The 127,831-nt window shown below is 42.9% G+C and overlaps 4 protein-coding genes and 2 long non-coding RNA genes across 16 annotated transcripts; 2 read left to right on the top strand and 4 right to left on the bottom strand.

The window, feature by feature from the left end:
• The first annotated feature begins 24,221 nt into the window (after positions 1 to 24,221).
• LOC138926413 (uncharacterized) lies at positions 24,222 to 33,579 on the top strand. 9 transcript variants are annotated; one of them, XR_011442930.1, is made up of 7 exons: positions 24,222 to 24,352; positions 24,413 to 24,477; positions 24,556 to 24,586; positions 24,646 to 25,207; positions 31,136 to 32,745; positions 32,813 to 32,932; positions 33,024 to 33,505. It is a non-coding gene; the product is annotated as an uncharacterized lncRNA (long non-coding RNA). The 9 variants fall into 9 exon arrangements; XR_011442931.1 differs by lacking the exons at positions 31,136 to 32,745; positions 32,813 to 32,932; positions 33,024 to 33,505 and adding an exon at positions 33,565 to 33,579; XR_011442938.1 differs by lacking the exons at positions 31,136 to 32,745; positions 32,813 to 32,932; positions 33,024 to 33,505 and having other exon boundaries at positions 24,560 to 24,582; positions 24,646 to 24,907.
• A 14,676-nt stretch (positions 33,580 to 48,255) lies between these two features.
• On the top strand, positions 48,256 to 107,040 carry LOC108129145 (uncharacterized). 2 transcript variants are annotated; one of them, XM_017247093.3, is made up of 7 exons: positions 48,256 to 48,849; positions 69,600 to 69,621; positions 81,463 to 81,916; positions 97,083 to 97,185; positions 100,638 to 100,660; positions 105,345 to 105,676; positions 105,736 to 107,040. In XM_017247093.3, the coding sequence occupies exons 3-7, from the start codon at positions 81,523 to 81,525 to the stop codon at positions 106,072 to 106,074; spliced, it is 1,191 nt and encodes a 396-aa protein (XP_017102582.2). In that variant the 5' UTR covers positions 48,256 to 48,849; positions 69,600 to 69,621; positions 81,463 to 81,522; the 3' UTR covers positions 106,075 to 107,040. The 2 variants fall into 2 exon arrangements, with proteins under 2 accessions (XP_017102582.2, XP_070136519.1); XM_070280418.1 differs by lacking the exons at positions 48,256 to 48,849; positions 69,600 to 69,621; positions 81,463 to 81,916 and adding an exon at positions 83,868 to 84,007.
• On the bottom strand, positions 93,175 to 94,234 carry LOC138926414 (uncharacterized). Its single transcript, XR_011442939.1, has 2 exons — positions 93,828 to 94,234; positions 93,175 to 93,628 (listed from the first exon to the last, which is right to left on the bottom strand). It is a non-coding gene; the product is annotated as an uncharacterized lncRNA (long non-coding RNA).
• Positions 107,041 to 107,052: 12 nt separating the features above from the next.
• On the bottom strand, positions 107,053 to 109,199 carry LOC108129144 (gastrula zinc finger protein XlCGF46.1). Of its 2 annotated transcripts, none has more exons than XM_017247092.3 (3): positions 109,088 to 109,199; positions 108,506 to 108,956; positions 107,053 to 108,438 (listed from the first exon to the last, which is right to left on the bottom strand). In XM_017247092.3, exons 2-3 carry the CDS (start codon positions 108,947 to 108,949, stop codon positions 107,554 to 107,556), a joined length of 1,329 nt encoding a protein of 442 aa, XP_017102581.2. In that variant the 5' UTR covers positions 108,950 to 108,956; positions 109,088 to 109,199; the 3' UTR covers positions 107,053 to 107,553. The 2 variants fall into 2 exon arrangements, with proteins under 2 accessions (XP_017102581.2, XP_070136518.1); XM_070280417.1 differs by having other exon boundaries at positions 109,006 to 109,172.
• Positions 109,200 to 110,598: 1,399 nt separating this feature from the next.
• Positions 110,599 to 112,007, bottom strand: LOC108131182 (skin secretory protein xP2-like). The gene is made up of 2 exons (XM_043213978.1): positions 111,748 to 112,007; positions 110,599 to 111,247 (listed from the first exon to the last, which is right to left on the bottom strand). Exons 1-2 carry the CDS (start codon positions 112,005 to 112,007, stop codon positions 110,599 to 110,601), a joined length of 909 nt encoding a protein of 302 aa, XP_043069913.1.
• Positions 112,008 to 120,803: 8,796 nt separating this feature from the next.
• Positions 120,804 to 121,460, bottom strand: LOC122322269 (skin secretory protein xP2-like). Its single transcript, XM_043213977.1, has one exon. It carries the CDS (start codon positions 121,458 to 121,460, stop codon positions 120,804 to 120,806), a length of 657 nt encoding a protein of 218 aa, XP_043069912.1.
• Between the last annotated feature and the right edge of the window lie 6,371 nt (positions 121,461 to 127,831).

Below are 127,831 nucleotides of genomic sequence, written 5' to 3'. Positions count from 1 at the left end.
ATGCTTCGATTTATTAAAGCTTACCACATGGCTTTACCCATAAATCGGATTTGAAATCCGAAACCCTGCATTTATTTTCACTGTGATTCGAGTTGAAAACAGTTGCCGTTCAGTTGCCTTAATCCCGCCTAGGTCGTTGGCTTTAAATTATCAACGGGACAAAGGACACGACGCCTTCCAGCTGGTCAACTCCCAGTGCCCACTGCTCACTGCCCAGGGTCCAGTTCCCAGTGGAGAAGGCCAGGGGGCGATGGGTTGTTGGTAGTGGAAAGTTGGTAGTGAAAAGTGGCCAGGGCACTGGCCATAACTAAAATCGCCGGCACATTAACGGTTCGTGCTGATGGTGACTCAGGCGGCGAGGTCAGAGTCAGACAGGTCTGCCCTGATCCCGTTGGGGGAGGAAAGCACCTGCTTTATTATGCAAAAGTTTGCAGCTCCCGACAGGTGAGTGTCCGTGGAATATTCTGTGCCAGCTTAGTTCAGGAACAGGGAGATGAGAGCCGGAGTGGGTGTGTGTTTTCAGTTAAAGTTTAAGTCTGGCCGAGGTGTGTGCCCCACGATAAACTTTAGGGGCAAAAAATGTGATTCAAAGGCAGGGAGATAATGATAAAGGAAAGCACTTAGAACTTTGCTTTTATCATTAATTAAACTTCATAGTGCAGGTGCCTCCTTTATGCAGAGAGAGGTGAAGAGGCATTCCTTTTCAGGTTCCTTATTGGAAACAAGAGACTTTAAATTATTAAACCGTTTTGTGTCATTCCACCCGGCTAATGTCGCGCGACTGTTCAACTAATTCGAGATGGACAGGGACAGGCCAACACTCATCGGACTAGACAAGTTCGTTGCCTTGGATGGACATCCATCTGAGTGGGCCTGGCCAACCCACCGCCAGATCCCTCTGCTTCCCTGTCAACCCGACTTTTCTTGACAGCTCTGATGCAATGCCCGCCAGAGAGCCTTTCGAATGATTTATGGGAAATGCGCCGACTTGCCAAAGCCCAGGCCCAAGACCAAGCCCAAGCCCAAGCCGAAGACGGAGCGCCGAGCCAAGACAAACAATTGACATTTGATGGATGCGTAACTCGTGCATTCAAATGCTGCTTGGCCCAGGTCTATTTGGCCGAAAGGAGTTGTGGTCCAAGACGACGGGCCAACGTTGATTTGACAGGCCAGAGCATCGGGCAGGCGTCGGCTAATTGTTATTGATAATCGCATGGACAGTGGCCACTGGCCAGTGCCTGTTATGTCTCTGTTTGCCGTCGATTAATTAGTCACTTAATGAACATGATTTTGTGGAGCAGCCGCCACCTTCCACCTTCGGGGACAGGCGCATCCAATTCCAATTCCAATTGCAATTGCGATTTCTTGCCAGCAGAGCCCTGGCCAGCAGTGGCAGTGGCATCTGGGTCTCCTCCTGGGCCTCGCGGCTAATCAGATCCCTTGGCCAGCTTCCACACGAAGACCTTTTGCTCCGCCGTTTGAATTATGCCCGGGCATACTCATTGTCTGCCTGGGTCCTCCGCAAATCACGGCTCCATCCTGCGCCGGCCGCCTAACTGCAAACAAACTTCTCTATTATTGATTTATACCTTTCAACGATTCTCTGTATTTATCATGAGTGCAAGCCACATTTATCATTAATAATGCCGCGCCAGCTTCGCGAGCAGCATCCCCGCCAGTAGATTCCGCATCAGCAGCTCCAGACGCAAAGTGGTAGCCCAAAGGAGTACAAGATGCACTAGTGCCAGGATCAGGAGGAGCATGAGCAGCGGCAAGGGCGGCCGGAGATGCCCAGAGCATCCGCAACTAGCCAGCTGCCAGACCCTGAGCAGTGACAGTGGGTCTAAAAAGTATTGATTTGGAATTCAGTTTAGCATTGAATCGAAATGTACTTACCTCTACAAAATTTGAGAAAAATGCTCATTAAGATGGATATTTTAATTTCTGATTGGCCCTTTCTCGGAAGTATATGGATGAAAATATTACCTAGAGTTTATATATTATTATTATTCCTTATTTTATATATTTGTATGTATTTTGAGTTCTAAAGTAATATATTGAGTTGGCATACCTTTCAAGTATTCAACTTATAGAGGCTGTGCCATTTTCCTCGCCGCTAATTGCCCATTGAGGCTTTGTTGCGGATAAAGGGCCCAATCTATTAGCCTTTGTGCTGGGCCCACTGTGCCAATTGGCCATCTCCCAGGCCAGCACTAGTACTGGCACCCAGTCAGATAGTCGGAAAGTCAGCCAGGCAGCCAGTCAAGCCGGCACCCCCGTCGAGCTGCTGGCTGGAGGAGCTGTCTGGGATGGCTGAGCTCGATTTGGAGGCCAAAGCCAGAAGAGCTGGGGCTTCTTGAAGCTGATGCTGATGCTGACGCTGAAGCTGAAGCTGCTTCAGCTGCGATCGTTTTCCGTACATCATTTCTATGGTGTATTTATTGCCCGGGCCCAATCGCATTGGGCCTCCATTTCCGTTTCTGCGGCTGCGCAAAAGTTCAGGCCAAGATCGGCGACGAACGACGGCGGCGAAATCCATTTTGGGAAGGTGATCTGTGGGATTGTGCTAATGTCAAATCAAGCTGTGCCCCCTTGTTATTTAGCTAGGGCCCAAAAGGAAGAAGCTGCTGTCCGAGAACCGGAGAACCCGAGTGGCGGAGAACCACCAGCCAGCAACTAAACTCCATGTTGATTTTATTGTAAATTGCATTAAAAGATTGCATATAAAGAATTTTATTTATCACCTCGCGGTTGTTAGGGAAAACGCTGTTGGAGACAAAAGCTGTGCCCCTGCCATCGGGGTTGCCTGGCTGTGGCAGTGTTGCATTGTTGCAGTTGTTTGCTGTTGTTTGTCTTGCATTATTTTTAGAGCGCCCAAGGTCCCTCGATCCTAGCCCCCATTCTTTGGCGAAGGTGTCGCGCCAGTTTCGATGCGAATTTCGATTCGATTTGACTCTATTTTTTCCCCTGGCACCTCGTCGATGTGCCTGCCTGCAGCCTTTGCCCGACGATCTTTGCCAAATTTGTAAATGTTCTTTTAATGGAATTTGAACACTTGCTCGGGGTCTTCTGGCTAGGCAAGGGATTGCTTTATAGTATGTTGGGCTGCCAGCAAAGTGGAACTGAGATTTAAGAGCCTGCACAGAGAGAATAATGAGCATTACTCTTAATTATAAAAAAAAGGGGTTACGTCTCTGAAGTCAAAGCCAACAGTAAGGCTCCTTTATTAGCATACTTAAAAATTATCCAAAGAGTGCCTTTGAAATAAAATCCTAGCAAATATTTCTTCATGTGTGAAACTAAACATTCCTAGACTTGTCAGTAAAATCCAATGTGACTTAGGAGCCAATAGCCAGGTTAGGTTAAAGAGTCCTCGACAAGTGATCCCTGTTCTTCGGTCTGGGAACCAGCAGATACAGGATTTGGATTTCAGCCAAGTACTTGAGATCACCGATTCGATGGAAATCTTATGGATACCTCCCCAAAATCAAAATAATCAGAACCCACGCTTATATGGAATCCTGGAATATTGTTTGATGAATGCGCCGGCTTAGTCATATTCAAAGAACCTTGGCTCGGAAGTGGCCATAAGTAGTTGGGCCAGACTGCTTTGCGGCCGAAAATGCCTTTTGAGAAAGCGAATTTGCAGACAAATAAATCAAGCCACCTATTTTCGAAAAAGAGTGTCCATTGTGTCCCGGGGTCGCCGGTCTTTCTGGTATCTGGTCCCTGGTTTTCAGTTTTCGGTTTTGGTTTTGGCTTTGGCTCTGGTCCGGGGTGCCGACGCAATCGGTGATACCTAAAAATGGCAAAGACCAGAAGAGCTCCGTTCAGATTGAGAGGATTGTTGGATTGCCGCATCGGATCGGATCGGATCCGATGGGATGGGGATGAGGATGGGATCGCTGTGCCTGCCACTGCTGTTCCTGCTTTTACTTCTGTTGTTGTACAATGCAATTGTTAACAAGCAAAGTTATGCGAGGCAAGCCAAAAGCGAACACGAGGAGGAGCAACATCAAAGGGCAGGCCAGGCCCCAAGGAGGATGTTGAGGATATGCAGGAAGAGGGATCATTTGGCAGGAGGATGCAAGGACCGACTCTGTAAATACACTTCTCTGGGAGTTTAAAGCTTCTAAAGATTGCAGATACAACTACAATTAATGTTTATTTTAATTTTAAAATATTTAAAATTATCTTTGAATTAAAATAAAAATCTTGAAACCAAACTCCAAAGGAGAGAGCCCTTAGGGAGAGCATTACGCCCCTGGGAAGGTGGAGGACTTCGTGAAGTGGAGCCTTAAATCTTTTGCCTTGCCCAGAACATGACAAAGGATGTGTGCGCGGGAATGTGTGTGTGTGTGTCCTGGGCGGGGTGTGACTGTATTGTGAGTGCGTGCTTGTGTGAGTGAAGAGAGCGAACGGAGGCGATTTAGCGGCCAACGTGTAGCGGAAGGTGTTTAACAAACAGCCCAAAACAAACAATTGTAAAACAGCAACAGCGACAACGGCAACATGCAGCAGCGGCAGCGGCACCAGCAACACCGAGCACCGAAGCCCACAACACCAAACGGCGGGGGCGTGGCTGGCGATGTACGCCCCCCTGGAAGTGGAAGGGTCGCATTTTATCAGCGATAAAAGATCGGAGCTTGCAGCTCGACAAGGCACAAATAACCCACAAAAATAAATACGAGGCGCATTTTTATGCGGAAACACAAATTGAAATTCAATGCGAGCCAAGCCGGCCAAGCTGGCGAAGAGCTGTGCGGCTGGCCGAACGCTTTGTGGCCTTAAATTGGCTTTTGCAAATAAATAAAAAATTGGCCAGCGTCCGAGGCGGCGGGGATTCGAGGCGAGGAGCGGGTCAGAGGCGCTTTCGTCCCAGAAACTACACAACTGCCCCATGCACGCCCCAAAAAATACATTTCATTCTTATGCGGAGGTTTGTATTTGTATTTTCTCTCCATTTTTATGTTATTCCTGTTTTATTTTTGGGACTTCGGTGATAATTCGCCAGTCAGTTAGTTTCAGCAGTTTGGGTTCCGGCTCGGGGCGTGTTTGTGATTGCAGCTTGTTAACAAGTGTTGGCAGTTTAATTGACTCAGCCCGGGGAAGGACGAGCGGGGACGAGCTGTAAAGGACGGGACTAAAAAGGAACTGGTACTCGGACACATCCTGACGCTGCTCCAAGCGGCAATCAGCTGTCACTGGCTGCCCCAAAGTGTCCTACTTAGGCGCACGCATGCTTGGTCCTGGCCTGGTTCACTTCCTGTCCTGCCCTTCTAATCCTACAGAAAAAACCGTGAATTTGTGACGTCACACCCTGTGGGGCATAGCACTAGCCGCGAAATAAATGACTGGAACCTAGCTGTCGATTAATTGCTGCAGAGGTATTTTCATTACATCAACTGGTGATAGCCAGTGGTGGAGGGAGAAGAAATTCCCAAGGGGAACCTATCATAAGCCCCCCTTTACCAAGCCGACTACACCACTGCTTTTATCCAGAGCTGTTAGCAGGAAATTGCCCCACCAGACTGGGGACAGACATCCCCCAGAGAGACCCAGACCCGATCGGTCGGTCCAGAACCTGAACTAACTGTGTTATAAATGATCTTATTAGCTTTTTTGAAACAAGACATTCTAGAGATCATTATTCAGCCGGGCCGAGATTCTCGATTCCGGACTCCGGAGTTTGGGGAGCACACGCAAGGCAGTCTGGCGATCGAGCGGCTTGCGTGAGCCGGCAGCAATTAATCATCGCACACCTAACGCGGTCGGCCCGGCCCGTCCCGGCAAGTGGCTGAAACCACAGCAGCCGTGGATTCTGCAGCAGCCGCAGCAGCAGGAGATGCATATTTGAAAATCTGCAAATCATAAAGCGGACGGATGGAAGCGGCGATCGATCTTGGCAAGGGGCGATGTTCAGCAGGCAACAGGTAACTCTCGAGTCGCCTGCTTAGTCACACAGCGTGGCCAAAAACGCCCCCAGCCAGAGATTCACTTCACCTGGAATTGAAGCTGCAAATGGGCACTGTAAAGAATGCTGGTAGGGAAGTGTAGCTCACAGTGCAGTCTTAATAATTTTGTATCTAACTTTTCTCTCAGTGCCTTTGTAGCTTAACGTAAGCCGAGCTTGTTCGATTTCCCTCCGATCGCTGATTGCATTCTTCGATAGCTGCTTACCTCGCTCTGGGAACACTGCGTCCGTACGTGACACTCATTGGCTGCTCCTGCTGCAATCCTGGCCAGACTCGCCCTCCCCCACCACCTCCTCGAGTCCTGATCCTGCTCCTGCGTTCCCTTAATAATTAATTAATGTAATTGGCCTGTCGTTGTTGCGGCCGATAATGATCTCATCAAGATGTGTGTTTGCAGATTTCGAATTCAATTTTGAATTGCGCTCTCCCGCCGGAGGAAGGGCCCTAATGAAAAGCCGATTTTTATTTTTCGCTTATTTCGGCAGACCTTTGTCTGCCAGATTTCTGGCGCTGATTTGTGAAGCTTGGAGAGAGGGTAATTTGAATTCCGCCGATCCATAGGATGGAGGTGCTTCCCAGGCGGAGGTTTGCAAGGAGAACACCTGACTGCCCCACAGCTCGAACTAATAAATATCGCAAATCGGAGCTGGGATCAGCCCTACCCCACATCAATCGATTTGGGTGAATGGGCCTCGCATTCCAGGCGACTTCTGTCACCTCGGACGGCAACCAGATGTCAGAAGGCGAGGTCACAGATACGCTGCTGCGGTCATAACCATAAATTTCACGCATTACATAAAGACAATGGCTGACAATTTCCCAGCTCTGAGCAAATAATTGAATCGAATTTGACGGAGGAGAGCGCGTTCGAGTGCGACCCAAGCCCAAACCCCCAATCTCCAAACCTGAAACAGAAACAGAAACCCAAGCGGAAAACCAAAAACCAAACCAAGCCGAAACCCAAAAGGCAAATCTCGGCGGCTCTTGGAATGCCGGGGCAGGAGTCGGGCCCCAAAATGTGAACGGTGCGTGGTTGCAGCCTGGCCAAATATAGAAACAAGCTGCGTGGCCCCGGAATAGACAATAGACAATACCTATACGCACAATTCTCAAGCTTCGAGCCCGAGCCACAAACACTGCTTTGGGAACGAGGTGCTGGCCAAAACGGGTCAATAAATGGGAGAGTCGGTCGGCGCACTCAACGGAGCTTTAAGTTGCGGACAATATTTTGAACACTGGTTATTTGCTTATTAAATGAACATTAATTTTTATTTGAAATAAAACAATGGAATCATTTTCCAGTAGCAAAATATTGAATGCCGTAGAACTAAAAATTTATTGAGTTATTAAAGGAAAAAATATCATGGATTAAGAAATGTTTAGGAATTTTGTTAAAATTTTATTTGTATTCCTAAGCATATGAGAAGTCGTGTTAAATTATTTAGCATTATAAGCATAATACTCTCCAGAGTAATTTTTAAAAGATTTATATATTTTGGAGTATTCCCACTTCGTCGCAAGTATCTTGAGAGGATGGGGCCTGCAGCAGGGCAAACTTTGACTTGGCCCCGGGCGATCAAAATGGGCCAAGAAACTCTTTGAGGCCAGGGGCTTACGGTTAAAAGCCTTTTGTGGTGATGCCAAGCAACAGCAAGCGATTACCATTCCCAATACCAATAGAAAAATGGCAATCCGAGTGCGAATCTCCTGGCCGAAGGAGCTGCCGGCCAAGGGAGATAGTCAATCGGTCTGGTCGCGGGGCATTAGATTTCGAGCAATACCGGGAAGCGTATCACCAAGGCTCATGAATATATTATAAATGCTATTTAATGCCGTGTATTTAAAGACAATTCATAGTTAACAACAAGCGGCATTCCGCGGCCAATAGCAATCAGCAATTGCATCGATATCGAGCCCGGGGTTCAATGTTTTCTATCCATAATAATTCTTGCAATGCAGTTCGCAGTCCGCAGCCACGGCATTTCCTTTGTGCAGATTGCACATTTATGCATTTTCAATGAACAATTTTTATGCAAAAAGTGAACAAGTTGCACAATTTACCATGTAAACTGCAACTGCCTGCTCTGAGGATGGAGCAGCAATTGTTGCTCTATAAAAGTGGAGGCCACTCCAACTCCCTCTTCCTTCTAAATGGTGGACTCCACTCCCAGTGCCTTGTGGTTGTCAGTGGGGATTAATCTGAGCACAAGACCTTGCCTCGTTTCAGGCCTCAGGTGCACCGCACTAACAAAAACAGTAAAAGCAAAAACAAAGCCCAGTCTGTGATGCCAATTCCTGTCCAGACTCTGGACTTGTACTTATACCCACACAGGGGAAAAAATGGCACGAAGTTGGTCAGGACCTGGTTAAGGATATGTATAAAGAATCGTGTTTAAAGATTTATTTTATCAGAATCATCCAATCCTTTCTTGCGGTGCACACTCAGACTCGGTTTCATCCTCCAAGCAAAGCCAAAGCAAAAGTCGAGGTCCGAGCAACGAACGCACTTCATTTGAATTTCATAATTTCTTTGTTAGCTCCAATTTATGGTCACGGTTTGCTGGGCAATTTATGGTCATAAGCATCGAGAGCGTTTACAAAACCGAAAGCCAGAAACGGCCCAGACGGACCAGACGGGGCACCTCTTCCCACAAGAAGAAAAACCGTCTGTTCAAAACAGTTGGCGACAAAAAACAAAAGGTTTTACCAAATTGACGATAACGATTGAAAAATGCATACGAGCCTGCATAACCCATTCCGTCGAATCGCATCTCCCATGCCCACATTCATGCTCTTCACTTGGCTGGTTGGCTAATCTTGCATTGATTTTCCCCGCCCCGAAATATCAAATGAAAGCGCCCAGTCCCCGAAGAAGCCAGTGGAGCCGGCCGTTGTAGGAATCTGCTCCTCGGCGACCTCTCCCCACTTAATTTGTTTGGTGAGTTATGGCGGCTTTTCGGAGTTCTCCGATCGGGGGCCTTAACATTCATGAGCTGATTGAGACGTTTTGTAGGAAGTCGCTAATGGAGTTATCACGTTTTGGGAAATTGGGTTAAGCGAGCTATAGACAAGCGGGAGATAATTCGGTGGAGAACTAGAATTACAAAGGGTCTAAGCACTAGACTATGGAGACTTTCCATCATTTTTGATTTTGGAAAGAGAAGATATGTTCAGAAACACTTACTAGAAAGCCTTGATGACAATACTTCAACAGCAAAGATCACTTATTTTAATTTGCAGAATATAACCTGCAATTTTTAATAGCCATCATTAAATATAGATCTTTATCACCTTTAGCCAATGACCAGATGTAATCTCTTGGAAACTTTCACTTCCCAGCAACCGAATCTCATTATGCCTGATAAATCTAGCATATTTTTAAGGCCGCTTTCAACAAACAGGCGAACGATCTTCATAAATAACACCTTTGGTGGTGTTGAAGCATGAATATTTTTGAAAAATTCAGCTGGCGCCTTCGGTGCCGTGGCCATTTGAATGTCCATGTCCGCTGGCATCTAAGTGGAACAACCATTTAGCTGTCGGCGGGAGACTGGCGAAGAACAGGGCCCGAGACACGCCTCTGATTAGAAATAAGCGCACCTGTCGCAGCTTTTGATCGTGCCACCACTGCCATTGCTATTGCTATTTCTTCCACTGCCACTGCCACTGCCAGTCTGGAATAAAATAAAATGAAATAACACAGACGAGGAACAACAGCGAGGTGTATATTTTCACAACTCTTGACATGAGTGGGGATGTGGCCATGGCCATGGACATGTCCGACTCCGATTTTGAGACCCAGGGACCTTGGCCATGACCATCGAAGAGCCAACTCAGCCCGTCGGCCATTATCAACGCTGGCGTTGATTTGCGTTTAGTGGAGCGGGCTAGTCCCTCGCTTAATCAAACATGGATATGGAGCCAGAGAGAAATCCCTTCTGGGCTTCAGCGCAGACTACTCTGAAGCCATTTCGGCCCATTCCGACATATTTTCTAAACAACTCGGTGCATAAATCATCGGTCTGTTCCCGGGCACCACCTCCAACCGACAGCTACCAGCTGGCCATCCTCCAAGCCTCCATCCAGAGCCGCATCCTTTGCTCCTCCCCTTCCAGATATTTTGCGTGCCGAGTGCAGTCGCAACTAATGAATTTATGATGAGATTTTGCCCGGTAGCTCGGACTGCATTTCCCAGCTCTAGCTCCAACTCCACCGCCATCTCCAACTGTAGCTCCAGATGGAATTGAAATGGAAGTCGCCAAAAATTCTCCGTCAGAGCCTACTCCTGCGTTGATTTAGGAGAATCGCTCAGAGTTCCTGGGAGTGGAGTCGAACAGAAACTGGAACTGGACCCGAATCGGGCGTTGACCGTTATCGTGGTGGCATCTTTATGGGGCCCAGACATGCTGGCATCAAAAATTCTATTACGTGGCTGCATTTTGAATAAAATACTGGAACGTCGAAACACTGAAACACAACACTTTCAGCTGCGGTTTCGGGCCAGGAAGGAAGAGCGGAGCCACAAGCCCGGCACAGTGGTTCGAAACTCATTCTCTGAAGAGCAGAGGGTATTTTGATGTACTCAAGTCAAATAGAGGATGGGTCTTAAAGGATATTATGAAGCAGACTCAATGTTTATGCGAGTCCCCCATTTTTAAATTACGCTTTCCATGAAAGCATTGCTTCACTGTAGCCTAAAAAAGCAGCCAGAAAACCGCAGACGGAAAAGGGGTTTCGCTCTGAGGCTGCGAATATGCGACTCTGTGACTCCGCTGCCGCCTCGACTCGGTCGGTTCCTGTCGCCATAATTCAAAAACAGCAACATTCGCACGTAAAATGTAAGCGAAACCATTCCAGTGCAGACCGGCCAAGCGCAACAGAGACGGCTGTATGGGGACTAGACAGAGACAGGACTCAGGCCAAAGACAGAGCCAGAGAAGGAGGCAGAGTTTGGGCAAACAAACGACCTGGAGTTGAGCCTCAGACTGAACCTGGACAAAGGGCAGCAGCCACATCAGCAGACCGGCCAGAGAGCCAGCGAGGGTTAAACGAACATCGCACGCATAACAAGGAAATCCTTTGGGACCTTGGAACCGGGCAGACGTTTCGACAATGCAAGCGAGACCTTCGTTGCCCACTGGTCCTGCACGGCACAAAAAGTTGGGTCTTTATCTAGGTAAAGGTCACAATTAATATCTTACAGGTTCACATCTCACTGGGGTTCGGTATGCTCTCCAAAGATGTATTTGAAAGGTTCTACAAAAGTTTCTTTTATTTGTTAATACATTTATCCTGAAGATCTAAAGGGTAGTTACCATTATGCATACCTTTTAGGTACCAAATCTTATACCTACAAAAATATTTAAGATTTTCTCCACGTGTCTTCCAGGATTCCCGGATTCGCCACTCGTCGTCCATGGTCCTGGTCGAATGTTTGCATTTTGTTTTGTTTTTCGGCATTTTTTGCCCGTCGCTGCGGAGGAGGAGAGCAAATAATTGAAAGGAACAGGGACCAGTGGCAGTTGGTCATTCAAGTGCCGCACTGCCGATTACATTTCAAGTAGTTTGACCCTCCCCAGGACCGGAGCTGTACAGGGTTAAATGCCATAGACAAAATTCGTAAGCTCGGCTCGGTTTGTTTACATTTCATTTGCGAATCTGATTGCAAGTCTCGCAGAGGAGGAGGCAGGCCTTCCACGAAGGCGAAGGTGGCCCTTTAAAGGCGAAAGTTAAAGTTAATCTTTGGCACACCATTTCGGAGCTCGTGTGTCATCATCGCAGCCCATTACGTGGCCCCAGCAACCCCAGGCCGGATCCACCGTGGGGGTGACCCACATCTGCGAAACAAAACTGCAACCGAAATGTGTCGCATTTAAATCGCAGCCTCTCATGACAGTCTTAATGAAGTTTTTAGCAGGGCTTTTATCGGCTCACTGCCAGAAGCGGATGGTACGAGGATGGGGTAGGGGAGGCTTCATAACCGAAAATTATAAAAAATGTTTCAAGACATTTAAAATGTGCCGCCGTGCGGTTGCCTCATGTGGTGCATTTCGGCTTAATTTGTTCGCAGAAAAGCCGACCGCGAAGTGTACGATGCGACGTGAAAAATAAAGCGGAAAAAATGAAATATGAAATATTTGTTAATGAAGTCATTTTGCGGCTTAGCTGCTGCCCGCATCGCCGCCACCTCACCCACGGAAGGTTGAAAGCCCGAAAAGTATAAATTCTGCCCTGATGATTTACGAAAAGCGGCTTGCGGCGGCACCTACACACTGAGCGAAGAATCGTTATAATGTGAAAATGGATTAAGGTGGCCGGTGCCGGGCTTTCGGCCCACATCAAGTGGCCCGTCGATGGCTTAAATTCTTAAACTCAGTTAATACGCTGAAAACAATAAAAGTGCGTTATCGTCTGGATGGTTTCCTGGTCGCAGCCGAAGTCGCAGCCTCCCACGCACTGAAAACTGATATTGAAATTGAAGTGGAGCGACGGCGGCGGCGGTGGAGAAACCCGCTAAAGATTTCAGTTCAGCCCGGGCCAATAAATTACAAGTTTAAACAATTAATTTCCGTCTAACTCCGGGGCTGGGGGGAACCGGAAGCCAAGACGACAAACTTCAACCCACGCCATTCGGGCCAAAACTTTCCCCAGGTATTGGGTGCCACTAATTAAGTGTAAATAACTTGTAAATCGTTGCTTAATTAATAAATCTTGTTAATCGTTGTCCGGCTTTTTATTATGGCTTGCCTTCCTGCTGAGGGGGCGCTTGACCTTTGACCCCGTGGGTCGCCAAAGTGTTTGCCAAACAGATAACCATCGCATTTCGGTTCTTTCTCTGTTTGGGTCTCCTGACCATTTTTGGCCAGCACACTCTCCTTGTTTCTAATCAAATGCAGTTGCTCCCGAAAAATTCAATCAACATATTTCAGCAGCACTAACGAATTTACAAAATAGGCAACCCAAAGGATGCGCCGCCGCCTTGGACAACATGGCCCAAAGATGATGATGAGACCCCAGGCCCGGTCCACGAGACTCACTGCCCCCGCCCCTGCCGCCTGGAGTCGGTTTTTTCTGCATACGCTGATTTTGTTCATTTTTGGAGCATCAGCAGTGCGGAGCCTTGAGGCAAATCCGCTGACCAGTTGACCACCAACTGCTGCTGATGGCCGAGAGCAGCCAGCAGGCCAGCCAACATGCACACATTCTGCTGCCGCTGTTCGTCTGCCAGTCTCGTGCAATTTGTAAACATTTCCATATTTGGTGTTTACGCTTCTGCCGGTAAATTTTCCTCTACCTTTCCTTTTTTCTGCATTATTTTCTTTTTTATTTCTCGGCGGTGTGTGTCTCGGCAGCTTCCTGGTGGAAAAGTTTACTGATTAGAAGCAGAAGTTTTCCCCAAGCCTGACCCCGGAGACTGAGCCTTCTCAAAGCTGTGGGAAAGTGACGGATATGAGGCTGACAGGAGCTTCTTTGAAATTCAAATGCCACAGCTGTGGGCAAAAGGATTGCCGGAGACCATCTTCCAACCGAAATCGATCAAGGTCTGGATACTTGCATCTGGATATGCTAATTCTTCCAAGGGCCAAACGAACACTGACTATTACCCGGGCAGTATTTTAGAATATTTTTAGCCCTATTGTCTTAACCGCAAATAAGCCGACTGCCAGGCGACGATTGGCTCGGTTTCTCCATTATCTTTCAGCTGGGAGACATTAGCGAACCGGAGCGGGCTCGTTAGCAGACCATGGGCCATTTAACCATCCGGGAACCGGGCTCACCATGGGCAGCATGGGCACCCTGGAACACAGGGCTGACTGAGCTGGGACAGAAACCGAAGGCGATATAAAATACACGCATTTTACATGCTCGTAAACGTGTGTTACATATGCATAGGACCGACGCACTCGCCGGGGGGGCTCGAGAATCCGGGGGAAATATATAACATCAACTACTTTATGCATAAATTCAGCAAGATTGCGAAGCTACCCCATGGCGAGCTAATGTTGTAAATTATAAATATGACACCTACTCCTAGTTCGCCAGCCAACGCCATGGCCATCGCCTTCTCAGGCGGGAGAGAGTGAGTTCCAAATGCCGTGGGCAGGCATTTTGGCCTGGCTCTTGGGGCCTTGGGTTTCGGCCAGGCAAATTTATATCCGCCGACAGGGCCAACACTTACACAGGCACGCACACCACTGACTGCAAGTATCCTGTCTCCTAGTGGACCCAGAAAATGGGTCGGGGAGCCGACTTAATTGGTTACCAAGCAGCGGGAAATCGCCGCCGGAACGCGCTTAATTAACCAAAATGCATTCGAGTTTAGAATCGGAATCACAGTTGTGGAATTGCAATTTGGAACTCGGCCTACGCCGGCCCGCTTTCAGGCTTCGCCTTAAAGGTTTTCCTAATTTCCAAAAAAATAAATAAAATTCTTCTAGTCAGACTAGGAATTTTCACAGTCGTCTTGGTCTTAAGTGAGATATGTCGTACATTTTTTCGCGCTGGCCATGCTAATTATATTGGCCCACAAAGTTTGAGCCAAAAATGGTTCCAAACTTTAACGTTAAAAGTCCTAACAACAAACCTGGAGTCTAGTGTATTCAAGGGTTCCAAAAAACCAAAACTGCAACCAGAATCTTTGCTAGCGAACTGACTACGCATGCGTAGTCTATATAGCCTATAGCTGGAAGTTGGCCCAAAGCATTGTTTGTTTGTTGGCGGAAGAGGAATGTAACGGTTTTTTATGGTAAGTTGGTCGATCGCTCCTAGGATGCGTGTGTTGGGGGCTGTGTGTGTGGATCGAAGCTCGTTTAAGTTTGTTTTCGGTAGCTCAAAACAAAGGCCAATTTCCAAGTAGATTTAATCACGCGCTAGCCGAAGTCGGCAACAATGGGTTAAGAGTGCTCGGATGTGTGTTGTAAGTGGCAAACGCATTAGAAAGAAGCGCACAAGCCGCTGGCTGCATCGCGGGCTGCAGCGGCAGAGAAAAAATCGAACATTGCCAACTGCATTCTTTGCGGCATTTCATTTTTCCGCTTCGACTCTTTCCAATGAAAAATAATAATAATTGACAGGCGGCTGGCGCAGGGGCAATGTGGGAATTTGGATTATTAACGAATTGTTTGCTGCCAGCCAACATCGAACACTGAACACCGAACACTGAACATTGTACAACCGAACAACCAAACAGTCAGCAAAAGCCAAAGAATTTGCAAGCAGACGCATAAAATTTATGCCCTAGCCTAGAAGCGGCTAGAAGCGGCTAGGAGCGACTAGGAGATCCTGGCGAATGCTTCGATCACGTACGCGACGCAATTAAATGACAATTCTTTAGCTACTTGCCAATTGGCATGCGCTGCCCCTGCTCGCCATATCCCAGATCCCAGATTCGAGATCCGAGGGATTCGATGTAGGGATGTACCTCGAAAATCGAAAATATCGCATCTGAAAGTAAACTTCAGGTTGAAGATCTTTTAAAGTTTTCAACTAAATTTTTGAGTCTGATTGTTTAACATTGCTTCTAGTTTTTACAAAATATAGATTTTTTTCTAATTAATACAAAGTGTTTTCAGTTCATAGTTTTGTACAAAAGCCCCAGTTTGTTGAAAAGGTTTAATCCTCTTGAAAGAAATTTATTAAACTGTCATTATTTATCCTTGAAGTTGAACACTATCTATTTAAACAATTACTTATAGCATTAAAATAATATATAGTAAAATATATATAAATAAAAACTATATAGTAATATTTAATCAATGATTTTTTACCATCTCTAATACAGGCAAAGTAAGGCATAAGAATGATTCCAGCTATTTAGCGCATCCAGCAGATACAGTAGCTGGTTCGGCGCGGTCCAGGCAATTAAATCTTTGCAGTTGTTTCAGTTTTGCCTCCGAGATTCCGCGACTGCCTCTGATTAAGGGCTTGTTGGCCATAGATTGTGAACCATGGCCGAGACCGAGGCAGAGACCGAGACCCAGTCGAATCCCGGCCGGGTCGGCATTTCTATGGCTTTCGGATAGCTGCCGCCCGTTGTCGCCAATTGAATTGGTGTGTCGGAGGTGGGGGCAGTGGAGGCAGCCCCGAGATATACAAAAACAAAGAAATTGTCAACAACAGCGAGCAGAACAACAGCTTTTGGCATATTTGAGCTGCCTGTTCCGCACAGGAGCTGCAGCGACTGCGTGATCACAATGGCAGAGCGCGCTTGGAGGGGTTCAGGATGGGGGGAGTCGGATCCGGGATCCCAGCTGGGAATTATAGCCAAATAGGGTCGGATTGGAGGCCAGTCGACTTTCCTTTCGGCGGATAACAAATCAAACTGATTCGTATCTGGGAGCCTGCAACATTGTCAATTAAAAGAGGCGAAACTCGGCCCGAAATAAGGAAACATTCAACACAATTTGTAATTGAAACTTATCTCTGTTGGGAATGCGTTAAGTGCAGCGGAATGTTCCCGACTCCAGAGGTCCCGAAGCTTCGATTCGAAGTTCATTTAAAAGCCGAGGCCAAGGCAAAGTCATTTGGGCCAATCCCGGAGCCGATCGGCCCCTTCCAGCGGCGTTTGCTTAACGGTTTTAAGTGGCAATCACTGGCACCAAGTCGCGCATTGATAACGTTAAGAAAGCCCCCGAAAAAGGAGGCAAGACCAGAAGGCGGCCGTGGCAATGCCAGAAAGCCGAAAAATCAGCCAGAGATCAGCAAACAAACCGCAAGGCCCCAATGGAAGCAGAGTCCGACAACGACTTCAGAGCCGGCAATTACCAAATTCCGAAAAATGAAGAAATTTTCAAATAAACGAAGCCAAGCTGGCAATACACAAAAGTGAGAACTTAACTGGCAAAAATCGCAACTTTGGCTGAGATTTACACTCGAAGAAAATATAGGTAGTAAATAGAAGACATGGTTAGGGTGTTCTAGAAATTCCATTTGGCTTCTATTTTTGTTCACAGTGTCGTTTCTTTGTATGGTTTTGTGTGGGACCCGCGATCCAGACTCTCACACTGGAATATTGAGGAACTCCAGAGCAGACCAGGCCAGACCCGACCTGACCAGACCAGGCCCAAACTGAGGCCAGCAATTACAGTCAAGTGAATAAACGAATCCAAACCGAACCCTAAAAACCTCCCTCGCCCGGCTCCCCACCTTTTACTTAGCCTTTTTTCGCTGGAATTCATCATCATGCGAATTATCCAGCCGCGGCAGAAGGGTTTTTCGTTTTTCGGCAATAGGTTTGCGCTCCGACTCGGTCTCGGAACTTGGAACTCCGGACCTCGTACCTTGGCCTGGTCAAATACGGCCATGGCAATTTAGTTGTCATAGCAGTGGAAGAATTATCGCTTGTGGCGGGCGGTCCACCAAAAATTTTGTTGTCAACTGGCCAATTGGTCGTCCATGGTCGGGGTGTGGGAGGGGCAGAGTCCGAAACGCTCCCAGACACGCAGGCAAGGTCGGAGACAGTGTGAGTTTATTATGAAGCAGTGCAGGATGTAAGGGTATTTTAAGGCTATATGGATTGGGTGATAAATTATTTAAATTAGAAAAGAGAATAATATTACGATTGAAGTAGTAGTAGAGGTAGGCGGTATGTAGGTCTAATTAAACAAAAAATATATAAATTTTGTAAAGAATGATTTTATAAAATACTCCTTACTCTTACCCTTACTATTTTATAAACCAACAATGTGGATATAATAGGGTTTCCTTTTAATAAAACATTGCCTTCCCATACCTATAGTATCTATATCATATCCTATAACATAGATATAAATATTTTCTTAAACTAAAATTTTCAAAAACCTGGATATCTTAAACCTTTTTTATTAAAGGGCATATCCACTTCGTCTGGCTATCTTTTGAAAATATTTTTAAAAAAATTTGGCAACTCTTTGGCAAGTTTGTTCGATCTGTCCAAGCCCTTAACAAATCCCGTCCGCATACTGGCTGTGCCGTGTATTTAAGTAATTTGCCACAAGGAGAGGCAGGACTGGACAGTAAAGGAGTGGACAGGACAGAACAGAGCAGGGGCCAGGAGAGGGCTGGACGGAACGGAATAGGGCGGTAGAGGCCGTAGGTGTTGTTATTGGCCCTGCCAGCTTTCACAAATGATTATGTTTGATGTGAAGTTAATTTGTGGTCTTTGGATTGCGAATCGCAGTCGCCCATCGAATTTGGGGCGACAGAAGTGCGAATCCAGCGACGCATTAGAGCCAGGAAAGTCCTCGGGTCCAGCTCGATGGCACCGCTGAGTGGCCCTAAATAGCCGTTATGCTGGATTATTGCGCCATATTTCATTAAGCAAGTTCTGGTCGGGTTCTGCCAGAGTCCCTCGTCCGGGCCTCGTTCATGTGTGAGCTCCGACTTGAAGGCTGCGCGGCTGTGAGGCTGTCCCGCCGCCAACTGGATGGCATAATCTCTATAGGCCACATTTATTTCCATGGGTCACTGATAGTGCGGCTATCAAAACACGGGAACACTTTTAAAATCGCAATGAAAAGCGGCAAATGGGATGCACGCGCTAATAAAATGCCGATATTTTATGGCCAGCTCAGGGACGAGGAGTGAGCGGGTGGCAAGTGTGAATCTGCATACGAGAATGCAGATTCTCAACAAAGGTGGAGCGGTACCAGAATTGTAAGAGTATGGCAAGAAAAATATATTAAAATAAATGTAAAAACAAGTAAGATCAATATTAAATCTTTACTAAATACAAAGGATAGTTTATTTTCCCAATAGTGATACATATTAAATTAAACTTACATTAATTTTTACCAGTGTATAACTCGACTCTACTCTTCTTTTTCGGCGCCAGTCGAGACTTGAGCTTGTGCCCACACATCCACAGCCACATGAGGGCGAAACCGTCGACACTGGACCTCCGAAAATGAATTGCAAGTCATTGGGAGTCGGACCATATCCAGAACACACGTCACTCTGTCTAGGATAAAGCCGGGATGGTACAGGATGCACTGCGCCCGCTTAAGTGCACATTACTCGCATCATTTGTAATGCTAATCAAAGCCAGTCGTCCAGCCTTCCCAGAGCCGGGGCTAGAGCCGCAGCCAGAGGAGTCCGAGTCTGGAGCGTATCTTGAGTTGTGCGCGGGGTTAACCTACATATAATGCAGATCCAGATCCAGAGGCCCGCCGACCCGAGGACCCGCCCGGCTTGACAAATCTGCAACGCCCACGCTGATTAACAATCGGAGTCGCAACAAACAACTGATAACGACCAATTGATTCTACAAATGTGACTGGCAGGGGCCGGGATACTACTTGGTGGGTGCTTTCAATTAGGGCTGCACACTCCAAAATCGAAGAGCCTTAGAATGTCCAAGAAATATTTTCCAAATTTAGCTAATTAGTTCCACAAACGTGCAGAAACGTATCCCAAAATTTTACCACACCTTCTGGGCTATTCCCACACCTAAATCAAACTCTCCCTTTCTGCTCCCATGTCCAAGTAGAGAATCAATTTAGTAAATCAAACATCTTTCCGCCGGCGACCTGGCTTCCTACGGGTGTATGTGAAGTCATAACAGCAAATGTACCGTAAAGCAAACATGTTTCAGCCAACTGCCATATAAGCCAAGTGCTTTGTACAAATTCCGACAACAGGAACAGAAGCCACCAAGCCCAGAGAACCCAGAGCCCAAGAAAAAAGCAAAGCGAGAGCATCGGCAACAAGCTGAACGAACAATCGCGTCATAATCGTTTGTAGCGACTAATTTATGATCTTAATGGCGTCTAATTAACACCATTTTCCACAATTGAAAGATTTTCCATTAAATAAAACACTTTATGGAATGGCCCAGCAGCACGCAGTTGTAGACGCGGTGTGGATGCTTACGCGGGTTTTCAGTTTCCAGACCAAAGAAAGCAGCCAACTCATCCACGTCCACGTCCACAAAAGCTGCTCGCTTCACTAACCTTTCCCCCTCTCGAATGCACAGCCCCTTCCATGAGAGTACACTGAAAGAAGTAGCTTCTTTTAACCTTTCGCCCTTACACATAGCTTAGTTTTGTTCCAATAGTTTCTTCAGGTGCACTTTCTGCGGAAGTTGAGCGGCAGTTCGATGCGTTCGCAGCTCAAATGGAGCAAAACACACACAAAACTTCAGAAGGAGAAGTGCAAACAAAGCAGACCCCAAATGAAGGGCTACCAGCTGAACGCTAGAGGGTGAGAGGCGACTTGCCAGGGGCGTAGGGTACGAGGGGTTAAAGGAGTGGTCGCAGGGGCAGGCTAGCTGATGGCTCCGAGAACGTCACTGGGGATTCTTAACGCATGAATGACAATGTGGGCCCAAAACAAATACTAGCTAAGTATTGGAATTACTATAAGTTAAGTCAAGAAATTACATTTCAAAGATTCAATTTTAAAAATAAATCAATATAATTAGTATTATAGTAATTCAAATAGAGGAAAAGGAAAAATTGATCAATTAATAGTAATAAATATATTTTATTAAGAATATCCCCTAAAAAGATTATTGAGTGTACTTAAAGGGCAATTCAAACATAGAATTGTGTGAGTTTGGCCGCCTGTCGCCGCCCGTTTGGCTGGCATGACCATGGGCCAGGCCAGAACTGGGGACTGGAGTGAGAATACGAATAGGAATGGAACTGGGAAACGGGTGTCCAATCGCTTGTGACGAACGATGCGATCCGATCTTTGAGGCGGCGGCAAAGTCACAGGCCAGAGACCCGGGCCAAGTCCGAGTAAAAGTCCACGTCCAAGTCCCAGTCCCAGTCCAAGAAGTCGGAGTCACAGTCACAGCTGACAACTCACTGAACGCGCAATGATTAATCGCACAATTGTGCGCCAATGGGCTCGGATCGGATCGGATCGAAGCGGTCCGTTGCAACGGACACAGATACAGATACAGATACATGGCAGCGATAGAATTGAAGTGCCCTTTTTCTGCTAGTTTTCGTTTTTTAATTGCGATCAAAAGTGTTGCCGGAAGCCATTTACAAAAGCTGTCACCAGAGTGCGGCCGCTTTTATCGGAATCAATCAAGGGCTGGCTCGAACTTGAACACTTTACGCTCTGATTGAAATGCATTACCCGCCCGATGAGCCGATCTGCCCACGCAGCCCCAACTTAACCCTCGACCCTAGCGTGGTGGCATGTAATTGAATTAAAGACCAGAAGACCGGGCGAGGGCTGATTAAAATTCCGCCACATCTCCGGCTCTGTTGTACGATGTTGGCTTATAGAGAGGAATGCGAGGCATGTCCAAAATGTGGCCACGATCGGCTGTGTGGCACCTGCAGCTTAGCCACGATCTTGTGGATCAGGCCTGGCTTATCAGTCGCATTGCAATCTATGTAATGCGCTCCCAATTGTCGGGCCGAAGCGACTAAAATAAGAAACTGAAAAAATAAATGAAGGAGAAACAGAAGAAAACGAAGCCGCAGCTGATCTACGATCAGCAATCGACCGTGGATCGATCGATCCCATCGATCTAACTTTAAACGAAGCCAGTCAGGCAAAGAAAGTGATGGGACAAAAACTCTATAAAAAAAAGAGCGACGACGACTGCAAAATGTTGCTCAACAAGGACGCAACATGCCAGGCAACATTCTAGCCTTGTTCCCCGTCGGTGAGGAGGAAGATTCAACCACCGTCTGGCCGACCGCCAACCGCCGATCGGCCATCTCCCATCGCCGGCGGTGACATCTTGTCAACTCAAAAATCATGATCAACAAAATGTTCGCAGAGCAGAGTTTGGCCTCTGCCGACGGCCCCGTCGCCCATTCGAAAACATTTCTATTGGCAGGAGACAGGAGGACAACACAGACGAGCGCCAGACGAGATCATCTTTATCGATCGCTACAAACAGGCAGCGGCAGATATTGACAGCCGCCCGGTAGGTTCACACATAAGTGAGGCATCATTCGAGACGTCATTGGAAGCGATTAAAAGGCGCGCACACTTTTTAAGGAGCTCCTGTCACTTGGTGGTCGCCGGTCACCGTCGTCCGTCTTGCGCCGATCAACGATCGCCCTGGATCACACGCGAACTCGAACGCGATCACCCAAACGAAATAAATGGTTCACCTGTCAGCGGAATTAATCAGGGCGAGTGTCTGCGATTGGGGTAGGTCGTCTAGCTGAGGTGATCTCACTAAGAAATTTCCAGGAGAAAATGGAAACACAACCAAAAAGGGAAGCAATCAAAGAAGTTCAATAAATTATCCATAATGTGATACATAAATTCCTTTCAAACTGAACCCCAAGACTATCTTGAAATTACAAGGCCCATTTAGAAGATGGTTCTTTTAAGAAAGCTTTACCTCAAATAGGTTTTGCATCAACACACTACTTAAAATTTAAAATTGAAATGCAGGTTTCTGCCATTTCAATTAAAAGCGAACATAAATTGTATTTAATGCCGCTTTAAATGGACTACCGAAACGTACTTTATTGCGCTGAGAAATTCGCTTCCTTGAATCGTTAAAGCAATAATAAAAATTGTAAAATGGTTACCGTTTAATTTTAAAAGCGTATCACATAAAACGCCACCAGCGTGCCACCTGAACCACTCAACGAACCCAATCCTGGTTTCGATCCAATCCGATCAGATCGGATCCAGAGCCGATCCGACGGCAATCCCATCCCCCACCACGGTTCCCCCCTGTGCTGTGCTCTTCAACGGTTATAAACCAGCTGGCAGGCTAGTTACCGATTTATTGATTTTAATTGCAACCCGAGACGTTTATTTGCGGTAAGAATGCGCAAAAGGCCCCGAAACTGCGAGGCTGCCGAGCTGGGGCTGGGAAACTGTGCGATCAGGGAAAAGCCATGACAGTGGCCATAGTTTTGGACAAGTTGAAAACAAATACAAATGGTTGTGGCGAGTTGGCCTTCTCCGGCAGGGTTCCCACTGAGCGTGGGGCATATCATGACATTTTATTGTGTTGTCAGACGGAAAAGTGCTTATTACGCATGCGCAACGGCGAGCCAGGCCAGCGAGCTGCTTATAATTGTGGGGTGCCACATCGACAACGTGGAGGATTACAGATTGCAGTTGAAGTTGCAGCTTGGAACTCGCAACTTGCAACTGTGCTTGTGGCCAGTGCCAGTTGAAGTTGCATTTTCAGCGGACGAAGCAAGTTTGGTTGTCGTTGTTGTTTACGCCGGCGATTGTTTTACAAATTAATATTATTTTATGATATCGCGTTTGTTTTGCTAATTGTTGCATGTGTGGCGTAGATTGCATTTACAAGCCGCCGCCAGCTCTGACTCCGTGGTAGGAAGCAGGGAGGACTCCTACCCGTCCGGTAGCCGAGGCCGGTGCATTTTGACAGTTTTACGAGCTCGACCAGCATTGAAATGAATACCTGCTAGGAGCTGGGAGCTGGGACCTGGGAGCTGTAAGCTGGGAGAGCCGGGAGATGGCACCGTGTGAGTTGTGGTCATGTCCGCGGCCAGGAATGCGGCAAGCCACCCAAACATAGGAAGCCTTTAATGAATGTTTAGCCAGGTCATCGTAAATCGAAAAGGAAAGAGTGTCTTTACGAATATTAAACACGCTTCTTAGGTATTTTCAGGGTTTATTATTAAGAGTTAGAGTTCATAAGGGAAATTAATTTTCTCTTCCCCAAAAATTGTCTATAGCCTGCCATAAAGTCAAATTAATTTCTTGACTTGATAGTTTTTAAAATAACAAGTTTTACAATCCAGAGCACTTGGCCCTGGTAGGTCAATCAAGAACACAAGTCGAGCAAAAATTGCTGATAAAACCCCTTCTCAGTTCGACCCTTTCATTGGCAACTCTGTGGCGATAAGGTGCCACACTTTGTTTTCCTTTAATTGTCAAATGGCCAGGCATTTATCTTTGAAGCAAAAACAAGGCTGTTTCCTCGGCAGACAGCTTGGCTCGATTCGGGAGAAGTCCCAGACCTGGTCCCACATCACACCCCAGACAAGTCCCAGTCTGATTTTGAGTTTCAGTTCAAGTCTGAGTTTGAGTTCCCGGTCCCTGGCTGTCCCTTGCTAAACTGTCAACTGTCAGTCAGTCAGTCAGACGGCCGCTCCATTCTGTGGAACATCAATACGTGCACTGAAAAAAACGCATACGTGCTCTTGTGTGGCAAATATTTCCACGTTTTGCGGAAGAAGATTGAAATATGGTTGATATTTGCCCTGAAAGTGGGGAGAATTGCTGTCACACCCAACTCTTACCATATCGAATCAATGTTTATTTAAATATAAAAATGCGTCGCAAGTTCAGTTCAACTAGCCAGTATTGGCAGGCATATAATACATCACTATCCCTAATATAACAATAGAATCACTAAATTATTTCTATCAGAAACATACTAGAAAATACTTCAGCTTAAATCCTGAGGTCTTGCATCGAATTATTACAGGGTACGATCAAAAAACCTTTTCTTTACATATCCTGTTAAAAGTTTTTTTTGTTCGTACCAGGATTTGGATTGGCGAATAGAAACCAGATGAGCACTCATTGATGATCTGCGACATAGGATTATAATGTAAATATTTATTATAATAATATTCCCTAAAATAAACATATCAGAGAAAGTTTATAACATTTTTTTGTTTTATCAAAGGAAGATCATCCTAAAGTTTTTCCCACTGTAGGTATGTGCACCTCTGTTTTCCATTTGCTCTTGGCTGAACTGTGTTCTCGGTGTTTGCAGCATGTTGCTCGGCCTGCTGATAACTGATATTTGACAACTTTTGATCCACTGACATTGACGACGGCAGGACGAGGACGAGGACCAGGACGGGCGATTGCAGGCGGCCCAGAGTCCGTTCCTGGACGTGGACATTCAAGAAATTGGACAGCTGCTGCGAAAAAATGGCCAGGGCCCTTGTCTATGCAAAAGATGGTGCGCCATTTTTCATGCTTTGTCTTTTATTTCTGCAGACAGGAAGCGTTTAGTTGATAATTCAAATGGGCCTGGGTCTGACTGAAAGCACCGCCATATCCGCATCCTCTTCGTCATCGATGGCAACGCCGATTTGAAGTCGATTCTCACATCTTTGAGCCATTCCACTGACGCAGTCTCGACTCCTCCCGGAACGGAATTTACCGTGAAACATTTCAATAAACCCAGTTCGCTGCGTGATCATTTCAATAACAAGCTCTCGTTGAAGGAAGCCACAAAAAATGAGCTTGAAAAAAAAACGACAGAGAAGGAATCGCCTTCCGGTAATGGTTATGACCAGAGTGGAAGACCATTCGAAGCCGCCTGTAATGTGAGTGGAAAAAACACTTTATTGAAATGAGCCCCGATCGAATTGTGGTCTAAATGAACTCGTTTTCAATGATCGTGGATCCGAGGAGGGCAACGTGCAATTTCACTGAAGCTCCTTATACCAAAGCCGCCGCTTTCAAAGCCACCGCTATATCGTCCATCAATTTTTGAGGTGGTCAAGACTGTGCCAAAAACTGAGGAAATTCTGCGATTGTGTGTAATTACAAGCAAGTAGCCCAGATGAGAGCCACTTGACTGCCACTTTGGTTGATGAATATGAATTTTTGTGGCAGGTTTTATGGCCCCCCTTTCTCGATTAGGAGCACAGCTGGGCTCATTTTCAAGAGAGAGAAGTTGTGTAGTTGGAAAGTTTTCTAACTACCAGCCGGCACATGTTAATTGCTTTGGAAGAGTCAACCTAATTATTAATAAGCGCCAACGTGGATGTCATTGTCAGAGGCCTCAACAGCCCTCCCCTCCCAAGGCCCAACGGCTGTCATCATTTTAATGCCAACTCGTTATTTTATTTATCATCAACATCATTTCGAGCTCCGACGCTGACAAGTTGCCAGTAGCCGGCTCAGGAGCTGTAGCCACGAAGCTGCAACCCCGGCAAGCCGCATGGGCACCGAGGCTGGTAGCTGGTAGGGAATAGGGAGCGTTCACTACGGCGCAGATAAAAGCCTTTCCATGTCGCTTCAAATTTAAGTTTTCAATTAAAAAAGACATAAAATGTACAAGTATGAGTAGCTGTCGGTGGCCGTATCTATGTATTTATAGCGGTGTGTGTGCTGGTGTATCTGGGTATCTGTGAGTGACGTAGCTGCTGCTGAGCGGCGACTTCATCAGGCGAATAACAAATATTGTAAAGTAGTTTGACTTTGACATAGACGTCATAACTGCTCAAGTATCCGACAGGGGTTAAGTGGGAGCTCAAAGTGGGCGGGGCGGCCCATAAAGCGGGAAATCCTCTTTTAATTGTGAGAGTTCTTATGGCCCCAAAAAGAAAATTGCATTTCTCACTCAACAAGTGTGTTTAAAAACTATTGTACCAGATTAGAAATAGAAATAGTTTTCTAGTTAGGATCTTGTTTCCTCCAAAGCCTTCAAACCCTCTTTCTTAAAATATGTATTGATTTTTTCCCCTCGAAAGCTCAAGTCTGTGGAGAATGGTATTTCATTTCAAAAACTACCACGAAATGTAGAGCATTTATCAAGTTTTATGGCTCTATTTCGTGGCGCTTTCGTAATGTCTTCTGGTTCGGCTGGCCCCCATTCACTAGATATGCAAATAACCGAATTTCTGTTTTTCAACACATATTTTTGAAAACTTTATTGCTGCGTGCTTTTCACACAAAATTAATGCAAACTGGACACCATTGAAATGGTCGTTATAGCGGCTCTCCTCGACGCTCTTTTGTGGCCAAAAAAAATTGTTAACTTGTGCCCATTGTGCGGGTCGAACATTGGGAAAGCGTGGCTCTCGACTTGGCAGTTCTATGGCCTTTATTGTTGGCCAATGTTAAGCGGAATGGAACGGAAAAGTTAGAGCCAGGCCAGGCGGGCCTCCGGCCGTCTTCTGAGCTAAAAAGATAAAGACAATTATTATCGCCATTATCGCCAGCATCTGTTCTTATTGCGGCCTGGCGGTGGCCAGTGCCACTTCCTACGTTTGAAAATGATATGCTGGCAGCGAGCTATTCTGCTTTTCAGTCTCCTGTCCCCTGCCGCATACAAATTGGCAATAACCATCAATTGGCGGCCCAAATCGGCTCTTGGCCACGAGGTGTTTTAAGCCAGTGTTTGCATTAGAATGAGCGATGCTAAGTCGCGAAATCGGGGCTAAAACAAGCCTGGCTGGAATCGGAATGCCTATTACAGTGCTCTCCTAGACTGGCTTTCTTCGTTGGCATTGGCATTGTCTTGGATTTTCGATATACTCTATTGGTAAGGTGTCCTACAGAGACTAGTATAGGTTTACTCAAAGTTCTGATATCCTGACGAAAGTACTGATAAAAGAAACTTGCCTACACCAAGTTATTCTTCAGGATTTCTCCAAAAAGTCTTATTTTATAGAAAGAGTATAAAGCCTTCGTTTTAGTGAGGTCTAGCATTTTTTTCACCCAATCTCTTTGGAAGATCGTGTAGCGATCGACGGCCATAATTGTATTTTCGGCATTCGATTCTAGGCAACAAATGCGAATACGAATTCGATTGCAATGTCTGCGGACAAATGGCACTCACCCAACGTACTCAATACTCGGCTGGGATTCGCATCCGCATCTTGGCATCAGCTGGAAACTACACAAAAAATATAAAAGTAAAAATAGCTGGTAGCTGGGGTCCATTGTTCGGGTCGAGTGTATGGGCATTTGTGGCCGGCTGTTTGTGCCACCGGCTTCTGCTCTTGCCGCTTTTATTGAATGTGTAGCATTCCAGCTAGCGCATAATTGCCGACTCTGGTATGATAATTTTCGTGGCCTCACATCGCATCCGATTGGATCGGATCGGATTGGATTGCACTGGTGGTGTAGAATTTTAAGCGAAATGTTAAAAATCCTTCCATAGGGATGGGTCAAAATGAGCATATGCATAGGTCGCCCAAACACAAAGTCACACTCGTAGGACGAGGAGGAGCTGGATTTGCCATTAATTAGGGGTCCGTAGCTCAGTTTGGCGCCTGTTGCCAGGGGATATTTACCAAAATAGACAATTCATCAATTCTCACCGCCCTGCTGCCCAGCCCCTCCGGAACCATTCAAACTGTCAACTGCATTTGAGATGGGGACCCTACCAAGTGTCTCCCAGGGCTCGAAGCACCTCCAGCCCCCCACCAGCCTGCTGGGTTTCCTATTCAGTGGTCTAGGCCCTCGATAATTGCACTGTCACTTGGCTGAAGACATGGCAATTTGTGGCCATAAAAGCGCGCAAATTTGTTATGAGTTTGCTGTCTCGCTTTGGCAAATGCACGCAGAATAATTATTCCTAAAAAATTAAATATTTAAGGCTTTACTTGACCTTACCCCAATGTCTAATTAAATACATTTTATATACAAATATATCTAACTTATTTTAGGAACTGTGGTTGCCTAGTTTATATTCTTCAAGAGACCCAGACATTTTGGCTCACTGTATCCGTCGCCGTCTTTATTGGGCCGTTGATGAAATGGAAATGCAAAGTACTCAGACCCAGACCTACTAGAGGCCCGAGTCGCAGTTCGCATTGAAATCCATTTAATCGAGCCATCATTCTCTGGTTGCCGTCGTCGGCCGCTGTTGATTTATGAAATATTTTGCACAGCGTTCGCAAATGAAAATCCATTGCCCATCGTCCGATTTCATGGGCCCGGGCACGCGTTCCGTATCCGACTATTCAAGTATCCGAGTATATGAGTATCTGAGTATCGCGGTGAGTGAGTGCGAGTATCTTTGGTTTATGGATGAGTTGAGAGCCCTCCGCCAGGCTGCCAGGCTGCCAGGCTGCCACGTTCTCGAAGCTCGTTCACTGCTAAGCAGCTAAGAGGCGTTGCACATAATTTGCTTTGATCTGTTTCGCATTTGGCCAGCTGTCAACCGGAAGATCGGAGGATATGGAGACGGGATCGGGACTCAGGACAACTTGATGGCTGACAATGGGAGAAAAAACTTCAGGGAACTCGGATTCGGAATCGGAATCAGAATCAGGGAATTGGATTATGGTGGGGCCCGCTGTTCAGGCGTAGGTTTTTAAATGCCAATTGGATAGAGTTTTTGCAATCAACTTGCATGTCCACATTAATTTGTTGTAATAACAAATTGAAAGTGCTCGGAATATTTTACGAGAGCCGGCCATGTGTGCGGAAATGAAGATTTATATTTAGAATATTCCGAATTACCATAAAACCCTGCGCTTGAAACCTTCAGGCCGTTACAAAATGGATGGTAATTCAAAGTGACTTTTCAAATTTGCTTCTAATAATGCTGCCCTTCTTTGTACTTAAGATCAATGATAAAGTCTAAAACAAACACTCATCGAAAATACGAAAGCGCGTCACGTTTTTTATGTCGGGTTTTCGATTTTTTCATTTTTGGGACTCGGTTGGGCAGCCCAACCCCCAAAAATGGTTTTAAGTGCAACAGTCTCGCTGGAAATATGTTATGAAAACAAAAACCGATCTCGAGACTGCGGATGTGTAACAAATTGAGGTTGAGGAACCAAGCCCACGGAGATCACAGCCCTCGTCGATTGTCATTATCAATGTGATAAGGCCATCCGATCGTGGTAGCTGCGACTCGATTCACTTTGCTTCACTTCGAGGCCCCACAGCTGTCAGTGGGGAAATACTTCGAATGCACTTGAGACATTTCTCTTGAACTTCAACGCCTGCCAGGCCGCTGTCAAAATATTTCAATGGCTCGGTTCTTCGCTGCCCAGCTCGAGCGACTTCTTTTTTTCTGATTTTGTGATTTTCCGATCTTGTTGGCCCCAGATCGATCCCAGTCGCGTTGTGCGGTCTTTTGATGAGATCTCAATATGACGGCTGTCCGGGCGAGTGTGTGTGTTTTTGTTAGGATTGTTAGACAAATTAAATCTGTTATTTTCAGCTCTCAGCCAGAGTCAGAGGGGATCGCCTCCGGACCGACTTCTAAGTAAGTGAAACTTGTTCTAACAGACCTTCCCAATTTGCCACAGAGCCGCAACCGCATTCCCATGTCGCGTTTTGTAACCGCAGATGATCGGATCGGATTGGAATATAGGAGGGATGGGAGTCGAGATTGGTTGGGAGTCGAGTGCCGGGGTCCGGGATCTGGGATCTGGAGTCCAGGAGTGGGTCCGGGGATGATCGCCGGATAGTGGCATCTTGCTGGCCGTCGCACACTCGCATTTTCTTGTGTATTTATAAGGTTTCTGTCATTTCTGTTAAGGATTGAGTTATTTGCTTTCCAGGGCCAGTGCCAGTGCCAGTGCTCAGTGCCTCAACCTTACGTGTTTTTATATTTTTTGCTGGAGTGCCTTTGGGGAGTTCTGTCCGAGTGTTCGCATGCAGAAAATGTGGTTGTTTGTTATTGTAAGACGATACTCCCTGCCACAGATCGCCCCGATAAAAGCTGTCTCTGCGACTACACAAAATGCATAAATATTTGAATAAATCATAGATGGCATCGCTAGACAGACAGATTTTCGCCATTCCATTGTAATTAAAATTGTGAAACATATCCTTAAATGGTAATTTGTCGATGAAACTCTTGAGTAAATATCACCCATAAATATCACTCCATCGACATCGGAGTCCTAAACTATTTTCCTTTCTAAACAATTGACTTTGAAAATTGGCCTGCAATTTCATTTTCTTGCCAACTAATGGCATTAATTTTCCATGAACGACACAGGCATTTGTTTGCATGCGATGCCAGCTTGTAAGCCATGGGCTCTGGTCCTCCACAGAACTTCCCACAGCAATCAAAACTAATTTAATTCTGATAAATAACAGCTGCAGTCAACAATTTCATTATTTTAGAACTTGCCAAAGCCATGGGAGGACAAACAATAAAATTGCAATTAAAGCGGCTGCAATAAACATTTGATTGCCATTATTATTTACCAATAACAACGACACATATCCACAGCACACCACTGATATGCTAAACACACCATGCACACACAAATTCCGGGAGATGCCGGAGAATGGAAAATTGTTTGCCAGCAAATTGATAAAATGGCCATAAAGTTAATTTTACACGGGCCGACTCACCAGGGCAGGCCCGCTCCGAAATCGATATCTAAATCTGAATTTGCTTTTATTGACAGTGTCTTATCATAACTAAAATCATTTGCATGCAAACGAGGGCCGCCGGCGAGGGGGCCATGTCGCCCAGAATGAGGCAAACATGAAAATTCAATAAGCATAAGACTTTCGAATTTACGATGAAATTAACAATAATATTGCAGTTGCTGAGGGCGCAACACGAAGGCTGCCAGCTGATGGAAGACACTTCTGCCTCGCTCTACCCGGCCCCCCATGGACACCATGGGCGGTGGTTGGGAGGGGATTCTTTCAAAAAGAAAGGCTCACGTTCAGGTGGGTTGATTCTACATAGGTAAATCTTCAATTAAAGTATTCTATTTCAAACTAAAAATATTCCTCATTATTAGCATTATAGCAATTAAATTTTTAAGGCTATTTCTAATTACTTTAACCAATATAATTAAAATGTAGGTTTAATAAATTAACCAATTATTTTATAATCACCATTTGATTATAGAGATCCATTTGCTAAAACTAGCCATTCAATTTGTGTATTTGGTATGTAGTTTTATCACTTTATTGGAAGATTTCACATTCCCACTGTAAATGAGAGCATTTATAGTTCAACTTTCAAAAAGGATTCGCCTCTGGCTGACTTCTTTATAGTTTAATGCATTTATTTAATAAATTCGTATAGAATTCCGACCAACGCCGACGGGCACTGGCGACTGGACATCACGCACCCAGAAAGTGGCACTTGAATGGTCGTGTTCATCCATTGAAGACCCCACCAGCCAGAAATGCAGGCCAGAAACCACGGGCTGGAGAGACCAACGACCATGGAATCGATTGTAAACAATTTTACGAGCTCGCTTGCAATAATCTACGCAATTTTATTGACACTCGGCTCTTTGTGGTAATTCATGCGTTTATCTCGCCGCGGGGCATCAAGTTAGTTGCTTCGAAAATAAAATAGTGAAAAGGCTAGGAAATGGGGGAAGGAGCTTGAGAAGGGGCGACCCTTGGACAAAGCCCCAGCTTTCTCCGGCGATAAGGCGACCCACTTGTCTCGGGGAATGCGCTTACAGGTTGTCCCATTTCGGGAAAGGTCTCCTTCTCAATCTCCCATGACCCATCTGATTGTCACCTAGCGGTTGACTAATGAACTGCTGGATGGGATTGGGATTGGGGCTGGGATTCGGATTGGAATTGGTTGGCAGCTGGATTTTGTTTTGTTTCTAAAGTGTCGCCTGTCTCCGGTAGCTGTCTGACGAACTTATCTGTATCTGAGACTCCACTATCTGGCGACGGCATCTCTGTGCTACTTAACCGAATCACTAAAGTCCCCCAACTCCCCCATGGACCATTTAGTATAGCCCGCACAGACCCTTCCGGCGGGCCTCTTATAACTTTTAATCGCTTGTCATAAACTGCAATCGTATTAATTTTCCGGCCCGTCTGACATGCAATTATATGTAAATAAATATTTATTTAAAAGCCCACTTATTAATGGCTTCCATGGTTGCCAGTCAACTGCTTCGTTTGTTTTTTAATTTTTACTTTATAAAGGCAAGTGACATTTTTATGAGAATAGCTCGTGGTAATTAAAACAAGTCCATTATAACCATATTTCAAATAAGTAACCACACGAGGTTGGACAGGCTTTCCATGGGAACTCAGTGAGTGGGAATTCTGGGAATGTAGGGAACTCCCTCATTAAATAATCTCCCAAAATCAACCTTTCTCCGACTTTCAAATCAGCGATTTAACTGGCCATCAAAGGCATTCTCCCAAAAACAAAAGTAGACAGATAGTAAGCTTTTATCGATTTTTTACACACATTTCCAACTTACGTTCATAACTGATTTCAAATTAAACAGCATAATTATTAACCTTTAACATTTTCACGCTTGGCATTGTGGGAAACAGACAAAAATAAATAAAATATTCCAAAAATGAGCTAAACCTGGTGGAACGCAGAAGTGGTTGAGAGTGTTTGGGTATGTTTCTGGATATTATTTATGGATGTCTATTTGTCAGCTGCGGATGCGGATGCGCAGGCAGCCGTTACTAATCAGACCGCGTTCGCAGGCCTCAGTCCATGGACCCAGTCTCCATTCTTCAGAGCCTCCAGTCCCCGGTTACGGAAAGTTTTGCCGGTTGCTAATTGCCGTGAAGGCGCCGCCACCAAAGGGGAAGCCCCCCGTCGCCCCTGGTCGGTCCACGAGCCATGCAAATTGCGGCAACAAGTGCAAGAAGTCCCGGCATTGTCCTCGCTCACTCACTGGCCCAGCTCTTGGCCGAGAGATTCCAGCTTAATTATCATAGCGCATTCGGACACTCGTAATACAGAGAGCCAAAATTGTTCAGTTTTTGTGTTAAGATATTTTGACAGAAACAAGGGGGTTACGTGAGATATACAACACATTTTAAGAGTTATCATATCCTTAATATTTAATTAGAAAAACGTGAACAAATTATCAAAAAGAGGGAATGATTGCAAGGAAGTTGTATTTTCAAATGTTATTTCTTATATATAATGTCACAATAGAAAGACTCTCAACAACAAGACTAAGACACGGAATTTGGCAATAATAATTATAAATTTAATAATTTTTTTGACTATTTTCAGCTGTGTAAGCTGTGGGATTAGCCACTTTCCGATGTGAGTGTGTACAACCAATCAACAGCTGCAAGTCGCCCAAATGAGCTGCCGGAGTAGAGTCAGTGCCTCATGTGTCACCCGGAGGCTGGATGCAACGTGTTGCGCTAATTTTATATGCAAATTATGGCAAAAGCGCGACTTGTATGCTAATTTAGCCTCTCTGTTTGGAGCATCCCTGCGCCTCCGTCCCCGATTTTTAGCACTCCTTTATTTTAATGATCTTCGCCAGTCGGGCAAATATTTGGGGAATGCGGCGATGCCCTCATGCGAAATGTTTGCTTTCTTATCTGGCGAAAAAGTGTGAAATTTTGACGCAACGTCAAAGCAATTTCTCGCTTCACTTTGCCCCGATATGTGGATCAGACAGGGGCTCAGATCCGGAGCTGAGAGTCGGGAACTGGGAACCGGGAACTGGGGAGCACTCCTTTCACCGCAATGCGGCCGTTAATGATTTTTGAATATATCACGCTGGGCCTCATTTTAACACACTCACACTCGGCTTGGCTGCTCTTATTTTGCACTTTACACTTGGCAGGCTGTCAGGTTGTCTCAGATATTTTATTCCCTTTTTTCGGGACTGCTTGCAAGCCTTTTGGACTGTGTCTTAATTAGATATTACGGTCGACAGCGACAGCCAACAAGGCTAAAGATAACCCATACATTTGGGGGATTTTTTTAAACTTTTTGGGGGGATATGTATGGAAACACAATTAAAATCGAAACTAGGTCGGCTTTTTGGTTATTCTCCCTCCAGCAGAAACTTTGTGCAATCAGGCAGTCTAAAGCATATTTTTTGCCCGCCTAACCCAGAAAGAGAAACAATTTATGAAAATTTATAGAAAACGCCGAACGCAAATCAAGTGTTACTAAATTGTGAATAATGACTCCATCGCAGCCGCGGCCGCAGCCGTGACTGGGGGCTGCTGCTGCCCAATTGCCGAGTGCCACAAAAGACCAATACAAAGTCTAACGAATCTAATCAAAAGATAAACTCACGCGCATCGACGAGGAAACCCTCCTAACGAGTATTTTAAAGTTTCAATCAAAAATTCGTTACACTTTGCATGCGAGACCCATGGAGGGTGGCAGGGGCATTGGAAATACCAGCTCGTGCAGCTAATAAGCTGCGGCTTACAGAAATGCGGCAATAATCATCATTTATTTTCGGGTTCTCTCCATCGTCTCCCTCGTCTCCCAGCTCTCTTATATTTTTATCTTTATTTTTTCCTCCTCGGTTTTTAGTTTGTTGGCCGCAAACACGAAATTATGATTTTTATTGAAGAATTCGCACAGCGGGCGGTGTAATTAATCAGCGGTCGATGGAATGGGCGGCGGCAGCGTGAAACAGGCGAGGTCGAGTGTCAGCAGAGGCGGCAACAAGCAAGCTCCCCCCGGACTCCCTCCCAGCCATACCCCCTCCAAGACAGTGGCTGCCGCAGACCCGGGGTCAGCCACGTTGCGTATGAGTAATTTCTGTCGGTGCGCGTGTCCCGCTGCGAAAGTGAGTTTAACGGTAGTTTCCGCCGGCTAACAATTCCATCGCGGCCAACGCTGTTTGATTTAAATTGTTGCTATTGTTGGCCAACTGCTGCTGCTTTTCGGCCACACACAAGACCAGGCCTGAAACAACGTTTCTCAAAAGGGGGTAGTTAGTTCAAGTTCAAGAAAGCGGTTCAATTCTGTAAGCTCACTTTCACAAGCCTTTTACTAAAAGGTTTTTGTTAATTATTAAACAAAATAAATTATTAAATTAAGATAATAAATTTAGTTATTAATAAATAAATTAATTTTTTATTCGTTAATTGCTGTGTGGGTAAGCTAATATGAGCCCTCCTAGTCTTTTATAATAACTTTACTTGAAGATCTATTAAAAATTCGTAAAAAATTGTTGAAAAATTTCTTGTTAAATTGTTAATGCTATATATAATAATGCGAAGAATTTTATATTAAAAAGAACAACATATATTTAAGTAAAACTAATCAAGTTCTCTCGATACAACAGCAGGTGTTTTTCAATCTTCCACTGCTATAGTTCTACTTCCGTACTTTGGTTTCATTGAATACCCTGTGGCGGCTGTTGGTAAGAGCTCGCCAGAGTTGGTCCCATTCTGTCCCTAACTTGGCTCAATCAAAGTTGGGCGGTGTTCTCTGCCTGGCTTGTTGGCCCGAGTCCGCGCCACTTAAGCCAAACCTAAATTACGCCAAAATCGATTGCAATTGCGTTGATTATCGCTGTCCAAGCCGGCCGTTGCCGAATTTATCGTTCGCAAATGCATTTCACGCGAAATTTATGTAGTTTTTCCCCCACATGTCCCCACTTAAAACAAAAGCCCCCGCCCATGAGCACACAAGCATATAGTATTGGAAGCTGGATCGGCGGTGGCTATTTGGCCACCGGTTTTAAGCGACGGTGGCTGCCAAAGCGCTCTTTTCGGGCTTGCAGCTTATCGTGGCAATTACAACGAGAGATTTATATGGGCCAGCAATGGGTTGGGGGTACGGTTCACCAACCAGAGGCAAACACCCGCACGGAGTTCAAACGAACGCAGCCGGCAGCCAAAAACGATCCAACTAATCGCCAAGTGTTTCCCCTCGCTGCCGTTTTTTTTTTATTTTTACTTTTTGGCCACAAAATGTCGAATTAAATGGATTTTTATTGAAATCAAGTTGCCCGAGCAAGGGGCAGGAAACCGAGGGGCTGCCAGTGGCTGAGGCGGCAAACGGCCGCTGATTGGATCTTAAAGGATCTAATTGGTCTCCGCGAAGTCGAGGCAAGGCTAAATCACCGAATCGCGGTGGTCGTGAGGGGTCAATTGGACTGGCCTGATCTACGACAATTGCAATTGGTCTTGCGACCAAGAATTTGCGGCTAGAACGGCCTGAGATATGATCGCCAGACTTCATAAAGTTCCAGCAGGCCAACTCCGCGGCGATTGCCGGATAATCATTTAAAGTGTATTGAGTAATTGAACCGAAAAGTCCAAATTAAATGTGAAAAACTTTAATGATTGTTATCTCTACAGATTTTTCATTAAAACTGTTTCGATTTCGCTTAGGAATTGCAGCTGCAAATGAAAATATTTTTGCAATTTAAATGAAAGAAATACATTTTTGCGATTGCCACTTTGAAGCTGAAATAATTCTTTGTCAACAAGATATTTTTTTTTGCAGTGATCTCTTGGAGTAAACTAGAGTATCTTTTCCATTCCAAGAACCAAAGATACCCCAAGGGCCTCCAAGATTGGCGAATAGAGTCATAAGCATATTAGACGGCAGCTCTTGCCACATGAAGTTATTCACGGCCAAGTGCATTACTAATTGGCAGCAGATTTTTATCTAATCCAGCGCCATGAATTACAATTTCAACTAATTACAGTGGTACCTGTGAGGAGTGGAACTTCGCAGGTGAAGGATGCTCCGCAGCCATGTGGGCAGAGTGGCAGAGCTGCAGCCTCCTAGTCGAGTGGCGGCACTAAATGATTTATTGGTTTGTAATTTCCATTCGAGCCCACGAGCTGAACACCAATGAGCCAGCCACAGCTAAAGCTCCAGCTCCTGATCTGCTCCGCTTGAGTCTGCCGGCTCGAATGTTCCTGGACATGAACATGCGACAGGAAAGGCAAACACGGACGGACAGTCCTAGTGGCGGCCAAAAGGCCCGCCAGCGATATCCAAACTGGGCCTAAAAACTATGATGGCCGAGAAGTACGACCATCCCGCAGCCACGGTCGCCATCGGTTGACATCGGAGCAGCGTCAACTAATGAAGATGCGCGATGCATCATGCACTTCCTCCATGTCTCGAGTGGGGCAGATCGTGGTGGAGTGTGTGGTGCGGCGAGTGAGTATGCTCTGGTGTGTTATGCTATGGAGCACAGTCAAAGCCCAGAAGCAATTTTCGTAATCAGAGAAATTCATAAAAATTAAAAGAGTCATTTGCATGTTGTTGCAGCTCTAGACTTGGGATGCTGCAAGCGAATAGGTACAGTAAAGACCAATAGTAAACTACATAAAAGCACTCTAAGTAGAATTTTTAAATTAATATCCTAATATCTAATAAAACTCGGTAGCAGATACTACAAATAGTCAAGACTCTTTCCACCAATTAAAAACATTTAAAATTCCTTTAGCCATTACTAATAGTTTCATATTTAGCGACCACTTACTGTATTCCGGGGCAAGTAATGCAAGAAGGATTTAGCAAGCAGTGGCCACGGTCTTGGCCTCTCCTCTCAACTGGTTTGCGCCAAGAGCTCTCGGCATTTGGGTGTAAAATAAAGGAATGACTAATTTTTCAACGTTTCGACGAATGATAAATGTGGCATGTGGCGAGCCCGAGAGCAATCATGTTGCACTGTCACTTGGGGCGCACACACAGCCAGCACACACACGACCCATACTCGCACAGACACTTGCAATCACAATCGCAATCCCAGAACACGTCTCCTAAGCTCTGGCTGCCACGCTGGAATTGTTGCAACGTCATAATTATCCATCCAGAGCCACAACCATGGCCATTCCGATTCCCGATTCCCATCTCCAAGCTCATCCACATACTCCGAGTCGTCCTCGTCCTCGGCCCTGAGAATGAGTAACGACTGAGCCGGTGAACGGAGCACCACGACCCAGACTTCTGGTGTCCACACAGAGAGCAAAAGTCTGGCCAGAAGCCTCCATCGCACGACCTCAATGCTGAATTTTAATTCATAACCAAGCCAAATCCATCATCTGTGCAAACCCCCCTAACGATGGAAATATTCACACATAAATTTTCCAAATTCGTAGACATTAATTAAAATCTTTTTGAGATTGATTGATGTTTCTCGGGCTGTAATAGTTTACAAACAAACTATAAAAGACCTTCAAGCTTAAAACTATACAATAATGAGTCAAAAGATCTCACCTTTTATTTTCCCAGTGTACTTAAGCATCCTAGAAGCTCATCCCGAAACTAACTGAAAATTTACATTTTACGAGAGTGACGATCTTCCCTACCCGCCGGTTTCAGTCATTAAGCCAGTGGTTTCGGATCAGCTAAATGTTCTCTAGGAGATTTAGGACCTCACCGCTGTGAGTTATGCCACGAAGGACACCGGACTCTGTAGAGGGCGACACACATTCAAGGTGGTCTGGGTAATGCAGCGTCAAGTAACTCCGACTGCCAAGTAACTGAAAAATGCCCTCAAGGAATCATTTTATAGTCATCATCGGAAGTTGTCCAAGAACGAGTCGCGGCAAACTAGTTTGGAGCATTTAATGAAGTCATTAAAGCCAGCGCGTGTGGCGCGATCTCAAATTACTTCGCATAACCGAAAATTACAGGCGAAGCCGAGGCGACTAAGGGGTCCTGAAACCAGGAAGGCGCAACTACGATAGCCCTTGACTAGGACGCGCCCAGAAGAGCTTAAAATAAACCCTAGACTCGGGCCGGGGCTGGGCTGGGGCATACTGCTTGAACAACCTGCCACCAAAAGGGGCAACTAATGGAGCTCGAAACTGGACGCAGTCTGGTGCTGGGAACCTGGACTGGAACTGCGACTGAGCGACTGTCAAACCGGTAGACAGGGGCCAGGAGAACAACCTTCAGTGCCGACCGCATCCGCGAACTAATGGACTGTGCAAAAATGAGTGACGCAGCATCATGCGAAGGGTGCACTTGAAATAATTTTAAAAAAGAAGTTTAAGTTTAAAAGAAGTGAAAAAAGCATTGAAAAAGTTCTGAAAACTTACGAAATAGTAACATGGTTGGCAAAACAACAAACTACTCTCTTCTTTTTTAAGAAAACAACAAAAAATGGATCCATTGTAAAGATAACAATAATACGTATGCCCGCAAACTAGGAACCTTTACAAATGCAAAGGGTATAAATTGAATTAAATATTACTAAAAGTATAAAGAGCTCAATTTTTTGCAGTGTCGTAGCCACAGCAAATCGGCATAGGGGACGGCTGGGGGAACGCTGAATCCTGTGGCGAACAGCTGCCTTGGTGGATGGTGGATGGAGCGTCTTTATACGCAATGGCCATATTTAGATAAGGTAACGACAAAATTTTTACAATATAAATGCCAAGTCCGGAGTCCGGCCCGCTCCTTGGCCAAGAATGATGTAAAACGCATCGGGCCTGGAATGGAATGGAGTTCAGTGAAGCGGAGTGAAATGAAGTGAGGAGCGGGCACGATGAGAGTTAAATTCGTGTTGAAATAAATTAATTGCGCTAACTTGCAACTCATGCGGCACCCAGTACCCGGCTGGGAGCAGCTCCTCCAACAACTCCTTGGAGGTAGTGGGCCAAGGCATTCCCCAACTTGAATTTGTCGTCGGAACTGGGGGAGATTGGCGGCGAATCTCTCGGTGGCTCTTGGTGGCTCTCGGTGGCTTTTGGTGGAAGCTCGCCTGCAGCATCATGAGTGCCATCGATCAAAGTCTGTGTGCAGTTTGAGTTTTTTGGTTTTCGAACCGAACCGAACCGAAGATGGGGCTTCTTGCTCCGTTGTATTTTGTGTCTCGCCTCGAGTCAAATGTCCACAAATTAATTTTCTTTATTAAATTTCAGCATGAAAAATGACGCGAAAAACGCTTCCGCATGCGCACCGAAAATCCGAGACTCAGACTCAGGTGTCGGCTACTGCCAGCTGGTTGGAAAACCAAATAAACTGCCAGCCCGGCTAGATGGGGAGATGGCTAGATGGCTAGATGGCGCTTTTAATTTGGCCAAGACAATGTGCCGTTTTGAGAGATTCCTCACGGTAGCCCGAGCGTTTAATTGATGGGAAGAGCTTAGAAACAAGTGCCACTCGGATGAGTTCTTCCATTCGCGTTGATTAATTCCTTGGCCATCTTAACGGGTTGCGCAACGCCTTATGGACTATTGATGAGCTGCAATGTATGCTAGATGCCTAGCAAGCCAGGGGGCTGAACCCCGTTGATCTCGGCCCGGAGCTGCCCAAACAAGTCGGTTGGGTTGCGTTTTGAGCGCAGATCGGCTGGCCGATCATCGAAAATTTCTACCAATTCCGCTTAGCCTAATTAGCCAACAAAACCAATTACCCAGGCCCGTTTTAGCTCAGCACAATGAGGAGTAAGTAAGTCAAATAAAAGCCAAAAACGAATCGAAAACCAAATTAAGCCCGAGTGAATACTAATAATGAAGAGATTAGGGGAAAAAGGTCAAGTCACTTCCACTTCCACACGGTGGAACTTCAATTAGGCCGAGTTCAATTCAATTGCCGGCAGAATGCAAAAGGGGCCAGGGACTCCGCTACACTCCTCTCCAGCCCGACAAGGAAAAGGAATTGGAAATAATAAGGCGTAACTAAATGGGCGCTTTAGTCTATAATCATGACACAATTTCCGCCGGAGTCGGGCTCACTCGAACTCGCATTTCCCGCCCGCGTTTGTCAGGAAGTTCTCGTTCTCAGACACATGACTTCTTCGATGAGTTGGCAGAAAGACGAACTACTTACATGCTGGGGGAGCTGGGGCCCTGAATTCCGCGTCACAGTTGAGAGTTCAACATGAAGGGAAGCGACCGGCTCGGAAGCCCGTAAGTAGCAGCCTAAATGGAGGCGATGATGATTTGTAATAAATTGAATATTAACCAGCATTTGTTCCCGGCTCGGCAAATTGCCAGCCGTCTGCTTTGTGGATTTGTAAAGGCGGCACAGAAAAAAATAAGTCATCTCCCTGGAAGGCCTTTTGCTGATGCAGTTTATATAGGTACCTCCACTCCTATGCTTTCAACAAACTTTTCTCTGTGCAAAAAAGAGAAAATATGGTAATTCCTAGGGGCGATCCCCAAAGAAGGCCAGACGCGAGTGTCACTCATTTGCACTCATTTTGTGGCCCGGCCCGGCCCGGAGCGGGCCAGATATGACAGGTGCAACCGGCAGCGAGGCCCCCTCTCACCGCTTTCTGGTGTGGCACTCCTAGGCCTATAATTAAGATACCAAAGTGGTGTAATGCGCACATTGTTTCGGTGATGCCAGTGGTGCGAGTGGTACCAGTGCTACCCGGGGCACAAAAAGGGTATCCATAGGAAGTCCCCGCTCTCCTGTATAATTTGTGAACAATTACGCTTTGTAATAGCATTTAATGACTTCATTTTCCGAAATAGCGGCGTCTGGCATTCCGCGGCGATCTTATCGCACCTGCTTTGTATATCCATATTGAAAGCTTTCAAGTTATGTGAGAAAGGAGAAATTTTCCTCAAAACACAACTCAATCCTCAATCCTAATGGAGACCAAGGACAGTCGTGTTAAGTGCCGAATAACTTTGTCCAAATCGAGCCTGGTTGCCAAACAAATTTGTAGTGCAAATTGCAAAAAGCTTTTAGTATTATCAGGCTGGTAATCTGATCCGATTATCATTGGCAGTGCACATTAGCAGCGGCTCTAGAGTCTGGACCAACTTGTCGGATCAACTCTAGCCGCGGCCCAGCCCTAATCCCGGCCGATGTCATTAAAAATATTTAAAGCCAATCCAATCTGGAAGTAGAAGTGGAACTGAAAATGAAACTGGTACTAGTCCCGGTACTGGTACTCGTACCGGCCACTGGGGCACTGCCAGGATCGAGTCCAAGTCGGAAAGCAAATCCGATCCGAGCCATAATCGTAAACATCACTTTGCATAATAAGAACGCTCCATCAATTTGTGCGCTATCTAAAGTGATATTAATTAAAAGATCATTTATATCGGTGTGCATAAAATAGCAAAATGTTCGACCCGCTGACGGACTGGGACTCATCAATGCCCGATGGCATCAGGCGTAGAGGCGAAGGCCTCGCAGGCGAAGACATCGCTGCACGGAAAGAAGTTGTCGCTCGGCGCGTTGATATTTATTGATACTGACAATGGACCTCCACCTCCATCTCCGACTCCGTCTCCTCCTCTGGCAGTCTCTCGAGGATGACAAGTTATGCAAATCGCGGAGACACCAAGATCAAAATAAACTTTACGCATGCAGATGCTCTCCTCCAGGTGAGTGGGCAGAACGCACGACAACAACACCAGCAAGGACTCGCTGGACAAGGTCATCTCCTGCTTGGGGATCGGGCACTTGCAATTCCTCAAACTAAGTGACTCAGGCAGATGACCAGGAGGCCGCGCGGACCAACTCTGTCCGAAACGAGTGCAAAAGTGAAAGATTGATGGCGAAATTACTTTAAATGTTTGCGATGCCATGTGAAGGTGGAGCAGCGATCAGGAGCGGTTTGGGGATAAAAGGGGCTACAAAATATTTATACATTTTCCATATAGTAATCTTAAATTACAATTAAAAATGTCTAAAAAAAACGATGTATTTTAAATTATTATTGAAATCAATAAAATATGAAGGTCCTCTTAAATAATTTAAATATTCCATCTTTATATATCATCATATTAATATCAATAAAAGACAAACACTTACCAATAGCAGGGGTTTTATACTTTAACTTATTAAAGAACAAAAAAGGCTAAATTCAGTGCTTTAGTACTAGTTCCAGTTTAAAACCAATGAATTAAATGATTACAAATATTAATAAGTATTTTTCAGTTAGATGTGTCTGAGGATCCCAAAGTCCCTTACCAAAAAACCAAATATTTAAAAAAATCTTTTGTAATCTTAATATTTAATAGTAAAAAACTCTATTTAGTTTGGTCTAGTTAGTTTAATTTACTACCCAAGAAGACTTAAATTAGATCTCTTTAAGAACCCGTGCCCAATAAAATCTCCTAAAAATGGGCCCATGACCGAATCCCATCCTGTGACCACCTTGACTCATCCATGACTGTTCAAACCCTAAAACGTAAACAAGGCAGGCCAAGTCTTAGACAAACGTCCTGGTCTGTTGATCAATCTGTGCGACGCCTACCCAAAAACGAGGAATCCTCTTCGGCCGGCTAAGACATCTCCAGTCGGATTCAGCTCCAACTCCAACTAAGAAAAATCTGCAGCCCCAGCTCCAGAATTATTCCTTTCCCATCTCCGGAGTCCGGGCCGATGTCTCGACTGGCGACAGGCGACAAACCTGTCTGGTTGAGAAGAGTTCTTTGGGAGTCGATGCTTGGCCACTTGCCTACTTTGTAGCTTGACTTTGGCAGCGGCTTTGACTTTGGTTTTGGCTCCGGCTTTGGCCATCAACTTGTCGCTATTCATGGCTGAGCGATGGAGTAGGTTTCCACTCTAAAAATTCATCGATCTTTTGAAACATCGATAGGCTAGAAACAAATAGTAGAAATATACTTAGCACCACTAAATTTTGACCGATTATATATTTAAAATTTACTTTATTAGAACTCGTACTATTAACAATTTCTTTCTCTGTAGAATGGCTTTAGTTTTTATAGGATCTGATGGAATAGGAGAGGATAGGCTGGGCCCTGCCTGGCTGGCTGCCTTCAATCAGTCGAACGCAATTCGAGTTGACAACATGTCGCAAATGCGTAAGGTTTCCTGGGAGTCGGGCGGGGGGAGGCATGTTACAACATGGTACACTCTTATGATTATATAGATTATATTGCCTGCCATCCTAGGATGCTCCTCCTTCCCCAGCGCCTTTTCTTGTCCAGTCAGCCGCGATGTAATCCACATATTTTCCCGGTTCCCCTCCTGGCTGGCCCGACGCCGCCCGGCGAGTGGCTGGCGTGATTGAAAGATTGAGTGCCAGGCACAATTAAAGTGCTGTATGATGATGTATGTATAGCAATTGTCACAAGTCCTAATTTGGCTTGGATAGCTTAAGCCAAATGCAACGGAACAGGTGCAAATAGGTGGCTAAAAATGGGGCATTAGAAGAAGGGGCATTTAAACAAATCACAAGTGGCATGGGGCTTAAGGACCAGAGTTTCCTCTTTTCAGAAATTCCTTTAAATCGTGTTAAACAGTGAAAGCCACAAATATGATTCACTGAGAAAAAAGACTGAGGGCTCGGTTTTATATGTTTGATTTGGTCAAGACCTGATCGACTGGCTATTCTTGCCGTGCAACCGGAAAACTTTGCCAACTCATCCAGCGCTTTTGTGGCTGGAAGAAACCTTCATTATTTATATGCTTATCGCGGTGATAAACTCGCTTCAACGGCACTTGCCCGCAGCCTGGATGGGCACTTCCCCTCGCGTTTTTTTCAGCGAGTTAAACAAATCATTAAATACATCGCTTTGGCATTAGGTGGTGCAGAAAAAGGGGGGCTCCATCAAACGCCCATTCTTCGGACCATTTGTGCACCTGTCGTCGCTGCCACAGGCGCCTGGAAATTGCGGAAACGCGCTTCTGCCTGCCCGGCCAACGGTGGTTATTGGTAGCAGCATAAAGGCAGATTATTGACACAACAATAAAAATGGCCAACAATCAAAATAATAGAAGATTACAGCAAACCCAGCAACCAGTCGAGCCGGGCTGAGCGAGTTGGGCTCTTCGATGGGAATCGAAATGCAGATGGCACAAAAAGTGCTGTGGAAATGCACAATAAAATAAATAAGCGCATAAGAGGTGAGCAGCGAAAATTTGCAGTAATTTGAGATTACGTTGGCATTATGCGCCCGCTCGGACCTGGGACCTCGGACCCGCCACGAGACCTGGAAACCGTTGCCAACTTTTACTGCGGCGACAGCAGAACCTTGCTGGTGTCAAAAGCTTGCTGGCCAGCCAGGCAGCTGGTAATGAATGGCGATGGCTTTGTTGGTAATGAAGTGTTGGCCATAATGCCGCCAAGTCGACGATGACGACCGAGACAGCTCTGGCGCGAAGCCGCAGAGCCCAGACTTTCCTAAAGACACTGACACTGGGCGATAAGCCCGATAAGGAGGAAAGTCCGCGCTTAGTCAGAGGTTTAGTTTTGGCTTCCAGCTTGGTGTTGTTTAGTTCCTTAGGAGGCCAGTGGGGCAGTTGACCTTGGCTAGCTACGAATGGGAAAATACTCCCCAAATATATTATTAACTTTTTGAAAAGTATCTCACAAGTAATGCAATTTTCGCAATTAGTTTTATACGATTTGATCGGGTATATGCATAAATTAATGGCTTAATGGAAAACTTTGGCATGGCCATAAAAATATGACATTAAAAATTGTACATCACATGGCCATAAAGTGCACTCGGAGGCAGGATGGCTGGCAAAAAAACGATGGCAAGAGGCCTGAACAATCAAGGCCTTTCTTTTCTGTCGGGTTGTAAAAATCAAAGAAATTTCAATGCTTTCCATCGGGCAGGGGCCTGAGCCAAAGGGACATAAAAAGTGAGCCACTGCTGTCCATTTGTTGTTAAATATTTGTCTTTGATTTAAGCCGGAGATGGAAGTTCAAGCATCACATCTACATCGCCCCTCTTGACCATTTGCATTGTCTTGGCCTGGTGTTGCCACCAATAGCACCGACTTGTTGGAGGCTTGGCTATGCCAAACTGACATGCAAGACACAAATCATGATTTGCTGTTGGCTCTGGCTCTGACTCTGACTCTGGCTTTTGCTTTTCCTTCTGGCATCCAACTCGTTTACAGCTGCGCCTTCGGAGACGTCAACAATGAAATTGTCAAGTGTTGACAAATAAATTTGAGGATTTCGAGGAGATTTACTTATGCTAATGAAAGACACTTGTCACAGATCCATCCCCGCTCAGAGCCACTTTGCGGCATCTTCTTGAAGTGCGCTGCCATCCACGTTGGTTCGCATAAATGTGTTTGCTCTTCGGTGCTTTTGGTTTTCTTTTTTTTCTTTTGGGAGTCTGCTGTAGTTGGCCAGCTTCGCTTAGACCCGGTAAGAGCACCGAGGCAAATTGCAAAGTGAAAGAATTTGAGTAGAAACACTAAATTACCAAAAGGAGCTCCAGAGTGGAGAGTTTCCTGGAATGGCTGGGACTCCAGTTCGTCACATAAATATTTATGAATCTTAATGCTCAACTCGCCATGTAAAGATTGTACTTTTTCTGTGGGGGAAATCTGTTCAAGGAAGGTATGTAATATTACACACAAAATAATAAATATACATTACATGGTTTTTAAAGCAAAGTTAGAATATCACCTCTACATATGTACATATAGGAATATCATATTATTATATCAACTATACCGCATTAATCTTTGTTGCAATTAATATATAGTAATATCCAGGGCCCCAGGGCCGTAGCTAGAGCCTCGGGGGCCCTGGGGCAACAATTAAATTTGGGGCCCCCTATACGGAAGTCTTCTGCCCCGGCGGGGCCCCTTCCCTTCGGGGGCCCTGGGGCACCGCCCCACCTGCCCCATGCTAGCTACGGCCCTGGTAATATCCTCCCTAATAGTTGCTCCCTAAAAGTTCCTTGAAAATTAAGTAACACACATAATCTTATTGATGAGTGGGTTTCCATTTAATATTTTTACATTTTAAATTGTTATAATATAGCTAAGAACTACAAATACGCATAATAGGTCTTCTAAAGCTAATATAATAGCTTATAGCTCTCATAAACCTATTTCGTACAACCAAATCCAACCACGATAAATGAGAAGGTCTTAGATTTAAAAAGTGTTTTTAACAATCAAGAACTCTTTTTTTATGCCTTACTTAAAAGTAAAAATATTTTTAAAGAACCTTATTATATTTTTAAAAACCTCCATTTTTTTAAAGTGTGCAACTGGCTTGTTTAAGGTTGACTGGAGGTCATCTGTAACACAGCCTAATTAGAGTCCACCTGCCCGATGGGTCCAGCCGGTGTATCCGTATCTATCCCAGCACTTCACACGCTCATCAAATTGACGCCTCAGCCTCGATTCCAGTCATAAATCCAGCGCCAAAACATTGTAAAAGAATGAAAAATCTCAATTGCCATCTACCTGTGAACCATCTACCTCTGGCCGATAAAAAACAATAAATTTAAAAAATACAGCCACTAAATTGCATAGCTCTCTCGGTAACACACAAACAACGCTCACATATCAAACTATTTCGGGGTAGAGCAGCATAATTGAGTAATTAACTCGAAAGTCACTCAAACGAAACCTGTTCTGCAATCCACTCAACTCGACTGTCACTCAAACTGCGCAAGCCGGTTTTTCACCGAGTGGAGTGGAACGGAATGAAAGAGAGGAAATTATGGAAATGGAACAAATATGTTGATGCTGCTTGCGTCGACGTCGACAGCGCTGTCGCGACGCTTGCTCTCTCGCTCTCAACGCAGAGGAAGTGGAACATGGTGGTGAAGGAACATGTTGAGAGTCCAATTGGAACTCGGAAACTCACTCAACTTGTAATTTTTAGCTAATTTTAATTAATTATTGTTTATTTTTTATAGATTTTGTTTGGTTTTATATTAAAGAAATACATTTAATACTATTATGGGAAGAGGTACAATTTCAAATATAGTTCCTGGGCCAAATAAAAAGTATCTACAACATAAAAACCAATAAAATACCATAGTAATTAATATTACTGACAAATAAAAATAATATTTTTTTTATTAAAAAAATAAAATTATAATCAACAAGTGCCGGTTCAACTCAATATCGGATGCTGATACGAATCCATCCTTCAACGAACGCGGCTTCAGACTCTGGAGCCAAAGCCGGGGCAGCAGTCTTCCGGCAGCGCAGTCGTCGCTCGGCTGCCTTTGGGTTAACAACGCAGAGTCGCTCGCCAGACGCAAGCAAGTCGCGTAAAAATCGCTCGCGATTTCAAACTCGTTTCTCGAACAGGACAACGAATTTCCGCGGTCGTCTGCATTAAGAAGTGAACTGCAATTTTTTAGTCCATCGGGAATACTTTTTATTCTATAAAACAAAATTGTTAGAGTGTGTGCAAATAATAAGAATGTATACCAATATCGTGCTCTAAAGTGCCTGCATTTACCGGATTTAATATATAGGATATCATAGATTTGAAATATTTATTTTAAAACCCATTTAATATTCTATACATCGAGTGCCAAAGAGAAATGTTGTGTGCGGTGTGTGAACAGCAACAGCAACAAATAGAGTAAATAAATATTAAATAGGAGTAGATTAAATATTAAAATCCATCTGCCAGTAATTGTCGTTGAATGAAATATTCACAGCAAGTGCAAGCTGCAGATTGCAGATGAAAATTAAAAAATTGTAAAATTGAAAATCACAGAAGCGGATGAAAAAGTTGTGGCGATAGTTCGCATTTGTTTCGGGACCGCAGTTCTCCCATAATTTTCCGGCTTTTCGCAGTGACGCCTGCGCAGCTGACTGAAAAATTCTAATTGGATACTTTTCTGGCGGACGGACACAGGAAGCGGAAGTTGGCTGCCACCATTTGCAATAGACTAACTAGCGAGAAAGGTAGGTGCCGGCGTATAATTAGCCCCTCTAGCAGGAAAGCGCTTTGTCGCATAACTTTTTTGCCAAAAATATTGAGAATAACAAAGTTTAAATAAAAGCAGTTTGAGGACAAAATTCACACGGCTGTGACACTGACCGACAGCGAAAGAGAAACTCAGACATGCGTTGGCCATAAACTTCCAAACATGCCAAAATAATGTCAGTCACTCGCTTTGAAATTGTTTGCCGTTTGGCTTTCCTTTGTTTTGTTTGCATCTCGTGTATCTTGTATCATGTAGCTGGAGCTGGAGCTGGCGTTTATAGCCAGCTTTTTATAGTATGATTAAATTTGACAGTTGACAGCGTTTTGGCCTTATCTGAGTGGCTCAAATCGCTCCACTTCCTCCGCGCTCGCTGTTTTGTGTGTTAAATGTTAATTGTTGACAATTTTGTATAAATTGACAATTCAACTGGCGTTTTACATGGTTCGTAACTAGCGTATTGGCATTGGACCAGCGATGAGTGTGTGATGTTGGCTTAATGTATTATTAACTAGGCCGAAATGAGGATGACTGCGCACACATTAGGCCGCTTTACAAGGGCGTGATTTAATGGCCCAGTTGTTTATTTTCTTTGGCCTTTTTTTTATCGCAGCCACCGACATTTGCTCTGTAATGTTGTAATATAACGAGCGGAAATCTTCGCGGGTGATTTACATTGACGTTAGTTGCTCTATTTGTGGTCGAAACAAAAGCCACTTGGCAATGAAAAATCAGATCTTGTGGGTCAATACTTTAATGGCTGAAAAAGAATACCTAGTTCTTATATTAAAAACATTAAGAGATCAGTTTCAATCTGTTAGGCAATACTATTGGGTAATCTCATAAACAATTGCATTTATCAACCGCTATTTATTCTTCTAGAATTCTTACATACTCTTATAGAATTTTTTCTACATTTTATCTACAGATATTCAGATTCCAATATCTCGAAATGCACAGGTTTTCAAATCTGTAATAAATTGCAAGCCAACAGAGAATGCCTCAGAATGTCTATCTCAACTATTCCCATAATTGTTTATCTGGCATGTCGAGAATATTTAGTTCTGAAAGCCCTTAGCTCAGACGTGCTAAAACTAGCTCCCAAGTGACAAACTTTTTCTTTGCCAAACTTTGCTTTCCGCACACAAAAATCTAGCCAAATAACACTTTAGTTTCGTGGTTTTCGCCACTTTCGAGTGTCCGAGTCATGCAATGTTTGTTGCTTGCTGCAACAGGCATAAACATAATAAAGAAAGCAAGACCACAAGCTGGCCAAAACAAGCACAAGAAAAATCAGCACAAGGTCGAGATGAGGCACACCTCTCAGAGACCAGCTGCCCTTACCATAGTTCTTAACTTTTGACTCAGCGCCCTAAGCTCACGAACATTTTCCGACCGCCGAGTACGTGGCGACTTCCGTGCGACAAATTTTTAGATTTTCAAAACATATTTGCAACACGTACCCGGCCGATTTTGGCCCGGTTCTGGCCAATCTGAAGCCCGAATTTGAATAAGCATCTCGCTGATGTCTTTGTCGGCCTGTGTTTTAATTTATGGCATGAACCCCTCGGCCATTATAATTCGCACTGTTTCGGGCCGTGGCATAAACAAATGTGGCTTTCATGTTTCGTTCATTCTCCGGCCGGTTGTTCTAATGTTTATTCAAATCGCCGGCCGATTGTCTTGGCCGACTGCTTGAACCCTGCGAGTCTGGCTCAGTGTCTGTGTCTGGAAGTCTAGACAGCGGAAGGAAGCCCAAGATGGAGAACTGCACTTGAACTTGAGACCCTCGTCTGCCAGCATTTTCCCCCTGCAGAGAGATCCCAGATTCTGTGTGGGTTCTGTTAGCAACCCTTCTATTTTTTTGCATACCAACCACACTTATTCCCTCGCATGTGTGTAGGTCCTAAAAAAAATTTCAAAACAAAAACATGCCACACAGCCCATGAATGAAATAAGCCTGGACGAGGGTGATATCGTTGACTCTGGCGCGAGGGGGACACTCCCCCTAGAGCAGGCGACACCAGACCAGGCCAGACAGCCATCATCCCAGGCCCAGACACCTTTGTTTGCCCAGATCTTGATGTCTGCCCGCCGCCCAGGCCCAGCTCCGTCGTCAACTATTGTCAAGGCTTTAATTAGAGATTTCCATGGCGATTCCTGTATTATCTAGCAGCCATTATGATGATAGATTCAGCTGAGTTTGCTCATTTATATTATAATTCATATATAAGCACGGCAGACAGAGGCTGTCGGGGAATTGAACTTTGCCACTTAATTGAAACTTTTCCCTCTCCCGCCCAAGCCACACAATTCACACAGCCCACCCGGCGTATGCGTAATATAATTTGCCCAAAAGTTATGCCAAGCAGTTAGTCTCGAGCTTCTCTTGGGTTAATTACACGTGCTTCTTGGGAACTATTACTTAAGACTAGGGCCAAAAGCAGGAAACTTTCTTAAATTGAATCAAGATATTTGCTCAATTGGATTTTGGGTTAATTTGAAGAATCCATTTCGGCATATCCCCCTGCCTGACTGGCTAATTAGAAAGAGTGTGAGTTTTACTATTCAAGATTTGAATTTATAATATAGACTATAAAACTTGGTTAAGATAAGACTTGGAATATGCATCTGAATTTGGCCATCATTGCCAATTATGTGTTATCGAAATAATCAAGCCAAATTAAGATATCAAAAATCTAAATTTTATGTTCTTTTGGAGCTCCTTTAATGAGCGGCATAGTTAGATACAATTTATGGAGTCTATCTAATGCAAATTTCTCCTATCTATAGTTTGGTATAGAACTGAAATCTGAAGGTGCTGGCATCTCATTCTTTTCTATATCCCCAAGATACTTATGAAAGACTACGCCGACGCCAAGAACGACTTTGATATGGGCTGGTGATGAGCTCTAATTTCGAAATTATACAAGATTGGCTGTGAGACGAGCTGGCCACTGGAGCTGGAGGGATCTTAAGAGGCTGTCAGCTCGGAGCCCAGTTTCGGCCTTTTTTCAGCTTCAGCTTTCTGCTGGCCACATAACAAGTTAATTTTGATGTAAATTTCTGTTTTGGTGCCCGAACGAGCGAATGGCAAAACCGAGGCAACAAAACGAAAAAAGATCGAACCGGTTAGCATAATCACTTAATTTTCTGATTGTATATCTGTATCTGTTGTATCGGAGTATCTGTGCGCTGTGTGTATCCCAAACTGAACCATCGTTTTCGGCTCGTAATCGCCTTTTGAAATTCTATCTCCGCTCTACGGAGGCTGGGCTTTGTGTGGCGGCCGGCTGGCTGAAAAGAAGTGTCAATATTATTAAGTGATGATGTCCCCATCTGAGGCTCAATCTTTGATAAACGAGCCGATGCTGTAAATAAAACTACAAACAAACAAAAAATCAGGAAAAAAGACCTACAAAAGATAAATAAACAGAGCCCGGCTAAGCTCTAACTCATCCGATTTGATAAATTGTATCTATATTTATGTGAGCCGCTACCAGCAAATAATTTACAATGTTTGAGCTGGAAAACTAAACCCCGGCCCCGGCAAGGGCAAAAAGTGTGTAGAATACAAATATGCACGGAAAAAAAACAAGTGGCAGAGGCAGAAACAAACAAAAAACAAGCGCAACACAGAGCCACAAAAAAGTCACTCCAGATGGGGGAAAAAATGGAAACAAATGCTGAATTATTAGCACACGAATCGCCAGCAGGCAAGGGGCAGGGGGCAGTTTGGCAACTGGTGGGTGGGTGGTGCAGCCAGTAGTGGGCTTTGTTTATGTTTTTCTTTTATTCTATTTTCATTTTCGGTTTCGTTGATGCTGCTTATTCATGGCTCTGGCCGCAGAAGTCGCAACAAAAACAAGAGCAAATTGCCAAGAAAAAACTTGCAGAATAGCAACACGTGAAAACCGCAACAAAAACCTGGCACTGCAAAAAATATATATGTTTTTATTAGGGGCTCTGGGGGGGTAGAAGTAAAGAAGAAAAAACTGCAGAAAAAGCAGCCACCACACAAACGCCACTCGAATATGACGAAAATAAAAACTAAAACACATAAACCCGCCTGCATTTGGATCCACATGAATGGGACAGGGCAGATGGGGGGTGGATGGAAAAGTTCCGGCAGATTACACCAGATTACCCACAGATTGAGATACTCGAGATCGAGATCCTTGAGATACGCGTCTCGAAAGCCGGGAACTCGTCGAGCAGCCCTCGTCGATGCAATTGCCCTCGCGACGTCTGTGTTTGTTTTGTTATCAGTGTGTGTGGTGTGTGTGGTTGTGGCTGTGTGTGGGTAACCATGCATTTATGACGATTTTAAGCTTGCAGGCATCATCAGAAATGCAACGCCCGGGGAAGGGTAAGGGGCCAGGGCCGAGGCAACCCAAGCAGGCTAAACAAGCGAGCGTTAAAACCAAACTAACTATAAATAAAACCAAAAGCCAACAATAGCAAAAAAATCAGCAGAAACCGAGATGAACCTATCCGCAAAAAAAGGGGGGAGGTTGTTATGAAAAACACACATCGGAGAACTACACTTAAAATAAATTGTATTTTTTATTTAATATCTGAGGGTTATATACCTAAAATATCCATACTTTTAGATGAAAAAAGGACATAGAATGTATTTAATTTCAAATTAATGGAAAACTCGGAAAAGCATGCTATTAGAATTCTATTTCAATGGCTCTTAAGTCTTAAATATAAAAAACTTCTTAAATTAACTATGTTGTACAGGTCCTTAAACCTCTTTGTAATAGTAAACGTTTTTAATAGAATACTTGTCTAATTTTATCAATTTGGCTATTGGTTTGCCTAAAAATATACTACTGGAACACAAACTATAAATGTAAGCTTTTAATAATTATATATAAGACCCTTTTTAATAATTCAAAAGGAGTATAATATTTTTTTCTGTGTACGCAGCTGAGAAAGCGAACGCCGGGCGAGAGAAAACAAAGCAAAATAATAATACAAATAACTATAGATGCATAGATACGAGGATAGTTAGATGTACAAGCGGAGGATGTGCCACAGAGGTCCCTTCCTCCATTTCCCTCTCATGCCTTCCCTGCACTCCCAAATCATCATCATCGCAGTTGTTTTTGTCGCTGGGCGATCGCAAAGCCGTTGCCATAATTGTTTAGTTAGCCGAGGCGGCCAAAAGCGTCCCGCCCCAGTCTTGGCTTTAACTTTGTCTTTAGCCCACCTGAGAGCCAGGCTATCGACCAAGGTGCCACTGTGGTTAAGCTCATGCATTCTTTAGTTTGTTAATTATAGGCTTTTTTTTAAAAAGGGCTTTTACTTATTTGACCAACAATTAAAAAATGTGACCTTTAAATCCGACAATTTAATCTCAATTAATGTCTTTCCTGTTTAAACTTTCACTGACTCTTATGAATCCTGGTCCACTGTGCCTAGTCCCTGTTGCTCTTTTGTGCAATCATGTGCAGTCAATAAGCTGTGGAGCTGGTGGAGCCACCGACGCTGCTCGCAGCTTACTCCCTTTATGCATGGGCCTCGGATATGGCAGCCAAAGCCGACTGCTCAGCCACAGCCACAAGTTCTGCCTCAGCTTCAGCTTCAGCAGCAGCCCCAGCTCGAGGTTCAGTTCGTGGCTAAAACCTGATTATGACTGGCCGTAGCCCCAACTGTTTTGTTGGCTTACATGTTGTGTATTCTAACACGCTGCGGACGTCCTCATCATCGGCGTCGTCATCGTCTTGGCTGGATGGTTGGATGCCTGGATGGTAGATGGCTTGGGATCTGCTGGGCAAACAAAATGCGTCTTTAATGCAAACATGCAGTTGCAGCAGCAGCAGCAGCTTCCTTTGAAGTTGCAGGGAGGAGGATTTGGGGGAGGGGGGCGGATGAGGGCCAGAGGAAGCTGGCGAGGCCATTGCATGTGCGTACAAAACTTTAAACAGGAATTTTAACAACTTGCTTTGTACTTGGCTTGTAGCAGCGAGCGATGAACGCTCGAACAACCGCAAACAACATTCAACTTGCGGCTACAACAACTGATTTATAAAGAAAATTTCTATGCGTCGTCTTGGCTTTGGCCGAGAGCCCAAAAAGGAAGTGCATGCCGATGCAGCGATGCCGCGGCGTCGGAGGGGTCAGGTGAGATCAGGGGCAGGCCGGAGCAGGGACAGGGGTGCTTGATCGAATGCAGGTACTGCATGCCAGACAACGTGCCATCAGCCGCTAAAAAAAAGCATCGGCGATCGCAGCCAATTAGAAGATTTCATATTTATGCCAGAAAGCATTTTAATTAAAGGATTGTGGTTGGGAAAGCGCGGAAAAGTGGCAAAGTTGAAGGCCAAAAATGCTTAGCTTTCACATCCTGCAAAGTCCTCTTTTTGTATTCAAATTTAAATTTCAATGAAAACTTTTAAGCGGGGACTATAAAAATCTGTTCATTTGATGTAAACATCTTTATGGCCTCGCCATCAATCATCGCACAGATTCCATCGCTGTGCATTTCAATTAGCTAGTGCGGAGGTTAAAGTTGAAGCTCTATCGGCACATCAAAGCCGGCCTCATCAATACTAAAAAAAAAGCAGAATATAAAAAACAAACAGAATCGAAAATAATAAACAGGGAGCAGCTGGTATCGGGCATCTCCGGCAGTTCCAACTGTAGCGCCACAACAAGCTGCCTTATCGCGATAATTAACGAAAGTTTAATAGTCGCCCGCGGCGTTCCTCAGCTGCCACTTGGTATCCGCCACTATAGCATATAGTGGCAGTGGAGTCGCATATTTTCAACTTGAGACGCGCCGGGTGGTCAGCATTTTTCGGAGCGGTCCACCAGCGGCAACAGCCCGGTTATGTGGTCGCTCGGTTATGAAAAAGTTTATCTGCTGTAATTAAAAATTGCCACTCGACGCAAACATTTTAATTATGGATGCCAAAATGGCAAACGCACGCAACGCACCGAGCAACGCGATCGAAAATGAGAGTCTTGGCCCAAAAACAAGGTCAGGGCTAAAATATGTATTCAGCTTTTTTGTTCCTTTTTGGCGGCTATTAAAAGTGCATTACAAGCAGACATCGATAGATGTTGTAGCTCTGCAGTTTCGACAGCTGTTCCACATTGCGGGGCTTCTGTCAGCTCCCAAGCTGTCTGGCGCATCAACATCAAAGTCACGTCTGCTACACATTTCTCATAATTGTTGAACTCGAGTGGCTGAAGTTTCTTGGCAAAATGCGTTCCTTTGCCTTTCAGCCATCTCGCAAGCGGACTAAACTGGGAGAGGAGCAAAAAGGCTGAAAAGCATTGAGATGTTCAGCTTTCGACTTTGGCTACCGCTCAAGTGATGACACATCAAGGTGGGCCACGGGCCTCTTTATCCGCCAGATACAGAGCTGCAGTCTGAAGCTCAAGATGAAGTTGGGGCTGAAGTGCAGCTTAGCTCAGCTTTCCTTTTACTTTGTGACGAGCATGTCTGCAATGGAGTGCTCAAAGCGGGCATCATAGTGGAGGGACTAGGATTTCAAACTATCCAGAAAACTACAAAAATGGCCAGATAAATCACCAAGGCTAGGCAGTTCATGAAAACTATTCCTTGTAACTTGCAATTTACATAACATAATAAATTGTTTAAATTTAATTTTGTTAAACAATTAAACATAAAACATTGCAATTTTCTGGTGGCCTTGACATCGAGCTCGGCTAAAAGCAAACAGCTTTTAAATTGTTTGCCAAAGTATCTGCTTACATGTAACCAATGCAGACACAATCTCACGCCAGCCCGCCAACCCACCAGCCCACACATTCGTGCCCCGGCCCCTGGGCGACTGCGACAGGCATTTAGCAACAATAAACAATAAACGTAAACCAATAAATGACATCAGTTTTATTAAAAATAAATCCGAAAACGCCAGCCAGCTTTGACAGGCGACAGCAGCGGCTAAAAGCCAATCACCGACGAGCTGGCTTTTGGTCACTAAGCTATCGCAAGGCAAGGTAAGGTTGGCTGGTGAGCCCAGCCGAGCCAAGACACCTGTGCGCTCCAATCTGCGAGCGAAACGTGTTCGCACGACGCCAACAATAGGCAGAGCTACAACTACAATAACCTGACCTTTCTGCAAGAAACTAAAATAAAATAAAAATAGAAAAGAAAAGAAAATATATATATTTATTCGTGGTGGGTATGGGGAAGAAAACCCATGAACACACCCACTCGACAGACTCTACATTCGTCATGCCCAGGGGAGTGCGAGGCCTGAATGGGCGATGTGGGTGAGAGATGGGGCCTGCGCCGGGTATCCAGATGGCGACGGAGGTGGACCTGGGCTGCCAGGGCCAAGCTCATCAAATTCTCGCATGTTGCCCTGTCAAACTCACAGTGACAACGCACACAGATACTTTCGGAGACTCAGATACACGGATACTCAGATATGGATACTCGGCCTGGTGGGACACCACCATCTGCAGCTGCTGCTCTGGCTGCAATTCCTTTGAAAAATTCCACCAGTTGCCATCCCACTGAGCAAAAAATATAAATTAGTTCAAAATAAATTAAATTATATTCTGGGAAAAGAGAAATGGTATTTTTAAATATTTAAACTTTTTAGACTGGAATTTAACTTTTCAATTCAAGCAAATCACTCTATTTCGACTGAAATTTTCCCACAAAAATGTCAAGGTTTGTTTTTTCAAAATTAATTAGCTTTTTTTAAGTAAAAACCTTCGGCCTTTTGTGTGTTAATTTTTTCGCCTGTATTGTGTTGGCTTTTGTTTGTTTTTGCGCGCCTCCCCATAATGTTTTTATGATGACCCACGGCGCAACATTCTCCGCGCAGCCTCCTCCTGCCACACACCAGGTCCCCTCCCCAGCCGTAATCCACTGCTGTCTTTATTTTTGCAACTGGCTGCAATTAGCTGCAGTTGCCTGCAACTATTCTTGCCACACAGATACACACAAGTTGCGAGATAGGAAGTCTTTATGCCAGACTGGATGGCGTTACGTCCGCCAAGCGTAAAATTAATTCTACAAAAATGTAAAAAGAAGAAACTGCAACGAGGGGGAGGGGGGAATGCAATGAAATTTGAGCATCGATTGTGGGTCAGGCCCATTGACAGGGCAACCAGCTGGCCAAAAGCTTCGCAAAGCAACTCCTTCGCAAGAGGGGCACAACTCAAAAAAAGGAAAAAACTGGCTCAGAAGACGCCACTGGCAGCTGCCGATTCTCCAGGTAGCGAAGACACCGCAATCCATTTCAATTGCCGCTCCGCGTTTAAGATTACGCAACCGATTAGCCAGGCAGCTGGAAAATGTGGCCCAGAGAGAGGGGAGTCTTCAGGCCACGCGTACCTTGGCCAGCAAACTTGTTTATTAGACGGCCAGTTAGGTGCGATTTTTCCGGCACGTGCCCCTCCATTACTCACGTACTTTTCGTGAGCCACTCAGGTGACAAAAAATCATTCCGCCGTAAATACATAATATTTTTTGTGTGCCTCGTTTTTTGTGGCCCATAAAGCGTCAATTGGGTAATTAAAAATCAATGTTACAAAAATTTCAATGCCAGAAACCTGAAGCCATGGCACTTTTCTTTAAAGACAAACCTTAAAGTCAGCAAGAAATGCAACGCTTCTTGGCTAAAGCCTCTCATTTGTGCTAATCAGCAGCACAAAACGACAAGTTTTTAGCCAATAAAGTGGCAGTGGGTGGTGCGAGGTGGTGCAGGTCGGGTGGTCCGGGTGGGTGGTGTTGGTGCAATCAACTCCGAGACTCAGACATAGCGCAAACAAAATGCAAAATGCTAAAAGTGAAGCTAAAACTGCATAGAAACAAGAGAAAGAGGTTCTTTTTTAAGGATTTAGACAGGGGGATACCTTGGATAAAATAATATTAAAATTGTATACTTTATTCTAAAGAATTTTAACAGATATTATAATAAAAATATATTTAGATTGGGGTTTCCAGTAGGGACAATTTAGTAAAGGCCATAGTTTCTTGTTGAAACTTCTAAGGTATAGGATCAAGGTGTTTATTAAAGAATAATAAATATATACAAGAATTGTGGAAATTCCCTTATTTTATAGAATAATCCAAGACCAACCCTTAGGGGCTATATATTGGGATATATACCCCTCACCTTAGCCTTGCACCACAGGGTATCACAAAAACTCAAACAACATCCCATTGCAGTTTGCAGTCAAAGTTGACTCTTTTACGCATTTTTAAGCGCTCCTCCTCGCCGCCTCCCCCGGCCCCTTTGGGCCAGCCACCCCACCCCCAATGGTACACACCCCTGCGCCACGTCTGGATATAGTGTGGGAAAAGTAGGCGTGGCCATTGGGCATTAAACGGTATATTTCAACTTTGGCTCAAGCTTTTGCTTTTGTTGCTGCCCGGGTTCGTTGATTTCATTTGGTTTTGCTTGTGTGTTTACCCGTTTCTGTGCTTTTTTATGTGTTTTCAGTTGTAATACCCGGTACTTTTGTAGGACAAGGGTATATTGTATTCCTGTCAATGGATGTTACACGAAGAAGAAAGACCTTTCCTTTTTGGTTTCAAAATTTTATACATTTAATCATACATTTAAGAAGAATTTACATTAAAAGTCTTTCATGTGCCATACAAATTATATACAATTTTGGGTCATATTCCATTACTTATTATTTTTTTCTTCAATATTTTTTTTTCAGTATCTTCCCACGACTTTCCTTTCAGATGTTTCAAAACTGTATCTTCCCTAGTTTGTTGTCCCAAGACAACCATGTTTGAATGATCTTCCAGAGTAGTACCGGGTATCACATAGTCAAGACACTCTACTCGATTCGTCCTTTCTTGTTTTTTTTATTTTGCCTGCAATTAATTGAGGAACGTCAACTAAAAAGAAGAGATTTGAAGCAGAGACGGAGAGAGGGCGAGACAAACAAACAAACAGAGACGTCATGTGAACTGTCTGGGACAGTCTTTGTATCCCATATCCTGTGAGCTTGTCCATTAATGGGCTCCCCTAATCAACTCAGCTTAGTTCGGGCCTCCAAAGGCCGGGCCAGAGCCGAGGATGGAAGATGAAGGGGTGGAAATCAGACAGTCATGCCTGCTCATCGGGGATAAAGAACTTCATCATTAAGTCGGCGGCCCGGCAAATTGATTCATTAGTCAAAGTGACTTTTATTTAGCAAATGAGACAAAGTCCGGAGACTGCATTCGCATTCTAAGTATGCGCCTGGCTTGCGTGCGCCCCACTCCAGGCCGGCCAGAACGTTCATTTATTTATCAAATTGCATTTGATTTGTCAATTAAGTATGCTATTTATGCTTATTAAAGCTGGCGCCATAAAAATTCAAATGCTAAACACGCCCAGAGTCCGAGCAGCGAACCGGTAACCGGTTGCTGGCCAATAGTCTCCGGCCCAGGCGTTCTGGCCGGGCCAACTGGTTGATTGGCCTCCAACTGTTATCAATAAATGAGCCGCTTGCCGTTTTGATTGTGTCACATTTTGTGTTTATTACCCTGCCCCGGCCTATATTTATGGCAACAAAATCTACTTTTATTACCGAATTAATGTTGCATTAGATCGCTGGCAAACCAACAGGCGGTCCCAGCGCCCGATTCGAAACCAGTTGTCCCTTAACGGTGACCGCTCCTCACCCACGCTAACTGGCAGCGTTTTGGCCATTGGTTTTCTGGCTAATTCCCACAGCGATATGGCCATCTGGGTTGGCCAACACACACACACGGACACACCGGTGCACCCTACGCAACGAATGGCGGAGTCGCCTCTCTATTCGCATTTATTTACCATTTTTGGCAGAGTTGCGTGTAAATTGATGATAGATTTCCTGCTTTTCCATGGGGTAGACGCTAATTAGCGAGCAAGAAGCTAAAGAGGATTTTGCGAAAGTTTCCCAGGGGACTGTACTGTACTATAAGATATGCGATTATTTTTCCTTTTAATTATATTAACTAATTAGGCGTAGGATCCTTTTATAGAACCCATTCCAAGCTATTCATATCTCAAAATGAAATCCGGTTGCATCATCTGGTCGGAAAGCAGCTACTCTTTAATACTTTTACTTTCCACCCCAACGCCAACAAAAAGGCAAAAAGTCAGCCAGAGATCAGCAACTGTACGATATCTATATGTAATCTATATATAGTGACAGCGACAGGGGAGCGGCCCGAACCATCGGAGTGTCACCTTTTGCGGTTCTCAGTTCAGTTCGGAGCTGATCCCCAGTCCCCAGTCCCCGGTTCCCGATCGCCGATCTCTCGGATCCCAGCGTCCGCTGTCAGGCGTAATTTTATACGATCAGCTTTCGATTTGGCTGAAGCCTGAGGTTAAAAATTAACATGACCAGAGCCGGCGATAAGTTGAGATTGGGCTGTGGGCTTTTGGCTTTGGGGCAGCACCACCGCACCACCACCAGCTACGGCGGCAGCTCTCCAGCTCCCCAGCTCAATGTAATTTTGTGGTTTTTGCACCAAAAACAAAAAATAAAAGAGGAGACTGGTGGGGGAAATGCCAAACATAGTCGGTCGGGTGGAGTGCAATTGATATGGCCAAGGGACGCGAACGATGAAGCGGATTCGGATTCGATTGTCAAAGCCAGTATTGGCCATGTAAGGCCCAGATCTCTGTGTGTGTGTTTGTCAGTTGCCTTGCGGTCGCCCTCCACCTCCTCCGGGCCCTGTCCTCTGATGATGAGCTGTCTTCCCCCGGCTTTTGCTTTTTTTTCTTTCTCCGGCGATATGAATTACACAAGTTTCCTGGCACTCTTGTGCGAGCGTTTTATGGTCGTTTTCCTCTTTATTATGATGCATCCGTGTGGGTAAGTGCTCGTGTACGTACACGACCTGGTAGGTACGGGTGTGCGTATAATATAATAATTAAATGAATTGCCAAAGTGTGTCCGTGGCAGACGTGCAGGGCTCGCCAGGAGCAGGAGGCCACCACACTAGGGATGGGTAATGCTCATTTTTGGGGGCGGAAATGGCAGATGACAAAAATATGAATAATTTTAAACATATACCTGAGTTGTTTAATAAAGAGAACTACCCAGACCTTCCCAATATTTTGTACATAGTTTCAAACATTTTTCATTCCAAACTTTAGGTCTTGGCCTCTCCTCACTAGCCTTAGTCTCCGGGTACATGAGTGTGAATACTTCTGTGAACTTTTTAGAAAGCCAGCAGGCCAGCCAGCTCGACCAAGCTCCTTTCGTTGGCCTGTCGAAAAAGGGTTTTTATTTCAACAGCCTTTATTTGTTTCTCGCTTTTTCCCTCGACCCGTCCTCTTACACCCGAGGTGTCAATTTCAACGCCCTTCTTTTGTTTGGCGGGCCTGCGGATCTATATAAATAATCGTGTACATGCATATGGATATTATATGGCGAGTACATGGCCATGTGCATATTGTATGTATATTACCCTCGTTTTTAATTTCTGCCAAATTATGCAAAATGTTCGCCCGCCCTCGGAGGAAGGGTTCACCGGGAAGCTCTGCAGTAAGAGTGCTGGCAGAGTTGGAAGTGGAATTCCATTCAAAAAACAAACGACCTGACCCACCTAGATCGCCCACCAAACGCGTGTGCCGGCATAGGTATTGGAACAAAAAGTCCCCGTAGCCAGGCTTCCCTGTGGGGCGTTGCAGTATCAGCACCTCATCCTTGGCTGGCACACATGTGTCGCTCTGCTCCTTTGCATAATTTCCTTTTTATTCCCGTTTTCCATTACTCCCTTTTTGTGTTTTGGTTTTTGGGTGTGTGCTGGCGGGAGGCTGTGGGAGGCGTGGCCTGTTGCATCTGCATGTGCTCCATGCAACTGACAACTCAATAAAATGTCGCTATTTTAATTTCGCCTTGATGTCGTCACGCGGATGTGGCTGCCACCGCCACTTCTGCTGATTCAGTTGCAGCTGCGGCAACTGATGATGATGATGTGTATATTGCCATGGAGCATTATAAGTTTTATGGCTTTGATACCAGGAAAATGCAACACAGTTGGCAGGGAGGGGGAGCAGTTTATTAAATGAAAACCGCACCACTCGGGCGGATACTAAACGGAACAAACTTAAAGCGCTGAAGCTCGTAAAAACTTGGTCAAAACTTGGCACATTGCAGCCGGGCTGCTATAATTCCATCAATATCAAACCAACAAGAATTATTCGCAAGTCCTCAAAACTCTGGATAGGTGTATTCCCAAGGCCCTCTGATGCCGCCGCTAGGGTTTCGAATTAATTTTAATTAAACTACCTAGCTGGGGGGGCAGGGAGGCCGGCTTTGTTGCTGTCTCATCAATTTGCATCCCCAGCGGAAATGCCAGCACCAGAAACCCCAACAACATGGTCTCGAGGAACTTGAATCGAAGTAACTGAAGCATTTCGGCCTGCACTTTGGTTTTGTGTTTTGGGTTTTGGTTTCGGCCAGCGAATTTCTTCGTGGGTCGTTCACTTGACTTCCTTTGCATTTGGCGTGCTCTGATTGCACTCACTTGCCCCGCTTGCTCTGTGTTTTACTCAATATTAATGAAGTCATTAAGACGACATCTTCCTCGAGATCGGCGCGTAATGCGAGCGAATTATTAACAACGTTCTCTGCACGAAAACAAGCTCGGCTCCAAAAGAGACACAGCTTCGACTGCCAGGCTGAAGTGGCGTGTCCGTAGTCCCGCCAACGGCATCAATAAACAACAGCCACGGAGCGGTAGAGGCAGCGGCAGCAACAAAAATTAATACACGAGTACAACAGCCAGCCAAAAGGAACACAAGCGGCTTTCATAAATTTGCATGTTGCTGTCACAGAGCCAAAAAAAATCCGAGAGGGGAAAGGGAGCCATCTCGGGAGGGGGCCAGGTTATGAGGGGGCGTGACAACAAGTCAATTCCTCGGTCTGTGTGCTCAAACTGTGGCACAGAAATCTTTTTTCGGCAGGCCAGAAACTGAAAACTGAACTAAAAAATCTTTAACCAGCCAGAGTCAATAAAGGGCGATACGAACCAGGGGATACTCTCAAGGCTATACTAGGATGCTCTCTGAAGTACTATAAGATATGGTATATGGTATGGTAACGAAAAAGTATCTCGAAATGTATATTAAAAGCCTATATTATAAGCCTACTCCTATTACTCCGATAAATCATAAAAATTAACTTTCAGATACTTCCGTATTCTTCAGACATCTATAGTATATACCCCATACCCTTTATCAGATAGAGTACTCTCTACATTAAATGTAAACACCAAAAAAACTGCCAGGAAAAAGAAAAAAAAAAAAATTAACATTCGGGCATAAAGAACTGCTGGAACAGCGAAAAAAATTGTTGAACGCATTAGAAGATTGATGCTGGCGGCTGTTTGCTCAGGGTTGAGACTCAGAGCCTTCGAGACTCTGCCCGTTCCGAGGACCGGGCCGAAAGTGATTGCAATTTTTGCTCTCTTATTTGGCCATGTTTACTTTGTGCATGAGCAGATTTCCTGGCTTTTTATTCTCGGTTTTTGGGTGGCAAGAAAAAGATTTAAAAAAATCAAAGTTAAAATAAAAGGAAGGAAATTCGGGCGGCAAGACGTATTCAAGTCTCCGGAGATGTTGACTTTGGCGTTTCCTTTTGGCCCTGTTTTGAGGTAGTTGCCGAGGAACTGGGTTAATAAGATCGCTGGACCGTGCTGGCCACGGTTTCCCGTTTGGGCTTTTGAGCTGCATTTAATAAATAGCCGCTTTTAGTGCCCGGCACAGCAACTCGTTTATTATGCATCAAAGATAAACCTAACTGAGATTAATGTCTCACTTCAGGTGGGGCGACAGCGGCGATAGAGAGCCGGGCCACTGTTTGCCTTCCAGTCTTGGTTCACCTGCGACTAATCAGGCACTTTTTGCAAGTCCAGGTGAGTTAATAGCTATCGAAAGGGCGAGAATCATGCAATGATTATCCGGCAAAGCCAGGGCCAATTATGTCCGCTGCTAATAATAAAATAAACTGCACGTTTCATTATGCAGAGTGCAGATCAAATGGGATCGGGCTCTGGTAAATCCAATTACCCCAAGTCGTTCTCGGTTATTGTTGCTACATGCTGTGGGTACTTTAATTTTAATTTACCAAGCAGCTGCAAAAAAGCTAAAGAGAAAAGCTGCCGGCACGCAAACCCAAAGCTGTTGAAATTGTGCTAACCTTGGATCCCGAGTTGGTTCTCCCAGTCAGTCTGCTAATTTGAATTAATTTTGTTGTCAACACGTAGTCATATAAGGATGTGAACAGTTAGCAGGCAATCTGAGTCGTAATTGAGAGTCCCGAGGAAGTTGGCAAGCGCGGTGGGAACTTTTGAGCCGTTCAAGTTGGCCAAGAGATGGTATTTTTTGGCAGCGAGTGCAGTCATCGGAAAGTTTAATGGGCGAGAATATCATTACAACCACAAGGGCAGGAAAAACCAATATTACAGCTAGAGAGATAAATATTTTATAGTAAATAGTTTTAGTAGATTCAGAATTTTTAGAACTCTGTTAGTTTCCTAGAAAATTATACGTTCTTAAAGCATTAGAAACCTTGCTCCTGACTTTCCAGCATCACTTTCTCGTTCCGCCCCAAACGAATTCCCATTAAGCTGTTCCCGATCTTGGATCTTGGCCATCAGAGGAGCCAAAACCATTAACGCCTGATACTGCGGTCGAAGATCGGAGGAAACCGCCACCTCCTGGCTCTATCTAGGTTGCCTCGCAACGCCCAAAAATCTCGGCTAGCTCGTTGCGGGCCGCCGTTAAATACAGACTGCAGATTCTATAAATCAGGCGTATTTCTCAACACCTCGTAGAGCGGCCGTAGTGCCAACACTCTCAACCCGCTCATTAAAAACCATTAAGGAAAATATTTCGCTTGGGAAAAATTATGGCGTAAATGATACCCTACCCCGCCCACCAAACACCTACTACCCCCCTTTAGGCCCAGCGACAATAAACGACCTGCGATTCGGCTTAAACGCGTTCTGCGGCTTAACTCGGTTTCTGTGTCATTTTCTTGTCTGCAACTCGGGCTAAGCGTCAAATAAATTTAAGTCTACACCTAAACAGCCTGAGCCAGCCGGCAAGCAAAATAAAATAAAAACTAACTTCAACTGGGAAAACTATGAGGAAAAAACTTTTGCCGTACAGCCCGTTGCGTTGTTGTTCTTTGCCATTTTTTTCGCGGTTTTTGTTTTCATTTTTACTCTCGGCTCTGGGCAGCAAACATTTGCAACAATTTGTTATTGGCCATTTAAGCCGTTTGTTGCCGGCTGTAGTTGCTTTTGGCCGTTGGCTGTTGGCGCACTAGAAATCTGTTGAGTGTTAATGACATTTTTATGTTTTAACGCTTGAAAAGCTGCGACCGGAGCGGCAGTGGCAGGGGCAGGTTGCAAAAAGTCCAATTGAAATTCCCGCACCTGGCCGTGCTCCATTTCTGCGTGGCAGGGAGGTCTGGTTAACATTTGTAGCTGCTTTGAGTTATTGGCCTAGACGGGGCTCATCCATTCCGCGGTCTGCACCTAATGGGGGATTGCTGTTGGCCAGAATGACAGGTGACCTGGTCGACAAAAGGCCACTTTTGCTCTATTAAATTGTTGACAAATCTCCGCAAAAAAATGGGAAAAAGTGCAAACACAATTATGACCATAAACAATAGAGTCTGTTTCAAAGTTGTTAACAAAATCTAATTGCTGAAACTTCATCAATTTATTGGAATATTTCAGAGCAGACATCTCAATCGCTTTACAATTCCCCCTCCAAGCCGAGGCAAACTCAATTCTGTTCAGTTTTGGCCCCAACTTGTGTCAACATTAATTAAATTTTCTGCTCGCATTTGCAAAACTTTTGAGCAGCTAATTGGATTTTGGTTGCTGCATCGCCAACACAAAAAAAAAACAACAACAGAGCTCCACCAGAAGCAGCCGTGGCAGCAGTAGCAACAGCAACAAAAATAAAGCAAATTCGCGTGCAACCGCGGACTAATAACCGCCGAAGCAGAGCCGCCAAAGTCGAATATAAAAATAAAATAAAATAAAAACCAGTCGCCTGCTGCAAGTTTCCTGCCGCTGCTGCTCCTCGACTCCTTCCTTTCGGCTCCTGGGGAAGTTTTCAAGCGAAAAGCTGTGTATAAAAAAGGAAATACTCCTATTAAATGTATTCCTTTGTTTCAGGCTTCACTGGTGCCTGAAATTTCGCCAAATGTTTTCTCTGCCGGTCATTCGGCATTTAATGATTTACGTGGCTGAGGCACAAGGACACTGAAAGAAAAGGGGATCGAATAAGCTACAAATAAGACTACTTCTGCCTCTAAAAACTTGTAACTTTTTCTGACAGTGCTGGCCAAGCAGGTGGCCTCTGTTTGAGGACAAAAATATTTGACTTTGGCTGCAGTGCAACGCGTCGGCGGGTGGATAGAGTCGACCGTGTGGCAATTAACAAGTGCAACGACTCCTTCGCTTCCACATCCTCATTCGCCCGGCTTCCTTGGCAACTTCCGCGCCCCGCCGCCACTTCCTTTGGGCCCCCTCCCCCAGGAACAATGCCCGAAAACCGAAAACGCTCCAACTAATAACACTTAACTGCAGCTCGGGCCTGTGCCAAAAGCCAAGTCTTAATTATGGCAAACAACTTTTTGTTTTAGTTCGCAGCTAAAACGCTTCCTGAAAGACAAAAAGCTGCCAGCTACTGAACTTTGGATGCACTCAGCTGAGCCGGGAGCCGAGCGCCGAGCGCCTCCTCCCTGCGACCTTCCCCGCGAATTTCCCGATTCACCGCCTTCCGGGAAACTGCACTGTGCATGTCGCTACATATCAACAAAAGATGCAGCAACCGACACCAGACTGCAGCAGCCACCTCCGCACCTCCACACACTTGCCGTTTTGGTTTGGTTTTTGACGTTTTCCTTTTTTATTTTTTTCGGTTTCTGCATTTTCGCAGACTTCAGTCAATGCACTCTCTATGACGTCGTCGTCTGACTGCACAAAATGAAAAAGTTTCGCAAAAAAAGTAATGAAATCCAAGGCCCAAAAGAAAAAGCTCGAAACACAAAAAAAAACATGCGTTGTGGGTGACATAGTGGGGACTTTCAAAATATCCTAAAAGGATATAACATTTAAAATTTTTTTATAAGAATTCAAGTAAATTTTTGTTTGTAAAATAAGGAATCTTTAAGAACGAAGATTGTTGAATATCTGATTTTCTACCAAATATAAACATCAAAGTTTTATGTCATATCCTGTTTCTCAATTAAACCAGCCGCTTTCATAGTTTCCAGGGTATCCAGAACAGCAATCCCATAACCAACAAAACAACACAAAAAAGTTGAAAAAATCGCCCGTTGCATTTTCCTTTTTTTTTTGTTTTTGTGGAAAAAAAGCAAAAAACAAGAATGATTATTAACGCCTGTTGGGTATGCCACAGGACGATGTCTGCACCGGCTTCAACTGCAACAGCAGCTTTGGCTGCAGCTACAGCTCCATCTCCAGGTCTACACTGACAGACAAGCTAGCTAGGCTAAAGCCTACCAAAACTCAACCATAAACTAGAGGTCCTTCATTAAACAATGTATAATATTATTTACCTTTTAACGCCAATTTCATAACTAATGAGAAGTTAGAATTTACATGAAGCTAGGTGCCTTGTACAATGCATATTTTAAAAAGTCCTTGCATCCTTGCTTCTTAATTCTGAAGTATTCTATTGAAGTATATTTTTCCCAGTGCTGCTGTTTTGAGATTCCCACTCAGACTCCTCCAGAAGGCAAAGGCAGGAGGCTACTGTGCAAACAGTTTCTGCCGTGTCGTTTTTGTTGTGTTGCTTTTTTGGTGCACTCGCCTGCAGCGGCCTTTGGATGCAAAATGCAACCGGGCAAAAACAACAGCAACAACAAGAACATGTCGCAAATGCAAAGGGTTGAGGGGGTTGCCTGGGGGTAGCCAGAAGTCATGACTGGCAGTTGGATCCGGATCCCTCCCCTCTCGAGGGACACCTCTCCCACTCATTAGGCGCTCGCTGCACTTGTGTCTGCACCGTATCCTGCCAAAGTCGAGATCGGGATTCGGGACTAGGCAGTCGGGAGTGGGGACTAGGGAGCCAGGGGCCTTGCATCCTGGACTACTCCGTCGCCGTCTCAGGCAGTTGCAAATTACGCTCTCAGACTCAATTGTCTTGAGCCTTGGAGACTTGCTGGGGATGCCGGAGGAGAATGGGGACCCGAAACGACAACAATGCCTGCATTTAAACGCAATCTTCGCAATGGCTAGACAGACAGCCTCAGACTCAGGCTCAGACATTTCCCCAAAGGGGCGTAGGCCAGCAGGCTGTGGAGGCGTGGCTAGGTGGCAAAACGTCGCGTCATCGTCGCGTCTGGCACTTGAAATTTTTGTATATGTTCATTAGAATGTTCCTCAGGACGAGGATGGTGCTTGAACGCCCTGAAGTAGGCAACACTTTTGGCACATGCACTTCTCCGACGCATAGGAAATCGCCCAGTGAGGGGTACAGTTGCGAGTGGAAAACGTTAGCTCTGGGAAACATAAATTCTAAATAAAGACATTTATAATAAAGTTTTTCCAATAAAAATGATTTAATTACAGACGTATTTGATTAATTCGATTATTATTCTGATCATTCTTCATACAAAGTATCATATATCATTGGCCTTTTTGATTTAAAAACATCTCAATTCCATTAAATCTTTCCAAACATTCGTTCACTCCACTCCTTTTAATGCAATAAATATTAAATTTAATTTTTTCTTCTATTTCAGAACCTGTCCATGGATTTATGAGGTATGTTCGTAAAGCACTCCCCACACCATACGAATTCAAATAGCATTTAAATCTGTTCACGGGCACAAAAGCCGCTTACGATTAATGCCCGCGGTATAAGCCCGGCCAAAATCAACCTGCATAAAAAATGTACAAAAATGTAGAAAAAAAATTCAAGCCAAATAAAATTATAAACGAATCTATTATGACAAGTGCGTGGGACGTACAAAGTATGTTTTTTCTGGCCGCACCGTTCAGCGTTTTTAAAATATTTTTTATTTGAACAAAAGTCTCGAAATACGGGGGCTGCTGGCTGTCCAAATGACGGTGGAGTGTGTGCTCCGAGCTGGGGGAACCCATCATCATGTCAAACGGCAGCAGCAGACAAGAAAACCTAACGATCAAATTAATAACGCCAACAAAGGAGACCCGATACCTGTGCCTCCGCCACGCCCCTGCCTAAATATTTAAAAAAAAAAGGTTGTCGGATAAGAAACAATAGACCAACAACAGCGACAGCTTTGATTGACAACTATGTTGAAATATCAAATTATAATTTCATAAATAGATGGGAAATAAAAAAAGCTAAGAGGCTTTAAAATCGGGTAATTGCCCGCCCTATTAGGCCTGGGTGTGGATGTGTCTGAAAGATCTCTGCACCAGATTGAAGGTCAATGACAACAAGCCATTCGGCCCATAATTGATTATTAAACTGACATCTAAACAGTATTTAAAGGGTGCGGATACGGGACAAAAATAACGAAATTCATTAACCAATATTGGAGAAACATGTTTAAGTTTCATGCCTCGGATATCGGTTATTAAAAGCGAAGGAATTTTAATTGCCACTGGCCGGTGGCAGCCTTGGAATGGCCCGACTCGTGAACTAGAAAATAAAAACAGCAACTCCAATTGGCTTTGGCATTCACATGCTTCGTTATGGCCATATGAAAGTGCCACATAATTCTCGCTCCCCATCTCTCCGAGGCCCCGGGCTAAAACAATTTTCACACCGCACTAACCTGCAATGGTAATATATATCTGGACGTGTATATCTATCTGAGAGTTGGCTCTTCACCATTTTGGCGAAGCGAAAATGAAAATCCAATCAATGCTGGCCAGCAATATCCATTGCGGTTGCTGTTGTTTGGTGTTTTCGGGGCGTAGTTCTAGTTTAAGATCTCCGAAGTCGTATGTGGGCTGCTGCGATGGAGTTTCCCTCGAAACCCGAAAAGAAAGTTGCCAAGATTTTGGAAATTGCCTACGTGATTTCGGAGAGGACATTTCAATCAATTTTTGAATAGCATACGGGCGTTTATTTATAGCTAATTATTTTCAATCACTTTTAATGTTGTTCTTTGGAGCATTACTACCCATATTGGGTATATTATTCCCGTTCCTTGGTGAAGGGACCAGCTGTTTTAGACCTGCTCTAGCTTAAAGGAAATTAATTTAAGATTAGTTTTCCCTAGCAGCTCCGGAAGCGGCTTCATTTAAGATTTTTACTATATTTTTCCTTTCATAAATCAGAACGTATATAAAATATAGCTTCTGACAGAACCACTCCCCTAAACGGCCGCTCCCACAGGCACAAAGAACACATAACCCACGGTATATGTAGATATATGCTGGATGATGGTGGGCAACCTCTTGGGCTTATAATTATTGCCAAGCAACCCGTTTGCGAGCTGTGCAGAATTTTTAGTTTACGAGCACATAAATGTAATTGGATGCGCAAAAAATATTACAGTATCCAGAGAGGAGTGTGTTTATAAATTTACACATGCACCGAGGCCGCTCTAGCCTGCAATTTGCTGCCAGCTGGCTGCGGCTCCGTGGTGCTCCAGGAGGCTCTTGCGCATGGGCAAAAGCCAAAACGTGTCATCATCGATTACAGGAGCGTATACACACGCACATACATATGTACATACTCCCAAATAGGGTGGTGCGTCGGGGTAAATCGGGAGCTGGAGCTGGAGCTGGAGCTGGGCAAACAAGTGGCTGTTACTATCGTTTTGTGTTATAGTTCCCTGGGCGCGTAACTCAAAGCGACAACACTTGACACTAATTAATACATACGCACCGTCCTGGGCCTCGGCCTGAGCCTGGGTCTGGGTGCTTTTCCCTGGACTCCCCTTTCCGTTTTTCATTTTCCGTTTCGCAGCTGCCACCCACTTGGCTTGTCGTCGCATTTCAATCAAGACCGCGTCAGTCATTCAGTCAGTCATCCAGTCAGTCAGTCTGGGCGAGTCGAGTCGAGATTCTGGTGTGATAAAGTTGTTTGAAAGTGTTGCAGGTTGCACACACAAAGACACAGACACGCATAGTTGAGTGGCTAACTGGCACATTGACTGCAGCAGCAGCACCAGCAGCCCCAGCAACATAAGCAGCAGCAACAACACAAGTTGCAACTTCTAGGATGAGTGTGTGCCATTGTACTGGGCGATGCTTATCAGCTTGTCGACGTCGCGGTCTCCTGCCTCACGCAGCCCCAGTCCCCGTCAGCCAGCCAGCCACGCCCCCTGAGACCCACCGCCCAGTCAGGCGTCGGTTGATAATGTTTACCGTTGCACTTCCTACGCCGATTAAGGTTAGCGCACTTTAAGTTCCAGAGAGACTTGGTGTCGAAAGTGCAATTAAAACTTGGATACCACGAAAGAATATTAAAGACACCTTTACAGATAAATGTGGTACAAACAAAAAATTCTTTTATTTAAAATTCTTTCCTTTTTTTTTTAATTTTATTTCGTATAATAGAAAATTCATAGAAAACTTGCATATATTTCTTTTTTTTTTCTTTTTTTCTTTTTTTTTTTAAATTCTTTCCTTTTTTTTTTAATTTTATTTCGTATAATAGAAAATTCATAGAAAACTTGCATATATTTCTTTTTTTTTTTTATATTTCACATTAAAAACCTATAAGCACCATAGAATTGGTAGCCTCTATCCTAAAACTTAATAAGCTCTTATACGTATACCCTTAGGAAAATATGTATCCCCTCCACTATAAAAAAATAACAAGTAATTTGAACAACATTTCCATTCAGGTTTGCGTTGATTTGACTTTAATTTGAAATTTTACACACCAATAAGACGCTTTTAACTGTCAAATTTCCAAACAAAATATGCAAATTAAATGCGGTAATATTCTGGCATTTCCTCTGTTATTATGGCCAACGTGCCGCTTTTTATTGACCAATTAAAATGCTTGTTTTTCGGGCGAAATGAGGCGGGAAATGATTCATCTAAGTCGAGAGCTGTCTTTCAGGCCATCAAGGAAGGCATATCTCTAGCTTATTTTGGCCCTCTGGCATTTTATTTTTGTATGATTTCTTGACAATGCCCCAGACAATGATCGATGAAGTTGCGCCTTGGACTTTAGCTTTATGGCCGAAATCGAAATCAAAGTCGAGCTCCAAACGAAATCGAAAATAAATTTTCAATTGATAACAAAAGAAAATCGACACAAACTGGCATTAATTTTGGGCTCTTTAGAGCCAACTTTGACACCCAATGCTGAATAAATGCTTAATTAACACTCAATGGCGCGCCTAAAGCGACTTTTCAGAGGGGCCAAGAGGGTCTGGGGGGTCTTTCCTGGTAAATTGCGGCAATTGAAGGCGCAACGAATGCAACTCAAAAGTCTAAAGCACAAATTAAAGGTTTTTTTTGGCAAAAAGTAAACAACGCCAAATTGACATTTTGCCTCTCGACAGGCAGCGAAAAATGTTTATATATTTTGGTTTTTGTTTTTTTATTTTTTGGGGTTTCTTACTTTGGTGGCAAGCCCAGCAGGTCGCCGCCGCAGAGAGTCGCGAATCGAAAATCGAAAATGACAGTTGCAGTTATTTTGTACGCCAATCGTAGAAATCAACAAAAGCCAGAGCCGAGTCACTAAAAATGACTGACTTGCCAGCCAGACTGGCTGACTGACTGACTTTGTTTGGCCAATTGGGCAAGCGAGCGGACGGAAAGTGAAAAGCGGCAAAGGCACCTGAGGGCAAGGAGTTACCGCCAACTTGCAACATTGCATCATACCCCGCAGCCTTTCTGCCTGATCTGCCTTGTATTGGTATTGGTGTAGTATCTGTGTGGGTGCACGAGCAGCAATCGATGATCGGATCGCGTTGAAATCTACTCGCATGTAACGTTTAAATTTGTTGGAAAGTCCACCGATACCAACTGGGCTCTGAGCTGTGGCTTTTCATGCCTCTGCATTTTTTTTGGGGTTTTGGTTTTTTTGGTTGGGTTTTCTCTCTCTGGCGGAGAGCAAACTGGAGTTGCACGATTTTCTTGTAATTTTCCGGCAATTTCCAAGTACGATGGAGCCTCGCCAAGTGCCAGGCCATATAAATCCTCAATGTTTGTTTAATTTCGTGTTTATTTTTTTGTATTTTACTCGCTTGCCTTCCTCTGTTTGTTTTTATTTTGTTTTAATTTGTCCTAAAAAAATAAACTTGCCAGAATGCCGCAGCAACAACAAAAATAACAACAACAACGAAATTTGGCTAATTGTGTGGCGATCATTGCTCATTACGGCTCATTATTTGTTGCGACTTGTAGTTTCGTTTGGGCTACAGGTTCTTGTTCCCAATTTTTTCGAGGGAGGGAAACCCATTTTATTGTCAATGATCTTGTAGCCAGATTAGCATAGATACTGTTTCCCATTCGCGATTAGATGCCCGTGCACGATTTTGTCGGGACAATTGGAATGTATGTAATGCGCTTGTTCCTAACGTGGAACTTAACAACTTGGCAACATAGTTACCAGCAGCCAGCAGCCAGCCATCCAGTAAAAGTTTTCCCTCCGCACCGAACCCATTGGAATGCTCCGATAACTTGGCAAAGTTGCTCTCAAAATCAGGTTTCAATCAGCTTATGAAGGATTTACATTTTTATTCAATAGAAGTTGAGGCAAGTCATCAAATGTATTTTGAACTTAAGAGCTCTATTCATATTTTTTGACAAATAAAAGGAGCATTTGACTAATCCATAGTCAATACAATCAAACAGAGATATGATCTAATTTCTGGCTAATTTGAAATGTTAAACAACCTTCTCATTATGTGAAAAACATACATCATAAAAACCAAGCCTAAATCATCTGCCATTCGACTAGATTCCAAAGTTGGCATGATTTCATTGGCAATCAACAGGGCCCATAAAGACCATCACTAAATGGGGGCATAAAAGCCTGGCCAATAAAAGGCAAAGTTATCTTCTTTGTTTCCATGGCAATTTGGTAACTTTTTTTCTAAAAGATTATAAGTATAAATTACATAGAAACTTGATTTGGCACTGCGATTCCAAATCTGCCACATGAATCCGTCATAAACATTTCAGCGTATTTTCAACGTAATTCCTTTCGCATGATTGGCAGATGCTATAAAATTTTTGTCCAACCAGCCCTGCCCTGAGCCGGGCTTTTTGCTTTCAGATTTTATGGGTCTGAGTGAGCGTTTCAAATGCCTAGCCATTGTTTCAAACGTTTCAAATGGCAGTGAGTAAATAAAATTGAGCAGCCCGACCGCGGCGGTTAAAAATTGTGTTGATTTTGCATATGAGAAGAGGGCATAAACCCATCGACTCGCAAGAGTTTTTACGACTTTCGCTTTTAATGGCCAGCGGCCTCAAAAAGTTGGTCTGCTGTAGGTCTGCTGTAGGTCTCACTTATTACGAAATATCCGATATCCAGATAGCTCCAGTCGGTGCAAGACTATGCCGCCTGTACTCTAAATCATGGACAAATCCACAAGGCACGGACCAACTTTACTTGAAAAAAAAATTATATACTGATGTACGTAAAAATCAGAGCAAAACGAAAGCGGAGAAAAATATTACAACACTGGAAGAAGTTATTTGAAGTTAGAATATTTTTGCAGATAATAAAACATAACATTCCTTTAGATATGAGATAAGTTCTTCTTTTTGTAAGCAGACGAGGAGGACATTTCTTTAGTTCTCGGTTTTGTGATAACAGATATTAAACAAAATCATCGGGTAGTAATGTTTCATAACAACGCCTGACTAAGTAGTTTGAAAACAATATTATTTCTTAAATTAGATAAATACATCTTCCATTTCATCATAAAATCATTACATGTCCATTATCCTTTTGGACACACATAACTTGCATAATAGTTCCGAAACAACCCAATCTTTGATTTAATAATTTTTCAATATTTAAAATGTTTTATGGTTTTTTAAGCATTTTTTTCTCTGCATAAGGACGGGTCAGGGATTGAGAGATTGAGGCTGAATGCAAAGCGATACAAATCGAAGCGCGGCGATCATCGACTGCCTCACTGCACTCGCCCGATCATGTTGCACTTTCTTGCTGCTGCAGTTGCAGCCTCTGCTGCTGTTGCATTTCGAATTGCAGGCAGGTCCTCTCCTCATGCAATCGTGTGGAGTGTGGAGCTTGGAGTGTGCTGCCAGCGGCACAAAATGCTCGACATAAAGGGCAAGAGTTCAGGAAATTGTGACTGTGGCAAAATATTTTCGCTATTCTTCACAGTTTTCCTCAGTTTTGTTTCGCTTTTCCCCGTCTGGTCTCTGGCCGCTGGAGATGCAGATGAAGCTGAAGCTGGAGCCGGCTTTTCCGAGCCTTAGATAAACCGTTTATCATATTTTTCTTTTTGCGGCAAACTTATTTTCCACATGCCGTCTCCTCGGCCATGGGTATGCTGGAAAGTTGGCGGAAAATTGAAAGTAATTGTCACCTTTTGAGTACGAGAGTATTTTCATTTCGTTTTCCTTTTGTCGGTCGGTAGTGGCACGGAAAGTGTGCCTTTTGTAATGAAGGAGAATGAGTTTGGGGTGAAGGTGAGCTTCGATTTCGAAAGTGTGGCAAATGTGGGGTTTATGTAAAGGTTATTGCGAGATTTACGGTGTCGGTTAATAAAAGATTATAGAGTAAGAAAGCATGGATTGCGATAATTATTTAATATATGATACATACAAGTGACTAAGCCTGGCCATTTCTGGTGTCTGGATCAGCCAATTTGTAAGATGAACCTTCCATTTAATGACTTCATTCCCGACGTCTCGCAGATGCATCTCTAATCAGCAATTGTTGCTAAGAATCTCCGTACATGACACAACCAATTAATTTCCAGATGCCTTATGCAAGCCCACTGAGCTCGTGGGTTTTCTTGAGAGCAATGCATGTAGGAAATCAAGTCAACTGTGAATCCAGATTTTTTTGTTTCTGCACAACCAATCTTCCGCTCTAATAGAGACTTGAAAATCATAGCCAGGCACCCCCACAAAGACACACTCGACACACACTCGCCCAGTCATTCACTCACTCGCTCAGTGAGTCAGTCAGTCAAGCAGCAGGCATCAGGCGGGGAAATGGATTTACCATGCCAAGAGTTGCAACTTAACATGGCTGCACATTTTGCCAACGGGATGCATGCAACATCGGCAACGGGCACCAGACAACATCGCCGTCGTGCATGCAACACTTACTAGCAACAAAATTAAAGGCAAATCGCAACCAATCACAAAGATTACCCCCACACACCAGCCCAAACAAACAAAATGGTGCGGGACTAGGTACCAAAGACCGCGGCCGGGTCCGGGCCGAAAGACGTGGCCCCAAAGGCGCCGTTGCATTGGTATTTTAAACACTGCCAGGGCGCATAATCAAAACGCTTAAATTATAATAACTTTATTAAGTCGGCGATCCACCCGCGCCCTTTTTTGTTTTGTCTGTAATGCCTAGATCCGCCAAACAGGTGTAGTGCGGAAAGAAAGCAAAAACAAATGGCAAAAAGCTTTGGAAACCCAAAGGAAATACGAATTCAAGTTACGCTACAATCACATTAACTTCAATTTAAAACCCAACAATAAATTTGGCTTAAACTTTACCTACCTTATTTTTAAAGAACATGAAGCTATCTTGTTTTAATTTTAAATCAATTAATACTCTGATGAACATGTACCCACTGAAAGTGTATTATGGACCTCTAGCGATTGTCTGTTGGCCGCTTTTATTATTTCTCTCGAGTGGATTTTACTTTGTACACACTCGAAGCATTGTTGGCTGGCTGGTAGGTTGGTTGGTTGCTGCCTGCTGTTTATGATTGTTTTTTCATTTTCTCAAGTGATGAGTAGGATATCTGTCGGCTCTGGCAACAAAAACAATAACAGCAACCGACCCAACAACTACATTCAGCAACAAGCTATTTGCGACTCACGACTTTTCATGCAATTTTGAATTTAAAATTCTTCACACACTCTTTTCATTATGTGGCTTCATTCCAGCTCCTCTAGATGGCTTCCCCCCCATTGAAGCCCCCTTTGGAAATCCCCTTGTAGGGTAAAATCAACGGCCCGCCATCGAAGTCGAAGGCAGCGCAAAATAAGATGCTACTCTTGTGGCCATCTTTGAAGTGGTTGTTGTAATAGGTGTAAGTCCGCGAGTGTGTGAGTGAGTAATTATATGTGTGGGTAAGGTGTGTATGTGTGTAGAATCATCGGAGGAAGAAGCTCCACCATCACGCTCCATTCAAGTTTGGATAGTTGGTCTGGAAATTTGTACAGTGGTGGTATAAGGTTTTCGAATATATTTCTTAAAGTATAAAGGTTTCTTTACCTTATAAAAATATGTGAATAATTTAAAAATAATCCGTTGTACTAATAACTAGGTTTTCTTAACTTAAAATGTATCAAAAAACCTTATCTTTCTTATAAATAATATCCCATTAAAATCGCGTTTATTAAGTCCTTTGTCTTAACCTTTTATTCGCACTTCCCATTCAAATACGTACCACTGTCGTCTCTAACCTGGCTTAGTGTCCGTTGTCGATGACGATGACTGGCCACTAGCCCGGCTCAGTGATTCTGGCCATGGCTTTGCAGCGGCTCTTCGTGGCTCAGCTGCTGCCGCTGCCTCGATGATGATGACTTGGAGCCCCGATTCGAGGGAACCGACGAGCGGACTGCCGCCACTTGGTGGTCCAATTCAACGAATTGACTATAATCAGTCTAGTGCCAAGTACGTTTCAAGTGTCTACTCATGCACTTCTGTGTAGCGTGTGGTGGGCACTGCCAACAGCCAAGCCTGGGCCGGCCAAGCCAAGCCAAGAGTTTTGGGCCAAGAGAGCTGCAAGCCAAAAGTCGGGAATTGAGATCTGAGGGCCGAAAGCAGTGGTGCAGGCGCGGACGCCGGCCGGTAGAGTTTTATGGTGGCTCTTGGCTCTGGTGGGTCGGCGAGTTCCAAGTGGTTTGCTCTCGTATGCAAATGGGAGTTCCGCTGCCACTTCGACTCCCCCGGCACCCAACCTCTTCCCGCTCCTGGCCACTTGAAGCGGCTCTCATGAGTGCTGCGGCGCACAAAATTAATTTATTACAATGCAACAAATTACAACACTCATTAATATTTTAGCCAAGTTCTGGGGATGCACTGCGAAAATTGTTAACTTGTTGCTAAAAAATCCAATTACTTTCATAGAATTTGAAGCACACTTTTTCTCAGTGAGCTGCGTAGTTGGCCAAGAGCTGTAACATGTGACTGGCCTGGAATTTTATTCGCCGACAGGTCCAGGGAAGCTTGTAACCTGCATGTTGACTGGTTCTGAAAAATAAAGGAAAAAACGTATCCGCACTGGCGAGAGGGGAGAAGGGCGTGGCCCGGCGTCTCATACCTAATAAATCTGTAATTTGTAATTAATGTGAAAAATTGCCGCCCGAGACGGAGAACAAGCCTAAATTGTTATTATATGGCCACAGTCCAAGTTCCAGTTTCAGACTCCAGACTGCAGACCTCGACTCCGTGGAGTGTGGGTCAGCCAGAGTCATAACTCTTCCACGAGTTCGCCAGTTCGTGTCTGAGGTTGTGTGTATAGTGGTGTGTCTCTTTCATAAATATAAATTAAGCCACTTGACTAACGCACAAAGCGTGTGCCGGGCAGAAAAAGTGAAAACTTGGTCAAGCGATTACTCTGCCAAAGAAACACAACCAGAAAAATACTTTTATTGCATTCACCGGCCCAGGTCATTCTTAGATGGCCCCGTGGCTCCATTGTCTGCCGAAAGCAACTCATGCGGTGTGATTAATATGGAAGATGGCCAAAATAAAGAAGCCCCAAACACACTCAGATAAAAATAAATTTCTGAAGTGGTTATTTATAAACAGAGAAACAACTCAATCCAGGGAAAGGAAACCCACCGAGCACCCGCCTTTCCGTTAAGCATAAACCCAAGATTTTGATTATCTAAATGAAAATATCACTTGAGGATTTATAGTTCCTTTACTTAGGCTTCAAAAGACTTTAAAAGTACACAGTTCGTTGGCTTCCGAGAACTCCTCTCGAGAAATTCTTAAAAAACCGATCACTTTAATGTTTCTAATTTGGGGGCTAGACGGTTGATAGACAACAACAATATCTGGAACACAACTCTTCCATTAGGCGAAGTATAAAGGCAAAAAGCGCTCTAAGGTCGCCTGACAGCGGCTCGGGCGTAAAAATGTCTGCATGATTGATAATATTCGAAAGTTGCAAGCAGGGCGTCCCGACCGCAATGGGAACCAGGAAAATATAGAAATATATAGCCATATTCGCAACACATATCCCCTGCCAGTCGCCCCGCCGATTGGTTATGGCCCGAGCAGCGGGGGCAGTTCAATTGCTACCCGGTCAGTCACCGAACGAAAACAATTTTTGTTTTCGGTTATTCGGATTTTTTATGTTTTGGCCAAAAGGTAACGCAGCTGAGTGAGTGATTCAATGGAGCAAAACGTGAGCTAAAGACGTGATACCACAACAGCGATCGGGCCAGCAACAAAAGGCCCCGTTTATACGCCTGATGAGCGAAACTGGGGGGCGGCCGATTGGTGGCCCGATCGGGTCGGGTCGGCCTTTTGAAACGATATACAAAAATTTTTGTTATTCACTTGTGATATTTTATTTTTTCCCAACGAATCAATCACAATGATTATGATAAATGATTTCGGCATTTTTATTTATTCACTATTTTCTTTCAAAGTTTCATTGTCTGAGCGGTATTTATAGCTCTCAGACTTTTTGCATTATTACGCCGGATAATGGTCGATCAGTGGGCCGAGCTTGTAATTGCCGGCTTATAAATCACAGTGAAAAGATATAATTTCGTTTCCGATGATCTGTGGCCCGTTGGCCGTTGTCCGAGTCTCTGATTAGCACATTTGTCTGGAGTTTCACTTTTAAAGCTCGTCCACCGCTGACCCATTGAACTACAATCACTTCAGGGTTTCCGCTGTATTCTGTATAGTCGCCCCCTTAATGCTGATTTATTTCTGGCATATGTTTTTTATCGCAGTTTTTAAATCTTGTTAGGAAACTTCATTAGTGTCAACTGGCATTTTCTTGGGCTGATTAATGTGTGTCAGAAGCGGCTGGGGAGGGAAACTTTTCGGTAGCCGAGGCGAAAAACCTGTCTCCCACCCGTGGAAAATCCACCGCCACGCCTCTTTTGTGTTGGTCAAGCGGCATTAAGTCTTTATTGCCGAGTTATTAATTGGGGTGGACGTGGGGGGTGTGCATACTGATAAGGTGGGTGAGTCTCTTGTTAAATAACAAGGATATTCATGCCCCTCCAGCGTACCGGTAACGAGTTACTTTCCAAATAACAGAGGTTTACGGAAGAGTAAACAATTTACTTATTTTGCAAAATAATCTAATATTTAATTGAAATCATTAAACTATTTTTCAAGTGTAGGCCATACACTTCATACGCCAACTGGTTCAAGCCAACTCACCTGCCTGGGTGACCAAATTTGACAACATTTGCCAATATTTATGAATTATTAATTATTTATGTGACCATTTTCGTGTAGCAACCAGCTAACGTGTTTGACGACTCCTCCATTTGCAGATCCTGCTCCCGATCCATGAGGCCGGAGCCCACCGACTGAGGTCCGCCCGCAGGTTGAAAATGGCGGACGTTTACCGGGATGCCAGCAGCACGCTGCGCTCCGTGTTCCCCAACTCGCGGTTGGGATCGCTGGCCGGAATGGAGAGTCAGCTGCAGGGTCCGCTGGATGCGGACTCTGATCCGGATGCGGGAGCAGCCACCACGGTGGGAAGTAGGGCTAGCGACTATGACCCGTATGACGAGGACTGGTGGGCCAATGCCATCGAAGTGGACACCTTCGATTCCCCGCTGGCCTTCGACGCCAGCGAGAACGGACTGTGGAACGGACACTTTGTGCCGCCGCCGCCCCGCCCGCCCTTCCTGGATGAAAGCGTCGCCGCCGACGGCCTGACCACCTGCGATCTGTGCACGTGGGCCTGGCAGCGGAATGCATACTCCCTGGACGGTTCCATAGGTGAGTACTTAGCCCTTATCCCTTCACTAGCAATATTTTCAGTCCTACCTACTCCTGCCCTACCCCTGCCCCTGGTCCTGTTCCTGTCGTTTTTCAATTAAAACTCTCCGGCAAGACAATAATCTGGCCGCCGCGGCGCGCCGTGCATCGATCGCTGATATCAATTTATCAAACTGATGTTGGGCGTGCGTGGCTCGATTGCTTTTCGGCAAGCACTGCGAGGGACTCCTCCTTCGCCGCCTTTTGCACAGAAAGAAATAGTGTACTATTACGTAGAGGGATTTATAATATTAGACAAAATAGAGGAGCCACAAAACCATTTATAAAAGCAATTAATAGAATGGTTTTACAAACCTCTTCCGAATATAGTTAATTTGTTAATAGAAGTTAAAATTTTTTTAAATAATTCCTATTTATTTCTATTTAATATTTTAAAGTAATATCTAAAGGGCTTACAACTTCTTGCCGTGCACTTGCGTTTGCAAATTTAATTTGTGCACATAACTCTTTGTGGCAGCTCTTGGCTTAGGCGTTGTTCCGCCAAAGTTCGGAGCCGGCGATCCAGGGATCCTCCGGGGCACTATCGCCCGGGCACATCGCCAGTCATTTGTCTCTGCGCTTGTAAAGGAATCAGTCAGGAGTAGGGAGGAGGAAAAGGCGGCGACTTAGATGGGGAAAAACTTATGAAAATATGAAGCACTGGGCGTGGGCAGCCCAAGATGAGATAGATAGGACAGAGCCAGTGCGGCCTTTAATTTGGCCAAGAACAAATGAAGCCTGGTCAAGAGCTCACAGCCGATAGGGAAACGGAAAGCGGAAATTCGGGGAAATGCAAGATGAAGCTCGAATTAAACTCATGCAATTTACATTAAAATCCAACTTAGCCGGCTTAAATGCAAATTTCGCCCTCGACGACCAACAAAATAAAGCAGAACCTGTTAGAACTCACCCCATAACCCAAATAACTCTCGTAATAACACAAAGCGAATGCTAAATGACCGCTGTCCATACATATATGGTCGGCACTGTGGACTGGGATATGGCATGGCATTTAGCCGTTTGCTGTTTGCCGTATTTGATTTCCAGGAATCGCTTTCAGGGCAAATTGAAGTCATTATACATAGTAAACTTCGGCTCAAACGCCGCACTCCGCACTCTGGCCAGAGCTGAGACTGCGATGGGTGCCTGGCGTTATTAGGCTAATTATAGAGCAGGAATGGAGTGGAACTTTCAGCATTTTTCAACGGGGTCTCCTATGCATGCACATACGTATATACAAATATTTATATATATAAATGACTTTATTCATGCCGACTGGGCGACTGTTTGTCGCGCCAAATGTCTGGGATTTCCTGTGGCCAGTTTTTGGTTCCAACGACGTGTCAACTAATTTGCAACACTCACCTGGACAAGGGGCAGCACTTCTATGGAAGTACCTGCGGCAGCCTTTGGCGAATATTTTCCACCGTTTTGTATTTTTTGCAAAGGGATTAGGCCACTCAGCAGCTTGCTCCGAGAAAAATGCCAAGTCGAGAAGAGCGGCAAAAAATGGTTTTGACTAATGTCTTAATTTTGTGCTTAGGTGTTTGCAGCGGTTGGTTTCGGGCTTTTGTTTTCGGTCATAGGGATACAGACCGGGAACTACACTAGGAAGGGTATACTAGATCCATGGAAGTCATAAAATAAAAAAATACAATTTAAAACATAATTAAAATAATTTAATTGCTTATTAATTGCAGAGTAAATTATCATAATTTGGAAAATTTTTGTAACAAATGCTTTATAAAAAGTGTATTATTTCCAACATAGCACATCTAATATTTCCTCCCTATACAAATCCCTACTCCAAGCTGGAAAAAATAGGGAAAAAATCGTGCCTGGACTGCAGCGAATGCCATTCACTCCGCTTCATCTGGCCGAGTCTCCAAATTGAGTTTTTGCATGTCGTGCCCATGTCTGGGACTTGCTTTGTTTCTGCGGCTGTTTCGGTTCGGTTCTCTGCCGCAAAATTGACAGCTGAATAAAATGTTATTATATTTACACCATAATTTGCATGGCAATTAATCAAATGGCATGCAGAATTCGACAAAGGTAAAGGCAATCCCAGGCGACACATTTCGTTGGGTGCCGAGCATTTCTGGGAATTATTCTAACAAAGTTGCCAAGCGAAAACAAAAAACAAACGAAAAAGTTTCGACCCGCCTAAATGTCTTTATTAGGACTCTATATGCAAAGCGAAAAACAAGCAAAAGTTGAGCTCGTTAAGTTGGGGAGAAAAATATGATGGTAGGAGTTCCCACACAAATGGAAGCCAGACACTCATTAATTTTAGTTGAAATATTGGAGGGAACCAGCATAAGGATTAATACGAAAAAAATACAATTTGAATACATGTTGTTATTAAAGTATGTAGATTTTAAAAAAAATTGGCTTACAATCACCAGGAAACCGTTTACGATTCAAAGCTTATTTTTTCAGGAAATAGAAGCCCAACCCTACTGCAAATCGTTTTAATAAAAGGAAATCCTCATTTTTATGGCTCTTCCACCGTTTAGCCATTCTAGTCTCACATGTTTTTTTCTTTATGGCAGATTAAGTTAACCGCTTGATTATTTCAACAGCATATTTTGTATAATTTATGCCCCACTTTATGCCTCCCGTCGCACCCATAACAACCATTACAAAAAATAACCAAACGCATAAAGGGTAACAATTCTATATTCTGCAAATATTTACAACAATTTGTGGCACAATAATAAAAATGAAAGGTCTCGGACCAGAAGCCAAAGCCAAACGAAACCAAACCAAGGCAAAGACCCAAAAAAGGACTCGTATTTGACTTTGTGCGGCTGTTGAATAAATGTTTTATTGCAATAACAACAATATCAGAAACAATATCAGGGGAACAATGAGGTCCGTCCGTCCACCAACAACAATAAAAACAGCAGCTGTTGAAGTCGACGGCTCCTTCCGCCTATTTTGATATTTTTATTGTGGTGGTGAAATAAATTCAAATAAATAAATTTAAGTTGCTGATTTTGGCCGCATAAAGCATTACATGGCAACAACAGCAGCAACAACAATAATAAACAAAAGTTCTTGCGTCCTTTTCTGGTCTAATAGAGCCTTTGTGTCCTGGTTACACCATAAATATTGAAGGACCACGGACGAAAACATTTATTGGCAGATTTATGCTAGCTCAACGCAATTCGAAAAGTTATTTCCCTACAATAACAGGATTAGTGGCAACACATGATGCGAGAAAATTGTTCAAGTGGGAGTGTAAGCAGCTTATTTTTTTAGAACTAGCCATATTTTTATAGATTCAAGTGTCGTTCCATAAAAAGGTGACTTTAAGCAGAAATGCCTGAAGCTTTGATCGCCTTATTTTTTTTTTGCTGGAGTAATATTAAAAAAATAGTTTTTGTTAAAATTTAAAGAACCAATATAAAGTCGGGATAATTATGACCTTTAATCTCCATCTTAAATTTTTTCTTTTTTTCAACACTATTTTGTAGAATTTAAACAATAAGCCTTTGAGGTAATCATTTTTCACTTTTTTATCCACTGTCAATTTTTAATCACCGCCAAGCTGTTGATCAAATACATGACTAATCTAAGGATGATCAAATTTATGCAAAAACGCATGTGACGGATTCCTATTTTATATCATTGGTATCTTATATTTTTACCTTTTAACAACACTGTCTTAAAAGATGGAAACAATGCGCCTTTTGAGCACTAAGCTTTAATCATTTTCCGCATCGTTTGTGTCCACTGACCATAGGTCGTCGCTGGTTAACACCAAGCTTTTGGCCAAATACATGACTAATCTGAAGATTATGAAATTTATGCAAAACCGCAGAGACGTGATTCGTTTTTTCGGCATCTGCTGTGGGATGTACGGAGGAGTAGAGTAAACTCTGAGCGGAAATGAGTGAATTCTTCTGGTGTTTTTTATTTTCCCAACTATTTGTGCCATACCTCGTGGAATGGTTCCTTCCTTCTGTGTGCTCTGAGTCGTATAATTGCAGCAAACGCACTGTGGCCTGAAGCCATAAAAAGTAAACATAACACACAGAGCACCCGAGGAGCTGAATAGAAGTGAGAAAACTTATTTGCTATTTTCATGGAATTTTCCATAATTTCTGCTTCGTTTGTTGTTGAAATTTTCCTCCGTTTTATTCATCATTTTTTTTTATTATTTTTTTGTTCTGTTTCTTTGGCTTTTTTGTGGTTTCCCCACCAGCCATGCAAAATGCTAAAAAGATAAACAAGAAACGCTTTGAAAGAGATCGAAATTATTACTGCCAGTGCATCAAAATGATTATGATGGTACTGGGTCGCCTCCGTCTCCGGCTCGTCTCTAGATGTGTGTGGGATATTTCCATAATATTTTTAACTTTGTTTACATTTTGCATTTTTATTGTGGCGTCGTCGTCGTTCTGCAGCTCCCTTGGCTTTGTTCCTTTTTTAATCAATTAGGGGAGAGTCCCGCGAGGTCTGGTCTGAAAAACGATCTGGACCACACACAGAATTCTTATACTTATATCTAGAGCTGGAAATGCGGGTGCTCCGCTAATAGAATTGCTGAAACGCTGATTAAAATAGTTTTCACTTTTTAATTACAATTTATGCGTTTAATTCCGTGCCATTATTCTCCGCTATCCGTCTGCGGCGTTTTGTTCCTAATTATTTGTGAAACGATATCCGACTCTGCCGTTCAAGATCAAAGACCCATCTTGCAGAACGTCAGACAAACATTGTCTCACTCTCCCAGCGACAACATCAAAGGAAACTGTAGCCTCAGTTTTCCCGACTCGAAACATAAACAGTTTCCAGGAGGGGGGCCCAGCTCGTGGCTCTATTTGTTGGCGGCGAAAAATAAAAATTAAAAATCAATTTTTTTTCACATCTCCCCCACAAAACCCAGAGACACACAGCTCATTAGCAGAGATGGGGGGAGGCACACAAAAAAATAAAACAAAAACTTTCGAAATTTTGCACCGAAGCGACAAGTTCTGGCGGCCGTGTTGTATTTTTAGTAACTGAAAAATCTAATTTACTAATGAGCCGTGAGCATTCGAGAAATGCACATAAATTTCGCCTAATTGAAAATCCATGCGCGGATAATTATGTGCGTCAGTCAGCATTAAATTTCCCGAAAGGGACGAATGAGTTCTGCCGAATTTTCCAAAGCGGCCCGGTGTCAGGGTGGTAGGAGGGGGGAAAATTGTTTTGGGGCTCTGGGGAAAACCTGTGGCGAGCGGACGAGGTCAGTGACGGTTTAAAGATACACTTACCCGACCGGATTCTGAAGAAATTCAATCAGCATTTCGCCAAGAGGCGAAATTTAATTAAAGGCCAGGTTTAATGGCATTGCAGCTAACCTGAAGCTCCTGAAAAGAGAGTTAAGCACCACTAAGTGGCTCTAACTAGTGACCCCCAGCTGCCATTCAGCCATTCAATCTGGTGCAAATTAAATTAAAATGTAGGTAAACTCGAGCGATTAAGTCCGATACAAAAGATCAGCGAGGCTCGCCATCAAATGAATTTAGGCATTTTACCGCAAACCAGTTTGGTATTTGGGGAGAACACTTTTCCGACCCGAATTCAGACAGGTGGTGGGAGTGCGGCCCGGTCGCTATTCATTAAATCGGAACAGAGCCGGTCAAAGATCATAAAATTTTTTATGAACTGACAACGACAGCAACGACAACCGTCGCTCCTGTCCTCCGGGCCGATGTTTGCTCTAACACCTAATGTTTGACTAATTTCGAATATGTTTTTACGACAGCCTACCTGGTCAGCCCTAAAAAAATAAGCCCGGGCTGTACCGTTTTTTATGAGAGAACCCTGCCTGTGTTCTACTGTTTAAATTTTGATTAAACGCGATGCATGGCGTAGATAAGGTCCATGTAACTGTTGACTTTTTTGGGGCCGAGCCGCCCGGACATCGGGCGGGGTGATCGTGCCATGATATCCCAGGCCCTCTTACATTTTGCATTTGCATAGGCGAGCGATATGGATCAACAACGGACAACAGTAAAATGTCTCTTTCTGGTCTCTGGTCTGGTTTTCAACATTTTTACGATTTGCCCCTTGTTTGTTTAATTGTCTTTTACTGTGGCATTTAAGGTTGACTTTCGTTTTATTATTTACCTAGTTGAGGGGACGGACAGTTTCTGATACACATCAGATATGATACCCGGTTTGGTAAATAGACTCGCAAGGGAAAACTCTATTAGATTTCACATTTTTCTATTACTTCAAATCGAGTTGAGAAACTAATCTTTTGGTTACCCAAATCGATCCTCAAAATCGCTTAAATGAGCCATAAAAAACCAGAACTCTTTCCGAAACACACCTAAATCCCTTTCGAAAACTATTATAAGAATTTCTGTTTATATACAATAATGTATATATAATGTGCCATATAAATAATCAGCCGAATGAAACAACATTTTCCATTTGACTCTGGGAGTGGGCGTGTCTAGAGTGGGATTTTATGCATTTTCCAAATGGCATTCCAAAAATAAAGAATCTTTTGGGCCGCCTCATAAATAATACATTTGATTTTTTAAGCTCTCGGGGGCACATAAAAAATATTTTCAAAACAATAAAAACATAGCTTTCTGCACCAATTAACATATCTGGCATAGATGGGCCGGTGTTCCTGGCAAATTTAAATTTGATTTGCGCTTCATTAAATCACAAATTTGAATTTGTTTATTCTGCGTTCCAATCATAAGCAAATGCCTGCCAGCCTCTTGGGCCTCTCATGCTTTTTGGCCTAATTGACTTTGCCTATAAAGTTGGCGACTGGCAAATTAGGGCGGCTTTGGTGGTGGGAGTGGCGGATGGGAGTGGGAGTGGGCGTGGCAAAAACACACTGCCATTCAAGATTTATATTTGCGGTAAAGTTTTCGTGGAAATGCAAAGAGGCAAATATACAAAACTAATTAAAATTCAACTTGGCAAAAAGTTTTCGCCTAAGCAATAAATATTGTAAAATATGTACCCTGACACGCCTCCTCTGCCCGCCTTTCTCCGTCCTGCCGCATGCCCCACGCCCTTTGCTCCACATCTGTTTCCTTGGGAAGTGGCGCATTCCTTGGGCTGCCATGCGGTTCCATTTGTCATTCGAGTGCCAAAGTTTTTTGGTGCCTCGGCGTTGGCAACTGGGAGAACGAACTGCCATTGATAGGTTCCATTTAAAAGTTGCCAAATGTTGCCAGGGGAAAATCTTGGGAAAACTTGGAATGCTACCCAGGGAATAGCAAACGCAATTAATCAGTTTTCGGGGTTAGCACAAACTAATGAGTGGAGTTTTCGGAGGAAAACAAGTCCTTTAAGAGCGGCCTCGAGCCTGATGAATGGCGTTCATTTGAATAGAGTCACAATTACACAATTAAAATCCCGAACCATGAATCTTTTTAACATTTTCCCCGGCCAGCGTAAACAAACTCAAGAAACTCATTTGAAGAAGCGAGAACAAAACACCTGAGAGTTACACAAGACCCACGAGGGACATTTATCATGCAGCACTAAAAGTCAAACAGGAACTGGAACTCTATTTACCTGTCTAGCCAGAGACTCTACCTGGTGTGACTGCGGGGTGCCCTCGGAAAGGATCCACAGCCCAAAATAGAAGAAGGTGAAATGTTTGCCCCAAAACGCGTGTGATAAACCTAATGAGCAAAGGGCAAGGGCACTTGGGAAACTATAGATAAAGATCGGGATCGTTTGCCTCTTAGAAACCGAACCGTGTGCCGTGTGGCATATAAAACTGTTGTCACTTCATAGCCATGACATTTAAATATTTCAATTTGTGATACCTTGAATCGAAATGCCTAAAAGGTTTCCTCTTTCTAGAGAAATTCCACGGCCAGATATCAAATTCAATTAAGACGTTTCAGCATTAAACGAGCCGCGGACGCTGAAAGCGAGGAGATCCCAATGAAGTGGCCGGGTGAAATATCTGAGAAATATGCATGAGATATTCTCCATACATAGTTCTGCCTCTAAATAATTACATGAATGTTTAGTAGATAATTTGTTGGCATTGTTATGCAAATTCCGTTGGCACGGAAAACTGAAAACCGAAAAACTTAAAGAGCTTCAGGTATAATTGAGACATTTGATTGTATGGAAATCCCATACACATTCTGGACACTTTCGCATATTAAATGAGAATTAAAAATGCCACGGCTTTGGCTTCTCCTTATTAATAATGATAACTCTTATGTAGATTTTATGTATGCGGTTTTTCGTAGTGGGACTTATGTCGGTTGTCTTGACAAATGGCAGTGGCCGAAATATTCCCTCTTGGCTCTGCCTAATTTGCCGGGCATCTCTGCTCCGGTCGGGGACCGATCTCTATCAAGCCGGGATCACTATAATGCCTAATTTATGTGGCAACTCTGGTCGAGCTTAATTTATGCCTGCTTCCACCACTGTGGCGGCCCTGGTGCTTCACAAGCGTGTTAATGCACTAATTGTTTTCGGCAATTAATCAATGTTTATGTGGGAGCGAAGTTTCTGGTGTCTCTCGTGTGGCAAACAAATAAATAATAATTTACGTTGACATAACATTAATTCAACGCACTGTCTAGGCCAGAAAACTTAACCCCATTAAAGGCGGCCCGGAGCGGAACCCGGTTGCTAAATTGAATTTCCTTGCTCTTTTGCATAATTGAATTTTCCTCAGAGCCCTCTCAGTGACAGTCAACAGATTTTGGCTTTTACTTGCCAAGTCAGAGTCATTTAATGGCAATATGCCAATATCTATAGATCTGCCATGGGTGCCAAGCAGCAGGCCGGGCCCAAAAGTAACAATAAGGGCTGGAAAAAAACTGGAGTAATCAGACAGGACAAACAAAAAACTTGGCAGACAGTTCGTTGGCAGGTTCTTAAGTGAAAAGTTCGCAGGAGCTTTATTTGATTTTCTTCAAGGTATCTTTAAGGGATTATTTGTACTATAAAACCTTTATTATTTGACTACCTTCTCCATCTAATTCCTTCTTTTTATCCAAATTGTTACCCCAAAACACATTACTGGTCTCTATCGCCACATTGACAAGCAAACTTTGGAAGCACCCCCGCAATTAAAAATTCAGAATTCAGTTCAGTAAACTACCAACAACGCCATTTGCCACTGCTGTAAAATAAAGTCATTAAACAGACAAAAAACACGGCTTTGGAAAAAACTCTGAATAAACAACGGCTAATGACGGCTACAACAGTAGCCAGTTCTCTCACCTGCCAAAAAGTATAAAAAACAAAACAAAGAGGAAGGTAATTTTCCAGCAGGGTAGCAGCTTGAATAACGTGTGGTATTGACCACAAATTAACAGTTGTAACCATCCCCCGCCAGCCCCGCTAGTCAACGCAAAATGTTGGCCATAAGAGGGCCAAGAGGAAAAAAACCTATACCTGGCACAGGTTCGTCTGCAGTGCGTAATTACGGTGCACATTACAAACAACACACAACACAGTCGCATTTGCACTTAATTGTGGCGCTTAATTAGACCAAAAAGGTGCAGACTCAGTCCCAGACAATGGCCCAAAGCCCTGATGAGTGTCGAGCTGTGTTTGAAGAGTGTTTCACATGCGATTCAATTCAAATGTACGACCCCCTCCCGACGCATTTGACAACTCAATTTCCCCTAATTGTTTGTAATTGTTGTTATTGCTGGTAGCAAAAAGGATTTCATTGCGCCCGCTAATGATCCTTTTATCCCTGCAGCCTCCAATCCCCCATTACCCCCAAAGCCCAATTACTTTCGGGGTAACCGAGAACACGAAACCTGAAAATTTGCCGAAATTGCATGCGAAATTCTTGGGAGCTCTTGTGAACTTCTGTTGAAAATTTTCGGCATATGTCGCATCTCTGGGCCATTCCCAATCCACATTTCGTATCTGTATCTTGTATCTTCTGGCGCCGCCGCTGGGGGTCCTGTCGCTCGCCCCCTGTCAGCCCCCCACCCAAGTCCGCCAGCGCTGCCTCTGCGCCTGCGCATTCAGTTTAATTTTTATTTCATTTTCGCTGACAATTTGCAGCCGCTGACCGGCGAATAAAATTCAGCAAAAAAATACAGCAAGAAAATACATTTTTTCAGTGCGTTTTATTTAACGACTTTCGGCCCGGCTTGTCCCTGCCCGACCCGGCCCCGGACGGCCCGGACGCATGTTGTTGTTCATTTGATTATCGCCACTGTCGCCATGTAATTTATTATATTGGCTTAACCGAGTACGCAACCTGGCCCTCTTTTTTATGGCTTTAACCTTTGGACACCGCCGCGTTGCTGACATTATTTAATTTGTCATTTAATTCTTCAGCTTTCTTTCTTTGGGAATCGGGCTTATTCCGGGCCATATGTTGTTCCCCGAAAGTGGCAAGAAAGCTTGGCAAGGGAATGCCTGGCAGAAATATGCACTTCTGTGACTTTTGACTCACAACTGCTGTTTCCTTATAAGAAAGGCTTCGGCTAAGGGGGTCGACTTTCGCCGGAAGCCTGATACTCACAGATAGATAGCTTCAAATACCGTTTTAATCATCTGCTCGCCGTTCAATTAATTATCTCGACTTTAACTTGAATCACAGTATCAGTAATCGCCGCCCACCGTCAGCGCACGAAAATTCCAGCGCCAAATAAGTCGCTAAATCATTTCTTAATTGCTCAATTTGAAAACAAATGCGACCATTTAATTTAATTGTGTGGACTCTTAATTGAGTCGTAGTTCGACCGGGCGATGCCTTTTATTTGGCGATTTCTGCACGAATGCAGCGGGCCCCCAGTCGGCGGCCACGCCCCCTCGCGATACACTCGCGGTACACCCGATACGCCCGATACGTTGTTAGATAATGCCGGCCCGGCATCGGGCAAACTTGTTGTGGCCGCCTGCCTGTTCATTTTCGGCATTTTTTGGCCTGGCAATTAAATGTGCGACAGTTTTCGGGGCACAAATGCTCAGCTGCAGTGCCGTGGGCCGCCAATTTTAATGATTTACAGCAGCAGCTACTTTATTCATCTGGGGATTGGGAGGGAGGTATGGGGGACTGGCTCTCCCACTTGGGCAGGTGGGTTCGTGGTGTCGAAATTTGCATATGCTTTATGCATTATGCGATAATGCGCAATAAACGTCGTGGAATCGGAATTATGTCGCTGGCTTTCGGCATTTGAGATACAAGCCTGTTAACTTCAAGATACTACGCCGGGAATGCAGTTAGGGATGTGAAAAACTGCGCCCATTAATCATTATAATAAACACAAGATATGACATTTAATTTGGACATTGGGCAGTTTTTGTACAACAAGTATTAGTACCCATTATAGTTAAAACTTATAACCTATAAGTACTGGTTTTATCTTTGAGATATCCATCCCTAGGTAAGCTTGAAGAGCGGGTGGTGGGGACCATAAATCTTGAGTGCATTTGGCCGAAACGCATCATCAATCATCCGCATGCAGATCGATTATTACAATTGCTGACAGACAGACACAGACGTGAGTTGGCGGTCGGCGGTTGCATCTGCGGGCTCTCATTTGTATCTGATGGATGTATCTGCGGCAACCTCCTGCTGCTGCTGCTGCTCGCTTGGCTGCAACATGCCAGTTCCGCGGAAAACTTTAGCACAGCTGCAGAAACTTTTGCTCGTGTCAAGTCCTAAAACTTCCAAGAAAACCTTAAAAAGTCCGTGGCCATGTTCTATGTCCGAAAACAGAAAAAATAAAACAAGAAATACAATACAGAAAAATATAAACTACAACAGTGCAGACATTGTTCGGGTTACTGGTTACTGGTCACTGCACGAAATTATTTTAATGAGTTGCCAATTAGGGCTCAGAGCCAGGCTCGGACTCAGCGAAATAGATCAGTCAACGAGTAGGGGGCTGCTAATAAATACCTGAGGACCAGCCCCTCGATTCGGCCCGATTGCGTAGAGCGGTGAGCAGCGCACACCTGTTGGCCGAAAGACCGGCCAGTGGCATAAATACAACTGGCCGATTGAAAGGGTTCCCCTGCTTTCGATGTTTCAGCTATTTACGAGTCTTTTGGGGAATTACATTCAGATCAGAGCCTGACAGCATCCGACAGGCGACAGCGGCGAGGACCTTGAGCCGCCAACTGGGGGAACTATCGAGGCGAGGAATGCAGATGTTGCATGCGATAGCCCCTCGAAGTTAAAGCTGATCCGGACTTGCTTCAGATAATTGCCTAAAAGTATAAACAGAAACCTTGAATTCTTACCTCCATCATAACTTAATATAAGTGTTTTTTAATGAGACATTGACATTTCTAACTTTTTATGAATTGTTTATTGTTTTGATCGTTAAGTTTAAGTTGAGACCTTAGTGATGACCTTTAATTATATTGCATAATTTTTTTAAAACTTTTTTTTTTTAACAAAAATACCTTTTTTTGGTCAAAGAAAGAACTTACCCTGTATGATTACTTTGTTTCGCTTCCGTCAACTCTTTACTTCAATTAACAAGTGGAGCTCGTTATTCTCATTTTCTCTGTTTTTGTTTCTGGTTTTTTCTTCAATTTTTATACCCTTGCAGAGGGTATTATAATTTTGTCCAAAAGTGTGCAACGCAGTGAAGGAGACATCTCCGACCCTATAAAGTATATATATTCTTGATCAGGATCACCTCCTGAGTTGATATGAGCATGTCCGTCTGTCCGTCTGTCCGTCTGTCCGTCTGTCCGTCTGTCCGTCTGTCCGTCTGTCTGTCTGTCTGTCCGTTTCTACGCGAACTAGTCTCTCAGTTTTAAAGCTATCGACTTGAAACTTTGCACACACCCTTCTTTCCTTTGCACGCAGTATATAAGTCGGAACGACCGGGATCGGTCGACTATATCCTATAGCTGCCATATAACTGATTGATCGGAAATGGTATAACTTTGGTGTTTTTAAAGTTAGAAAGTTCTAATTTAACATGAGAGCTATTTTTGGCAAAACAATACGACGTGCCAAATTTCATAAGGATCGGCCGACTATATATATAGCTGTCATATAACTGAACGATCGGAAATGACCCAACTTTCGTGTTTTTGAAGATAGAATGCTGGAATTCCATACAGATTCTATTTTTGGTCAGTTGATCCAACCTACCAAATTTCATAAGGATCGGCCGACTATATCTTATAGCTGCCATATAACTGAACGATCAGAAATGGTATTTGGTGTTTAGTAAAAATAACAACTTTGTTTTTTTTGACGATAGAAGCTTGGGACTTTTTTTTAGATTTTGTAATTTAATTAATTGGTTTTATTATAATGTAATCATAAGGATCGGCCAACTAAATCCGATGTTTGCGATATATATCCGGTTTTAACTGCAAGGGTATATCAACTTCGGCTCCGCCCGAAGTTAGCTTTCCTTTCTTGTTTTATTTAACACTTTCTGAGGCGCCGCTTATTAACGCGCTTCCTGCTGACCACGCCCACATCCTCAATTCAAGCGAAAATTGCTTTTCACTCGCTCTCCCATTCTGTTTGTTATTAATTACCCAGTTTCCAAAGACGTTACGCAGTTTCCAGTTTCTGGACTCCGCGCTCCCGAGTTCGCCTCGTGGCTACGTTTTTTGGCCAATTGAATTACAATGGAGAGCAGAAGACAACGAAGACCGTGAAGGGAGCTGGAACTCCGAAAAACCAGCCAGGAGATGGAGTGGAACATAATGGCGTTTGCTTTCATTATAGCACCGGGCATAGCATAAATATTTAAGCAACTGACAATGAGATAACAAACGACAAGGAAAGGGGCAACGGGGCCAGCCAATTTATAAGCGCGAAAATGAGGTCAAAGGCAAGGTGGGGGCAGTAGAGGGAGTGACCCAGGGGTACCAGGCAAATGTTGATAGTCCATTCATCAGTTAGTAGCGGCTAAATTACGTTCATTTTCGCAGCTCCCTTGCTTTATTGTTGTTCGATTCTCTAAGAAAGAGTTTACGGAGTTTGGTCAAGAATTTGAGATACAAAGGCCTAAGTAGTTCAAGGTAAAATCTTCAAAGAGAACAAATGGACTTCTTAGTCAGTGAATATAAATGTTAAATGGAAGAAATCGTTTTTAATGGAAAATCTTGGGGAATTGACTTGTAAAATGTTTATTTTTCAAAATAATCCGAAGAGTAAGAGCATCTCTTATTCGACTCCCACTGACCCCTATCTATTTCATCTTCAATTTCGCTTCGGCTTTTATCAAAAGGATATAAAACATAGCGTAGAAAGGCTAAGGGCGGTCTGAAATATTTATATGCGTGTTGATTTCTGTTTGCTGAATTTAACCTTTTCCCCCTTTGTGCGCCAGCCGGCGAGCGATGCCCACTTAGAGATAACGGCTAGGCGAAAAGGGTCAAAAACGCAGCGGCATGTGTTGGCCAGGCCAAGAGAGGGGGGGTGGGAGTGCCTCCCCTTCCGCTTGCACCCATTGGCCGCCTCATTTAACTGCGGCCATAAATATTCTAAATCACCAGCGGGGGCAGCGACGCTAACGGTGACGGAGACGACCGCCTCGACTTCAGTTTCAAGTTGTTAAGATAATAAAGTTTGTAATTAATTTTGCATCGTTAAATACGGCGTACATACACACGTAATTGAGCATTTGGGGGAAGCAGAGCCGCACTCGAATTAAAGTCCTGTATTTTCGAGAGCGGCTTTAATCGCCTGGCAGTCTCTGCGGGAAAAGGCCTAATTGACTACACTCACGAATTTAAGAGTTTCCGTCTTCCTGGTTATTGCTAGACAAAAACACCTTTGGATATCTATACAGTGGGCAGATGGGCCAAAACAAATAATCTTAGATCTGATTAAATAATTCAAGTTGTACCATTAGGAAAACATTTTCAGCTACAATTATTTAATCAACATTTTTTATAAATAAGAGAGACCATGCCACCCCACTGTGCCTTCATTTAAGAACATATATTACATTTATATACATATTTCATACTCCACTACCCATTCATATTCATAACTTTTTATGAATTCATCATCTTTATCGCCATCGCGTCATAAAAATTGCATAATCATAAAAACATTACATCCACCGTTGCCCAGGCCGATCATTCAGTTTTATTACACCCATTACACACACACGCTCCGACTAAAGATATATCTTGAGATTTTATTAAACTTTTGTTTCCCCTCTTGCAGATACCGCCGGCGAACTTGGATGGGCATTCACCTTAATCATAGTTTCAATCATATCGGCTCTTATAGGTGCTATTGTAATGGTCATAGTTCTAAGATGTAGAAGGTGAGTACAGTTTGGATGTTTGACAATATTTATAATGCGGGTAATATAAGAAACTCTCAATAATTTCTAATAAAAAACACATTTCTTGAAATGGCCACCAATGGATCCATACATTTACCATTCAAAATTAATTGGCCGCAACAAGAGGCAAATAAATGAGTTGATAAATTAACATTTTGGCATTTAGCTAGAAAAATACCACAATTAGTCATGATAAAGCCGCACATGAGCCGTGGCGAGGACATTCAACTCCTAACCCCCTGACGACCCCAGCGATCCGTCATGTGGCGACATTTACAGCGCCAGACAAATTGAAAAAATAAGTACACACACTCTCATATTTTTCGCGAATATGGTATCTGAGCTGTGGGATCTGTGTAACTATAAAGATTTACAATGCATTTGCCCACACGGGCGGCACTGCCACGAAGCGGCAACTTCAGCACCAGCACCAGCAATTCAATTAAACGCCCACCAAAAATAAATAAAACCTCTTAAGTGAGTCAACGGTCGCTTGCCGAGAATAATCGATGCCGAAAACAAAGGAACATGAAATTGCTTTATTACTTAATTGCTCTTTAAAAGAAACACATACAACATACAGTAAACAACGAACAACAGTTTTGCCACAGGCGTTCCTATATGGCCAAAAATTGTAGTTGGAGTCTATCAAAAGGCCATAGAGAGTGGGTCACACACTCGAGAGCTACAAGTACATTTAAATGGCCATTCTGTGAAGATATTGTATTGAAGCATGGGCGGGGGCGGTGGCGGTGACGGTGGGGGTGGCGGTACAGAACAACACACGCGAGTGCCAAATTAACAGAAATTTTTTATTCCACCAGTCCGAATCAAAATCCGAATCCGATTCGATTGGCGGTCGCGCAGGCGCCGCTTGTTTATTTCGCGGCTGCCGTGGGCTTCCAGCTTGAAGTGGAAACGCTGGCCACATGTCGCGTCCAATTAAATTGTCATGTCGTCTTATTTGGCGGCATGTTTGCATAAAATTAATTTTGCAAATTATTCGCCCAAGTCAAAGCAAACAAACAAATACGAAATGTGAATCCGAGCGGCAGTTGAATAGAGTTGTTTCTTCTAGATGAATAAATACTTTCGCTGCAGGGGCGAAGAGAGGTATAAATTATTTAAATTGTAAATAAATTGCAGGATGTTATCAATCAATATTATGTTTATAAATTATTTACATTTTTATTATAATTAAAGGGATTTAATAATAAACCCATTCTCTCAAAAAGATGGAAAATATTAAGGACAAACTCTGAATAAATTATAGGTTAAAAGTTTCTGCAATCAAGCCTTAAAAATGCTAATTACCTTAAATAATCGTAATTTAATCCAACCTCCATTATCTGCCTTTATACCCTTTGTTATCCAAAAATAAAATCCATTTTTTTGCCCAGGCAAATTGTCTCAATCAAGACCTGTCTGTCGCCTATTCTCACGGTTTTTGGACCAAATTTGATTTTTCATTAATCACCTGTGGCCCCCTGAAGCCTGCCCCTCCCGGCCACCTGAATGTCACGTTGTTTGCCTTGCCGTCAGACTTAGTCACTCATTTTGGGACTTGTTTTCGCAACCGTTTTAAAGTCGTTCTCCGACTCCGACTCCGGCTCCGGCTTCGTCCCGGTGTGTGGAGCATGTCACGTCGTGGCCGACGTGTTGGCTGCCAAATTAGCAGCAATTACATGTAATATCGGTTACACTTATTTGCATATTGATGCAATTCTCGATCTGGTCGCAATGGTGCTATAAATTTGCTTGGCACATGTCTCCACCACGTCACCCGATTCACATTTGTTTCTGTTTTTCCCTCGACTTGTTGGCCACCTTATTGAGCCTAGCTCCTAAGTGGCACCTGCCATTCGGATTTGGGTGTTTGTGTAACTGTTTCTGTTTTTCTATTTTTTTTTTTTTTTTTACAATGTTTGCTCAATGTCTAGACGGGGTAATGTCTTTCAAATGGCCACATGGGCTTGTCGGAAAAATTCAAAAGTGCCATTACTAATGCAGCTTGTTTTTGTTGACACTTTGATGAGGTAATAGGGACTTGTATAATAGTTATTTAAAACTGATTTGAAATAGATTTTATTCATTAATTGAGAGCATGTTTTTAATCTAAGACTGCTTGTTTAGCCTAAAATAGCTCAAGTGCTCCATCATTATGTTTATTAACCTCCTTGATGGCTTTGACCCTTTGCTTTGATCTCGTTTTACATTTTCCACCTTTCGATATGGATTTAATTTTCCACAAAAACCAAGGCCCCCTTCCGAAACCCCATTTAGTGGGGCTCCTCTCGATTTCTTAGCCGCAAAAACAAAAGTCAAGTTTAAACCGCTTAATGCATTTTAGACACAAAAAGGCGTGTTCAATTAGCATGCTAAAAAACGCGATCGGCCCGAAATGGAAACAAAAAAGCAGTAACACAAAAAATCGAAACTACAAGCGCAGAAAATTGAACATAACGCGCCGAAGGAAAATCGAAGGAAAATAAGCTGAAAAGTCGGAGCTGGGTGAATTAGCGCAGAGCCAAGGCCCCCGAGACAGCGACGCTGGTTGTTCAATTTAATTGAATCGAGGAGAACAAAAACTACAACTGCAACTAAAACTAAAAGTAAGAAACCCAGAGAAAAAAAGAGTAAAACGAATTGGCAGTTGCGGCTCGAGTTGAGTTAACATTATAATCGATCAAGGCAAACCGAGGGGAAAATGCAGCGCATGCCGCACTGCACTCAATCAAATCGGACAGACGGTTAATTGATACGCACAGATCGGGGATGTATAACCCGTACTGGCTGGGTATATGCGCGTCTATGGAGAGAGGTGTATATGCCGGCTCATGACCATTTAGGCTGCAGGTTAGTGCCGTTCGCTGTGACCCAGAAAAGCGGAGTCAGCAAGTGCAAATATGTGGCTGGTGGAATAGAATTAAGCGGATTGGGGAAAACTGCTCCAGAAAAACTCTGTCCAGCCATAGAAAGCTTCGGCAAACACCTGCCAATTCGGCCGCACAAATCACTCAGGCCCACGAAAGGCCGACTTCGGGCCGGTTTCAAATGCCAAAAAGTACATCCTCTTCCATTATTTCGTTTGTTTTGTGGGGCTAATCTAATCGCATCGCTTGCTTCGAGAGCTACCCCGCTGGATAATGCAGTTCTGTTGTTTTCTAGTGGATGTTTATCTGTCCCGGTCGATACTTTGTATTTTATTTATCGCCAAGTCAGGGCACGTCGCACGCAACTCGCTCCTAAAATGTGTTCGCGTGGCCCAAGTTTGTGTCTTAAGTCATTCGTTTTGGCATTTGGCCGCTTAGTTGTTTTGGCGGTTTGTCACTTGACAATTTGACATTTACTTTATACTAATTTATGCTCGGCACTCTATTAAAATTCTGTTTATTAATTGGTACACATTTTTTCCATTCTTATCTTTGCAGAATTAAATCAGCGAATGCCAACGGTAAGTGAACAAATGTTTTCTTTATTCTCTCTGATTATTCAAACTAATGGGGGTGATTAAATGTATCTCGGCACGTTTTAGAATCTAAATGGGTAGTTAAAAAACAAGATTAATAGTTGCTTTCAATGTAAATAAAAAATGGTTTAGCCTAGGCTTGCCTCTATTTCTTTGAAATGCAAGAAATTTGTATTCAAATTTTCTCAGGAACAGCATTAATTTCTTGCATTTCAATTAAGAAATTATTCCCATGCCTCAGCGCTATCCCTTCAATATCTGACTTCCTCCAAAAAACTCGATTGCCACTTTTTGCATTGCCTGATTAATTAGCCAAGCCTTCCGAGCCCGGCCAAGTCAGGTCAGGTTTTTTGTAACTTCTGCTCATCATCGAGGTTTTTGCCTCCTTTTTGCATTTTCATTTCCATTTTTAATTGCATAATTCTGCCGTTGCATGCAATTCAAAGAAATCTTTCATTCTGGCTGCAGTTCTTCCAGACAGCCCTCCTCCTGCCCTCCGCCCTGACAAGTGGCAACATTTTAATTTGTTTTCTGCGGCCGTGGCAGAAGGAAGGCAACTAACTAACAAAATGAAGACAAATTTTTGACGACAATGCATGAACTTCACGTTCGTGCCACAAATCTGAGATGCTGCTGCTGCTGCCGCTTCTGCAGTTGAAACCGAAACCGAGTGGCAGGGATTGGATTATATTGCCGGGGGCTACGTGATGGCCAAAACTTTCGAGTAAAAGAAAATTTGTAGACAAATTAAGGCAAAGCCAAACAATTGTCATGGTCGCAGACGGTCTTCGTCAAACACGTTTGAAAGTCGTGCAAACTAGAAACAGAAATAAATGGAAAGGGGGAAAACGGAACGGAACGGAAAACGGTTTGTTTGCTATTTTGATTTAGTTGCTCGACTTGCGATTCTGGGCTGGCTTTCAGCGGTAGGCGAGTTATTGACAAACGATCCCTTAAACCCTGGGACCCTAGCGGGTCGATCTGGGGGACTCTCTCTTTCGCTGGGCTGGGACTGGGGCTTGGCGCCAATTTCACTGTCCGTCTGTGGGCCTGACAATCGACATGCAGGACAAATTGTTGACGGCATTTAATGTCACAGCAGCCAATTAGCTGTCCCCATGAAAATGCTCGTTTCTTGTTGTTTTCATTGCCGGTTTCCTTTTTGTATTTTGTATTTTGGCAAAAAAGTCAAAAGTTTTTTTGTTACCCAGTGTTTTTTTAGCAGTTTTCGGTTTTTTCGGCATTTGGTTGGTGGTACGCACGGTTGCATGTTAAGGCCGGGAAAAAAGAAACAACCGGAGAAACAAACAATCGCCACAAATCGTTAAACTGTCAGCAGCTTTTAAAGCGCGTGATTATGTCCAAGTCAACGTCGGACTCGATGCCGGGAGTTGAGAGTTGAGAGACAAGCGCCAGTTGCCACACAGTTTTTGCGGACATTTCCAGAGTCTTTTGTGCCGAAAGAGAAAATTTTCAATTGCCAAAAAATGTGCACTTAAGTACTGTTTATATCTTGCAACATTTCTGCAAAGGTGAAAAAGTGTTCAAATGTAAATTCAGTGCCTAAGTATTTTCGGCAATCGCCGCCAAATATCCACACAATTGCCAAACTCAAGAGTGTCAGTTTCGTTGAAAATTCTTTGCAATTATCTTCGACCAGCGCCAACCAACGAGTCGTATGCGTACTGTGATTTTAATTATGCATACAAAGAATTCACGATAATCAAGCAACAAAAACCGGCAAAAAAAATAAATAAAATCGAAAAATGGCATGTGACATTTGTGTACATTAAACTGGCAAGACACGGCCGGGCGATTGGCATTATCTGGCCGGCTATTAAGACTTCATTACACATGTCATATTTGCCATTTTGCCATTTGGCCGTTTTGCCCAGTAACGATATCAGAAAAAAACCCCAAAACCAAACACAAATTAAATTCCATAGCCGAAGTGCTCGTTAATTCTTGCTTTATTTATTTTTGATTTTTATGCTTTTCATCTGAACAAAAGTTGACTGTGAAATATTTTGTTAACAACAATTTGCAGTTGCTGGCTAGCTGGCTTGCAGCTTTTGCCGTGCAGTTGGCTGAGATAAGCACTGCCAGATAAGACGGCATAGGTAGCTGTTATAATGCAGTTAGAGACAGTGGGGCAAAGTAGAAGAGGTTTCAACAAAAGTATTAAAATCTAATAAAGTTATTGATAAACATCCTATTAACTCCACTAAATAGTAATGCATAGAAGATATATTTTTAAAATTTTTATTTTTAAAAAGTCTTAAGCATTTTAGAATTTTAAAGTACTGCTACTGTTTTAAGACATTGGGAAATCCACAAAAAAATGGTAAATCCAACACCAATGAAGTTCAGTTCAACTTACTTCGCCTCGACTCGATTCAGCTCAGTTAGCTGTGCAGTAGCCGCAGCAACATCGTTAACACGGCGCAAAAACAGCCATTAAGCCGAGTTCCAGTTGGAACTGAGACCAGTAGACGCGGAGACTTGAAGCGGAGTCTGGGACTGGTGTTTGTGGCATTGGTGACATGCACAAAATGCATGTATATGAGCACCTACGTACGATAACTCCGCGGTTCGGGGGTAATAATCGCCGCAGCCAAAGCCATGGCTGCTGGACATTCGCTTAGCCGGAGTACGTAAATCATAAACATAAAACAGACCTCGACTCCAACTCCAAAGCTAAAGACTACACCGGAAAATTTAGTTCTAGAGGCCATTTATTCTACTTTTTATAGGGCGTTGAATATTAAACTCTACTTTTAAAGCAGTCTATTAAATTAAGTTCTCCACTTTAGAATTAATAGCTTAGTATTGAGCATCGATTATATTTTTCTGCGTGTAGGATTGCATTATGCATGTACATAACTTGAGAAGCCTTCGGTCCCACTGTGGTTGCGTATGCACCATGCTAATTAGTCGAATCGCCCCAAGTGGCTCCAAGTGGCTCCATCTTTGCCGAGTTAATGAGAGTGAAAGGCGAGTTTAAATAAATATATAAAAAGTATATATGCACATATAAAAAGGCATATTTTGCGTTGCAGTTTTGTGAGCAGCTTCTAGGCAAATGAACTGCGGATGATCTGGAAATCCGACCCCGTGGCGGATGGTGCGGATGTTGGGAACAGGTCTACTCTGCGTTTACGGCCAGCAATTAGACGTGTTTGCCGGTGCCAGTGCCAGTACCTCGACAAGAGAATCTCATTGAGAGTTTAGAGTTGTCTATAAATTATGAGCTAATGACGGGTTGAGGTTTTATGGAATCCCGGCTATTCCGATTTGAGTGCTTTTCAACGGTCGGTTGAGTCACACGGATCTGCAGCTCCCATTACCTTTCCATGCCCACTTGGGCATTATGAGATCACATGTGCTGATAGCGGAAAGCGGCGAAACATTTGGCATTTTCGGCCATTTGGCGGCAATCTAAGCGGCAACTGCAGTGGTGCTGCAGAGGCGGCGGTGCACCGGAGTGCTGCCAGTGGTGCAGTTTGTTTGCCACCTCGCTGCCAGTTGACAGCCGTTTAATTTACGCTTTGTTTGTTTGTTTGTTTCTGTCTTTTGTTCGCGTCTGTAGGTGAATGTTTGATTTATCGTCCGATTATAAACCGAAATGTCATAGATATCTACTGCGTTCGATTCCGATTCGTTTTCGGCAGACTCTCCCAGTAAAGTCTAGTCCGCACGCCATTACAAGAATCCTAATTAAACCATACTTTTCAGTTATGATTCCTATGATTTCATATCCGATTATTTAATTTTTTTTAATTAAACAACAGCTAGAGACAATAAGTACTAGCGGCAATAACCAAACTTAAAGAAAACTTCAGCACACTTTACTAACGATATTCTGAAAAAGTAATACTGAGTAGATTTTTTGACCCCTATAGACTTTTTGTTTCGCTTTCCTTATGGATTTTTTCACCTTTTCACAGGGTATTATATTTTTGATCAAAAGTGTGCAATCGACTAAATGTTATAGCCACCATATTACTGATTGATTGGACTCTGATGATTCATAAGTTCACGGATACATAACTTAGTGACCGAAAAGTCATAGCTTTGGTGTTTATGAAGATAGGAGCTTAATATTTTTTTTACATTTGTAATATAAGAAATTAATTTAAAGGTTTTTTTTTTTTAATTTTGTTTATTTTTAAAGTGACTTTGTTGTAGGGTCTCCCGTTCCTGACCCCTCAGATCATTTCATTGTTTTTAACTTATATTTTTTTGATATCTTAATTTTTATTTCCACTTCTTTTTCTCGGCCTTTCCAAATTTTATGTTTTTTTCTTTTATATATATTTTTTTGATTTAATCGTTATCATTATTCTTCGTTCGATTTGGACTGGCTAGCCAACTTTTTAGTCAATGCGCTTTTCTTTTTCAATAACTCAATAAAATTAACTATAAATCTCATTTAAAATTTCCTATGATTTCTTGATCCCACTATCCGATTGTTCGATATTTTTAATTAAGCAACAGCTAGAGACAATCTCGACAAGTGGCAATTACCCAACTTGTAAAATATGCAAATTTTTTCGTAATTATCTCCGACCAGGGGACCAGGGGCCAACGTGTCGTATGAGTAACATGATTTTAATTAAGCAAACAGCAGATAAGGCAGAAAAGCAAACTACAACTTTCCTCCTTGCAGGTGGTCGCCCGCAGCCATGGTGGTGTCGCAACAATCGAAACGGTGGCCAAAACCGATCCCCCATCTCGATCAAGCACTCGGCGGACAGCATCCGGAGACCCACTAGCAACTCCGGTGTGTGGACCTGGCTGGGCGGCAGCCGCCGCTCCTCGGCCGGACCCGACCAGATCGGGCCGCCGTCTACCTCCCCGGCGGAGAACCACTACACCCACATGGATGATGCCTACAGTCCGGTGGGCGTGAACGAGGCCCTCTACGCAGAGCTGGATCGCGAATCTGTGCGCTCCGCCAATCCCTCGTACCAGAACACGGCCTACAGTCAATGTGGCGAGGTAACTACATTTTTTTCGTTCTACTTGGATATCTCCCTAACTCTGAATCTCCCCTCCAGAAATACAATTTCCAAGGCCACGAACAGGACATTCCCATGGTGGTCTCCTCGGCACCGAGCAGTGCCTACTACTCCGATCTGTCGGTGACCGCCATGCCGGGCGGGGCCAGTGGCAGCAACCAGGGCGCCTACGAAATAGTCGGACTGAATGTAATGTCCCAGCCCCTGCCCAACTGGGATCACCACGGCGGAGTGGCCGTGGCCCTGACTGGCGGAGGCGGGGGGGCAGGAGCAGGACTGACGCCCGGCGAGGCGGCCGCCATGACGCAGCGGCGAGGGCCACGACTGGCGGCCATCAACGAGACCAGCACCAGCACAGTGCCCTCGGACTACGTTTAAAGAAATAATAAAGATTAAAACACATTTGTGAAATGTTCAGCGAGCTTAACATGTTAATAGGATAAAGAATAGATGTTATATACACCCCATAGCGTTACGTAGGGTTAAATTTACGAATATACGAGTATAGTATACCATTTAGTGCTTAGCGTGGACTCGTGTCTTTGGTTTATGTCTGATCGTGAATTGTCATCTGTACCCGTTCCGATGTTGGGACATATTTATACACACTTACAAGGCGATAATGTATTATATATGTCTAGTGTTTATATAGTCTGTAAGCAACGATTTAATCGTGGGTGATATTTAGCCTAAAAATACGCTATATTCTTATGTTCTACGTACTTTAAACATTTTCTAAAAATGTAAAATCGACAACAAACGCATTTTTTCGTAGGGTTAAGGCTTAGGCTATCCGACAGGATGATGGAATGGAATGGAATGGCAGGGTAGGCAGGGTAGGCAGGCAAGGAACCGTATTTCCCCCCAGGATCAGTACATGCATTAATATTTATATTAAACGTATACCACATATTTATACACGCATATTTACAACAGCAACTAACAAGCAACCAGCAAAGAAAAACTCAATTTAGCTCACCAATATTATACTATATCTATACCAATTACTGAGGAACGTATTTACAACGATTTTAACGCAAAACAGATTTCAACATATTTACCGATTACCGAACATTGCAGTCGGGGGAAATGATCGTCATATCATTTACGACACCATATACATATGCATAGCTATCTATATACCATATACAATAAACGGACTCACTCACGCGACCCCTAGCAGAGGTACTTTAGTTCTTAGTTTCGCCCGGCCGGGCTCCTCCTTGGGACCTTGGCCGACTAATTTAACGACACGCCGAACACACACACACACAATTCCTGTACATTTTTGTTTTAGTTGAAAATATAATTAAACAATTTATTGATATTTACATTCTGAATCCCGAACAAGAGAGTTTTATTCAACTGATGATGGCTTTATTGAGAATTCATAGATATTACAGTAAGTATTGTCTTTCTGTTTTCGAATAGTTATTTTATAAAAGTAGATAAGTTTAGAGGAGTTGGATATTATTCCAGTAAGTATTGTCTCTCCACCGTTGATATTATAAAGTTATTTTCGATGATATATATTATGATATCAAGTATTGTCGTTATTCAATGAGTATTTTCTTCAACCAGAAAAAGTATTGTCATTATTTATCGTTTTTGCAATAGGCATAATATGTGCTTAAGACTAGTTATTGTTCCGTAATACTAGGACTAGATATGCATACAACCAACTTCATGTGTCTGGAGTATTCTTAAAAAGGTAATATCAATTAAATTGGTAATAAAAGTTTCGGATTTCTCCACCACTCTTTGTACTGTAACATGTATATGTTGCGTTTAACTTTAAAATATTTTTTAGACTATTCGTATCGTATTTAGTAAATGGAAGCACTTCAGTTAACCCGTTCAGTTAACCGTGAACCCTTGGAAGAAAGTGGCAATAGTGAATGTGGGCAGCTGCTTAACCTCCGCCCGTTCGTGGATCTTGCGGTGGGTGCGGAGGGCAGCCGGCTGGGTGAAGCGCCTGCCGCACTGATGGCACTCGAAGTTCTTCTCTCCCGTGTGGGTCATCTCGTGGTATTTGCGAGTGTCTGCGGTGGCGAACGACTTCTCGCAGTAGCTGCAGGCGTAATCCCTGGCCTTTTCGTGGATGGTGCGGAAGTGTTTCTTGAGGCTAGTCGAGCTGTTGCACACTTTGGGGCACTGCGAGCAGGACCAAGTCCTCTCGAGCGTGTGGAAGTTAATGTGCAGACGCAGCTCATTCTTGGTAGTCTTCTTTAGACCGCAGTAGGGGCAGCTAAAGTTCTTGATGCCGTTGTGGCGCAGCATGTGCACCTCCAGCTTCTGTTTGGTCTGAAACTTCGAGGAGCAGTCGGGAACCTCGCAGGCGAACGGCAGCTGCATGTTGTCGCGGTGCGTGTACCTGTGATGCTTCAAAGCTGCCTGATTCTGAAACGTCCTTCCGCAGAACTCGCACACGTGTGTTTTCAGGACCTCGCCGATCTGGTGAGCCTTGCTCTGATGCGCTTTGAGGGAGCCCTTGTGGCGGTACATCTTTTTGCAGCCCTCCTGATCGCACACGAACCGCATCCCCACCTCTGCGTGCTCCATTTCGTGCTGCTTTAGGCTTTCGTATCGATTAAAGGATTCCTCACATCCCGCCTCGGTGCAGTGGTACAGACTGTGGCCATCGTGTTCCCGTTTGTGGATGGAAAATCGCTTCTCATCCGAGAATTCCTCAAAGCATACGTCACACTTATAGGAGGGGACTTCTGCAGTCTCAACAGGAATCTGAAAGGTTGGATAAAAGTGTCAGTACTCCTGGAAAGTCCTCCCATTATCCTCCCCCTGTACTCACATTATCCCTGATCTGACCTTGATTTTGATCTGACTCTGCGACCTGATTAGTCTGCAACAAAGGCCTCTGGGACGTGAGTTCCTCGACGCACATCATCAGTTCCGGAGACGTCATGTAGGGCTCGCTTGTAGCTTCCTTCGTTAGCTTTTCTACCTCCAGGACGGGCTTGTCCAAGCCGATATCCTTTGAAAAAAGCCACGTCTTCGACCGCCACCTGTGATCTGTGAGAATGCAGAGGGCCCGGAAGGCATGGAACTTCTCTATCTGCTCGTAGCACTCGCAGCAGATTTCACTGGGCATCATTTCGTGCTCCATGGGATCCACCACCAAGTTGGTGCAGTCGGAGAACTTCTCGGCGAGGTCCGGCAGTTCCAAAAGGTTGTAGGCCTCGTCCTCCGTGGCCATTTTGTTGGAGCACACACGGCAGATTTCCCGTGGAGCCATTTTCTTGCTATAAAAATTCAAAAAGTAACAACCAAAGTCTTTTAAAAGCGCCATACATTCAAATCATATGAACGGTGGTTATCTAAGCCAGGATTGAAGGTCTGGATGTTGCTTATTTCATAATAATTTTAATCTTACACGCTCGGGACGGGTGCGCCAAAAATATTCGATGCTCCAACTGCGCCTTCCGTTTTTTCCCAATCGGAAAAATCCACCCTCCAAACTCTCTTCTTCTTGTTTATTTACTTCTAGTGTTTTCCACCACTGTTAAATGCTAACAGCTGTTATAGAGTACAATTTTCGAACTATCGATTATTCTAGTGCACATCGCGTCCGCATAGATGGCGCTAACTCAAACTTGGTTCGAGTGTTGGGCAATTTCAAGCAGAACCATTTTTTGACGTTTTTCAACACACGAGGTGCAGAATTGTCGCGCGCGTTTTTTTTTTGGTTCGAACCGCGGGAAAAAACGCGCGGGACTCCAACAGGTTAAAAAAAAAATATTTATAAAAATACAGTATTTTACTGTAAAATAAATACGGTTTTTTATTGAAAAAAGATTGAATGGAGACTTCTTATTTCCGGTTCTCAATTTCTTTAAGTAAAATCTAAAAAAAAATATACATTTTTTTTAGTAAATATAAAAATTTACCTTAAAAAAAATATAAAGTTGATGGCATAAAAATTTTTAATTCATAACGAATCGGCGAAACAAATTTGAAACTTTAAACCGCGATTATCTCAGAATCTTGTTATTGCGAAATTAGACACGATTACTAAAAAACCATTAATCCGATCAACACCAAATTTTGACCACTCATTTTGTGAACGAAGGATTCTCAATTTATTTTGAAAACATCCTTTTTAGAGAATAAATATTGAAAAATTGTTTAGAATTTAAAAATTAAATTTCGTAAACTCTCGCTATTCTACGGCTCTGGTTTCCAACTTTATCTCAAAAAGGACCACAAAAGAAAATACCCAAAAAATTGAAAAAAATTCTCCCGACAACGAGAGAGAGAAATTCTCCGGACAACGAGAAATTAAATGTTCTCACTGAAAAGAAATGTTGGAAAAAATTTCTATTGATGGGTGCTGAAAATTGAAATATGAAAGAAAACAAATTTTGGAAAAATATTTTATTATAAATGTATTTTATTATATTATTATTAATTTATATATTATATTTACAATTAATTACTAAAATTACTAAAACTAAATTAAATATAAATTAAATTCTATTACTAATACCTATTATAAATTAAATCTAACTTAATTGAAGTCGGGCTGGGAATAGGGCCGATTAGTGGGGGAGGATTGGTGGGGGGAGGATTGGTGGGGGGATTAGTGGGGGAGGATTGGTGGGGGATTAGTGGGGGGAGGATTGATGAGCCCATCCCACCGGTCTCACAACTCCCTCATCCTGGGGCCCGGCTGGTAATAGACACCCACCCTGCCTTTGCACTTATATTTCAAGTGCATTGTAAAATTTGACTCTTTTTTGGTGAACGGGCACCACGGGCAGTGGAACCCCTTTCCCTCCTGGAGGCATTGCTCGAAATGGACGTTCAACTGCCTCATACTCCTAAAATTGGCAAAGCAATATGGGCATTCTTTTTCTAAGCTAGTCCATATGCCCCCGAGCCCGTCTATGTGCCAGGTTGGCGTGCGGCATGTCTCAGATCAAGAGTGAGCTCCCTAGCGGGCACTAGCATTGCCACTGGCCGGCTCGGGGGCGGCGGCGGTGTCGCAGGTTGCGTTGGCGGTGGCGTCATCACTGGCGGTGGCGTCGTCACTGGCCGGGCACTGGGCGCCATCCCTTGCGGGGTCCGGGGACTGGGCGCCATCCCTTGCGGGGGCCGAGGCCGGGGCGCCATCCCTTGCGGGGTCCGGGGTGGGGCGCCATCCCTTGCGAGGGTGGGGGACTGGGCGCCATCCTGGGTGGGGGACTGGGCGCACTCCGTTGCAGTGGCCGGGGCCGGGGCCGGGGCTGTGGCCGGGGCCGGGGCGCACTCCGTTGCAGTGGCCGGGGCCGGGGCCGGGGCTGTGGCCGGGGCCGGGGCGCACTCCGTTGCAGTGGCCGGACACTGGGCGCCATCCCTTGCGAGGGTGGGGGACTGGGCGCCATCCCTTGCGGGGGTGGGGGACTGGGCGCCATCCGTTGCTGTGGCCGGGGCCGGGGCGCACTCCGTTGCTGTGGCCGGGCACTGGGCGCCATCCCTTGCGGGGGCCGAGGCCGGGGCGCACTCCGTTGCTGTGGCCGGGCACTGGGCGCCATCCCTTGCGGGGGTGGGGGCACTGCCTCATTGTAAAAATTCATGGTCTGCAAAAAAGATTGTTAAAGTAATTAATAAACTAATAATAATACTAAAAAACTAATACATTATTTAATAACTAATAATACTACTAATAAACTAATACTTACACCATAATTATAAAAATGAAACATTGTTTTTTTTTCCTTTAAAAAAAAAATACAGAAAGCGAGAATAATTAGCGAGAATTGCTTAGTTTGGAAATGTCAAAGACACAAAAGTTTTTTTTTAAGGATATGTTATCTATTGATTTCAACTTACATCGATGAAATCGATGAATCGATACTTGCAATTTTGATTTTCTTTTCATTTGGTTAATACTAATTTTATGAAAATTCAAATGATAAATTGAATTGATAATATGTCTCCCTCATCCTGGGGCCGGGGACATATGGCACACCCACCCTGCCGCTACATTTAAATTTAATATGCATTGAAAAATTTGCCTTAACTTTTGTGTAGGGGCACCATTGGCAATGGTACCCCTTGCCCTCATTGAGGCACCCCTCAAAATGTGTTCTTTGGGCCCTCATGCCCCTGAATTCCCTAAAGCAATAGGGGCATTGCCTTTCCGAGCTTGTCCAGATGCCCCATTGCCCGTCGATGTGCCAGGTCGGCATGGCGGCACCGCTCAGGTTAAGATTTAATTCCCGAGCGGGCACTAGCATCATCAACGGGCTCGGGGGCGGCGTCTCCATTTGCGAGGGCGGGGGCGGCGTCACTGGCGGGGGCGGGGGCGTCATCCATACTTGCACCCACCTTGCCGCAACATTTATTAAATTTGATGTGCATCGTAAAATTGGCCTTGTCCTTTGTGAAGGGGCACCATTGGCAATGGTACCCCTTGCCCTCATTGAGGCACCCTTCAAAATGTGTTCTTTGGGTCCTCATTTGAGGAGAAAAAAATGTTCTCAAAGGCTCTTTTTTTGAGCAGAAAAAAAATGTTCTCAAAGGCTGTGTAGCGCGAAGTTGAAAAACGTTAAAAAATTGGACAGTGTTGTGAAATGGTTGGTTTTTATTTTGGCGGGTTTTGTAATCAAATGAAAAAATCAAAGAGTTATTTAAAAGCAAATTTTAATCAATTTTTCATCAATTTCAATTTGAACACCTATTGAAATTGAAATGCCTATTTGAAAACAATAAAAAGTCCATACACCATACAGTCCATATAATTACCAGATACAATTTAGTACACCAATTTAATACACCAATACACCGTATATTTGAAAACAAAAAAACTCTTGCTTAAATTTATTATAATTTTTTTTTTAAATTTATTTATAGTTAAAAATACTCTTTTCCGCACCACCTTTGAGGTAGAGTAAATGGCGCGTTTTTTTTTAAGTGGTATCCCCGAGAGGCCTAATCCACTGTACAAAAACGAAATTCAACTTAACTAAACTAAAACTAATACAAAAACTAATACTAAACTATATTATAATACTAATACTAATTCACCTTCATCCTCTTCGATGGTCCTGGCTCCCGTCCTTGTCATCCTTCCTAGTCTCGTCTGGGGTTAGTAAATCGGCCAATTCCATGTCCCTGGGAAAAAAATTATGTATATTTTTTATGACATATGATAATATAAATACTTACGTTTCCTTAAGATCTTTGTGAATTCTTTGCACAAAGATCGTGGACAAAGTGGCAATGAAGGCAGTCGCCTCGTTTGGATCGGCGAGGGCCGGGAATGGCTGTGTACCGCACCGACCAATGTTCTGGTAAGCCGGGTGCTTGTTTTGATTTTGCCTAGCACCATTTTAATTCCCTCCAAAATGGCAGCCGATCCAATTGTTTTGATGCCACTTAACGCCTACAAAAAAAATGTAATTAATTTCATTTTAATAAAATTAAGTACTTATTGTGCTTACCGCTCGCAAATAAACAATTTTCAAGTGTCCCGCGAAATTGGACACCGCAATGGAAAATAATTTCCAATTCTTCATGTTATTTGGGGCGTTCTGTAAAAATATATTAATTAGTAAATATATAAGTATGTATATATAACAATTTTTATACTTACATTGACATGTCTTAGATGAAGACATCGAAAATAATAAAAAAATGGTTCGTCGACCAAAAGGAAATTCAAATTGCTCTTCTGTTATTTAACCATACCAGAAATGATTCTGGAATGTTCATATCACAAACAATTTTTAATTGTTTTACGCACTGCATGTTGAAATTCTCACTTTGCAATGTTTTGATGGTGGAGAATTAGTGATGGGAATTTGGGACGCGTCATTTTGGAGCGTTGCCAATTAACCATAAGAAAGATAAGATCAAGAAAGAATAAAAAAGATTTTATTTGTGGCTACAAACATTAAAGTTTGCAAACTTTCATCAATTAAATAATTTACAAATTATTAAACAAACTACAAATAAATAAACAAAACGAATAATAATGGCACAGTAAGTACTTAAGTATTTAATGCTTGCTGAGGTATTATAGTTTTGATCAAAAGTGGCCGAAAAAGACATTTTCAATATTTTTTTTTCTCCAGTTCCATATCAACACGCTAAATCAAACCACAATCATACAACCAACCGCACAACCAACATACATACAACCCGCACAACCAACAAATTTTTATACCAACCAACGCAAATTTTTCAATGCATATTAAATTTAAATGTAGCGGCAGGGTGGGTGTGCCATATGTCCCCGGCCCCAGGATGAGGGAGTTGTGGGCCCTGTAGGAAGGGCTCCTCAATCCTCCCACTATTCCTCCTCCTAATACTCCTCCTACTCCTAATACAGCCTATTCCCAGCCCGATTATAACTAATTTATATTTAATTTATAATAGTAATAGTATTAGTAATAGTAATTAATTATTTTGTTTTTCATTTATAATAGTAATAGTAATAGTATCTAATTGTAAATATATAGATAATATTTTTCCAAAATTTCCTTTCATATTTTAATTTTTAGCACCCAAGAAATTCAATTCAAATTTTTGGTGTTCCAGGGCATAAAGATCGTTTCTTGTTTTTTATTTTTAAAATATTTTATGAAAATAAAAAAAAAAATAAATAACTATGTAAGAACATATTTAAAAGTTAAAATGAAAATTCAAAAATAAATTATCATTCTGGGAGCTGATGTTAGCCGCAAGGCTCACAACCAACTGACCAGAAAACGATTGCTTGGTCTATTTATATGCAAGTTCTTCTACACTAGAGGATATATCGATGTTTAACGATGTATCGATGTTTGGAAATGAATACCCATCGATATTAATATCGAATAGGAAGACCGACAACACGATAAGTACCAATAATAACAATAACATATTAATATATTTAACTTAAAATATACTAATAAATAATTATTAAAGAATAATTTACACTGCTGGCACTCAGTTTTCCACACAAATTCTTTTTATATTTATTATTGTAATGATTTTTGAAAAAAAGTTTATATGCATAAACCTTCGTTATTTAACAATTTTAAATAATATTTAAAATACGTTGTTATTATTTACGTTTAATAGCATCAGTTATGTTTCCTTATCTTCGTATTGCTTTCGTTCTTCGTATACCTTCCGTGTTCCGTGTTTAGATTCGGATCCGGAATATGGTGGCCAGGTCATGATAACGTTTTGACTCAAAATAAACGACTTTACTAGGATGAGCAATTATGAACGGTATACCATGAGAAAGCTAATTTGTAGCCCATTCGAATGGTACCATTCCCATTAAAATCGCTCCCACAGATTTTGAGCAATCAAGTCCCGAAAATTTCGGACCCTGATTCGCCAATACTGGGCGTTTCACCGATTAACGTGTTTTGACGCTGCCCAACACTTATTGCGCGTTTTCCCAAAAAGCGCCATTAACAAGGGTCACAAGCCTCACAAGCATCACTGATCGTTGTTAATAATTAAAAAAAAAAAAAAGATGTCGGTTAAATATTTTTATTTCAACAATGCCGTAAGTATTTATTTAATAAATATGTTGAATATTATTAATATTAATAAATCATTAATAAATTTAATAATAAATAATTAATAAATCTATTTTTTTTAGAAATTTTTTTTTTATAAAAACAGAAGAAGAGCGGCTTTGGCTGCTGCTCCAGGGAGTCGGCGCCAAAGAGCCATTACTCGACGCCGGCGAATCCTGATGAGGAATGCTGGCCACCCCCAGCCGCTGGCAACTCGTCTACAGGTCTTAAAACAGTCCCATACTAGTCCCACCTTCTTTGGTTTGTTCGGGTTGTGCGTTTTAAGGGGTAATATACAGTTGTACCGCGCAAAAATATGAAATTTTATCGATTTTTTTTTGACACTATAAAAAATATTTATAAAAAATGTTTTGCCGACGTTGTTTAGTACATGTTTCTGGGTACTTATTAAAATTTTTTCATAAAAAAATATAAATAATAAAAATGTTATGGCCGAATTTCAATATCTTTTTTTTTTCGATGGTGAATTGCGGTGGACATCATATCCCGAGAACGGTTCATCCGAATTCAAAAATTCAAAAAAATATCGTTAGTATATTGTATTGCCTAGTCCGAGAACGATGGATTTAAAAAATTTTGATCTACAAAAAAATGGCGACGGTTTTAACAAAAAATTTACTTTTTCAAGGTTAAAGATTCTGGATTTTTATGCTCTAAAAAAAGGGTTTTCAAAAAAATTGAAAATCCTTCGTCCAAGGACTAGGGTTATTATAATAAATAAGTGTTGGTGTGATCGTGTTGGATTTGGTGAATAATGGATTTGGTATTGATCGGATTAATAGTTTTTTAGTAATCGTGTCCACCGCAAAGGTAATTTCGAAACAAGAAAGAAAAGCTAACTTCGGGCGGAGCCGAAGTTGATATACCCTTGCAGTTAAGACCGGATATAGATCGCAAACATCGGATATAGTTGGCCGATCCTTATGAGAATATGATAATATAAACCAATTTATTATAATACAAAATCTAAAAAAAGTCCCAGACTTCTATCTTTAAAAATACCAAAATTGGTATTTCTACCAAAAACCAATTCCGACCGTTCAGTTATATGGCAGCTATAAGATAGCCGATCGTTATAAAATTTGGTAGGTCGGATTAACTGACCAAAAATATAACCTGTATCTGTACCTGTTCCAGCTTTCTATCTTCAAAAACACGAAAGTTGAGTCATTTCCGATCGTTCAGTTATATGACAGCTATAGGATATAGTCGGCCGATCCGGGCCGTTCCGACATATATACTGCGTGCAAAGGAAAGAAGTTTCAAGACGATAGCTTTGAAACTGAGAGACTAGTTCGCGTAGAAACAGACAGACGGACAGGCAGACGGACATGCTCATATCAACTCAGGAGGTGATCCTGATCAAGAATATATATACTTTATAGGGTCGGAGATGTCTCCTTCATTGCGTTGCACACTTTTGACCAAAATTATAATACCCTCTGCAAGGGTATAAAAACCAAACCTGCAGAGTTGAAAACATAAATATAAATCATTTAGTTGGAATTGTACGATTGCTAGAAGTTTTTGAGAATGTGTCCAAAAAACTTGAAGCTTCTAAACGCCCAACGATACATTTAATTTTGCCAAATTTAAATAAGCTTAAGAAAACCTGCCATATCGAGAACAATGACATAGAAATAATTCAAAAGACTTAAATTCCAACTCAATAGTCAAATTTTATCAACAATCAATCCAAATTTGACAAAATACCATAAATTACCCTTGTTCCTTTTTCCTCCAACGAACAAACTAATTCAATTCTCACAAACTGAGAAAGAGACCATAATTAAAGACTGCAAAATTGTTATGAGTCAATTTCTATAAGAAAACTTTGACATCAACAATAATGAAAACCAGTTAGTAGACGATGAATTTGCTGATTTTTTCGATGTCTCCCATGTTGAGACAATACAAGACAATGTGGATCAAGAAATTTCTGGATATTGTAAGAAAATGCATCCGAAGCTCGGAACAAAATTTATAAAAGTGATAGACGTTCGCATGCAAGACAAAATAGTCGTTAAAACACCATGACTGACGTTTTTTGTAGAGCACTTGATTCATCAGATTCGATGGTTTCCAGCATCCACATCAAGGAAAGAGTTCAGCAAAACAAAAAACGCAGCAGTTATCCATTAGAAGTTATTGATCTTTTTACACCACCAAATGTAGATTTTGTACATAGTTATCCTACTACAGATAACGATGATGAAGATGACCTGGATACATTTGAATGTATAGATTCATATTCCTACGATTTAGATGTTGAAAGTGATTAAAAATGAATTAAATAAATATATAATAATTGTTTAGTTTGAAAAGTGGTAGAGGGGGAGGGGCAGGGCATCGGGGCGATATTAACTAAAATTATGTTATACATATATGTATATATCTACAATTTATTTGATATATAGGCCAGATTTTCATGGATAATTTCAAAATTTTTGTGCTACAGTGCATTGCTTTCTATGGGGCGGAAAGGAAGGCGTGGCCCGATCTGCACAAAATTTGGTCCAGACTTTGCATTTATAATAACTATATAGTGTGCCAAGTTTCAAGTCTGTAGCTTCATTTTTCTAGTTTATGCAAGAATATTGGGCATTGGGACCAGTGTGCAATGGAGGCTTGTATGCCCGAATCTAATGCATCTATAACACTGTATAAAGTAAATATAAGGTTGGACTTCAACCTTTGACAACATAAATGTAATTTCCTTTGGAATTTGTTGGCCAAGGAATGAAATTTTAACTCTATTTGTGCGTTGGGATGCGTTGTTCTTTGTCTTTGGAATCTTTCTTGAAGATTCTAAAAAAATTTTGTATTGGGATTTCAGAAGTTATGTTCTCTGCAATTTCCTTTTCAGTGAAATTTGTGGGTATTCTAAATATTATTCCCGTTTTGCAAGGGAAATGTTGGAAAATCTTTACCGTGTATCCATTTTCTTCAAAGCTTTTCTCTTTTTCTAGCATGGAGTTAGCCATGGCTGCTGCGGTGAACCGGATTTGGCACCGACCATAGCCAACTCTTTTGATTTCTTCTACTCATCCTCTACTCTACATCATTTTTATTTAAAGCATCCATTTTCTTTTCTTCTTCTCCTTTTTTTCCCGTTAAACGGTTTGTAGTGGCGTCGCTTTTTGGTGCGCGCGTTTGAGCTATAATTTTTTCGTTTCTTTGCCCGGTAAAACCGTCCGTTGCTGATGACCAGTGTGACCAGAGTCAAAAAAAAATCATTTAAACATTTTGGAATAATGTTGGACCCAATTTAGTTTATACCACACGCCATAAATTTTATAAACCCTTTTTGTTGTTTCGAATAACCAGCTTCAAATAACGTGTCCATACATCATTTATTATGTCGTTTGAATTTTTGTAGATGGTTAATACATGTAGAATTTTATATTTTACGCGCTCCCTTTTTTAAATGTGCCTCAGTAACTTGTAGAGCTGGGGAAAATCGATTCTCGATGCATCGATTCTTTTCGATTTTTTAGAAAAAAACATCGATTAAATCGAAAAAAAAAAACACTTTTTTTTTTTTTCATTGAGGTCAAATCTTATAAATTATGAAAAATAAACTGACCTATGAACTTAAAAAGCTAAAAAACAAAAATAAGAACAAATAGAAAAGTAAATAAAAATAATGGTTTGCAAAATTCAGTGAGATCAAATCTTATAAATTATGAAAAGTAAACAAAATTATGAACTTAAAAAGCTAAAAACAAAAATAAGAACTAGAACTAGAAGAAAAGTAAATAAAAATATGGTTTTCAAAATAAGCAAAGCATTTAAATTTCAGTTAGCCATTGGTTTATGCATTGGCTTGCAAAAATTAGCTTATTAACTGTTTTTGGTTTGAGAGAGGCGCGTCTATCACTCACTATGCATCCACCCTGTTGGTAGCAGTATCAGTTTCCCGGCTACACAGCCTTTGAGAACATTTTTTTTCTCCGCCTCTTTTATATTTTTATAAATATAAAACGAATTTGTGTGAAAAACTGATTGTCAGCTGAAAAACTGAGTTTTTTTAGTAAAAAAGTAAATAATTATTTAAGAATAATTTAAACTTCTTAATAATTATTTACTAAAAAAATTATTTAGTATTTATTAGTTAAATAATTAAATATGAGTTATACTAATACTTTAAATGAAATATATTAATAATTTATTATTATTATTGGTACTTATCGTGTTGTCGCTCTTTCTATTCGATATTAATATCGATGGGTATTCTTTTCCAAACATCGATACATCGGTAAACATCGATATATCCTCTAGTGTAGAAGAACTTGCATATAAATAGACGAAGCAATCGTTTTCTGGTCAGTTGGTTGTGAGCCTTGCGGCTAACATCAGCTCCCAGAATGATAATTTATTTTTGAATTTTCATTTTAACTTTTAAATATGTTCTTATATAGTTATTTATTTTTTTTTTATTATTTTCATTTATTTTCAAATGTTTTAAAAATAAAAAACAAGAAACGATCTTTATGCCCTGGAACACCAGCTACCACCGGTTACTTTTGGCTTTTGAATTGGTAGTTTAATTATTTCTTTATTTTTTATGGGGGTTTGAAAAATCAATATATTTTAAATATTATACATATATAAACAATCCAGATTAAGTATCGTTGAATAAAACCAGAGAGGAGACAATTTCTGAGGTCAGTTCCCTTTGGGAACAGATATCTCCAGAGATCATCCAAAATTTAATCGATTCAGTATCGGGAAGCCTGGAAAAAGTTATTAAAACTAAAGGAAATTATATATTTTACCAAAGTCCTATTTTTGCCATAGTTTTTTTGAGTTTAAACTTTGTTATTCACATTAAAAGGTACTGTCAAAATACTTATGCCACGACATGAAAATTACTTTAGCTTATATTTTTGCAAGTTCATATGACAAAATGCTGAATTCGTTTTTTTTAAGTTTGTATTAGCACTAAGTAATACTGAAAAAAAATTCATTGAGTTATATTAAACCATTGAAAAGTTACATACAAACTTGAACCATTTTTTTCTCGTCAAAATAATTATGCCGACTAGTGTATGAAAGAAAACAATTATTTACAAATATATTTAATTATTTTATTAACAATTATATTTAATTATTTTATTTACAATAAATACTAAAAAAAAAAAAACTAAAACTAAATTAAATTCTAAACTAACTATTCTAAATTAAACTATTCTAAATCTAACCTAGTTGTAGTTGGGCTGGGAAAAGGGGGGAGGATTGGTGGGGGGAGGATTCATTTGCCCATCCCACCGGGCCCACAACTCCCTCATATGTGAGCCGGGCACATATGGCTCACCCACCCTGCCTTTGCACTTAAATTTTAAATGCATTGTAAAATTCGGCTGTATTTTAGTGTACGGGCACCACGGGCAGTGGAACCCCTTTCCCTCCTGGAGGCATTGCTCGAAATGGACGTTCAACTGCCTCATACTCCTAAAATTGGCAAAGCAATATGGGCATTCTTTTTCTAAGCTAGTCCATATGCCCCCGAGCCCGTCTATGTGCCAGGTTGGCGTGCCGGCATGTCTTAGGTCCAGAGTGAGCTCCCTAGCTGGCACTAGCGTTGCCACTGGACGGCTCGGGGGCGGCGGCGTTGTCGCAGGTTGTGTTGGCGGTGGCGTCATCACTGACGGTGGCGTCATCACTGGCCGGGCACTGGGCGCCATCCCTTGCGAGGGTGGGGGACTGGGCGCCATCCTGGGTGGGGGACTGGGCGCACTCCGTTGCAGTGGCCGGGCACTGGGCGCACTCCGTTGCAGTGGCCGGGGCCGGGGCCGGGGCTGTGGCCGGGGCCGGGGCGCACTCCGTTGCAGTGGCCGGGCACTGGGCGCCATCCCTTGCGAGGGTGGGGGACTGGGCGCCATCCCTTGCGGGGGTGGGGGACTGGGCGCCATCCGTTGCTGTGGCCGGGGCCGGGGCGCACTCCGTTGCTGTGGCCGGGCACTGGGCGCCATCCCTTGCGGGGGCCGAGGCCGGGGCGCACTCCGTTGCTGTGGCCGGGCACTGGGCGCCATCCCTTGCGGGGGTGGGGGCACTGGCGGGGGCGGGGGCGTCATCCATACTTGCACCCACCTTGCCGCAACATTTATTAAATTTGATGTGCATCGTAAAATTGGCCTTGTCCTTTGTGAAGGGGCACCATTGGCAATGGTACCCCTTGCCCTCATTGAGGCACCCTTCAAAATGTGTTCTTTGGGTCCTCATTTGAGGAGAAAAAAATGTTCTCAAAGGCTCTTTTTTTGAGCAGAAAAAAAATGTTCTCAAAGGCTGTGTAGCGCGAAGTTGAAAAACGTTAAAAAATTGGACAGTGTTGTGAAATGGTTGGTTTTTATTTTGGCGGGTTTTGTAATCAAATGAAAAAATCAAAGAGTTATTTAAAAGCAAATTTTAATCAATTTTTCATCAATTTCAATTTGAACACCTATTGAAATTGAAATGCCTATTTGAAAACAATAAAAAGTCCATACACCATACAGTCCATATAATTACCAGATACAATTTAGTACACCAATTTAATACACCAATACACCGTATATTTGAAAACAAAAAAACTCTTGCTTAAATTTATTATAATTTTTTTTTTAAATTTATTTATAGTTAAAAATACTCTTTTCCGCACCACCTTTGAGGTAGAGTAAATGGCGCGTTTTTTTTTAAGTGGTATCCCCGAGAGGCCTAATCCACTGTACAAAAACGAAATTCAACTTAACTAAACTAAAACTAATACAAAAACTAATACTTCACTATATTATAATACTAATACTAATTCACCTTCATCCTCTTCGATGGTCCTTGCTCCCGTCCTTGTCATCCTTCCTAGTCTCGTCTGGGGTTAGTAAATCGGCCAATTCCATGTCCCTGGGAAAAAAAATTATATATATTTTTTATGACATATGATAATATAAATACTTACATTTCCTTAAGATCTTTGTGAATTCTTTGCACAAAGATCGTGGCCAAAGTGGCCATGAAGGCAGCCGCCTCGTTTGGATCGGCGAGGGCCGGGAATTTCGCGAAGCCCTCCTCGGCCGCAAGATGGACAGATTGGGCCAGATTGGCGCCCAATACCTCCATGTAATTCGAATTCAGCCGTGTCAGGCTGAATGTCCTATTTGGGAATCGATTGAAGAGATTTCCAAATAGGCACCCGAGGGAAAGCAGCTGAAAATAATGAATAAAATGTTTGCTTTATTAATTTTTGTTTTTGGAAACTTACCTCTTATTTGTAACGGTCTTGCAATGGGGAGGGTATTTTATTCTCCACCACCCGTTCAATGCCGGACAACTTTTTCTCCTAATTATCCTTTGTGAAGATGGGAATGGGAGTGGTGTAAATAGATGTAATTATTACATCCATAATTTCCGATCTTGTCATCGTATTTTGGAAGTGGTGCAAATCATACAGAACCGGTATTCCGTGGTTCTGCATGAATTTGATTGTGTCCATATTGGCGGCGCATTTATCGGCTACCGCACCGACCAATGTTCTGGTAAGCCGGGTGCTTGTTTTTATTTTGCCTAGCACCATTTTAATTCCCTCCAAAATGGCAGCCGATCCAATTTTTTTGATGCCACTTGACGCCTACAAAAAAATGTAATTAATTTCATTTTAATAAAATTAAGTACTTATTGTACTTACCGCTCGCAAATAAACAATTTTCAAGTGTCCCGCGAAATTGGACACCGCAATGGAAAATAATTTCCAATTCTTCATATTATTTGGGGCGTTCTGTAAAAATATATTAATTAGTAAATATATATGTATATATAACAATTTTTATACTTACATTGACATGTCTTAGATGAAATTCATCGAAAATAATAAAAAATGGTTCGTCGACCAAAAGGAAATTCAAATTGCGAAAATGGATTTGCCATTTTCGAGAGTTTCTCTTCTGTTATTTAACCATTCCAGAAATGATTCTGGAATGTTCATATCACAAACAATTTTTAATTGTTTTACGCACTGCATGTTGAAATTCTCACTTTGCAATGTTTTGTTGGTGGAGAATTAGTGATGGGAACTTGGGACGCGTCATTTTGGAGCGTTGCCAATTAACCATAAGAAAGATAAAATCAAGAAAGAATAAAAAAGATTTTATTTGTGGCTACAAACACCAAAGTTTGCAAACTTGCATCAATTAAATAATTTACAAATTCTTAAACAAACTACAAATAAATAAACAAAATGAATAATAATGGCACAGTAAGTACTTAAGTATTTAATGCTTGCTGAGGTATTATAGTTTTGATCAAAAGTGGCCGAAAAAGACATTTTCAATATTTTTTTTTCTCCAGTTCCATATCAACACGCTAAATCAAACCACAATCATACAACCAGCCGTTCGGATCCGAGTTGCCAAGTTTCCGAGATCCCAGTACGCTCCCATATAGCTAAAAAATTTCTATAATTTTTATGAAAACATGAATTTAATATAATATATCTGTTACGATATTCATAAACACTCATCAGAGAGAGAGAGAAAAAATGTTAATAACATTTTAATTTTTCGTCTTTTTCGCACAGTAGGTGCAGAAAAAACGCGCGCGACTTTTCTGCACCTACTGTGCGAAAAAGATGAAAAATCGTGCGAAAGAGATGGAACACGATTGAATGGAGTGTTGAAAAACGGTTTAAAAATAAAATCAAATTGAAATTTGAAATTTTTTGTTATTTTTAAATTAAAATTTAAACCTGTAAACTATATATATTTATAAAAATATTAATATTAATAATAATAGCCCGACAAAGGAAAACAAATCGCAATATAAGCCAATATTATTGCAGTATTATATTATATTATATTATAGCCGCATATTATATTATATTATATACAATATTATAGCCGCAATATTAGCTAAAAGAAATTGGAAATTAATCCCTAAGAAGATTAAGAGATAAGATTTGTATCTTATTTGTAAAATGCATATTTGTACCAATATCGGCTGCAAATGAGTTCTCAGTTCAGTTCTCAGTACTATCATTTGTGGACCCGTTTTTTATAATTCTTCCGCGAATAAATATTGTGTTTATTAATTAAGTGAATAATCGAAATTTATTTATTTATTTACATTTACTCTATTTAAATCTATTTATTTACATTTACTAAAACTATTAATTATTACTATTAATATTTACTAAAACTAAATCTATTATTACATTTACTAACTATTCCTATTCTAAATTTAATCTAATTAAAAGTAGGAGTTAATTTGGAGTAGGAGGATTAAAATTGGGTTGGGAATAGGAAGGAGTAGGAGAATTGGGAGGAGGATTGGGAAGAGGATTGGGGAGAGGATTAATGCGGGGAAGATTTACTAGCCTATCCCACCGGGCCCACAGTTCCCTCATCTTGGGCCCGGGCATGTAGGGGACACCCACCGTGCCGCTACATTTCTTATACTTCAAGTGCATTGAAAAGTTAGCATTCTTCTTTGTCAACGGGCAATATGGACAATGGAAGCCCTTAGCCTCATCGAGGCACCCTTGGAAGTGCTGGTTAAGGAGCCTGACACTTCTAAAATCTTTGAAACAATAGGGGCACTGCTTCGGTTTATTCGTCCACACGCCCCCTTGCCCGTCCAAGTGCCACGTCGGGATGTCGGCGTGGCTCAAATTGAAATTAAGCTCCCGAGCGGGCACTTGGACCACCAACGGGCGCGGGGGCGTGTGGAGCGGGGGCGTCGGGCGCGGGGGCGTCGGGAGCGGGGACGTCGGGCGCGGAAGCGGGCCAGAGCGGAGTGGGGGCGTCCTCGGGAGCGGGCCAGAGCGGAGTGGCGTCTTCGCAAGTGGCGACGGCGGGGGCGGGGCTGTCCTTCCGCTCGACGGCGGGGGCGTCTTCGCAAGTGGCGACGGCGGGGGCGGGGCTGTCCTTCCGCTCGACTCGTTGTAAACAGTCATAGTCTGCGACAAACAAATTTTAAATTATTTAACAAGAAAGAAAAGCTAACTTCCGGCGGTGCCGAAGTTGATATACCATTGCAGTTAAAACCGGATATATATCGCAAACATCGGATATAGTCGGCCGATCCTTATGAAATTTGGTAGGTCGGATCAACTGACCAAATATATAATCTGTACCAAGTTCCAGCTTTCTATTTTCAAAAACACGAGTTGGGTTAAAGTTGGGTCATTTCCGATCGTTCAGTTATATGGCAGCTATAAGATATAGTCGGCCGATCGTTATGAAATTTGGCATGTCATATTATTTTGCCAAAAATAGCTCTCATGTCAAATTTGAACTCTCTAACTCTAAAAACACCAAAGTTATACCATTTCCGATCAATCAGTTATATGGCAGCAATAGGATATAGTCGGCCGATCCTGGCCTTTCTGACTTATATACTGCGTGCAAAGGAAAGAAGGGTGTGTGCAAAGTTTCAAAACGATAGCTTTAAAACTGAGAGACTAGTTTGCGTAGAAACAGACAGACGGACAGACAGACGGACAGACAGACGGACAGACAGACGGACAGACAGACGAACAGACAGACATGCTCATATCAACTCAGGAGGTGATCCTGATCAAGAATATATATACTTTATAGGGTCGGAGATGTCTCCTTCACTGCGTTGCACACTTTTGGACAAAATTATAATACTTACACCATAATTGAAAAATTGATACATATTGATATTGTTAAAAAATACAACTTTGTATACCACTTTGTATCACCGAAAAAGTTGTCACAAAAGTTTGCAAAAGAAATGCAAAAAAGTTTTTTTTTTTGCATATGTTTTGATTTTGTTTTCATTTGGTAATACTAATTTAATGAAAATTCAAATTCAAATTCAAATTAATATTAAACCATTCATTAAACCCACTCATCTGTATAATCGCATCTTGTTGGATTGGGAAAGAGAATATAACTCTTTTTGTTTAGAAAGAAACAAAGGTTATTGCCTATTATTTCCGTTTGTTAATGCAAAACCTTGGTTCAAAGACAAAAACTGCAATTTAAACATCCGTTCAAATTTCCCGCCTCTATTAAAATATGACGATATATATCGGTTCTTTGAGCACGAACCAATAACAAATTACTCCTTTATAACTAAATTTTTACGTTCAGCAAAAATAGACTTATGATCAACATTTCATCAAATTGTATTAATACAATGGTATTAACTTAATACAAAAAAAAAAAAAATAATAATAAATCACTTTTTAATTTAATTTAATTCACTTACTCGATACGTTGGAAACCCTTTTTTACGTATTTGACTTATCTACGTATTCGTATCTACGTATCACGTAAGATACGTGACGTATCTTCTTTTGAATTTTGTTTTGATTTCGATTTGGAGCAACTTTTTCTGCAATTTATTTTTTATTTTGAATTTCAAAACAAAAAAATGAATTTTATAAATACTTTGTCGCTTAACTTGAAATTAAAAGAAAGTTTTATTGAGTGGATAGGAAGGAGGGCAGACACGCTTCGTCAAGGGTTCACCATGATGGAGAGCAATCTCCGCTTTGTCATGGTGGACGAGCCCTTCTTCCTCATCTTCGACGAATTTCACTTGAAGTGCGTAAATGTAAGTATATAATAATATTTTATTTATTTATATTTTATTATATTATATATTTTATACATATATTTTATACGGTAAATGGGATGACCAGTGCATTCCAATCGTGCGTCCTATGACTTGGCATTATATTTGGGTTCATACCAAGCACTTTCCATGTATGAGTAATTGAAAAAGAGGTTGAACGCTTTAACTATAGCTTTATTTGTTCTTAACTTAAACCGATGTAGCTTATCAACAAATAAACCGCAAGCGTAACAAAAGTTATTGCGCTTATCACACATTCTTTAAAAAAAGGCGACGGCGGGGGCGGGGGCACTGCCTCCTTCTTCGTCATTTTGAGCATAAAGGTTAGAAACAAAGGTTTTGAGCATAAGGTTGAATCATGATTCAAATTTTTAACTTTGGTGTAAGTATTATTTTAGTATTAGTTTATTAAAATAATACCTTAAAACTAAACAATGTGTTAAAACTAAATAAAAAATTCATTTAAGTCCTTAAATCGAAGCAAGTGGGTAACAATTGAGTATCAGGTTTCCTTTAAATCTTATGCTGATTCTAATCTAATCAGTCATCAATTCGTCATCAGAGCCTAAATTAATATTTTTTATATCTGCCGATAGCATATGTCTATCTGGACTAAAATTATTGCAACCATGTTCTAATGATTGCTGTATATGCATAATATTTGCAACGTTTTCGTTTTTAAAACGATTACGATTTTTAGTTTTAATTAAATTATGATTATGGATGATTATGATTATGGATTATTATGAATTATGGTTATGGATGATTATGGAGAACACAGGCCTTCCCGCCTGAGAAACGCACAGTTTCATGTTAGAAATCAGTTGCTCCGGTATTCCGTTTTATTTTGCCTAGCACCATTTTAATTCCCTCCAAAATGGCAGCCGATCCAATTTTTTTGATGCCACTTGACGCCTACAAAAAAATGTAATTAATTTCATTTTAATAAAATTAAGTACTTATTGTACTTACCGCTCGCAAATAAACAATTTTCAAGTGTCCCGCAAAATTGGACACCG

This window comes from Drosophila bipectinata, chromosome 3L, assembly GCF_030179905.1.
Source record: "Drosophila bipectinata strain 14024-0381.07 chromosome 3L, DbipHiC1v2, whole genome shotgun sequence".
Taxonomy (NCBI): Eukaryota; Metazoa; Arthropoda; class Insecta; order Diptera; family Drosophilidae; genus Drosophila; species Drosophila bipectinata.
Note: the sequence above shows the minus strand (reverse complement) of the source record. Positions and strands in the feature narration are given on the sequence as shown.

What these genes read in the sequence shown, in the direction of transcription:
- LOC108129145 (XM_017247093.3), top strand. Translation starts at nt 81,523, where the DNA reads ATGGCGGACGTTTACCGGGATGCCAGCAGCACGCTGCGCTCCGTGTTC. An exon ending in CTCCCTGGACGGTTCCATAG is followed by an intron (nt 81,917 to 97,082) that starts GTGAGTACTTAG and finishes CCCCTCTTGCAG; the next exon opens with ATACCGCCGGCGAACTTGGA. An exon ending in CCTACAGTCAATGTGGCGAG is followed by an intron (nt 105,677 to 105,735) that starts GTAACTACATTT and finishes TCTCCCCTCCAG; the next exon opens with AAATACAATTTCCAAGGCCA.
- LOC108129144 (XM_017247092.3), bottom strand. Translation starts at nt 108,949, where the DNA reads ATGGCTCCACGGGAAATCTGCCGTGTGTGCTCCAACAAAATGGCCACG. An exon ending in AAGGTCAGATCAGGGATAAT is followed by an intron (nt 108,439 to 108,505) that starts GTGAGTACAGGG and finishes CCAACCTTTCAG; the next exon opens with ATTCCTGTTGAGACTGCAGA.
- LOC108131182 (XM_043213978.1), bottom strand. Translation starts at nt 112,007, where the DNA reads ATGACGCCCCCGCCCCCGCCAGTGACGCCGCCCCCGCCCTCGCAAATG. An exon ending in TGCCTCAATGAGGGCAAGGG is followed by an intron (nt 111,248 to 111,747) that starts GTACCATTGCCA and finishes ACAATGAGGCAG; the next exon opens with TGCCCCCACCCCCGCAAGGG.
- LOC122322269 (XM_043213977.1), bottom strand. Translation starts at nt 121,460, where the DNA reads ATGAGGACCCAAAGAACACATTTTGAAGGGTGCCTCAATGAGGGCAAG.